General features: G+C 41.2%; 3 protein-coding genes, 2 long non-coding RNA genes and 1 pseudogene across 16 annotated transcripts; 4 read left to right on the top strand and 2 right to left on the bottom strand.

The window, feature by feature from the left end:
• The first annotated feature begins 3,863 nt into the window (after positions 1-3,863).
• On the top strand, positions 3,864-8,154 carry LOC146762324 (uncharacterized). Its single transcript, XR_014933654.1, has 2 exons — positions 3,864-4,478; positions 7,877-8,154. It is a non-coding gene; the product is annotated as an uncharacterized LOC146762324 (long non-coding RNA).
• A 4,738-nt stretch (positions 8,155-12,892) lies between these two features.
• Positions 12,893-37,581, bottom strand: TMEM168 (transmembrane protein 168). Of its 7 annotated transcripts, none has more exons than XM_015853925.3 (6): positions 36,802-37,137; positions 34,582-34,658; positions 32,288-33,555; positions 22,612-22,754; positions 21,368-21,642; positions 12,893-17,125 (listed from the first exon to the last, which is right to left on the bottom strand). In XM_015853925.3, exons 3-6 carry the CDS (start codon positions 33,422-33,424, stop codon positions 16,578-16,580), a joined length of 2,103 nt encoding a protein of 700 aa, XP_015709411.1. In that variant the 5' UTR covers positions 33,425-33,555; positions 34,582-34,658; positions 36,802-37,137; the 3' UTR covers positions 12,893-16,577. The 7 variants fall into 7 exon arrangements, 5 of the variants coding, with proteins under 5 accessions (XP_015709411.1, XP_015709402.1, XP_015709420.1 ...); XM_015853916.2 differs by having other exon boundaries at positions 37,082-37,137; XM_015853934.3 differs by lacking the exon at positions 34,582-34,658.
• Positions 37,582-37,972: 391 nt separating this feature from the next.
• Positions 37,973-42,876, top strand: LOC146762322 (uncharacterized). The gene has a single exon (XM_085513661.1). The coding sequence runs from the start codon at positions 38,388-38,390 to the stop codon at positions 40,236-40,238; it is 1,851 nt and encodes a 616-aa protein (XP_085369787.1). The 5' UTR covers positions 37,973-38,387; the 3' UTR covers positions 40,239-42,876.
• LOC146762323 (uncharacterized) lies at positions 41,705-42,876 on the top strand (annotated as a pseudogene). The gene is made up of 2 exons (XR_014946996.1): positions 41,705-41,878; positions 41,949-42,876. The product of XR_014946996.1 is annotated as an uncharacterized LOC146762323 (transcript).
• Positions 42,877-43,010: 134 nt separating this feature from the next.
• On the bottom strand, positions 43,011-76,698 carry SAMTOR (S-adenosylmethionine sensor upstream of mTORC1). 5 transcript variants are annotated; one of them, XM_015853961.3, is made up of 5 exons: positions 76,499-76,698; positions 65,225-65,366; positions 54,840-55,013; positions 50,040-50,154; positions 43,011-46,337 (listed from the first exon to the last, which is right to left on the bottom strand). In XM_015853961.3, exons 1-5 carry the CDS (start codon positions 76,662-76,664, stop codon positions 45,708-45,710), a joined length of 1,227 nt encoding a protein of 408 aa, XP_015709447.1. In that variant the 5' UTR covers positions 76,665-76,698; the 3' UTR covers positions 43,011-45,707. The 5 variants fall into 5 exon arrangements, with proteins under 5 accessions (XP_015709447.1, XP_015709456.1, XP_085369802.1 ...); XM_015853970.3 differs by lacking the exon at positions 76,499-76,698 and adding an exon at positions 76,070-76,352; XM_085513676.1 differs by lacking the exon at positions 76,499-76,698 and adding an exon at positions 76,189-76,347.
• A 31-nt stretch (positions 76,699-76,729) lies between these two features.
• LOC107309302 (uncharacterized) lies at positions 76,730-103,238 on the top strand. Its single transcript, XR_001553151.2, has 2 exons — positions 76,730-76,833; positions 100,531-103,238. It is a non-coding gene; the product is annotated as an uncharacterized LOC107309302 (long non-coding RNA).
• The last annotated feature ends 18,658 nt before the right edge of the window (positions 103,239-121,896 follow it).

Here is a 121,896-nt window from a genome sequence, read left to right as displayed (position 1 = left end):
AAAATAAATAATGTAAAGAGAACAGACTTCTCAAGGCCATACAAATAAACTTAGTGCCTTCATAGTTTTCCTGTCGGCCTTTCAGGTTCTTATTGAATTCCTCCCTGTAGGTACTTCAGACAGCTACTCAGGCTCCCTCTGTACCTGCTTTGGATCCCACACAGGGACAGCTGCTCTTTGTAGGGCTGAGGACCTGTGACCGCTCTGTGCTCTCCCTGCTCCAGACGGCTCTCATGCTGCCTTTGCTCTCCAGGTGCAGTTCCTTCTCCAGCTCCTCTTTCATGTCTCTCATCTCGACCTTAAAAAGCTCCTGCTGTCTTCTATGCACAGTTTAGAAACTACTGTCTGCACAGTTCTTCTCCTCACTGTGGTAACTGCACCAGTTTGGTTTGTGTGGCAATCCCGTATTAGAAGGAAAAAGGAAAGAACAAAAAAAAAAAAAAAAAAAAAGACACAGATTAAATTGAATTTTGGCATAGTTCCCTGTGTCATGCTTTACAGAATGGCACAACAGGGTGAGACAGTGCTACTCCGCCATAACTGAACATGCCTTGATGTATAAGGCACATTTCAGGAAGCAGAATTAAAACAATCCATATCTGAATCCTCTCAAGAAAAAAAAGATAAAGAGAATTTTATTACACCTGCAGCATTCAGGCTTTGAATCATAGAATCATAGAATCACAAGGTTGGAAAGGACCTACAAGATCATTTAGTCCAGCTGTCCTCCTATTACCATAGCTACAGCAAACTACTAAACCATATCTCGTAGCTCCTCATCCAGACGCCTCTTGAACACTGCCAGTGATGGCGACTCCACCACCTCCCTGGGCAGCCATTCCAGTGCCTGACCACTCTTTGAGAGAGTCTGATGTGGCAGGGGGACACAGAGATACTCCTTGTGACTAATGAGTTCAGGAGCAGCTTTGGCCAGGTACAATTACTAAAAACATTTTAATCCAAGGTATTGATGACTTGATAGCTGTGCAGTTTTCCTTATCGGCTTTAACAGACAGTTGTGTGTACTCCAGAAAAGTCTGTGACTGAGTGTTATTTACTTCATTATGCAGTGAGTTGTGCCTTTAAACAAAAAGAGAGTACTCTGAGGTCAGGCAGAACTGCTCTCAGTACATTATGCCAGCTCTACAAAAAGTCATCTTTAAAATGCATGTATCTCTTTGGTCAGTGTCATCCATTTTGCCATTGCAATGGAGAGGAATTGCCATACTCCCATTAGATATGTGTCTGCGCTTGCAAGCAATGTAAAATATGTCCAAAATTAGCAGGAAAGGGTCTGGAAGTGCTGGGACTTATGTCCCTTTATTTGATTTTTTCTTCTGGCTGAGGTCTTTTGTTTGTGCTGTTACTTGGTGTGGTTCCAGAGGAGAGCCACAAAGATGCTCAGAGGGCAGGAATAGCTCTCTTATGAAGACAGGCTGAGAGAGCTGAGCTTGTTCAGCCTGGAGAAGAGAAGGCTTCAGGGGGATCTCATTGCAGTCTGCCGGTACTCAAGTGGTACTTACAAACAGGATGGGGACTGACTTTTTACACAGTCTGGTGGTGATAGGACAAGTGGGAATGGCTTTGTACTAAAACAGGAGAAACTTAGGTTAGATGTTAAGAAGAAATTCTTTACTCAGAGAGTGGTAAGGTGCTGGAACAGGATCTCCAGAGAAGCTGTGGAGGCCCCATCCCTGGAAGTGTTCAACGCCAGGTTGGATGGGGCCCTGGGCAGTTTAACCTAGTGGGTGGCAGCCCTGCCCATGGCAGGAGGTTGGAACTGGGTGGGCTTTGAAGGCCCTCCCTAACTAATCCATTCTATAATTCTGTGATTCTACCTGAGCTACTAAAAACTCACAAGCTCTTAGCTTTTACTCCAATGTTATTGCCTTCTCAGGTGAGTATCCAACAGCAGGAGAAACACTCCAGCTCAACAGGTCACCTAAGATTGTTGTAAATGTTAAGGAAACTTATTTCTTTGTTTCTGTGGTTACAGTTCAGCAATTTCAGAAAAGAAATGCAATGTGGCTCTGTCAGGGCCAAAGACTACAGGATGGAAAATTAGGGAAGAAAAAATCTGGAGCCAAAATGAAAAGAAAGGGAAATTATGGGGAAAAGTAAAGTAAAGTAAAGTTCAGGGAGGGTGTTTGAGGAGAGAAGAGCAGTGGGCAGTAGGATAAGCAGTTCACGGAGGGAAGGAGTCCACAGCCTCTTACTGTGCAGCAGGATTTTGGAACAGCTGAGATGAGAACTGTACATTAAGGGCAAGGAAAGCCTCCTGTCCAAATCCCCATCTGAGCAAGGTGAGAACAGCATTAGACAAGACAGAGCAGCCTTCAGCTTTTGCCAGCCCCTTCTTTTTTTTGTTGGTAAGGAATAATGCTGGCAGGCTGCAGCTTCCTGCTTCCTTTGCAGGTGCTCAATATAAAAGCACACAGCCTGCTGTGGGTGGGAGGCAGGGAGCTGCTGCCGGGCTACTGGGGCTGTTCTGTGCTCACCTACATCCAAACCATCATCCTGCATTACCCATTCTGGGAAAATTCCTGATCATTCCATGTTTGAGGGTATCCGTTTTGTTCTGGTGGAGTCATTGCACTGGGTGCCATTAACTGCCTCACAAAGGTGTCTTGAAGATTGCTTTACCAAACAAATCAAGAGTATGGCATAGCAAATAAATGTCCAGAAGAGCCATCTGTCACCTTGAAACAGCCATTTTCCTGTGGCTCTGCAGTGCTTGGATGAGATGGCAATTTCAAATCTGAAAAAGCTTCTTCGCAGGAGTATTTATTTCACATTAAGCTTAGCTCTGCTCACAAAAGCAGCTGCAATAACAATGCAATAATTAGAGTGTGCAGAGTGCCAAGATGGTGTTTGTTCCTCTCTCTCTTTTGAAGGTGCTTGAAGTTCACTGCTTATTGATGCAGTGCAGACAAAAATACGCCTTTAATGTATGACAGTCCTTCAGTTTTGCCTCACAGTGGGACTAAGTTGTCCTTTTGCCTTCAGCCATTACCCAGCTGTGAATGAAACTGTGGGCATTACCTCGACATTCCTGGCATTATCACCCCAGAATTCGGAGGTAATACTCTAGTGCTGTGTTAGCCAAAGAGATCTCCTTGATTTTGGGCAAGATAGAGAGGATGAGAAGGGGCTCAAGAGATATTCTCTGGAAGGGAAACTGAACTGGGATACATCTGGGCTAGCCAGCAATTGTTTTGTTAACACAATGAGGTAAAGGCAACTCACTGAAAAACCCAAACAAAATAAGATCAACAGTTTTTGTGAGCAGCAAAAACCAAAGGAATTGAGTTACTTGTGGATTTGAACCTTCTCCTTTAAATCTCCTTTTAAGGATGGATTTACTCTCCATTAGTAAGGGCATTCAGGATGTATTCGCTCCTGTTCAGCCCTTCACTCAAGAGCGATGCTTGCCAATGGGATGTCTCTGTCCATCTCCTCTGCATAATTTCATGATACTTGTAGGGACCAAATATATTTACCATCTATATCTTGGTGTGAAATGAGATTTACACAGGCCACTGTGTTCAAAATTTAGTGGGAACATACGCAGGCACACAGAGGGTTGTTTTACACCATCTCCTTAGGAAACTGGCCCAAACCCAGACCACCTGCAGTCTTTTATCATATCCATGTACTGACAAGCTGGGTGGAATTTTATCAGAGAGCAACCAGCAGAAGATGCTCTGAGCTGACAACAAAGCCAGGCCCTCAAGGGTGAGTGCAGCTGCTGGGTCACAGGACTGATAAGAGAGAGGTCAAGAGAATTCTGGAATCAGCAGCCAACCTGCCTCTGTCTTAGTGACATTTTTAGTGTGCCACATGCTAGGTTTTGGGGTAATAAAACCTTACAATGAAATGAGTTTCTGGAGCAGCCTGGAAGCAAGGCATCAGTTGAGGTGCATTTGTTCAGTTTTATCACTGGGTTGCTGAGTCGTTACTTACAGTGGATGACTCACAGGATTATGTCATGATGATAGAGCATTTAATTGCCCAGCTCCACAAGGATTATTATACCCAGCAAGTGAACTTCATACATATCTGCAGGTTACACAAAAGGTACAGCTGTAACACTGCCAGGCACCATTCCCTTCTCATCTGCTCCAGCACATGAAGTTGCACCCTTGCACGCCAGCAGCATTTTGTGATGGATCAGTCTGCCTGTGTCTTGCTGAGTTCCCATTTACCCTCTGAAACAAGCACATCTGTGCTTTTGAATACTTGATTCAGTCTGCCAATGGAAGCTGCTGCACAGTAATCAGCTTACTCCATTCTAAGCATGCTATTTCTTTCATGGCTTTCCCAAGTATTTACTTGTCAAGACCCTCCAACAGCTCTTCTTCCCATCCCCACTATGATGATGGAAAGAACAAATTCTGACCGATCTTCTTGGTTCTTCTTCTATCCCACAGATGAAGAGGAGATGAAAGAGTCTTCTTTGGAAAGAAGATAGCAACAAGGTTTGGCTTTTTTTTTTTTTCTTTCTCCTTCCTACCACAGATTATTTTCTGCATAGGTCGTAGCACATTGCATTAAGAACTGAAGGTTGGGTTTGGAGGCCATTCTAAGACAGGATGCCAGCTGAGGGCTCTCTCTCACATGGGATTTTGGTTCTCAAACATACCAGAAACAAAGTGTGCAGCAAACTGTAAAACTGGAAACCTGAGATCTCTTAGACATGAAATAATTTCTATAAGCACAACCGTTTAATGGATTACAGTTTTTATGTTTGCAAACTTTCCCCGCCAGTGTGGCTTATCACAGCAAAATGGCTCCTATTTCTATATACTTTTGAAAAGGAGTGTTTCGTATTTCATCTGCATAACTGAAAGAGGTTCTACTCAAGATTAGCTTTCAGCCAAAGAAGTTCTACTTTCATACTCAGCAATTTTCATGAGCTACCTAAAGCAAGAAACTCCCTGAAGTTTTCATGACATATAAACTCCAGTGGATAAAGAAATGAATTAAGATCTCACTGAAATACATTGTAAGTTGGGAAGAGTCCAAGACAATACATGCCCACTTTTCATGAAATTGTATGTGTTGCATTGCATGAATTCTTTAGACCACGTGTTTTACAATATTAATTAAGTTTCACAGCAATATCCATGATATTTAATAGCAAGGTTCAGGCAATACTAAAGGAAACATTAAAAAAAAATCACAACGATGAGCTTGTGAGCACAAAATTTCTCCTGAGAGGTAAGAGAACAGTCACACCACTTCACTGGTCTTATAGTTAATTAAAGAAAGACAGGCAGCATTTGTTGACAGACTCACAAAACAGGTCTTAAAGTTCTCAGCAGCCATTCATATGTATGAAGACAGCAGAGACACAGCTGAGGTGGAATTCATTTTAAACCGTTAATAACAACAAAAAAGTGGCTCCTTCCTGTCATGACAGCTTTCATCTGAGGCCACGCAGCCTCCTGCAGAGATTGTCTTTCTAGCTGCTCAGAATTCCTTCCTCTGTCCTTGAAGCAGATGATTTTACCCCTCACAGTCTTGCAAATTGCCTTCAAGTTTTCCCAGTTCATACTTCATCCTCACCTTGCAGCTCATTAGAGCAGCTGAAGAGCAGGATTTGTTGATCAGAGAAGCTATGGAGGAATGAGGTGGGGCTCCAAGAGGAAGATCACCAGCTCTATCAATTACAGCAACTGTGCAAGTAATGGATGCCCTACAGCAGCATTGATACTGTCAAACTGATCACCGAGATAATACATTTTGGACTAGCAAGACTCCATCATTCCTCAGTGTGGGAAATGGAAAGGCTTCCCTCTAAGGGACATGGTTAGTGGGCACAGTGAGGATGGGTTGCGTTGGTCTCGATGATCATAGAAGTCTTTTCCAACATTAGTGATTCTATGATTCTGATTCTGATGAAAGAAAGGCACAATTAAAAAGAGGAAGCAGTGAGTTTCTTTAATTGTGTCCAGAATCTATCCCTCCCTGCCTATCCAGCTGCAGGCTTTACACCATGGAGCACAAGGCTGTCACCCCCAGACAAGGCCTGGCTTGGAGCCTCTATCTGAGCCCTGACATCCCAGTAGGTGCATCTGTACCAGGCTGTGTGGGTGCTGGCAGTGCTGTGGAGTGGATCTCAGTGTCTGCCACAAGCTCCATGTAAGCTATACTGTGAGTAGGGAAGTGGGGCCCCAGGGTCATTGCTTTGCTTTCTCAATATTTGGCTGTACTTGCCTATCAGTGCCTGAAGATGGCAATACTACCTGAAGTGTGTGAAACCACTCTAGGGTATTTTAAATGCTCTGTAATGTTGGAAGCTTCAGTCAGTAAAGGTTTGCTATGGAAGGGAAGAGGTGTATGGGGCAAACAAGGGAGATATGTACTGGAACTGTTTCTGGAATTTGTTCAATTATTACTTTAGGAAATGTTCCTCTATAGGAGTTTGTAAGAAATGAGCTTGTAACTTGGCTCACAATGAACAAAGGGGGAAAGAGAAGGCAGTGCTTTGATCTAGCTTCTTTGGTTGCTCCGTAAAGGAACCCACTTACTTGTCAGGAGTGGCTTCCAAATATCCTTATGCCCTCACTATGCCACTGGGTGAAGCCTTCAGCTTCTCCAGAGGCAAAGACTGTTTGGGCAAGCCAAGGCAGAGCAACATCTGTGGAATAATTCATGTGAGTAGGATGCAATTGAATCCCACACTGTTTTACTACTTTCTGTGTATGAATGAGAGCTCTACTGTTGACATTTGTGACTCAGACTCCAACACTGACCGCTTTCTCTATCAACAGCAGAACCGCTTCTCTATAAATATTTAATAGTAGTGTTTAATATTTCCAGACATGACAGAGCTGAAGTACGATGTACAGCAGTGACCTGCTTTTTTAATGCGTGTGGTGGCTGAGAGAGGAAAATCTCCTACTTACTACTTGGAAAACAGCAGAACAAAATAACAACCACATGGGCAGGTGGGGAGAAATAGAGTTGTCATAAGGCACCAGAAATGCCTGGAAAGCACTGCTAACAGTAGGATGTTCCTGTGAAGCCATCCTGTGCCAGCTCATTAGAGGGCTCTGGCAAGGATATCTGGCATAAAATAGATTTTATTTAGAATTAGGAACTCCGCTGCCCTGCTCTTGGCAAGAAATGAACTTGCAAATTAAAATGTCTTGTAAAGTAATGACGTTACCTTGTATTATGAATTGTTGTAGAGCTGGAAACATAAGAAATGAAACTTGTGATGTGGAGAAGCATGAACAACTAACATTCAGGGAGCGCAAGTGATGCACACACTGCATGCTATCATAGCACAAAAGCAGTGCTCAAGGACCAGGCCTGTGTTGAATGTTTAGATCCTTTTTGCTAAGGCTTTCAGTTGCTCAGTGGTTGCTTCCATGGTTATCTTTTTTCAGGTTCAATCTCTTTAAAATTTTTTCTTCTTCACTGGACATCTCAGGTGGCTTAGTATTAAAATTTCATACTTGCCAGGGGCTTACTTTTCAATTAGAACATGATTGGAAAGTCTGGGTGAGGTGGAAGGAAGTTTTAAAAGCAGGAAGGTTGCGGCTGGGCATGTGATGCCTCTCTAAATGTTTGATGAAGCGCAGGGCTCAGTTCTTGCTCCCCATGGGAAAAAGACCCACAAGGATGGTAATGCGTTTTTGAAGCAGCTCACTGCGTGCAGGTACGGCTTATTTCCTAAAGTGGATTCAATGCTTTTGAAACAAAACAGCAAAAAGCCTAAGTCAGTCTTCAGGGTTGGTGTAATGATTATAAGAAACTGATACATTTTAGGTAAGATCAGTTCATTTCCCTCAGCACAACTCAAACTCACAAAGTTACAAGTGGAGAGAGTTTCTTTGATATTTCCTTGTGATTATTGCTCTCTCAGATCAAAGACAGCATCCAATCACCTGAAGAAAGCCAGGTCATGGAGCACTGCAGCTATTTTCCTCCAGCCTGAGCATACAGGATTGAAGTACGCTTCCCAGCATGTGTTGTGCCTCAGCATTCACGAGCATCCTCATGAAGCCAAGCTGTGAGTCAATGCAGTGTCAAACTACAGGGAAGAAGAATATCAGTCATATGGCATTCTTAATCACGAGGAGAAATGGATCTGACTAAATGAATATGTAAATGCCAGTTTACAATTAAATCATGAGCTCTCCCTGATGTGCAAAATGCCCTGGTGAAAAATATGTTACTGTATCAGATCTGTGGTGCTTGACCTCAGGAGGCTGTCCTTAATGAAAAGAAGAACAAAGCGGGGGGGGGGAGGGGGAACCATAACAAGAAAATGCACGTAATTTAATTTCTTCTTACGTAGTATTATTCTCAAAGCTGCTGGTATTTTTCTATTTTGAAGCAGTGCAATCGACACAAAGCTTTTACAGCACACTTTGACATTTAAAACGCAGCTTCCTGCGCTTGCATTCATGCGTGGTTTCCTGAATGAAGGGTGGTAAGTAAACACTCACTGCTGTTCTCCTGCGCACAGGATGGGATTTGTTATACACAAGGGCAGGTTGCTTCTTGAACCTGAAAACCCCTTGCCCTAACACGTCAGCAGGTGCTGGGAAAGGAGGCAGGGCCTTTCCTTCTGACCCAGATTTGGTATTTAGAGCTATTGGCCATGGTATGGGAGGGGATGGCTTACATCCTGCCACTCGCTCAATGAGAATGCCCCCTCCAGTGTCGGAGCCCTCAGTGGATCACTTGCCTTGCTCTGCAGCTCAGTGTTTCATTTTGGCATGGTGGGATGGGCTGGCTCAGAGAAGGATGCCATGCTGTACTCCAGATTACCACTATTTCCAAAGCGGGGAAGGCAAAACTCGAACAGCTTTAAACTCTGTGCTGAAGGAACTGAGATTGCACAGCTGAGACCAGACTTCCACCGTCCTTAGTGAGCACTTGAACCAGTCACGTAGTTAGATGGAAACACATTATTTCATCTCTTACCGGAGCATGTGTTTGGAGATCTTGTCTAATCACAAGGCCAAGCTCTGCAAGGAGGAAAAGGTTCAGACCCCAAGGGGTGCTTGTGAGGCTGAGCAGGGTGGTCCACAGGCCTGCACTTCTTCCATGGCACTTCCAGCCATGACAGCAGCAGAATGGAAGGGGACATAAATCCCTTTAACAAATGCAGGCCTTGTCAGAGTTCAGATCTCAGGAAAGATGAGGTGTAAGCACCAGATCTGCATCAGTGAACTGGGTGTTGTGCGTGTTCACAGCAGCCTGCTCTGACTGCTACCCTCGCACCCATAGCTGCCTCGTGGCTAACAGTCCCACTGTTCTTGTCTTCTCCTCCTTAACTCAGTATGTTTTAAAAACACTATTTTAATGGTGAGGTGAGACTCCAGAGGTTAACTCAGATGTTCAGCTTCAGACAAACTTCACAGTAACAGTCTGAAGCTGTGTACCTGCCTATGCATGGGCTTTCTGCCCTTCCTCATGCTTCATGACTGGTGCCCTGCCTGGCCTGCAAGCCCTGCTGAGGAACTTTGCTTTCTTCTGGGTCTGGAAATTCAGAATCAGGGCACCACCAAATACTCCTGCTATAGCAGGAAGTGGTAGCAGCAGGGGGGCCTTCACCTGGCCTCTTGCTCACAGAGGCAGGGCTGTGTTAAGCAGAGCCCAGGCTGGCTGCACAAAGCATCCAAGGTTGGCAGACAGCTCTGGCCATGGAAGTTGTTCTTTCTGTGCATGGAAGAAAGCCTAACTGATGGCTTCAAGCTGGGCTGGACATGCTTAGATGGCAGAACAATGTTGGGTGAAGTGCTAGCTGCATCCTGCTACCTATCTCCTAAAATCCTGAGTTCTAAAGTATGTTACAGCTGTCCTTTGGCACAGCTTTTTGGTAGAAAGCCAGTAGGCAGAGCTGTAGGACACATGGATTGTTTGGCAGAAACAGCAGCATGGCTGTGCAAAGCTGTGATGACACGGAGTCCTACATTCTCCCCATGGGTGCTGAGGTGCTCCCAGCTGCAGCTGTCAGCTCGTTGTTGTACCCCAGCCCATCACCCTGCCATTGAGTGGGTTTGGGGAGAGCCCAGTGCCGTGATAGAGGAGCTGTAGCTGAGCCAAGAACTCAGACCAAGAATTCCTGCTGCAGAGATGACAAGCAGAGAAACAAATGAAAAGTGAAAGATGGATGAGCCGGAATGAGCTGTGAAGTGACAGCTTTGTGGCTGGTTCCACCTTATTTCCTTTTTGCCATCCAAAGCTGAGTGCCTCATAAATTCTAAAGACATCAAAACTGTGACTAACATATCAGAAACCATCCTAGATCTCTGGAAATTTAAGGAACGGTGACTGTAACCAGAAAGGAAGAGACAGCGAACATGGAATGAGTCCCTTCACCAGTGTGTTCTTTGGGGTATTTATTTCAGCTTTGACGCTGGAGGCTGAGCCAGCACACTGACACACTTGTGAGCTCTGGGGATCACCCAGAGACTGTAGTAAATTCTGACATGGACCTACAACTGAAAGCCAACCCACAGTGCGTGACTGGATGTTACAGATGGCTCTTCAAACCCCCGTGATCCTCAGGCAGATGGCTGGCACGGCCCTCATGCTCCACAGCCATAGGCACATGGTACCCCGGATTGGCAGAGGGCTGCAGGCTGTTATGGGGGAACTTAAACTGAGAGCAGCTGTGGCAAGGCCTGCAGGGGAGCCCACCTAGAGCCATGCGGTGCTGCTGAGTGCCTAAAGCTGGGAGAACAGCGCCAGGAGGGTTGTAGGCCAGGGGGCTCCTGTATCTCCTTAATTCATGCCAGCATCTGCAACTGGTCCTGGCAGAGCTGGTGATGCTGCAGAGCAGCTCCTGTGCACGGGGTAGAACTGATGAGCTGAGGAGCCCCTCTCTGTCCCAGCTCTGTGAAACCTGCTCCTGGCCACAGCCCTGGGCTGGGTCTGGCTGTTAGCATTGCTCTTCCTCCAGGCTTGTGGGTTTTTTTTCAGCCCTTTCCTTCCTGGAAAAAAAGAAACCTTTCTCTAAGGATAAAATGTTTATACTCACTTGCAAGGCGGGGCTTTCAGCTATATAAACTCATTTGTCAGTTCCCCTCCCACCCCCAACCCCCCGTTATATCTTAATGGATCTCATATGCATTTATAATGCACTCAGTACCACAGTACCTAGGGACCTTATGCACAATTCATGAGGCAAACCTTATTTTTTTTGCAAAAAGTTTCAGCTTCTTTTCTGTCTGTTGCCGATCTCCATCAGGCAGCTCTCAGTTTGCAAAGGATGCCCACAGCCCGTGTCACAGGCTGACAGATTGCCTTCCAGCATCCTGGCCTTGTTTGTGGGATGGCTTTGTTAGCAGCTATTACCTATCGAACAGCCTGTCATCAGCAGAGCTTGACACATTTCTCTGCCAGCATTGACACGGGCGTCAGGCAGCACTGGCAGCTCCCTTGCTCAGCAGAGTGGTGTCTGAGGTAAGAATCCAAAGTGTTTCAGTGCGCCTTGAGGCGGTGATACTATTGTTGTGGAGAAGATAACCACTAGTTAACGAGGATTGAAATTGCCATTTTTCCATGCCAATGGCAGCATGCAGCTGCATGCATGGATTTGGAATAGCTTTCTGCTTGGAGCTGAACAGTGCGCCAGCCCTTCCCAAGGCCTGAGGTGCGCACCTGGCTGTGTGAGGAGCTGTGCTCACGCTGGCCCTGAACTCCAGAGGTGAGCTCTGTAGGACTGGCAGCCTTCTTTTGGATCCAGTTTTCCCACCTGTAGGTTGACACTGTGCTGAGAACACGTCTGTATTTCACTCCATGGTGGTACCGCTCAACATATTCAACAGCAAAGGGACCTCATCTGAGGGCTGCACCATAGCAAGGAATCAGGATCCAAATTAATGTGCCTGATCTTCTTCCACTAAGAAGTGGTTTTGTTCATTTTTTTGAGGTTTAGATTGGATATCAGGAAAAACTTCTATACAGAAAGGGCTGTTAAGCACTGGGATAGGCTCATCATGGAGGTGGCTGAGTCACCACCCCTGGATATGTTTAAAAACTGCTTGGATGTGGTGCTCAGGGACATGACTTAGCGGAGGGCTATTAGGGTAGTATGGTTGGGCTGTGGTTGGACTCCATCATCTTTAAGGTCTTCTCTAACCTGAGCAATTCTATGATTCTATTTCTCATCCTACAACTAGTGAAGTGTAACCAAATCCCGTCTTTTCCACAAGCCTGTTTCATCTTTGCTAATCAACAACTGCATCGCTTCAACCACTGAAGGTTTTTTGAGAACCAGACAACTTTCAGACAACTTAATTTGCAATGTGTTTTAAACTGTAGCACAGTAATAGCCTATGTAAAACCTCTTTAGTAAGTATGCTTAGGTTATACTTATTTTCCAGCCCAAGTATGTAACAGCACCCAAGGAGGAATGGTTTTTGAACATTCCTACTGACTCTATACAGCTCTGCTTCTCCTGCACTTCCCCTGCAGTCTCCACTATCCAGTTCACCGCCCAGCCCCAGCTTAAGAGAAACACTGAGGCTGCTTCAAGAGGAGGGAGCACAAGAACCTCCCCAGCAGCTTTTGAGAGGAATAACTGTGCAGATTTGACCTCTTCAGCATTACACGGTATCACAGTTTCTCTCTGCTTTGTAATCCCAGGCTTCATCTAGCTCAGACAGGAACCTTCATTGCCTTTAGAGTCAGATCTTATTGAAAAGGACAAGGGGAAAGGTGTGTTAATAATTTAAGCAAACATTTATCCTTACAATTAAACCGTTAAACTACAGATAATCCTCAGAGTGTTTTTAGGAATCACTGCTCTATCTTCTAACTAAAGAAACACCTTCAAACAAGCTGTAGGCACACAGACGTAATTCAAGAGGGCACGGAGATTCTGGAAAGTTCTGGAAGTGATCAAAGAAGCACAAAATGGAAATGAGCATCCAAATCAGCAAAATATATTTAAGTAATGTCGCAAATACGCACACACACACAACATCTATTTACAGATCTAAAATCATATGTCCAGTAAAAATCCTCCCACAGAAAGGTATTTAGAAACAAGAACTCTAACCCAGTTACATCGTCCACTGCTGGTGACAGAGATGCTTACAGCTCGCACAGCGGTCAGCAGGATTCAGCAAAGTAATGGGAAAACTTACTGAAATGGATGAAGTTATTTCTAGGAAAATCCTGACCTGAAGGTCTGGACAACAACAACCACTAGGCATAAAAAGCACAATGAGCTGCAAATACTTAACTCTGGTAGTGCAAAAAAATACAGACGATGGCTTCAGCCCCACACTCGTTCAGAGAAAAACATTGTGAAGTTCCGATGTGAACTCTCTTAAAGATTCATGTTTGTAGGATTTAGTGCATTTCTATGTTTGAGCAATGTCGATCCTGTACAGGAGGTAAATGAAGTCAACATAAAATTACCGCTGTGATACAAACTTACGGCAACCTTTATAACAAAATTTCTGACAAGCACCTCAAAAAACCCAACAAAGTTCAGCTTAGACCACACACTAACTTGCTCAACCCATATAATAAATTCTTGAGCCTGTCCCCCCCAATAAAAACAACCTGCATGCAAATGACAACATAGGTAACATTCTTTGGAACTGGGTTTAAGTTTCTCTCACTCCACGCAGGGCACAGCACAGAGATGATGCCCACCGCCATGTGAAGCTGCTGGTGTGTTCTCAAGGTGCAGAGAGCAGCGATGTGCATCAGCAGAGGCAGCTGCACAGAGTTCTGCCCACACCTGGCCCTCACATGGGAACACGGGCCATGGTGTACAAGTGGTGAATTAATACTGCTGAGTTCCTGAGGCTCATCAACCTGCACCCTGGGTTTTGAATCATAAAATACAGTCTCTTTGTCCAATAAAAGGCCTCATAGTTTTAAATGGCTGTAAACATATCTTTTCGATTGAAGTGGCATTTGTACCATGCCTTTGCTGTCAAAAACAATTAATACAAGTCAAAAGAAGGAATACCTTGATATTAAAAGTGTTACAAATTCAAGAAAACCAGAAATCTGAGGATGCATGATCTGTTTTGTGAAGAATCTTGTAGCAGACCAAAGAGCTGACTCCTCATTTACTATACAACAAACTGCTAACAACCGCCCAGTCTGTCCTATAGAAAATCTAAGTCTGATAAACATCCTGGAAACCATTTAATAAACTGAGGCAAGAGATCAGCACCGAATGTTTTTTGTTCTGTACAAGAATAGGTGTGTGATCGCACTGCAAAACACACCATTCGCATTAGGATGCTCAAAGATTCAGAACAGGTCTGAAATTCCAAGCTTTCCCGTTCCTCTCATAGAAAGATACAGGTTAACAGTCATAATGGTGTGACAGTGGTACAAACAAAACAGGATGCACCTGTTGCAATTAGCAAAAACGCCAGTGTTCAAAACCTTTCCAAAATAAAAAGGAGAAACGTTTTGATTTTCAGATGCTTACAGGCCAACTATCAACTATTACAGTATTGCTGGAAAGGAACTTTGTTAAAACTTCATCTTAATTAGCGCTCCACTCGGAACAGTTTGTGATATAATCAGATCAATTTTACTGAAATAATGATAGTTTACAGGCCAAGCAATTGCCTTATTGCAAACTTCTTTTCTCCGCACTCAGAGGTATGGTTGAGAAAGGCTTCTGCAGAAGAGGTAGTGCCGGTCCTTGATGGTTGCTGTTCAGCCTAACTGTAAGTATCCAAGTTAGGTGCATGTGAGGAGCTCATGTACCCAACGAAGCTCCTGAGGATGACCTACAGCAGAAGAGCTCTAAAGTTATTTAACACAAGTAAAGGATTTGTCTGCTTGACCTTTGGCATGTGAAAGTAAAAACAAGACAAAACCACTAGGCACAACCAGTGGAAATTTTGCTTCATCCTAAAACAGATCAAATGAGTCTTTCTCCAGGAACATTTATTCCTCATTGCTAATGAGCAATGGAGCAGTGCAGGTCGCAAGTCTAATTTTCAGGTAACTTAAATAAGACAATACATACCCCAGAGTCTCCCTTTAGGAACTTAAATGGCATACATGAAGCGAGATGGTGCCATTACTCTCCATTCACCCCTCTGCGTTCGGTGACAGAGTACCAGTGGCTCAAAGAAGTAGAACTGAGCCTTAGTAGGATGTCAAATTTCACATCTCATTCCTTTATCCACTTTCCACTTTTTCAGAGATGGAGAAGCAGAAAAGGGGGGTGGGTGCAAATTACTGTGGCTACTTCAGATCTCATCATTTGATAAAACTTTATTTTCATGAGTTACTAACAGATATCAGTTAGCAGAATCTCAGCCTAAGAAGGTCAAATGGAATGAGGAAAGCCCTTCAAAACAAAGACTTACAGAACTCCTAAAAATATGTGTTTAATTTAAAATATGATTGCTGTGCCATCTACCACCTGAAAGTTCTAATAAAATACTGATGGAAAAAAAACAAGTTATTCTGGATTGCGCATGTGTGTAACAGCACCAATTTTACTGTCTTAGTGGCTTAGTCCTTTAACTCCTGACTTACTGTACTTATGCAAACAAGACAAAAAAGCTACGCAGCTTCTCTGAAAAGCATTGGGACAGGCTTTCTGGAGTCCCATCCAACTTAACAGGAAGGATTAAGACCAGCACCTTGTGGCTGGGAAAGCGGAGTTAAGGAATATTCAAGGTTCAGTGCTGGCTTAAGAGAATAATCTTTCTGATGAACTGCTTGCTCATGGCTTTGATAGGTTTTGGGGTGAGCTCACTGGTCTAATCCTGGATTCAACATTTTACAGGACTGAGGATTTAGGTGCAGATAAATGAGGAAGCAAGGCAGCACTTGTACTTCCACTTATTATCTATAGACTATTTTCTTGGTTAAATTCCTTGGGGTTTGCTTCCTCCCCAGTCTTAGTTTCTTCAGAACAAAAATACCACTAAGTATGAGCCTGAAAAACACAGAATCACCCTGACCACTGAGGAAAGAACTCTGCACTTTTTATTCCATCAAATACCACGTGGTTATCCGATTTCCTGTGGCAAATTTCTTCCACTGATGGCAGTAGAGAATGAGGTGGGAGCTGAAGACGTAAAAAAAGAAAACTATAAAGACTCTTGCAACTTATCTACAATGATTTTTTCATTCTTCTCTTTTAATTTTGGCTCAGTGCTATAATATCCTTGAACCCGCCAAATAACTCCAAGGACATATATTTTGATTTAAATATTAGCTTGCTTCCTTTCCTGTATTTGGATCCTACAGTGATATAAATGACAGACAGGCATTCTCTAACATTCTTATGAGCTGTTGTCTTTCACGCTGTTCATTCTGAACAAAGGCTGCTTTAAATAGCACATATGAACATGCAAACTGTTGCCAAGATGCATGGTCTTGTTAAATCTCTTACATATGTATATACAGTCCAGTAACAAAACACAAATATTATAGTCCTACCCTCTTCTGTTTAAGACTGCAGTTTCTAACTGTTGCATATACTGTAGCTGCTCAAAGAGCCGAACAAAGTGAGTGCAGCAGATTTATTCAAAGAAAACAGTCATATTAAAAAAAAAACTGTGAGGAAGTTCCCAGAGCCCTCACTTCATTTTCTCTTTGGTTCCTAATTAGGATTTGACGAGTTTGAAGCCCTGTCCTGTGTCCAACACTGTGGGAAGAAACCAACTCATTTTCAATCTTTTCAAGCACCTAAAACATGCTTTACAGACCCAGAACATATTGAGACCGCAAAACCAGTTTGCCAAATGCACTAATGGATAGGTAACACGTGGGAAATATATCATCCAGTGTTTGGCAACATCACTTCCTGTTGGCAAGTGCAGAGTATAATCACTCCAGCGCTTCGACACGCCATACACTGCTTTTACTGTACGTCCCTTTTCCGACCAGCTGATGTTACTGTCAGGGTTACAGTTGTACTCAACCCATTGCCTGGTGAAGTCTCCAAGCTGTGGTGGGTCTGCTTCCTCAACATCTACAACTTTGGCCATCTCTGCTCCTTGCACTGCGACATATTGGTCGTTTACTTTTCTTACTTCTTTGACCCAAGGCTGGGAGTTCTCACAGTCTAGAACAATGATGAGTCGAGAACAAAAGGTGCCGTTCTTTTCTCTCCACCACTCCAAAAGTGTGTCAAGTCGCAAAGCATCACCTCCTGCCACAAGGAAAACACATTTAGTATCAGCACAAAGAAACAGCAAATTCTGCAGGACATTAACTGTGGATTCTGACACACCTGCAACTCAAGTGTCACAACTTTTCATGTTCCATCTCAGCTTATGCTCCAGCTTTGCTTTGAAAGAGCACATCTGTATTAAATAATGTTACCTATGATGGGGATTCCTTCTGCCTAAGTGTAAGGGGTACTGCAGGATCTATGTAGCTTTGAAAACTGAACTACTTACTCAAGTGTTTAAGGGAAACATCTTGCAAACAAGTGAATAAAACTCCACTGGCTCCACAGTGATTATTAATGTAAGGAACTGATGTCTACACGTTGGAGGTTGGAACTACAGATTTACAACAAAAACATTCTGGTTTGAAATCATTTGCTTTAAAAAAAATAATTAAGATGACTTACAGGAGAAAAGTAGGAAAATATGATTTAAAATAGCAGTATTTCAATTCCAGAGTGATTTTCATTGTGTAGCATAAGTACATTTAGCAAACTTTAAAATCTTGTTAGCAGGAATTGAACTGCACAAATGAATCTCAAACACAATAGCTGCATATTCCAGCATTCACATTTCTGTCTGTAAGGGGTGACAAAAGAAGTAATTCAAGTTAATAGCCTGGAGTTCAAGCTTTGAGCATGACACTGCAGTTAAAGTAAAATCAAAATTAAAGGGCTACAACTTTCACTAAAATGAATGCAAACTTGGCAAGAAAATAGTACCAAAGAAAACCTTAAGAGTTTACAACAGTAATTTAACCTTGGTACACGATCCCCAGATTGCTGTATTTCAGTGTATTTACAATAGAGACTTGTGTAGAAGCCAGCTTCCTTTGGATTTTCCTAGGTAAGCCCCCTCTTCCAGCTATCAGTAAAAATTTATTTGTTAACATTTGGAAGGCTTATAAATAAACTTTACTTCAATGTAACTGTGCATGGAAACAGGAGATTTAAAAACAATATAATTGTTACAACTGTCTGAAGAAAACCACCTTATCCTTCATCCATAAACACACCTTCCCCTTCCAGCCCTACTAACCTCAACAACACAGACTGATGGCCAGCACAAGATTCAGGCACCAAACTGTGAGAGAAATCTATGCATCTGGCCACATCTGGCTCAGGCAGGTTTCACAAACAGCTGGGCTGACAGTTTTAGCAGTAGAGATGAAGTCTGATTAGCCCAGCTCTTGCCTTGCATTCACTAGGAAGAACATGACCTCCCAGGTCGTCTGACTGCTCATGCCTTATGCATGACTAGTTAACAGGTTTTTTATACACCACTGTGCTACATCCCACCTTCCAACTACAGAGAAACATCATTACTGAATTAATAAATTCAGAAAGGCTTCTTTTAAAGATGTCATTAGAAAGCACAGACTACACTGCTACTGCTGTGCATTATTGCTGCATAAGTCAAGAGAAAGACATTGCTTTTTCTATTAGATGCAAATGATGTATTTCCTTGTTACCATCTCTAATCCTCTCCAGAGGTCAGAGGATGGTACACATTACAGGAGCTAATGACCAAATGTTCCATCTGTCACAAAATGCCACTGCCCAGTACAAAGTACGTGCTGTACCACCGTATAACCAAACACCCTTCATCTTTTCAGTTTATACTCCAGGTTACTCACAGAAGCAGTGTTGTCTGAAAGGACTATCAAGTTGCACCCCATAATTTATCTAACTCTCACAATAGGAAACTAATCCCAAAGTGTATTCAAGGCAAGTTCTAACTGTCTGTTCCCTTTCTTTATATGACTACACATTATCTTCAAGTAGAAACTGAAGATGTGCTTGGAAAGATAACTGAAAAGGAACTGGTTAAGAGGGCTGAAAATCACTGCATTTACATATTGCAGTAAACTTTATTGCAACTGTTACCTTGTCCCTTATCCTGAAAGTAAAGACAGAGTTTGGTACTGGCTACAGCTACCTGAACAGGTGCACAGACAACCTAGCTCCTTGCTCCATGCCAGCCAAATGTAAGTCATGATCAAGATGCTGTTAAATTTCTACATCAGTGTTTGGCCATATATACCCTAGTAAACTAATGGTACCTATGCTGCTGGCTGGAGCACTGGCAGGAGGCAGAGCTGTGCAGTTTGCAGGCTCCACACAGTGTGTGGACAGGCTTGGCAATCATATGGGGTGGCAGCTGCTCTCCTGAATACAGCCACCTTATTCTCAGAGAAGTAATTCTGCCATGCTGGCACACACCATGTTACATCACTCAGTGACTATTGCTGCAGCTTTTTTATTTTATTTACTGATACAGATGAAGCCTTTGAGAAAAAAATACGCACTGCTCTTCAGCAGGTGTCATAGTTCAGGCGTGGAATTGCACCAAAACAGGTGTCTGGCCTCCAGAAGAAGACTGACCTGTATCTGAACAGCTTATCATGCCCGTATGCCAAGCTCAAACCTGTCTACTCTGTTCAAGAGCCCATATCCTGGTAGATGGCTGATGAGCAGCCAGCAGCTCACAGGCACAGTGCTGTCCATGAAAACTAATTCTGAAAGCTGTTTTCTCTCTGGGTCAGAGTTATCATTACAAGATTCACATTTTGCACACAGAATTATCAGAAGGCCAATTCCATACAGCAAGAGAACAAGGCTAAGCCTGCCACCAACGTGAGAAATTCACAGGTTTACTAAACAATCATTTTTAGACAGCTGATGTAGAACAGCACAAAACAGAGAGATCAAAAAAGGGACAAAAGGGAGGAAAATGGTTTGTAATCTTGAGGCTACACTTTACCTACAATGACTCCCAAACTTTAGAACCACAGCAAACCTTCATTTTTTTCAGGATACAAGGCTTCCTTAGTGTTTGAAGGGCTGCTTTTCTAGTGTGGTTGTATCAGCTTTTATTAATTTTCTATTTCATAAGACACAGAATATATCTTAAGGACACACACAGTCCTTCGTGACAGCCTAGCTGTCACAGTGACACACAGAACACTGTATGATTCACTTGTAAGTATGCTGGCTCTGCCATGTCCAGGAAATGAGAAGAGATTATGTTTGTTCAGTACAGTGAGCAAATATTCAAAGTACAGGGGAAATCTGTAGTTAAAGCAGGAGGCTGTCTTTTCCACATTAATTTGCTGGAATAAAAAGAAGTGATCTTTAAAGGTTACTCTTCAAATTGTAAGTGGAATAAGAAACTATTTAAACTTGTAAGCATACATTTAGGGCCAACAATTGCAAGAACAGTTAGCTGCAAAAGGATTTTTATCAAATTGACAAAATACTAAAAATGACAGAAGATGATCAGGGGGCTGGAGCACCTCCCCTACAAAGACAGACTCAGGGAGCAGGGCTTCTTCAGCCCGGAGAAAAGAAGGCTGTGGGGTGACTTCATTGCAGCCTTTCAGTGCCTAAAGGGAGCCTATAAACAGGAGGGGAGTCAACCCTTTACAAGGGTAGATAATTGCAGGACAAGGGGAAATGATTTGAAATTGAAGGAGGGAAGATTTAGGTTGGACGTTCTTTACTATGAGTGGTGAGGTGCTGGAACAGGCTGCCCAGAGAGTTGTGGATCACAGAATCATAGAATCATACAGGTTGGAAGAGATCTTAGGGATCACTGAGTCTAACCATGACCTAACGATACTACTCTAACAGCCCCCTGCTAAATCATGTCCCTGAGCACCACATCCAAATGGTTTTTAAACACACCCAGGGATGGTGACTCCACCACCTCCCTGGGGAGCCTGTTCCAGGGCTTAATAACGCTTTCTGTAGAGAAGTTTTTCTTATCCAACCTAGACTTACCCTGCTGCAACTTGAGGCCATTTCCCCTCATCCTATCACCTGTCAAGAGTGAGAAGAGACCAACCCCGCTCTTGCTGTAATCACCTTTCAAGTATTGGAAGAGTCCCTAGAGGTGTTCAAGGCCAGGCTGGAAGGGCCCTAGGCAGCCTGGTCTAGTAATAAATGTGGAGGTTGTTGGTCCTGCATGTGGTGGGGGATGTTAGACATTCATGATCCTTGTGGCTCCCTCCAACCGAGGCCATTCTGTGTGATTCACTGTGTGTGTGATTCTTTCCTGCTAGGAGCTCACATGAACTTGTACTTCAAAGATGTGGTTCTTTGCTATTCTGGGCTATAAGATCATGGGACTTCAAAGTTTTGCAACATATTATGAATTTTTTAAAGCAATAATTCAATGATATATCAATGCCAAAATTATCAACAGAAATGCACAGAAGTTACCTGCCAATGCCCATTCACCAGAGCCATGTGAGTGACCACTGTAATATAAAATATATGTATCATGTCTGGGTCCATCTGCGGTCCGAAGTTCAAGAAAAGACTTGATCTTGGAGTGAAGGGTATCAAAGGACAGTCCACTTGTAGAGTAGTCACAGCCATATGTCTCAATCATGTGATATGCAAAAAATCTTTGGATGGCATTAAGCATGCCTGTAGACCTCAGGTTTAACTCTTGCACATGATCAGGTGGAAGAAGAGTTGGCTGGCCATCGGGACTAAAGAGAAGAAAACACCAGTTCCGATCAATAATTACCTCAGGTTTAGCAGACTTTCAGCAATTGGCAATTTCTTTTCTTCCTGTGGCATATTTTCTCTGCAATGAAGTTCCACTATTGTAAATCCAAATTAACTTGAAAAACAGTTTACAAACAATACGAAACCCTGTGTTTCAGTGAGGAGCCATTATCTTCCCCTCCCTTTTGTCACACTTTCTCCACTTCAAAGTATGAGCCTTTAACAGCCCCACGCAGTTGACCAGCAGGGAGAAAGAGAGATAGTGTCTCTGGACTTAGATTCGCTCTTGCCCGCACTCTGAACTTGCTGGGTAAAGACAAGCAGTGATGTGAACATGTCAGGCTCCAGCTATTTCATCAAGTCCCACTGAGAGAGCCCTGCCTTCAGAAAGGCACTTCTTCACAGAGAGCTGGGTGCAGGAAAAATGAGTGCTGGTTTGCACAAAAAATATCAAGCAAACTAGTTTTCAGCAACAGACTAGAAGAAATGCAAGTCACAGTTTACTCTGGTATTTTGAATTCACGTATCTCTGTTCCAAAATAGTCCTTATGCAATATGGCACTCCCTTATGCAGATATAATAACCCACTTGTGTGTGCTGGTTGAATGCTCATCTTTCAGCCTAAGAAGTAAATTTCAGAGAACAGTGATCACAGCTTAGAAAATGAAAGTTCTAAGAAAATGATGAACTGTACCTGGAACAAGCCAAGTATATTCAAACGTGTGGCTATATGTACCTGAATAGGTAATGCAAGAGCCTCAGGATTCCAAACTGCAAGCTATTCATTAATTGTAACAGCAAGATATTTGGTCCTTCAAGATACCCAATGGAGTTAGTTACTTGTTCTTTTTGAAGGAATACAAAAGTACCTAAGTAACAGCACTGGACTGCCTCTATTTACTAACAATTCAGTTACACCACTGTGAAGTTGAAGCACACAGTAACTATACCTGCAGAAGTTGGTGGGAATCACAACAGCGTACCCAACACACGTTCCCCCCAGGCAGTTTCCCAACTCGTGGAACAGCCCATGAGCCATGGACTCCAGGGGCAGAACAATGAGAAATACACTCATGAAGATCCCATTGGTTGGCTAGAAAGAAAATAGATAGATTTAGGTATTGCATGAAAAGTTCTTCCTGTACACAGTTTTAATGTATTTTCCCTGTATTTGATCAAACATAACATGGAATGAGAGTTATTCTATGCAATGAATACTTAGATCTTTACACATACATTAAACAGTGTGTACTCTAAAGACAAAGGAAAGGTCAATTTGGAGGTCTGGGAAGAAGGCTGGTGGTAAGCAGGGATCACTCTTCTGAAAGGAATGCATTTGAAATCACCGACAGCATAGGATTTAGGTTTGAAAGCCCTAATCATAGCTTAAGCTTTACCCATTTACGTAGTGGTATCAGATGCCACAAAATTAATGTGTACAAAAGAAATACTTCTGTAAATATCAGCAGGATTGGGACTTGATCAGTAAAATATTGCACACAATATTATACACCTAGCATGAGATGACAATGTACTGTAACGCAGCATTGAAAATATCTGTTACACTATTCTTACTTTTTAATCCTAAATAAATATTTATATATATAAAATCCCTTATTCATATGTATCTCCACAGCAGGGTACAATTTAACGTGTTGCGCAAAGACACATTAAGAACATTACTGCAATTATTACATACTGTATTATTGTCTTTTTAAGACAATTCTTTATGTATCTTGATACATAGGTATCACAAGAAAATCTACTACAGGACTTCATAGGATTCACACAGCTGATATTCTACATGAAATTTTCCTGTTTTGTAGCTAAAATGCAGTTTTGGAAAGGATTACTTCAGTAACAGTGAAAAGTAGATCACTTCAATGAAATAGCTAAGGTTCCAAAACTCAGCTGCAGCCACTAGTATCAGAACAATAAAAACAGTCTGCTGAAATGTCAGGCATCAGCAAGAAGCAGATCAGACTCAGGTTTCCCTTATTTATTTAAATATGATGTGACTGGCTTTAATAAGGCATAAAATGCTTTAGGAAAGGTAGAACGATATAACACATAACCAACCAAGAACATTAATGCTCACGTTAAAATTATCAAGTACTCGTGTTCATTTTGCAGCAAAGGAAATAAATTCATGCCAACAGCCTCCTGTCTACGGCCTCCCATCACATTTATTGTATGTGTACTCTCTGCATAAATGTACAGCATTAATATTTGCTTTAAACCTGGGTTGTGCTTTCCTGTTTAACATTCTCATGGATATAACTGGTAGTTCAGCTTAACACGGAGAAAAAAATTAAAAAAATCATAATTTGGAATATAAATCATACTGAAAAAATGAAATTCAAAACCAACTCCATTCTCACTGGTGCACAGTGCTAGTGCAACAATATTCAGTTTTAAAGAACACTGAATAACTTCCAAAGAAAAGCTTTACTCATCTCCTGTGCTTCCCCAGCCCTAAGATACTGTGGTTTCTGAATGTCCCAGTTTTAAATAGTGGTCCATTGTAATTCTGATAGGATTTCACCAGAGTCCTTGAAACGGTGACAGCAATACACCTACCACAAATAAACACCAGGATCTGATATGACCTGATAACTAACTGATAACATTATTAACTGATAGTTGATAGCACTGCTCTCAAATAACTGATAACTGTCAACTGATAACATCGTTCTCAAATTCCACCACCTGAAACCACTATAAAATTATATCCAGATCTGACTAAGCTTTACAGAATTCGTTACCAATGAGAAGTTTATTTACCTAGTTTCCAGCGCTGAAGAGCGAGGCCATGACACCGAGCAGACATTCTATCATGCCATCAGTAACCAAGGAGAGCTTCCCTTTACCTGCAGCACTGCACACCTCATCAGAAAAGTGTGTAATATGCTGTGACTGACTAACATTTGAGCAAGAAAATCAGTATAGAGGCTGTAAAAGGTGATAATTCTCTTGATAATAAAGCTATCAGATTCCGCGTGGTGTGATGTGATCTTATATCTGATGCTAATAATTGGAATCCATAAGGAGCAATGCCTGCCTACTGAATGCACGTACGTTATAGGAGATTCATAATCACTTTTATGTGTGCCATTTTCTCAGCCATCTCAGGAGATATCTCCATCATTCCAGAAACATTCCTTACCAATTATGCCTATTGCTCAGCAGGTCAGGATCACCGGGTGAGTTAGGAGGCGGGAAGTACTCACAGCAAGTACAACAAAGCACCTATGAAGCAACTCTCAAATTCTGTGTCAGATCATAAGGATTTTCAGAGTAATTTCCCCAAACCACAGTGTAACAATTATAGCATATCCTCAACTTGTATTGTTGAAAATAAGGAGAAAAAAGAATAATATCTAATTAAGTAATTATTGTTATGTAAGTCTTAAGGTGGGTCCCTGTTTTAAGATAGCAGCTCAGATGCCAAGAGGAGACTTACTAAATCCAAAGGTTTTGATGACTGCCCTTAAAGGAGCAGATGGCTGTGTGCCCACAGGTGGGGCCAGAAAGGGATTTTGTTCTTTCAGTAGTTCAGCCTGTTTTCACTCTGCTGCTGACGGCTCAAGCAATCTCAGCCCAAAGCAGCTCTCTGTACTGCAAGTGCCCACTGCCCCCAGACAGTGCAAAAAGCAAGCAGAGGACAGGGACCATCTCTGCACTACCACTGAAATCATAAGAAGCTTTTTTATCTCTTGGCTTTTGGTGGTTTTGTTTGGTTTTTGCATTTGTCTTCGTTCTTCTCTAGAATATTTAGGAAATATACAGTGCATTCTCCTTTCTAATAATGCAGAGAAGTGTTTAAAAAATACTTCTTGCCTTTGGCTACTAAAATGACAGACAGTGAAAGATGAGTGAGACTTGCTAGGAGCACAATCCTCTGCCTTCATTTAGCTTTTAAAGCAATTTTATGGTTAAATGTAACTTTGTTGAAACACCAGAAATTATAGGTACCTTATATCCAAAGTATCCTATTTTATATTTGTGGATAGGACGACTCCATTACCAAGGAGAAAACCACCGTTGAAACAATTCCAATAAAGCATTTCACAACTGAGCATTAGTGACATACAACTGATGAAAACAACAAGGAAGAAGAAAAAAAATAAAGAAGCATTAAATTAAATCGGAAGCCAGTTACAAAGACTCATCGAAAAGACTTTCTGATTAAATAGAAATTCATAAGCAGATGTCAGCTCAGATTATCACAGAGCTGCCAAACGGTGAGGCCGGAAGGGACCTCTAGAGGTTATGTGCTCCAGCACCCTGCTTGGGAAGGGCCACCCAGAGCAGGCAGCCCGGGATTACCTGCACCAGAGAGACACAACTGAGGAGGCTTACAAAGATGGATTTGTAGATTTGTAAGGAAAAACCCTGCTCTGCATTTCAGTATCCAAGATGAATAGTAGCTCTCTGGTTTTACCTATCCCTTTTGTGCACGTTCTTACAGGGAAATAAACAAGTAATGCTGCTGAGCTCCTCTCCAGTTGTTCTGCAGACACAAAGCCAGATACACTCCAGGAGAAAAAGAATAACTTGATAACTCAACTATGAAGGAAAGCTTATTCCAAATGAAAACATGAGGTACTCTATGGGAAAGAGAAAACTTACAAGACAGAATTTGTGAAGTTCAGCTACCAGAAGTAACAGCTTTATAACAAACTATTTAATGAAAGAATAGTCTCTGGAGAACAATAAATAATCCATTGCTTCTGACTAACAAAACAGCACTGGGAAAACAAAAAAGATGGTTTCAGAAAACAGCCATCACATGCACTGGCAGACAGATTTGATGCGTTGTGTCCCACCCCTGATCTCTGCTCTAATCATAGGAAAGCCCATCTCTCAGCCATCGTGTGTTTGTAACAACAAAACCAGAAACAGTTGTCAATTTAAAAGCATATCAACTGGAATTCTGAGTTTTTTTGAATACAAAAACTTGAAATCTGCAATTAATCAGACTGACAGTAAAGCTTTAACATAAATCAGACTCTTCAGACTAACAACAGATAGTTTTTAATCTTGTCACAGAGTTAACACGCCACTGCTACCCTCCAGCATTTCACCAAACTTCTGCAGAGCAGGAACATTAACTCAGGGTTGAATTTCAGCCTGGGATGCATTCAGCACAACAGGAAGAATGGAACCAATCACTCCTTATTACACTAGGCTCAGGGCTGAGCCTAATTCAGCTACCAGAAGCACCCAAGCTCATCTGAACTCTATCCTCAGCCATCCTCCTCAGACAAAACAGATACAGTGATGAGCAGCAAGAGCTCTGCTGCTGCTCCAGGGTGCCCTCCATGAATGAGGGCACCTTGGCTGTGGGCAGGCACCACATTGTACCCATTGGGTTGGGACCAGGGGTGAGGATAGCCAAGAAGGGCTTGAGCACACATGGCACAGGTAAAGACTGGTAACAAGTATGTTTGAGAAGGGATTAGCAATGAGCAAGTGGGATTTGGGATCTATCTGATAAGATGGTGAAACAGTGGGGAAAGAGGAAATAAGGGGGTTGCAAAAAGCTGAGTAATGAGTCTGTAAATAAACAGTGAGACAATTATGTAAGGCACATTATTGAGGGATAAAAGGCGATCATAGAAAGAGCAGGAATGGTGTGGCTACTGGAGAAAACACGTGGAGCAGTGCAAACCGAGCTTTCCAAACCCTTCTGCAAGACGGTCACACAGCAGAAAGAGTATAAAAACACTTAACTCTCCCCCAAACAAGAAAGTACTCACACGTACAATAAACTAACTTTTCTTTTACAAACAAATGGAGTTCACATTACAGCTATTTCAAGTACAAGAACTCACATATGTAATGGATATTATTATTTTACTAACCCATCAAGTCCACTAAAAACAAGAATAGTGAACTGAAAGTACTTCATTCCATTACTTTACCTGTCTCTGACAGAGTTCATTTTTCTCTTGGTAATACTAAATACAGGTCTACCAGCAATAATAATTCTCTTCAGCCAGTAGTTCAGCAAAACCGTGCTCTTACCTTGGCATACAGAACTTAAAAATCTGATTTTTAGTTTCTGAGAAAGACTCCAAACCTTCCCCAGATCTTTGCTTGCAAATTCCAAGACCATCAAGTGTAATATTTTCATCATTTTATTAGCATCTGAAAGAAGTAATGTCTGAGTCATTTGCATGTCTTCTGCTGGATTCTGTTCCAACCAAGAGCCTAATTACAGACAGGCACATGAGTAATTGCTGAACTGAGTAAGTGCTATTGGAGTTAAAGAGCCTATTGATCTGACTAAAATTATTTACAGAAACATAAAGGCAGTGAAGAACACTTACTGCAGATTTTTTGCAAGAAAAATTTCCATGGGTTTCTACTGACAGGTCAAGGTGTCCTTCCTTTCCAGCAAAAGCAGGGATTATTCTCAGCAGCAGACCATGTCATTAAGTCCCACTGAAAACCTGCTACTCAATTTTTGAATGCAATCACCTTTAACAAATTACTTTTACATTTCTTGTGCTTCCTGAGCAAATTCTCTGACTTCACGTAGACTCTTCACATTTCAAGTCTGATCTGTTGGAGAGAGAATCTGCTTAGTTCTTCCTAAGCACATCCCAAAGCCCCAGAAACAGAGACAGCCCAAGGCTTATTGCAAGGGCTGAACTCCCCTTAAAGAAAGGTCCTTGGCTAAAAGAACTTCCATCCTACTTGAGTCAGAAGCAAATAGCATGACATGAAAATGTAAGGTTGGCTGTATTAGGCGACACCAAAGGTCTATCTAGGAGAATGTTGTCTCTGCAGAGTCCAACCGGATGTGTAGGTAAGACTGTAAGGACAAGTGTTCATGTCTCCTGAGTACTCCAGCTACTGGTGGCATATTCGCTCCTAAAGCCAGATACAGTTTCTTATGAGAACAGAAGCCTCAGAGAATGTGCCCCCATTAATTCATCCAGTTTCCCCATGAGTCCCAGTGACCACTTAGTGCACACTGTGATGTGCACTAAGTCCAAGCTAACCTGACAGTAGAGGGAACTATTCCTACCTGTCTGCCTCAAATTTGTCTCATGCCAACTTGACTCTCATCAGCTTTTGAGCTGGAACTTACTTTCTGATATGCACAGTACTTTATTTTTTTGTATTCCCACTTAGCTCATTTTCATACCAATGCAATTTCATTTAGCCATTTCTGTTTGAAGTCTCTAATGAATTTCATCAGTCTTCTGCAAACCTTCTCCTGTTCTCTTATCTACTGAATGACAAGGAAGAATTATGCAATTACTGAAAATGTTGAAGCTATGGATTTGTACAGTACATAAGAATACCTTTAGTTCTTTCCCAACAATTTCCAGTATTTAATTCGCTTTTTTGAACACTAATAAACATTAAGCTGATGGGAAGGCATCTACCAGCCCTAAAACCTTTTTCTATTACATACTAACATCAGCAGGTTTTTGTGTTTTTTTTGGAGCAAGAGCTTCTAAAAACTACAACACAAACAATATATAAAGCCCAATTTATACTGGTAAATTGTATGCTGATATATCATTGCTTTCTTACACCTAATTATTTTGGAAGCTGACATTACCCAGGAAGATACAGAAGAGGCACAGCTTCTTGCAGTTCCTGTAACTACTGAAGTATCCATTTATTAAGCAATGCTCTGGCCAGGTCTGATAAAACACAGCCTTTTCTGAGAGCAGAAGAAACAGGCAGCGTGATGTATCTGTGAGGCAAACATCACCCCTCTGAAACAGAAATGCTTTTAGCTTAAGACAACTGCATCCATAATCTTAAACTAATTAATTACTGTAAACACACAATGCAAGAAACACAAATATACTAAAATAAATGTCAACAGATTATCTCAGAAAATAATTAATATTATAATAAAAACGTATTTCCGGATGAGTATGTGGTCCAATGCCTTCCATTTCTGCCACTACGATTACTCCTCTTCCCACTCAGTAGGTAAATATACAACCCATCAGACAGAGGTGATGAGTGACAGCTTATCTTATTTACGTACACAGGATGCTAGAAACTGAGCTCAGCCAAAAATACAAAGGTTTTAGCTGAATCGTCAGCTTGCCTCTTGTGAAATGTCCTGCACAAAGCATTTCCAAGCACAACAGCACCTCCCCTGAATTAGAGAGGCCTGAGAATTATCAAACATGTAACAGCTGCAGTTATTTTGGGGTGCTCAACAGGGATGGGAAAAAAAATAGAATAACAAGGAATTATCAGCACAAAGAGAAAAAAGTAACAGGATGAGTTTGAATCCAACCCTCCCTGCTTATGCAGGCAATCCATGCTCACAAAGCAGCCCTTCTGAGGGCAGGGCTGTAACACTTTAGTTTTATTGGCGGAAAGGGGGAAGCCAGTTCTTGAGGGCTCTGCACTGGAAGCCACCACAAGAAACCACCGCCCTCAGCTACCTGGTCTACTTACACAGCTCATCTGTTCTATACAAACTGAGTACAAACAGGGGGAGAAACTCCAGCCGATCCATTTCTGTAATTATTAACCAAAGAATATTAAAGGAGTAGAGCAAAGATAAAGAAAGCAGCAAAGATGTTTGAGAGATTGTGAGAAATTTGCATTTACTGAAGCAGTCATCTGGCATACCAAAATTAAAGATCTGCATTCTGCTCAATAAGAATCACAGAATCATAGAATCACATCATCTGCAGAAGAAAAAAATATGGAACTCAACAATATTAATATGCTGATATTCTATATTTACTGCTTTGTTTCCCCATCTGTTGTTTCACTTCTTTCAGTGCATTAGCACTTTCACCTTTTGTAAACAGGATCACAGAATGGCTTGAGCTTGAAAGGAGATTCAATACCACCTCATTCCAACCTCCTTGCAATGGGCAGGGCTGTCACCCACCAGCTCAGGCTGCCCAGGGCCCTGACCAACCTGGCCTTGGATGCCTCCAGGGATGGGGCATCCATAGCTTCTCTTGGTAGCTGTGCCAGGGCCTCATCGCCCTTTAAGAATTTCTTCCCATCATCTTTTAGTTTAATGCTGTTATGCCTTCTCCTATCACTACACTGTCTGATAAAGGGTCCCACCCTTTTCTTTCCTGTTGTCCCCCTTTAAGTACTGGAAAGCTGCAATGAGGTCTTCCTGGGTGTTTCTATTCTCCAAGCTGAGTAGCGGCAACTCTCTCAGCCTCTCTTCATAGGAGAAGTGCTCCAGGCTTTTGATCATTCTCCGGGCCCTCCTCAAGACTTGCTTCAGCAGCTCTACATCCTTCTTAGGCTAGAGCTGAATGCAGTACTGCAGGCAGAAGCTCATAACGACAGAGCAGAGGGGGGACATTCGTCTCCTTTGCCCTGCTGGCCACCTCTATTTTGATGCATCCCAGGATATGGTTGGCTTTTTGGGCTGCAAGAGCATACTGCTGGTTCATGTTGAGCTTTGCATCAACCAGCACCCCCAAGACCTTCTCCTTAGGGCTGCTCTTAATCTATTCTCCACCTAGCCTGCATTTGTGCATGGGATTGCTTCAACACATACGCAGGAAACTGCACCTGCCCTGGTTAACTTCATGTTGTTTTGATGAGCTCATTTCTATTGAGCTTGTTTAGATCCCTGTGGACAGCATGCACAGCATCCCCTCTCCCTAACACATCACCTTCATCACACCACTTGGTGTGGTGTCATCCATAAACTTGCTGAGGGTGCATCGAATCCTACTGTCCACATCGCTGACAAAGACGTTAAATAGTGCTGGTCCTAATACAGACCCCTCAGGGACACCACTTCTAACAGGTCTCTACCTGAACACAAAGCTGTCAACATCAGATCCTGGAGCTCAACCATCCAATCAATTCCTTATCTACCAAGTGATTTATCCATCAAACCCACATCTCCCCAATTTACAGACAAGAATGTTGCGTAATACAGTGTCAAATGCTTCATCCAGGTGGATGATGTGAGAAATATATTCCGAACAAATTTCTTCTCTATGTTCTGGGGTTCTTTTGTCCTCCCTGCAGGTTCAGGCACTGTAGCTATACGTGCTAATACTTCTCAAAGAAAAAGCAAAACTTCCTACTCTTTGTGGCAAGCTTGTCTACTAACCTCTGATGCTCCTAACAAAGGATAAAAACTGACATCACTCATACCAACCATTTGCTGGTTTGTCATCAAACCCCTCATTTCCCACTAATGGTTAAATACAAAGCAAAACCATTGAAAAATGCTTTCTAAAAAACCAAGGTATACCTTGATTCTATTAAAGCAGTCCATAAAATAAAGTCCTCAATAGGGTGTGCGTTATTTGGATCTGACGCAGTGATTTAGTTTTTAAACAAATTGTATGGCATGAGTAATCTGGAGGCAAAATCATTTTGTAAGCAGGTAGATACTTCTTTTACCCTGGAAACACGATCTGAACTTCCCATTTTGGTCATGAAGAATTTCCAGTTGTCTTCATTAGCCACAGTCAAGGCAACACAAAGCATTCAATCAGAAGAGGAAGCTTTTGAAGCCAAAGGTTCCAACACTGAATTACTAAGCTTTGATAACACCGCCAAATGACACAAGAATTTTAAGAAGCCAGCAGTTCTCAGGGACATTCTCATGAGGGAGATCAAAATTAAGAGATTATTACTTACTTGCCAAGAAACTGCCCCCAAAACAGCAGTTGCGAGAAGGCTGAAAAATACCAGCTGTTTTGAAATCAAACAGAAGTGACGCATTCCTTTAGATGCCATAACTCTGTCAAGGCTGTTGTTTTCTGCACAGTGGGTATAGTACACTTTATGACAGTCATTTAACTTTGTGTGAAATCCCCAAAGAGTTATAAAAAAAATCACGTGACAGATCATCCAAAAAATTCCAAAGATAGAAAAACCAGGTATCACAAAGTACCAGAGATCCAAATCCCGTAGCTTGAAGGCAGCAAGAATGAAAAAGATAAGTTCAATGACTCCAACTGAGATGACAGAAAGCCGCCTGCAGATTTTACCACGGTACAGGTAGGGCTTCCATCGTTCTGTAACCGAAAGTCCACTGAAGTAGACATCGAGGAGGGGATCCGAAATCAGGCAGCTGAAGAAACAGGCCAAGGCAAAAGGGTTTGTGGGAATAATCAGCGATGGAAAAAAGAGCAAGGATGCGATGGCTCCAAAAATAGCCAAATTTGGAATTGCCAAAAAAGACTTCATACGTAAGTCAATAATCAACATGGCCAAAGCCATAACCAACAGAATAATACTCATAGATTTTTCTACCAGCATAGTTGTGCTGGCAATTGCAAACCCAACTAGCTCCAAAAATTCAACTGTTGTCAGCAGAGTCGGGCGATGATGGACGCATCCACAAATCCTCTCAACCAAAGAACATAATACCCTCAAAACGATGGCAGAAAGGAGTAGATATTTAGTAGCTTCTTCTTTCACATCGTTTTTGAAAGCAGAATTATTGAGAAAACAGAGAAGGCCGAGCAAAAAACCAAACCAAAGATTGGAGAGACTCAAACTTGCTGTTTCCATTGAAAAGTAGTAGTACAGAATGCTGGCAATTCCAAGAACAAACAGTCCGAGAATAAATATTACCAAAATTAGCGCATCTGCAGTTTTTTCCCATCTGACATAAAGGCCCATACAAATGGCAACCAGTAAGTTGATTCTGGCAAGATAGCCAAGATATCTGACTGACGAATGCATGTTCACTTCTCTGTTTGCTTCCTCCAGCCTTGTCATTGCTGCATAGAGACAATGACTAACGCAGTAACGCAGTGACCCACACATGTAAACTGCAGTTAGGGGGTTCTACCCGCTTGAATGAAAGAAAATAGTTGGGTTTCATCCAACAAATTCAATGTGACAGCTGCTCTCTGTAGTATCATTTTGGCAACAGCGGTCCAGAATCACTGAAGTTCCTGGAAGAGAAATTTTAAAGAACGTTAGTGGCAATTAACTCCCTTTAATAGTGTACAGCATAAACACAACACATACATTTAACATCTGAAACACAAAACAAATACGAGACAAGTGTGTTCTTCAAGGTCACAGAATCACAGAATTGTAGGGGTTGGAAGGGACCTCTAGAGATCATTGAGTCCAACCCCTCTGCCAAAGCAGGCTCCCTACACCACGTCACACAGGTAGGCATCCAAGCAGGTCTTAAATATCTCCAGAGAAGGAGACTCCACCACCTCCCTGGGCAGCCTGTTCCAGTGCTCCGTCACCCTCACTGTAAAGAAGTTCTTGCGCACATTCGTGTGGAACTTCCTATGCTGTACTTTCATCCCATTACCCCTAGTCCTGTCCCCACGCACTACTGAAAAGAGACCAGACTCACCACTATGGCTCCCACACCTCAGGTATTTATAAACCTGGATCAAGTCCCCTCTCAGCCTTCTTTTCTCAAGGCTAAACAGACCCAGTTCCCTAAGTCTCTCCTCATAGGGGAGATGCTCCAGGCCCTTCACCATCTTAGTGGCCCTCTGCTGGACTCTTTCCAAGAGATCCCTGTCTTTTTTGTACTGGGGAGCCCAGAACTGGACACAATATTCCAGATGAGGCCTCACCAGGGCAGAGTAGAGGGGGAGGATCACCTCGTTCGACCTTCTGGACACGCTCTTTTTAATACACCCCAGTATGCCACTGGCTTTTTTGGCTACAAGGGCACACTGCTGGCTCATGGTCAATCTGTCGTCCACCAGGACGCCCAGGTCCCTCTCAGCAGTCATTCAAACTGACATAGTTATTAAAACATAACACTGTTTTCACATAAATTTTATTTCATAATTTGAACAAGAAAAAATTTAAACCAAACCTGGCCAGTGCAGTTTTGCCACGCGAACTATGTACTGGGTGTTTATATTGCTTATCTATGGATATCCAAAGCATTTCTGTTATATCCATTACCTTATAAAATATTTCACAGTTTAGTTTTACTTTACCTGGCATTTTTAAGTTCTGCTTTTACACTAAATCTTCTCAGTATGTTTGGAAAGTCTTCTTTTAACCAGTCAAATAGCTACAGAGATCACAAAAAGAACTTCACAATCAGTTAACAAGCTTCAACCCAAAATAAATCACGAGAAAGGCAATTATCATTATCTCCACTTCTCAGAAGGGGGAATGGTTATTTCATTTATCAACTGATTTGGCACTCCCGGTATTCAGAGATAAAATTCAGTCTTTTTTAATATAAACTCAATGCTTTCAGTTTTACCTCTGAGACATTTTTCCCCACAAAACAAACAAGAAGAATGAAACAATCAAGATAAACACTGCATTTAGAATGCAAACTCTTCCTACCCAGACCAATTTAATGGCCGTGGTTTTCTTTTCAATATAGAACCACAGAACAGCTCAGGTTGGAAGGGCCCTTAAAAGCCCCCTGCTGTAGGCAGGGCTGCCACCCACTGGATCACACAGACCGCCCAGAGCCCCCATCCAATCTGGGCTTGTAAACCTCCAGGGATGGGGCATCCACAACTTCCCAGGGCAACCTCAGCGAAAAAAACCTCCCTGACATCTAACCTAAATCTCTCCTCTTTCAGTTTAAAATCATTCTCCTTTGTTCTATAATTATCAAGCCATGTAAGAAGTCTGTCTCCCTCTCTTATAAGCTCTTTTTAAGCACTGGAAGGACACAAGATCATTTTCTGCAGACAAAACGAGCCCAACTCCTCCAGCCTTTCCCTGCAGGAGAGGTGCTCCAGCCCTCTGACCATCTTTGTGGCTTCCTCTGAACATGCTCCCACAGCTCCACATCTTCCGTGTACTGGGGACCCCAGACCTGGGCACAGTACTCCAGGTAGGGCCTCATGAGGGCAGAGTACAGGGGAATAATCACCTTCCTCGTTTCCAACTCAGCCTGGGAACCCATGGTCGTATTTTAGGTGAGATATCTGCAGATCTCACTAGAAATCATCAGTATTTTACAGGACATGCTTCTTCCTGGTCTGAACTCAATTTTGAAACATGAGAACTACTGCAATCCAATTGGTGTTTAACCTTACCAAGTTTACACATAAACAATACCATTCATTTCCATAATTACAATTCCCTTGAGAACTTATCTTGTTCTAAATGCAGAAACAACATTTGATTCCCACACTACTCACAAGGGACGGCTAATACATGATGCTTTGTGAGTTCTCTGGATTTCAGCAATGCATTTCACAGTACTCGTTAATGATTTATATATATAAACTGAATTCATAACTGTCTGGACACTTAAGATCTAGAAATATTTTGTCTCTCACTCATTAATGCAAGTACCTCTAAGTGTTTCATCTGTTCTATGCTTCACACAGATCGCACAGCCCAAAGTTAGCTATCATGTTTCCATATCTGATATGTGACAACATATCAGATATTACAGCTCTGTTCTTACTCCTGTATTCTAGTAACACAACCAGCATTCACTTGGTAGACAACTCAAGCCATCTATTAAACTACCACATAACTCCCTCCCTCCACACCAAGCCTGCAGTTAGCCCTCATTCGAGCCACAAACACAGAGGAATAATTTCATGTTCTCTTCCAACCCTCAGCACTGATGCTTAATGGCTGCTACCACTGTAACACAGCAAATCCAGTGGGGAACTCCTATATTGGATTTATTCTTCAAAATATAACTACTTGCTGCTTTTTCCACTCATCTGTGTTTAAACTTGGAACAAAGGATAGCTCAAAGTTTTGTTTTTACCTCAAACTAATGGCCTCTGTGTTTCAAGATGCCACTTTGATGTTAAACAGTTGATCAAATCAAGCACAGATACTACGTAAATGGAACATGTACATTTCTTTTTAAAGTACTCTTTGAGTTTGCAGACTTATGAGAACCAGGAGCCTGAAAACAGATTTAAACACTCAACTCTTCAAGAGCTTTTCCATATAAAAAAGCACAGTGCTCCCAAAACAGACTGTGCTACTATTAGGCAGAAAGAAAGAAAAACAAATTACACCTAAAGTAGCATTAAGGGTGGTTCGTTGGTTACAAGCCTGGGTGAGGCCTACCTACATTGAATTCACAGAATCACAGAATTGTAGGGCTTAGAAGGGACCTCTAGAGATCATCGAGTCCAACCCCCCAAAGCCTGTTACTGGATCTCATTTTCTGCCACATTCTCCCAGTTTTGCACGTACTTGTAGCAAAAGCGACTTACAAGAAGAAAAACGCCGTTACATTAACACGCTAATGGAACAGGCTCAAGCCTCACAATAACGATTCCGCTCGTGGTGAAGCAGCAGCACGTAGCGCAGCTCGTAGCAGGCCCCGCCGGCTGCCGGCACCGTGAGAGAGGCACCCGCCGCCCAACGCCGAGCCAACCCGGCGGCACTGGAACCCGATGCGCAGCAGCCGCTCCGTGCAGGGGGCGGCGCCCCGGGGCTTTAAGCCGTGAACCCCTCGGTCCCGCGCGGCCCGTGGCCCCGTCCCGCACTCACCTCAACACGCGTCCCACCAACTTCCTCCCGCGCCGCGCCGCCGCCATCTTGAGGCTGAGGCCCCGGCTACGGGCAGCGCCGGGGCCCAAACGGCGGCAGCGCAGAGACCCCGCCGGGCGTGGAGCGGGTGCCGGGTCGGGCCTGCTCGGCGCTGCGGGACTCAGCGAGCCGAGTTGGGGGATGTTGGCGGTGGGAGCGGTCCCTGGGGCGGCGCCCGGCTGCGGGAGGACGAAGAAGGGAAGCGTTCGGAGCAGCGGCCGCGGCTGAGCCTGAAACCGAGGCGGGGAAGGCGGGAGATGCGCCCGCGTTGGCTGCACCGGGAGCGGGCCGCTGCCTGCAGGCCCGGCGCGGTGCTGGCGGCGGAGCGGGCTCCAGCCGCTGGGGAGGGGCGTGCTGCGTGCCCCGGCCGCCTCCTGCCACGGGAATTGGGCAGGCGATGGGTACGGGGCCGCACAAAACGCAGCGCTGACGGAGCGGGAGAACGAAAAGCAAAGGCGCATCCCGTTATCGGTCCGCCGGCGCCTGGCGCACAGAGAAGAAAGAGAGGCCAGGCCGTGCCGCTCTCGCCTCCCTGTTATTTGCTGGCAGCCGCGTTCTTCAGGGACAAGATTCAGAGCCACAGAAATAACGTCCGTGTTTCACTGCGCTGCACAGCGCAGTCGGGTGGGTAAGAGAAGGAAGCCTGAGGATCTTAGTTAGCTCCACTGCTTACGCGGGCGAAATAATAAAGAGTCTGAATTTTAGACAGCCACCGTACAGCGGCTCTTTGAATTGCAAGACTGTGCTGCAGGTTTCTAGCCCCTTTCCTGCAATCCATTCATTGTAATGCTGTTGTAGTAGGCGTGTACGGACGCTCTGGATGTGACGTGACAGGACCTCCCCTGCTCTGTGATTGGGCAAATATTACGGGCGCATAGCTACACACAGCATAGCGGCGTAGACGAAGCAGTGCACGTATATAAGCAGGCGCCACGAGACCATAAACGCCATTTTTCTGCCCACCACGCTGGTGTCTGTATGCAGTTCTTGGCCCTGATAAGGTATCGGTCAGCTTTGCAGGCTAGAGCAAAATGAACAGTGGTAACGACTGGTGCCCCATGTGAGGGTTGCTCTAGTGAAGCCTGGTGAGCCTGCGGAATAATCGTGTTGCTGTGAGGAGGTGGTGGAACAGGCCTGCAGAAGGCTGCAGAGTGGCAGCAGAACTGTGTACAACTTCTGTAGCAGCTGAACTGCGTACAACGTGTGCCCGTGGGACAGCAGGACCTGTGGAGCGGGGACAGGTTACCCACGGAAGGGCGGGAGAGCCATGGAGCGCGTTATCAAGGTATTATCTCAGTTCTGCAAAGACTATTGTGGAGAGAATGTTCCTTCCAAGAAGGACATTACGGCAGTTCTATCCTGCCTGGAACAGGAAGGGGATCTTGCATCTCCCACTGACATACTTGACCATCATAGGTGGGATGTACTTACCTCTGCATTAGCGCAACATACTATGAGTACACAGGAGGCGGGTGAGCTTAAGACTTGGGGCTTGATCTTGGGGGCTCTTAAAACAGCTAGAGAGGAGGGGAAGGCGGAAGACGTTGCATGCTCGCTACTAGGGCTTGGCCGAGGTTCGGGAAGCGCTCAGCTTGGAGGGGAGGGGGGGGTACCTCCCTCTCCTAACGCTGCAGGAGAAGATGGATCCAAGATGGCACCGGCTGCCCCGTCTCCTCCCACGGGGTCATTGGAAGATAAAGGACAAGATGGTGCCAATACACCGACTGAGCTCAAGCCAGACGAGGGCATCTTATCGCAGACCACTGATGCTCCACCCCCCAATCCCCAACAGCCATTGTATCCTTCATTGTGCATTGTCAATCCCTCTCCCATCAGTGGTGGGCCTTGTCAAGGGGGAGGGGAAGACAGCCAGAAGGGGTCGTTTCCAGCCGTCATCTCCCTCCCACAGAAAAGGAAGGGTGATGGGTGTGATTCCACCCAGGAAAGCCAAGAGGGGAAGAGCGTTCAGCCTGCATCTAAGATCAGGAAGGCTATAGAGGATAAGGGGCTGTCAGTCCCCACGGATTTATTTCCAGGTATTATCACAGATGATGGAGGCCCCCAGTGGGCCCCCTTAGATCCAAAAGGGATAGCTCGCTTAATAGATGCCATTGAGAAAAAGGGATTGTATTCGCCATCGACCTTGAACGCATTGGAGTCATTGACAGCTCAATCTCCTATGCTGCCTCATGACATTGAGAACCTTATGGGTATGATTTTAAAGCCTGTTCAGTACACCCTTTGGAAGGAAGAGTGGCTCGCGCAGTTGAAAAAGACTGTAGCAGCTGCCCAAGGTGATCCAAACCACCCGGTTCATGGTACTACCTTACTGAGGCTGACAGGGGCTGAGCCAGCAGTGGATACCCCTTTAGGTCAAGTTGCTTTTCTGCGGCCAGTTGAGCTGCTCGCCACCACAGATGCTGCGCTGGGGGCATTTCGCACGTTTGCTCGTAGTGAGGAACCATCTACTCCGTGGTCAGATATTACACAGGGCCCCACGGAATCTTTTCAGGATTTCGCTGATAGGTTGATTAAGGCAGTTGAAGGCTCTGAGCTCCCAAGCGCTGTTCATGGCCCGGTCATCATGGACTGCCTTAAACAAAGATCTCACGAGAGCGTGCGTGACTTAATCTGCGCTGCCCCCAGTAAAATATCGACTCCAGGGGAGCTTATTAAGTATGTTCTAGATAAAAAGAAAGCTACCCCTCTGACCAGTGAGGGCCTAGTGGCTGCCCTCACGGAGGCCATGGCAGCCGCCCCAACCCTTGCTCAAGGGAAAGCGAGTAACGGCCCATGTTTTCGCTGCGGGCAGTTAGGCCATATTAAAGCACAATGCACCGCTAGCAAACCTGGACAGAGTAAAACACGGGTGATATGTCAGTTTTGCGGCAAGAATAGCCACAATGCACGGCAGTGCCGGTCTCTCCGGGCCATGCTGAAGGGAAGCAGGGATGGGAGTTGGTCTCAGGCCCAGGGTCCCTCCCACTCCCCATCGAATGGGCCAAAAATGACTCCCAGGACCAACCCACCGCCTCATGCAAAGCCACGTTGTGGCCCCGCCCCACCGACCAAACCAGCCCCCTCTCAGAAATTCACAACCCGCCAACCGTGGCCTTAACTTTGGACTGTTGCAATTGCCCCCTGGTAAGGGTCCATCTGATGTACCTCGGGGTGCCTGGAGATCATCCAGGCCTGTACTCAACCATCATCACAGCCCTTATTGACTCATGCGCTGACGATTGACTCATGCGCTCACATTACTGTTGTCGCCTAACCGGACTGGCCAGACCACTGGCCAGTGGGTCCCTCCCAGATGGTCAGAGGGGTGCGGGGGAAGATCCCTACTGTCATGGTTTTGTAGTGTTGCTGTCAATATTCCACATCATAACATCATGTGCAGTATGGATCATTAAAAGGTTCATACTCCAGTTCCGTGGAATAACAACATCCTGAATACTCGGCTCTCAGAAGAAAACTACATATCCCAGGTGGTCTAGTGGTTAAGGATTTGACTGCGGCCTGGGTTTGATTCCCAGTCAGGGAGCCATCCTCTGCGAAGTCCTCTGAGATATGGAGTATGAACCTTTTAATGATCCATACTGCACATGATGTTATGATGTGGAATATTGACAGCAACATTACAAAACCGTGACACCCACAAGTAAATCCTTAGCAGAGGTGGAGATTGTTGTGATCAACAGAGATGGCTCCCTGGAATGCCCGGCGTTACTTGTTCCCTTAATAGCTGGGGTACCGGGCACTTTTTTGGGGTGGGACTTTTAAAATTCAGTGGCCCTGTTATGATCAGTTGAAAGGTTCAAATCCTGAGGAACCCAGAATGCTCACTGCAGAGATGTCTGTGGCTTGGCAGGAAATTTTGCAGGCATGTATGGAGAAGTCCCTGGCCCGTTGGGACCCCTCACAGGGTGTACAGATTGCCATTTGCTGATGTGAGGCCGGCGCTGCAGTGATTGCTGGGCAATCGCTTGATGCAAAACCTGTTTTTTTTTGGTTTGGTGGCTGTTCTCCGTCCAGCCTACCTGGGCCTATACGCCCTGGTTGGAGGTCTTAGCCATGTTGCTACAGAAGTCTAGATTGCTATTATACAGGGCAGTCCAACAAGAACCAGGTAGAATTTATCTGCCGAGTTCTCTGCAGGATATCCAGCCCCTTCCTGAACCCCTCTTTCTGACACTGGGTGGATATGGGGGGTCGGTTACCTTTTCAGATTCACTGCCCGTCTTCGATCTAGCAAAACCGCTCTGCATTTCAGTAAAGGTCTGGATGCATACCTCCCCGCTGGAAGGGCCCACCCTCTTTATGGATGCCTCTTCTAAAACTAAACAGGGGGCTGTCGTCTGGCAGATAGCTGTATTCACACACCTGGAGGCCAGTGTCCAGTTGTTGGAAATTATGGCAGTTGCAGCTGCGGTTTGCATGTGGAGAAGCATGACTTGCAATGTTGTTAATGATTCAGCTTTTGCTGCTAAGCTATTGGCCCGGATGGGCGTTACTGGAGCACCAAGGCGGTGGGCACCCTTGAAGATGTCTTGGCTCTTCGTTCTGCTCCTGTCACTATCCTTCATGTTCACAGCCATTCAGAAGTACCTGGGTTCTCTACAACTGGAAACGCTGTGGCAGATAAGGCCGCAAATACACAGGTCTTTACAGGAGGTCCAGGACCTACACGCCAGCATACACAGTGGCACCTGGGCACTAGCCCGCACATGCTCGATTCCTATTTCAGCAGCGCGTGATGTAGTCCAGGCATGCCCTCATTGTGATACCACCCCAGTTATAGGGGCTGGGATTAACCCTCGGGGGTTAGCCCCGCTTCAAATCTGGCAGACGGATTTCACATACGAAGGCCATCTTATCCCCCGAAAATGGTTGGCGGTCACTGGATACCTCAGTCATTATTGCTACTCAGCAACTCAAACCTAATTCTTCTGCTGCACAACAATATTGGACAGTGGCCATTGCCATCATTGGAACTCCCAGTCAGATAAAAACGGCACCTGGAGTGGCAGCAGCACAAGCGTTGCATAAGATAGAGAGACTTGCTTGTTGGTCTGTTAAACAAACTAATGCCACCACGGAAGTGCTTTCTGAGCTACTCCTGGATGTTGACAACATCAGACACGTGGTCCTCCAGAACAGAGCGGCCATTGACTTCCTTCTACTCACTCAAGGACATGGATGCCAAGATGTGTAGGAGGTGTGCTGCTTTACCTGAGTGATCACAGTGAATCCATACATAAGAAGCTGGACTGGATGAAAGAACACATCAAGAAGATTGGGAAAGTCGATGACCCTTTTTGGGGACTGGTTGCGCAGTGTCTTCAGAGGTTGGGGGTCATGGTTTGTGCAAGTTTTGAAGGGATTTGGTATTGTATTGTCAGTTTTTGTGTGTTTAGCTGTCTTTGTAGGATGCATTCAGCAATGCTTAGACTGCATGATAGTGAACATTTTTGATCAACGAATGGAATATCGTAAGATTTGCGATATGTTATGAGACAGTAGGATTAGAATTTGCGCTTACGCTGTAACGGGGCATGGCTTTATTGAGCACGGGGAGAGGGAGATGTTGTAGTAGGCGTGTACGAACACTCGGGATGTGACGTGACAGGACCTCCCCTGCTCTGTGCTTGGGCAAATATTACGCATAGCTACGCATAGCATAGGGATGTAGATGAAGTAGTGCATGTATATAAACAGATGCCACAAAACAATAAACGCCATTTTACTGCTCACCATGTTGGTGTCTGTATGTAGTTCTTGGCCCTGACTAGATGTTGGTCAGCTTCGCAGGCTAGAGCTTTGGCTTTACTGAACTTCCGCATAAACCAACTGCAGAAGGAAAAAAAAACTCCGAGGTTTTCACTGTTGGTTTTTTTTTTTTTCCTTTTTTTTTTCTTTTTTAATAAATGTGCTTTGTTCACAAAAGGTAGTGGCATAAAGACAACAGAAATGCAAATACATTTTTTTTTTTCCTTTTCCTTGCCAGCACCTTAAGAATGAGAGATGTTCATCATCCCTTGCCCAGTCAAAATTTTCAGACATTTCATAACTTAGAAACATTTTCTTTGCACCAAAGCTAAACAGCCAAAAACTCCCAATACCATCAATATTGTTCAGGGTTTTCTAAGTATTTACATAAATCCAACTTTCCTCCTTCATGACAATCCACTGTCCCTTACATTAATGAAAAAAATAATTAAATAATAAAAAAAAGAACACTTAAGGTATTTAGAATAAGCAGCAAGAAAATCAAACTGTTATGAAACTTAGGTCCCTAAACCACAAATAGAACAGTGTCACCAAGTTGCCAGGAAGGCCTATACTCCCAATGTTAATATTTTAAACTTTTTAAGGATATGTCCTGGTCTGAACAGCTTAGCTGTATGCATCACAAACCAATTTACACTGACCAATGTCAATGTGTCTGTTAACTGGTACAGATTATTTTTTAAATGAGAATGGCAAAATGGTAGGTACACTTGGAAGTAGGTGCAGATTAGCTTTTTATTTTTTAGAACAGCTGAATGTAGAGCACCAATATTTTAAGCTTTAACATGAGTGTTGCTGGAGTCAGTGAAAAATGAGAGGTTCTGACCAACTATTGGACTCTTTTAGTTAAAGCGATGTTGTAAAGCATTAGATGACAAAACCGAGTTATATCTGACTTTGAATCCACTGTGTATTTCATTAGATGAATAATTCTCATAAAAAAATTACACAAGCAGTATAGCTGTTTGGTTTGCATCTAACCACATCGTTCAGACTGATTAACAAATTTGAATCAAATCTTAGGGGACACTTTATGAGAAGAGAGAGAAAGCTTATGTTAAAGAATAAAGCACTGCAGTCCTGTTCACAGCTGTGTGCAAGTAGAACCAGTGCAGTATGACTTTCTGTAGGAAACTAGAGAAAAAACCAAACAGGTCAAACTGACACTTCAAGTGCAAAATTTCAATAGAAAGGAGAAGTTTCATTTTTGCAGACACCACTGTAAAATTCACACTTAACACTTCAGTTTGTCTGGTAACTCCTGTATGATGAATACAGCACAGCTGAATACAGCGTGATGTGTATTTCACCACAGTCACCTATGAAACTACATATTAGTATTTTCTATCGTGTTGCTGCAGTCAGTATTAAATCCATGATGGAGCACCTACTTCAAATCGTTTGTCATAGGCACTTACATACCAATTTAAAAGCCTAACATTGAAATTCACAAATTCAGGTCATTAGGGCAATCTAAGCTAAACTGATACTGGTTCCTCTACAATTAATGCTGAAAAGGTTATTTTTTTTTCCTGCGAAATACTTACAAATTAATTATACAAGTTAAAAAATTTCGTAAACATAAAATGCTTGTTCCACCTTCTTACAGTGCAGATCAGTTTTCAGATAGCTACAGAGTTTTTATTCATCTAAACAGAAGACTAAGGTCCAAATAAGCAAACAGAACAGTGTATGTTAACTTCACATTTGTGGTCTGAATATGACTGTGCAAATGCAGGTATCCCTCGAAAAACTTGTGTGATTATGTTCCTTTTAACAAAAACTGGTCTGTAGTTACCATACAATTGTCCTAATTGTAGACTTCTCAAGTTAAAGGAAATGTTGTTTTTAAAACACATAAATAATTTACTTTAAAACATGACAGAAACATAAAAAACACCACCCTGCTCCTCCCCCAGTCCCCAGAAATATCCACCAAAAAACCCCAACCCAACATCAAAAAACACAACCCCAAAACAGTTTGAAAAGAATACAAAACACTATTATCAGGGAAATACTGTTATATGTTAGTGCTTGTATACGTATATAACCACAAAATCATGTTCCAGCTCTGAGGTGAAACATAATCGTCTAGACGTACCATACTCCTCTGTTTGTGCAGGGCAGCCTATTCAGGAATCTCACGTCTGTCAGCTATTTATGCAATGAAATTACACAGCATGTGTAACTTTGGATTAATATATTCAAGTGTTCTGGTGTGATCTCCAGAGGGCAGCAATGAAAGTAAAATCAAATGTTCATTACAGTTTCTCCAGCCCAGGCCTAAGCAGAGTGAAACAAATTTTGGAAGTAAGTTTTGTTCTGTAATTAAGTAGGGACATGTGTAACCAAGTGTCTTAACCTATCTGCACATTTAATTAAAGTGCAAATTAGTTCTTCCTACGTTTACTTCTCAGAAGCCAACCAACTCCAGTGCCTTACGCTCAATCACATTAAGAGTTAAAATATTGAAACAACATTTAGCAAATTAAATAGAATTCACACTTCACAGCACTAAAGGAAAGAATGGTACCATTCTGGAAGAAAATTAGTGATATATATTCTAAAGAAAGTAACAGCAATTTATGCTATGACAAGAGTCACTTGCATAAAACTTTTTTTCTTTTTTTTCCACTCTTATACAAGAATATATTTTAAAATTCAAAAGTAGAAAAAAATAGCAAACTCTGTAAACCTTTGCATTTTCTTTATGCAAACCATTGTTGTGTGTTGAGCCCATGTTAGTATAGCAAAATTAGTTAAGCAAGAGGTTTGACTTAGCATGTCAACTGCTACATTAACTTAGAAGCAATACAGGATCTTCGAGCTCATAAAAAGGAATTGAACTAGACTGGCTTTCTCCGGAGTCTGAGTCGTAAGGAGCATCAGGTAGCTCCATAAAACCGTAAGCTAGCTGTTCATCTTCCATGTCTGATCGAATGTAGCATGAAGTGTTGGAATACTCCTCATCCTCTATACTGTTGAAATCCTGTGGGATATACAACATTCCAGGGTAGTTCCTGCTAACTAAGTCACTTGTTGTTTGCAGGGAAGTTTTCCTAAAAGCCATCAGGTGCATATGAGAAAACTTGGAATACTTAAAGCGTTTAAAGCCCAAGGATTCTATGGCAATTTTCCAGCTTTTCATCATCATAGCCCGACGATTCTGATGAGATGAATCAGGAGTTATCACAAGCAATAAGCCATTTAATACGAGAAGTTCGTGTGCCTTCTTGCAGCATATCCACCGCTGATAGGGTGATGGAAAATAAGAGAGGAGGAGTGAAAAAACAACAACGTGGAATAATTCTCCAGGTAGAGAATCAATGGGATTTTTCAGTTGCTTAAGAAAGGCGTCTATAGCATCTTGTGCCAGCTGAAGAGGTTGCTGAATTTGAAGGTTTAAGAAGTCACATTTATATACGCTCTGGTGGAACAGAAAAATCCAAACAAATATCAAGGTTAGTTTAAAGAGCAAATACACAACTCACAATCAGAGAATGAACAGTAATATTCTCTTCATTCCCTCAAGGAAATTTCAAGTCCCCCCTCACGCTATTAAGTCAAACATAGTAAAATGGCAATTTGAAAATCATGGTTATTACTGGCTTTCACAGTTGTCAACAACTATTTGAAATGTGCAACAACACAGTGGAGGTTTGATAGCTGGGAACTGTTTATTAAGTGTTTATTACAAAAAATAGGGGAAAAAAAGGAGACTTAAGGTGATAGATTCTAATGTATCAAATATTTGATACTAGAGCTTTCTATCCCAACTGATTTTTAAAAAATTGTATAGGTGTACATTGCTTTTGTTTTTCCAAAACGTTCTATGCTAGAAGCATAGAATATCCCCTATTAACTGCCAAAATCCCATGCTTTTGTAGTATAACATGTATTGCTAATGAAGTTGGCAAAAGGGTGAAAACAGTGTGAATCTAACAATTCAAATCTAGATTATGGGTGTTGGGTTGTTTTTTTTTTTTTTTGCTGGTTTTCAATTTTTTAAAATAAACCTGAAATCAATAAAGTTAATTTAAATTTAATACTTCAGTATTTCCAACAGATCTCTAAGGTATCCAAAAAGCTTAATAGTTTAGCATCACTTGGAAGAAACTGACCTTCCTTGCACAGAACAAAGAAGTCGGCAAGGCACCCTACCTCAGAAAGTTAAAGTACACTTAAAGTATACACTTAATAACAGAGATGAATGCCCATGTTTTAACGGTCACAAACACAGAATTTAGCCACTAAATGATTAAAAATCATCTTTTAATAATTTGTGAGGTCAAGCTGTCAGATGGAAAGTGACACTATGATGCAACATACAGAAGAATAAATTTGTAACACTTTCAATCACACGGCACTCAAAAATAATGTCAACTTATTTACTGTGTGTAAATTTTGATACTCCGTATTCATCCAAATCTAGGAATCACTTCTTGCAAAAATAAAATGCTACTGAGATACAAGGCTGCAACAAGATAGTAACAGATGTTGGTGTTAGTGCTTAGAGTGCATGCAGCAAATAAGAGGAGAGCTGAGACAGACAATTCTGCAGTGAAAGGTAGAGGCAGACCTGTTGTATTTTCATATCCCCTCAAAGTATTTATAGCATGTTTTATGAAGTAATATTAAAAAAGAACAAAAAAACAAAAACCAAAACAAAAAACACCAACAATGTAAACATACTTCTAAAACAATTGAAAAGTAAATTTGCTTCCAAATAGAAAATAACATTATTTCTGTGTATATAAAACCACATTTTCTTCAGACAACATGCAATAAATGAGAAAGAATAAAGAAACATGCAAAGAAAAAAAAAAACAAACCCAAAATAGTTGTGATTTGCTTTTCAGTAGTTCTAATTAAAGGAAAAAAATAAGATTGTCATTACTTCAGCTTGATCAAGGAATTTCAATTACCACTATTATACCTGCAGGCTTACATTCTGCTTCCTTTTAATATTTCAAACAGGAAATTAACAGTAGTAACTTCAGGATATCTAGGTAAGAATTTCAGAACAAAAGTTCTGTGGACTTCAAGGTTTCTTACATCACTGAAAAAAATTAGACTGAAAATATTTCTCTGTAGTGGAAAGATATTCACAGAACAATTAAGTATAAATAATGTTGAAGATGATTTCACAACTAAAGTACATTGCAAGTGGAATTTTAACTCTGCAAGGCAGTTTTAGGACAAAAATGCTGCTATGCTATTAAACTGGGGTTTGCTATTAAAGTCTAGATGTGCAACTCTTTAACTGATCTTAACAGTGAACTCATATTTCAGTGCACAAACTGACATTTAAGAACTAAATCCTGCTCATCTTTTTCTTAAGTTTGGTACCATTCCAGACTTCTTTTTCCCTTAGGACTATATTTACTCCAATTCAACATCTGCTGCATATTCAGCTTGTTTTGCAGCAGTAAGAAATTCTGTCGGGACTTTCACAAAATTGAGATTTGCTGTTCATTTCAATTTTGCTGTTCTCCCTTCCTGCACCAAGCAGACAAACTAAACTCCTAAAAGAAAATAACAGCAGCTAATTATTCTCTGGAACATCTGCCAGAGATACACTGTTTGAAAGAGAGGCCAATGAATACACTAGGAAATCTGTTTTACTTCTCTTTTAATGCAGCTCCACTTAACCCGCCCCCAAATGAACAAACCTGAACTTTCAATAGAAACATATTTCCACATTCATATCTCAGTTGCACATCACAGTTTCTGTGTATAAAACACGCAGATTCTAAACAGCTGGAACACATTCTTTTATTAAACAACACTTCAGCTCCTCTCCTAGCTTTTCCTCAATTATTCTCAATACTCCTCAAATTAGCTGAAGTACTGTACCCAACTACTACACCGATATCTGAAGAAGTTACATTAAGAAAATGTAGTAACCCATTTTTAATCAAGGAAATATTTAACCCTCTATTCAACATTATTTAACAAACTGACCTGAAAAGCCTCTTTCATTTCCATTTGTTTCAAAAAATATTTTGGTATCAAAAATATCAGATAAATCAGAAGATTTTAAAGGTTCTATCTTCAACTTCAATCGCTAAGTTAATTCACTGATTTTTTTATTATTAACTCCTGAAGAACTTTCTAGCTGGTATTTTGAAATCTTAAATAAGCAGAAGCAACTGCTGGATAAGAGGTGAATTAATTCAGTAGACTATGGTGCTGATACAGTTCAAAGCAGGATTAATTCTAGTAGTTTGGAGGTGGGCCTCAGCTTACAACAGCAGATGTGCTTGAGTACACATGTCCTTTTCAAGAATACCTTCCACTAGATTTTTGTTTATATATTTGGAGATGAATTATTTGTTAGTGGACTAAATCTGGCGACCAGAACAAAATGCCAAGCAAGTAAGTCACACTGCAGCCAGGAACACAGCCATATTCATAAGTCTCCACATCTAAAAAGCTATATTACTTTAGGCTGCTGATTCTCATTTTGAACTTTTAGAAAAATTCAGCATAAAAGCTGGCAAGATATGTAAGGTCAAAGACTTTATGTTATCTGACAGAAATGCATTCCTTTACATACCTTTTCACTCTACTCTGCTTTGTCATTTTACTTGGTTAGTAAATGCTATTAGGACTGACAGAAGTCAGATTAAGAAGGAAAGAGATCAAGAAAGGGAACGTAACTGCAGAAAAAAAAAAAAAAAGCATTTTGGAATCTTATTACATAGAGAAACAATTTACCAGAAATGTATTACTTACCATAGAAACAGCCCTAAGTGCTAATCTTGTCCTCAGGACTGTGGTTTAGTATTTGCAGCAATAATCTCAAAATCCCCTTCATAGTGCACTTCTAGTTACTAGAACTCTCCACAAAAAGACTCACCAAGTGCAGGCAGTGATTATTTCTTTGACAGAAAATGTAGCTTACAAGAGCTCCATGCCTAAGCATAAACCAACTCAATCTTTATTATGGCTTTTAAGACACAAGAACTCATCTGAGACTCCATTACAAGACGACTACTAAAGTTTTCCCAATATTAAGAATCACAGTGACGATGTATTTTTCTTCTTTTCAGAACCAAACAATTACAGCTATTATTTCTGAATCACTGGGAATCAGTTTATATCAAATATAGCAAATGTTACATACCTCAACAGCTGGAACAATATCTATGCCAACCGTCAGAAATTCTTCAAACTTCAGGAATGGATTAAAGCAGCTACCAACATCAAGCAATCTGATTTTTCCCAAGGAGTGAAGCAATCTAAGAAGCAGCAAGAACTCAGTTTTATCAAATGTTATTTTTGAAACTATATTCTGAATTACAATTTCAGATAACGAATGCAAAAAAATTCTCGTAGAGCATCTTTGTAGTGATTAACAGAAGTGAATGCATTACTTGAACTGCTGAGATACTAAAGAATCAAGTTTGGTCAGTAAAGCACATGATCCACAAGCTGAAGAGTTTATGTTAAGAGCACCTTTAGTACCATACTTTGTGCACTTACGGTAATACAGTAGAATGGTAACTTCTGTCTACAACTTAAGCTGATCATTTTGTTTCCCTATTTACTTCTTTGTGGTACTTACTGGTGTTTAAATCATACACGTCATCAGAGTTGAAATTTCAGGAATACAAAAGATAAACTGACAACACTTAATGACCTACCTACCATTTTTAAAGGGCATCTGCAGTCAAATGTCTTAATCGGTTTAACAAACACAACTGCATTCCAAGGAAAACAAAAAACCCCTAAAAATGAAAACAATTAGATATGCCTTGCAAAATATCTTAAAGTACTCTTTTATTTTAGCTAATATTTTTGAGAATGGATGACTGCTTGAGGTTCACTCCAAATTTGTGTTCCTCCTAAAACTCCTCCTTGATTGACAGTGATCCACTGCAGAGACCCTGTAACACAGTCAGTACTGAGCGAGACTTCAGAAAGAAGATGATAAGCAACATTTCCACCCCCTCACGCCCCCCCAGTGTTTGGATGCTAGTCACGGTTTAATCCATGTGTCACATGCAGGGGACCACTTGGGTCCTTACGGCAAACAGGCTGAAGCCAAGAAGTGGCTTTTTCTGTGTAAGGTTAGCATGTAACTTCTCAGAAGAGCAGTCCTTGTCTTGCAGATGCAGACACACACAGCACACTTTCTCATTCAAACACACATCAGTTTGCATGCATGCATTCTGATGGTAACAGCAAAAGAACTGAGGACCACAGTAAACAACAAAAGAAACACTCTGACTCTGTAGTTTAGCACAGAAAGATTTCCAATTAAAGAAAAAAAAAATAAAAATGAAAGAGCAACAGCCTGTAGCAATCTTAAAATTTTCCACTTAAAGGGTGACATTAAGTACCTGGACAGATTATAATTAAGAAACAGAACTGCTCTCTAACTGGGGAGAATGCCACTGGTAGAGTGAAAACAACAACAAACAACCAAGCAATGCTCATTTATTCGGTTTCCTTCTCTTATAAAACTTGCAGTCTTGGCTGCAGTGTTGCTTCTGACTCAGTGAGGAGGGTGAACATCTCAAACAATGTCTGACAGCACATTTTGCAAAGCTACACCTCTGGATCCCAAGCTAAGCAGAAGCCAGAAACTCTATGCCAATGGACAACAGATCCAAGACATATGACAGGGCAAACACAGGTGTCCTCCTTCACTATAAAAGGCATTCCCTCTTTTACTGAAATAAGGCCACCAGACTCTAAAACCAATGCAAATATACTTTGGGATCTTAAGAAGCAGCAGATTCACATACTCATGTTTTGACTTTCCTGCTACTTGTCAGGTTTCTCTGTCCCCCCAAATTGCTGATTAGCAGTTCTTAAGCTGCCAGTTATAAATGAGAACAGGATCCTAGTTAGGAGCTTTAAATAATTGTGAAGTTCTTCAGCAGCTCAGACATCTGCTTCTTTCAGCATGGCAGCCCTCAAGTCAGATTCCTCAGTAAGAACATAACTGTCATCTAGGTGACAGTCACTGATCCAATTACTGTGTTACAGAGACAGTCATGCTAAATTCATTGATAATCACCTTTCAAACTCATTTTCTAACGATTTTCAGTCAAGGCAACTAACATTAAAAGCAAGGGATAAACTCTGCACTGTAGGCAATCTCCAAGCACACCTTGAAATCAGAGAGGTTTTGGAATTTCCTTCCTTGAAGATACTCAAAACCCACAGAGACACTTTCCTTTGTAACCTATACTAGGGATCCTGCTTTAGCAGAGGGTTGGAATAGACTTCCAGAGGTCCCCTGCAACCCCTATGATTTATGACTGCACTCTTCTCTAATGCATCATATACAGGAAGAAAAAGAAAACATTAAAACTTCAAGGGCCAGACTCCTAGTTTGCAGTTTTTGATTACTAAGATACAATTTATCCAAGGATGGGAGGAGAGCTGAAATTCAGAAGTCCTTATGCTATTGCCAGAAGAGCAGAGCAATACAGCTGGATCTGAGTGGCAGCACAGTCATGTCCCAAAGTTTTCAGTGCCATCCACACATAAAGGTGTCCCATAGGAAGGACCAGCTTGCTGAAATACATTAGGAAAGAAGGAACAATGGTTTGACTGTCTCTTAAGATACCACCTAACACCTGAGAAGAATCTATACCATAAAGGATAAAAATCAAGACCGTTTAACCTGAGGGAAAAAGGAGAGAAGCAAAATTTAAGCAGAACAAACAGCAGATAACATTCACTTTTATCTTGCAAGACTGAACCATTTCTAAGTCCAGCTTCACAACTAAAGGTACAATGCCATAAGACGGTGTTCCTGGATGTGAGATAGTACTGTGGACAATACATTACCTTCCAGTTCTTTTTCACTTTCATCTCTATGTCCATATTAGTTATTTCTGTGAGATCCTCCAACTTCAGTCTTGCAAACAGGCTTTGTTATATCTATAGAAAATCCCAAACTCCTGAACTTACAAATCTCAGTCTTAGCATTACATGATCAGAATGGAGCAATGATATTTCAACTGTTAGGAGTGCAAGCTCCTCTACAACCCATGCCCCAAGATTCAAAGACTTCTCTAACTTATTTAGCATAGGTGTGATGCAACAGCATTTCAAGAGGAAAGTATGCTTCACTTCATCAACAGTTCATTTTCATCCGGAAAAAAATCAATTTCTTCTCTGCCTTATAGTACAACATTTGACTTTTATGGGTGATAATTTATAACATCTTGGCCTTGTTGCTATAAGGTCTGTATAACTACTAAAAACCTTAATATCATGTATTACTTACTCTAGGAAATATTAAGAATCCTGTATTTGTCAGATATGTATTTCCAAGTCTTGAGAAGGACAATGGAAAATAGGTTATGATATTGATAAATTTTAAGTGATGAAATTAAAAGTTCTGTATAAAACACTTTCTGTACACATGAATTAAATCAAAAGACTACAGATTTCTGGTAGCAAGATGAAGCTTGTGAAGTTGGCCCTGCAATGGCCATTACAAATCCTGTACAGAGTATGAAGATAAAGCATAAGCAGAGAGAAAGCTCATGCTTTATCATAAGATCTCACACTAAAAAATGGGTCAACTTCAAGTAGTATATGATCAAATCTAGTGATTTAAACAAATAGTACTGATCTGCCACATGTACTAACAGGAACATTTTGCATTAACAAATGCTTGTGCTTTTGAGATGGTATGGGGAAATTAACATCTCATCAACCCTCTGTATCACAGTGCCTGGTAGTTGCTATTAAAAGCACGTATTCATGTTTATGCTGAGTTAGCAAAATGAACACAATGAAGAGGAGAGTTAAGAAAGAGCTGCTTATGGGAAGCCACTACTTTCATTTTGGAAATATCTTCTTGGTTGCTCAGAACACAGAAAGACACTGGGGTCAGCATTTTAACTACTCAAAGCACTTAAGCATTTGAGATCTTTATGCCTTTTCAAAGTGAGAAACCACATCATTTTGCAACATGAGAAACCACAAAAGATGCCATCTGGTAAGGACAGTCATCTGCAAGTAGCGTGAGTAACATGCTAGTAACTAATACTACATCTGACTTAAAGCTTAAGAGCTGCTTACAAAAGACATGCTATCATCATGAGAAACTCTTCACGGAACAGAACAAGCCACTGCTGATAGTTGTTGGAACTGGTCTATGAAGAGCATGAAGCAAGTTGTAAGCATAAATTTTAACAGAAAAATGCATTCTTTATTCCATTATACTTACACTGAATTAAATTATTCTCATCACATGTGGAATAGCCAAATACATGATCCATATAATTTAGAGAAAAAAATGGGGTAGGACTGTAAGTGGACAAAAAAAAGCTACTAGTGAATGCCAAAAATAAAAGTCTTACTTGAGTGAAAAAAACAAAAAAACAAAATGACAACTGTGTTAGAGAACTACCTCAAGAATACTCAACTTTGCAGAGCCAGTCACCACAAAGATACCACACTTAATTTTAAGTGTTACACTTCAAAAGCAATTTTGAATTATATAATTGGAATCAAGAGTTTCTCCGCAATTATTTACGAACAGAAAGTTTTAAGCACTCTGTTATTTACATTTGGCACTTAGTACTTGCAAAAGCAATTGACTTTTCAACAATACTGAACAGCCATTAGATTCTAACTTAATTAACATCTGCTTTATTTCACCTCAAGCTTTAATATAAATTGCACTGCACAATAATGACATACAAAGCGAAATTACTCTAACACTTAAACGATGATGACTAAGTTGTCATTCTTGAGCAATCTTTATGGCATCCACCATAACTTATTCTACAGTTCAATTATCCTTGAAGCACAGTTATATTCACAAGAAAATCCAACTTCTTTACCATTAAAAAGAAAAAAAGAACACATCAAACCAATCTAACATTATAATGTAAAAATTTACAAGTCTCAAAAAGGAAAAAGAAAAGTCTGGAAAACAAGTAGAACTTACTCTTCTGTTATAGCTTCGTGATTTGTCAAGCCAAAGTTTGGTAAGGGGTCTTCAATCTTGGGAGGGTGGGAAACATTTAAGGCTGGAGTGGTTGTAGAAGCAAGAAGTGCTCTCTTTTCATCTTTCTCAAGTGCTTTTCTTTTCCCTCCATTCTGAAAATATTCCCGGCATACACTGAAAATACAAAGATTCCCCAGAGAAACAGAATGATATTTTTGGTCACTGCAGTAAGACGGGACACAAGACAGAGGGATTAAGAAAGTTCTAAAAGCTTTGCAATAAATCTGAGTTTTACTGCATCTTTGGGTAATCAGCTTTAGGTAAAGATGTAACACCCAAAAGACACACGTCAAGTTGACTTTTTTTCCCCCCCAGAATTAGGCCGATAGACAGTTATGTAAACAGACTCAAATTATCTTTATCTGCATAGACTTTCAGAGCAAGAACAGAACATTAACTGAGGATAAATGTCAGCTGACACTTAAGCACTATGGTTATTTATTAGGACATGCTTGCATGCATGCACTGATAGATATTAATTACAAATGTAAGCGCTTTTGAAACGTGCATGTCTTGCAGGATACTTAAGGAACACAGGGGGAAAAGAAATAACTTAGGCTTATGGGCTAAGTTCATTATACTTGATTCTAATTTTGAGTTTGCTTTTTCCCCCCCATCCCTCTTTTCCTTTTTAATAACTATCTTCAGTAGTTGCATTGTTGCTAAAGACTTATTTTATATAATTTTCATTTTTTATTCCGCTTAAGTATTTTACTAATATGAATCAGAATAAAATAATCAGTCATATTTCTCAGAAAGGTTTACCAGTATAAAGGAGCAAATGCAAAAACAAATAAATGTTAAATTGCACATGCATACTTCAACCAGTAGTCAGCATAACATATGAGATGCAAGCATTATGTTCCAGAGAATAACTGAACTGTTTTGGGCAGAACTAGAATTGGAAACAATTTGCTGCTGTGAAATTAAAAGCCTGACTCACTCTGTACAAAAAAGTATTTTCATTAGACGCACCAGCCAAGCATCTGCATGAGAAGTTTAACAACAGCATTTGTTCAAATTATGTTTTCACAAAACATTTTTATGATACTTTCTTGAAACTCATTCAACTTCTGTTTAAAAAAACAAGCAAACACTGCAAAGGTTTGAAGGTAACATTCCAGGACATAAACGCAAACTTAGTTTAATTGCATCCTATATCATATTATTTCATTTTCTAGACTCAGAAAGGATATGTTGGTATAAATACTGCCTTAAAATCACAAATAGAGACAAGGTCTTGAAATACACAGGCCTGATGGATGTGCCAAATATACCCAGCCTCCCCATCACATATGTTGTAAAGGAAAAACAAAAGAATGTGTCATCATTCTTAAGTTTCTCTTTATGAAACATATATCAAACAGGCACAGATAGAAACCACTTTACTCCAAACAGTCAGGAAACGACCACTTTGAATCTGTAAAATGTATAACTACAAATGCACATTATTCATGTGTCATTTTTCACCTTCAAGCACAAATGAAGTTCTGTTGGACACCCTCCTGTGCTGACATACTTCCATGGCCTCAATATCAAAACTGATCTGCGTCCAACAAAATCAAAACACAAGCAAGTTTTACCTGCCTGAGAAGGCCTTATGTATTCTCACAATAAATAAGTAAAGCTGAAGATGCAGACAGTAACCTTAGGGTAGAATACATAGCTCTATGAGAAATAAACATAGTAAAAAATACATTCATAATCAACAAGTTTATAGTTACAATTCTTTGGTAACCAAAGCTATTTTCAGATGAAAGGGAAACTAGGTGGAAAAAGAAATAAGATCCGTATCTTAGCAGTATTGAGCAAGATCACAAAGAAGCAGTAACAGAAGCCCAGGCTGCAATATTCCCAAATACATTAACTGTGAAACCATACTAAGTCTGTTAGAAATTCCACATACAGAAAGACAATGATTCTAAAATTAACAAAGTTAGTCTGTAATTTAACTAAGCAAAAAAACACCAAAGAAACAAAACAAAAAAACCCAACAAGTTGAAAAACAACAAAAGAAACAAAACAGAAGCCCAGAACAACACCTGCATTACTGTTATGCTAATAAAAGTCATATTTTATGCTATACAAAATTATTTGTTCATAAGCATACGATGAGTTTAGAGATATCTCTCTTTCACTAAATGATGCTCAACTAAATTATAAAAACACAAACCCTCCTCCTCACGCTGTTAGAGCCACCTTACTACTTTCTTAGTATCTTGCTCAGTGTCTTTAGTTTTACTTATAAGTCTTTTTCCTTGTTATCCCTTTTGAAACATTCTGGTTAAATAATGTCATACAGCTATTGACATTGACAGGTCAGTCGTAACAAATCAAGAAGCCCAGTAGTTTGGGAGGATATTTATTCTTTTTGCTCCTGAACTACTGATGTTATCAACTTCTTCCTCTTGCTGTTACGTTGCCCAGCCTAACACACAGAAGAGCTCGTGTACGAGAACCATCTACTTTTAAAATACAGCCTAGCTGCTTTTGTCACTATGAAGAAGCCATTTCTACTTCACTGTTGGTACTGCTCGAACTCAGTAGTTTTCCCAATTATTTTGCTCCTCCCTCTCGTGTCAATTAAGTTTTGATGTCATAAGACACTATTAAAGACAACTGTGATGAGAAGCATCTTCTCCTGGATTTTCACTAGCAGACAAGAGAGGCCAGAACCACAAGAAGATTTACTGGAGACTGGGTAAAACTCCTCGAGTTCAGATTGCACACCTATGCAGTAACTCAAAGAAGCAAAAAATACCAAATCCAACCATCCAAACACGCAAACAAAAAACCCAAACAGGTAAGATGATATTTTATAATCACCTCAAGATTATACACTATCCATTTAAAGCAGACCTCACACATGATGTGGTAGCAGTGATCAGATGGGCATTTACTGCTCAGTACCTAATAAAAGGCAACACACTCAGCAGTTTACCTCCATGGTAACTTGCTGATGTAGCCACATGCTTACATTTATTAAAACCCCCGTCACCAATCACACTGGTTTTGAGTATGCAGTTATGTATGACTGTATTTAACAATGGTCTCAAGTAATGAACAGAGTATTACCTACAAAGAGAAATAATATTAAGTAGTTTATTTCAAAATTTTGAGAGTTGCCACAATGTAATTTTTGGCTAACATCTCTGACATTTAAGCTTCCACTCTGGTGATATATTAGCTCCGCAATGAACAGACTTGTTTACTAAGAATTGTGCAATACAAATGCTACCTGAGTTTACACTTGCTACAGTTTACACAAACAACAAAAATAAACATTTCAGTTATGAACTGCTGAAGTTTGCTGGCAGAGACAGGCGAAGTTTACAACTCATGTCTTATGAAAAAAATCCCAGATATTTCCGCAGTTTAACTCTTTTTTTCCCCCACTCTTCATATCTTAAATGACAGTTTTCTCAAGATGTCTGCTCCCGCCCAAACTCTCCTGCCATTTGGGCTGGACACTTTAAGAAACCCTCAGCAAAAGCCAGTATGAACATATACTCAGGAGATAAATTGTTTGATAACAGACTTCAGCTAAGAAAGAGAAGCTTCCCTGTAGAATGTACTAACCAAAACCATGAGTGTTTCAATACCATATAAAAAATAATGGGGGAGGGGTTTCAAATTCTCAGTTGCCAAAGAAACATGAATTTTAACAACATCAAAGAATCACCAATTAGCTCTTCTTGCCAAGCAATAACCAGCAACTAACCAGCTGGTCACCTTTCATCTTGACTAAAAAGCAACCTCTGATAGCTTTTATGAATGATCAAGAGTTTCAAGTAGACAGGTCAAGAACTGGCACAGTCCTTCTCTTCAAAAAGCAGAAGGAAAGAGCAAGCCTGATCTACATTCCCCACTGTATTTATTAACCCAAATCCAATACTGAAGATGAAGTTCAGTGAGGGTATAGCAACACACTTCACAGAATCATAGAATTGTAGGGGTTGGAAGGGACCTCTAGAGATCATCGAGTCCAACCCCCCTGCCAAAGCAGGTTCCCTACACCACGTCACACACGTAGGCGTCCAGTTGGGTCTTGAATATCTCCAGAGAAGGAGACTCCACCACCTCCCTGGGCAGCCTGTTCCAGTGCTCCGTCACCCTCACTTTAAAGAAGTTCTTGCGCACATTCATAAGAATCCCTTCAGAGCTGAAGGAAATTCTAGTTTCCTAAAGTCAACTGAAGGAACTGCTGGCCTGAAAAAAAAAAAAAAAAGCATAAACTTCTCTACAGGTTTAATCTCCCCCTGTCTATTCTGAAGTAAATCAGGGAAATGAAAAGTTTTCAACATTCCCTTGGAGGCATTAATCATGAGGGAGGACTGGAAAGCATTCTGCCATTATCAAGAGTGCCCAGATTTCGGTTAAGGAAATTATACATTCAGCAAACTTTACAGTACAAAGTATTATAAGTTGTTAAAGTTCAATGAGAGAAGCATGCATACAATTAATTCAATTTTATTTTTCACACTTGCTTTTAGTTCTAGAGATCTGAGACTTATGCTTTTGGAAAACATGACTAGGTCTGGAATCAGATGTTTCTTCTGTGTTGTATCTATCCTCCCACCTCAAACCGAGTCAACACCCTTCATTACCAGATGATTCCAAGAACTTGAAAACAGACAGCAGTCATCATATAATCAAAGCTCTAATTAGTTCTAACATTCAACGAACAGATACAGTTTTGTCAGAACAAAGTATTATTTAGAAGGAATAATAAATGTTACCATACAAACATGCACAATGAACATTAGATCTTTTTTCTACTTTAAATAGTTCCCCTCCTTCTCCTTAACCCACCTCCATTCTAATTCCATTGAAAGTGAATATCTCAGCTAACTGCGTTCATCAAGAAAGCTCCAAAACAGCTCTGTAGGGACTTGAAACATTCATTTACTCTGTCCTCCAATCCCAAACAGAGCGTGTCCAGTTATCCTCAAAGATCCTGTAAACAGATCGCCTAGATTTTACTCCATTTGACCAGACAGCTCCAGATTCTAGGAAAAAACATGGACAACATTTTGTGGAAAATAAGATTCCTGAACTTTTCTTTAACCTTTTTGTTGATGTTTTTTAAATGCAGGGAACAAAGTGATAGTTTAATTAAGACAAAAGCTTAAAAATATTTCAGATACTTTGTGGATAACCTCATTAACATACTCCAAGATGTTTGTCTTTCTTGGAAAAGCATCCTGAGATCGTTTCATATTCAGCTTGTGGTTTGCTACAGAATCATATAATGGGTTGGGCTGGAAGGGACCTTAAGGATCATCAGGTACCAATGTCCCTGCCACATGCAGGGCCACCAGCCTCCACATTTAATACTAGACCAGGCTGCCCAGGGCCCCATTCAACCTGGCCTTGAGCATCTCCAGGGACAGGGCATCCACAACCTCTCTAGGCAGCCTGTTTCAGCACACCACTTCTCTCTTGGTAAAGAACTTTCCCCTGATATCCAACCCAAATCTTCCCTGCTTCAACTTAAAAACATTTCCCCTTCTGCTATTACCTACCCCTGTAATGAGTTGACTCCCCTCCTGTCTGTAGGCTCCCTACAAAAGCTCTTCTAAAGGACAGACAAATAACCAATTACTTCCTTGCCTGCATTTGTATAGTTGATAGTATTTGGTACAGTTAATATCACTGTTAATTTCAGTCCAGCTCTCAGAGTGTAAATTCTTCCTTGCTTAGTCTCATTTGCAAATTTAATGAGCAGACTGCATTCTAGTCGCTTGCTAATGAAAACACTGATTAGTAACAGATTCAGGGATAGAATCACAGAGCCCTTCTCAGTAAAACAAATATACAATGTAAGCTTTTAACATCCACTCTCCACATTTTTTTTTTTCCAAACAGTTGTACATTCCCTTAACAGTAAACTGACTAAGATTGTATTTCTTCAGTGCGCTGAAAACTCTCAAAAGACTTTTAAAAAAACACTGCAAATTTAGATGATGCTGTGTCACAATTGCTATTCCAAGCTGGTTAGAACTGCAGATTCTGGTTGTTTCATTATTAAAAGAAAAAGAATCGCCAAGTCAACACAAGTTGTAACACTGATGTAAAAGCAACAGAAAGAAGCAAATCAGCTGGTCTAGCTTATTTTGTCCTAACTAGAACCAGAACAGGCTGGTATTCATTGTCCATACAAAGGTTCACCAGGCTACCTATGCCAGCAAAAATTAGAAGTTAGGACAACTAGGGTAAACAATCTTACTCATCCTACTTTGGTTTAAGCTCTGTGTTGAAGTAGAAATTACATGAAACAGGTGTACATTTCTAAACATCACTTGCTACTCTGCATTCAATTTTCTGAAAATATAAACAAAAGAAAGGCAAAAACAGCTGAGCATGGTCCAGGCTTTCTACAACATCACCTGAGGTTTAATTTAACTGCATCTGGAAGGGGACAAGGCTTTGAGTCCTCTCTTCCCATGCTAAAAATTGTTTCCCTTGCCCTCAAACAAAAATCAAACCACTCCTGTACAGTGCAGCATATGGTCAACAGCACAGTCTGCCACTTAGAGCCTTAGCTTTCATGTTTTCTAAAATCTGCACGTGTGTCATTCAATAGAAAATTAATTAAGCAAAAGAGAAGGTTTTTTTCATCTGCTTTAAGAACCAACGTCACAAGATGTGTTTGTCCAGTATGTTCAAGATATACCTTTTGACAAGGATTACCCTGCAAGAAACTTAATCTTGACCCTGAAAATAAGTACACATTCTATATTCTCTGATTCTCTTTTCTGGATGTTTGGTTATACAAGAAAAAATAATGAAAGATAAAAATATATATATATTTTTTTTTTCCTAGCTAGTATCACGTCTTAAAAGACCTTCCTTAAAAGGAAAACAAAAGCCTGAGCTATCCTTTCATCAACACAGATACACAAGTGGTTCCCAAGTATTTTCAGCATTCCGCTCTCAAATGAAACTTCATTTAACACATCAGCTACCTTCCTGCTGCCATGGTGACACTCAGTTAAAGCACTCAACAAAAGCTTTCAATGAAGTTTCATGCAAGTGAAGTTCTCTTGCATGCAATTAAACAACTAGACACAAGGAGGAGTAAGGACAATGAGGCCTGCCATCTGTGTGGCACACCTCCTGGCTGTTGTCAAGGAACAAAAAAATGCACCAGACAAAGTTGATCTGCTGTGTTCTAGTATTTAGCCGTTCAGGCCCCAGTTTCCACAAAAGGAAGAAGTAACCTTTTATTATTATTATTATTATTGATGTGAATCTCCTGGCCCCTGAATGTTGCATGCAGAAAAGATCCCGGCTTGAATTGGAGCTTTACACTGAGTACATTTCAGTGTTTCCTATTGGTTGAGTCTATTCTTAGCATGAGGTCACGCTCGCAGGCCCAAACTGGATATTTATTTGTTTACTCTGTAAATCTTATAAGAACTACCATAAAACCACCATAAGAACTACCATAAAACCACCATCCCACCAAAAAAAACCCCAAAATCAAACAAAAATACACAACACCCAGCAAACAAACGAGACAGCCAATAAACCTCAGTATGCTTCAATTGCTGTCAACATGGAACATTATCCTGTCCTGCAGGGAACAAAACCAGCTTACCACAAACTAAGGGAATGCTAGTTAGCTATTCTTTTTTTTTCCCCAAAGTTCCACATATCAATTAACAAGTTATAAAAAAATATCAAGTAGTGTTCCTCACTGTTGGTATTGCTGCAATTCAGTATTTTTCCCAATTATTTTACTCCTCCTTCTCATGTCAATTAAGTTCTAACACCATAAGATGTCTGGGAATCAGTCCTGGGTCCAGTACAATTAGTATTTGCACAGATAACCAGAACACGAGAATAGTCACTACTTCTCTAAACTGCTCTGCAAATGATGCCAAGTTGGACAGAGAAAGAAGATGTAAGAAAACCCAGAATTAGAATTCAGTATAATTTAAGGGAATACAGCTTAGTAAAAGAGAAGTACAAAGGTCAAAGTTTCCACAGAAGTAATGAATAGCACAAACACAGAGCAACTGAAAAAAACCTGTAAAAAAGATTGGCAGTTGCAGATCACAAGCAACCATAAATCAAAGGCACATCAGTACAACACAAAGAAACGAAAACAATAAACAGAAAACCCACCCAAAAAGGTCAGCTGCATAACAAGAGTTTATTACAATCTCAATAATTATTTCTTCAATTTATTCATCTCTGACAAGGCCTGTGTAACACTTCATCCAGTTTTGAATGCAGTTTGTTCAAACTGATTCACCTCTTCTGCAACTGGGACAAGGTTACACAAAACATGCCCAAGAAAGGGCTCGTAAGAAACAATTATGTTTACTTCAGTTAAAGAATCGACTGGGAGCCATCTTGGACAGAGCAACCACAAACAAAAAAATGGTAGAGTTCTCAATCCCTGATGAAGTCAGGAAAAGGGTCAGCAAAACTGCTACTGTGAACTTCTGCAGGGCAGACTTTGAGCTGCTCAGGACACTGGTAGGGGGTCTCTTAGGAGTCAGTTCTGAAGGCCAACTGTATCAGAAATAGTGTGGCCAGCGGGAGCAGAGAGGTAATCATCCTCTTGTACTCAGCTCTGGTAAGGCCACACCTTGAATGCTGTGCTCAGTTTTGGGCCCTCCACTACAAGAAAGACATCAAGGCTTTGTAGCATGTCCAGAGAAAGACAATAAGGCTTGTGAAAGGTCTGGAGCACAAGCCTTACAGGGAGTAGCTTAGGGAACCGGGACTGTTTAGTTTGAAGAAGAGGAGACTCAGGGGAGACCTTATTGCTCTCTACAGCTGCCTGAAAGAAGGTCGTGGTAAGGTTGGGGTCAACCTTTTCTCTCTCATAATGAGCAATAGGATTAGAGGGAATGGTCTCAGGTTGCACTAGGTGAGGTTCAGGCTGAATAGTGAGAAGACTTTCTTCTCAGAAAGGGCGGTTAAGCACTGAAACAGGTTGCCCAGGGAAGCAGTGGAGTCACCATCCCCAGAGGTGGTTAAGGAAAGGGCAGATGTAGTATTCAGGGCCATGTTTTAGTGGGCAATAGCAGTGGTAGGTGGACATTTGGACTAGATGATCCTGGGAGTCTTCTCCAATTTTAATTGTTCTATTGTTCTGTGAACTACTGATACAAAAGGAATGGTTTTCAAATATTAAATAAAAGCCTGCTGTAGAGAGAAAGAAAAAAAGTTAGACTTGCTCCACTTCCAGCAAGCACAGAACACCTCAAGTTGACACCACGCCAATGTATTCTATATTAACTGTTTCACAGCCCATGCCCCTTCAACCCTTTCCACCTCTGCCCCGATTGCTTGTTTTAGTGGATCCAACCATCTCTGCAATAAAATAAAATGTAGTGATGTCATTCTTGCTTTTCTTCTTTCTTTTGTTCATTACTTTGTATCAGTCACGTGTAGAATGACTATTCCAGGACTACAGGAGAGTTGTAATCTGTTAATATTTAATCTATTCAGTTTTAATCTACAGTGACTTTCAAAGATTCTAGGGAAGCTGGAAACCTCCACTGCTGCAGCATTTTAAAAACAGACTAGCAGAACCAACAAAGACTTTATCACATGTAATTGACATATTTCCTCAACGTTGGATTGATTAAAAGAACTTTCGTATCCTGATGGGAAATGTGAAGTTTTTTCTATACATCTAGATATGCAGAGACCTTACTATTAGACTTACACCATCATCTTCCTCTGTCTGAAGACATTCCTAAAGGCAGGACTAGTGCATAAATTCTTTTTCAGATAAGATTTCAACAGGCTTTTGTTTTATTCTGCTGTACAGGTTTCACAGTACGCCTCAGATGCCAACCGTGTGTAGGGATCCTGAGTGACTAACACTTATCCTATTTTAAACCTCAGTTTCCTCCAGGATAGAAATAGCTCATCTGAACTCAAATCAGGATTTTACTATTACGGCATGCAAGAAGTTTAAAATCCACGTACTTACATGCTCAAGTCAAACCCACACCTCATTCAGATATGCTCGTTGCATTAGTTCAGTTTGGATTCAGATTAATGCATAATATTACTTCTTAAAATTACTTACAGCTTCAGCACATGAAGAAAAGGAAGTTGTTTGCTGAAGCTGCTTTAAAAAATATGTAAATCTAATTCTGGAAGAAACTATTTCATTACAGATTTATAGCTTATAAATTGGAACAGTAAGAAGGTATTTGCTTTAGGAACCAATACATCATTAACATCTTATAGAAGAAATGTTAAAAATTAGCAAATAAAGAAAACCAAATGGTATTATAAAGAATTACAAATAGAAATATGCAACCACATCTTTCAAAGATGTTAGGACTTACCTGCAACACCATTCAATTCGGCCTTCCCCTTCACAAGTTTTTGCCCAGTGATTATCTGCGAGGTTTTTCATTGCCACAGCATATTCACAGAGAGTTTCCTCATCCTCACAGTGTTCACGCCAGATTTTATCAAAGTCTCCCACTGAGCAAAACAACAATAAAAAAGACACTGCACATTAGATACAACGTGTCTCATTATCTTCATGGCAAAGTCCCCATCTTCCAATTAAAGAAGTTACATAATGCTGTAAGAGATTACTTTACCTGCATTTAACAAACAAAGTGAGGTCCCCTTTCTTTAGTCCAACACAGTACTTCATCAGGGCTCTGGAGAAGGGACTATCATGTACTTGAGAAGCTAGCAATATTCTCAGTACACTGACTTTGTTCAACTTGTTCTGTGAAATTAAAGTTACTGGGAAGTTCTGCTTTTAGGTTTCTGTGGACGGGTATTAAACATGACAAACACTTATAGAAATGAAAGACTGAAAGGTCTCTTAGTTGCATTCATGTTTGCAGCAAGTACTCTGGGTGATGAAAAAAATGCTCAAATGAAAGTTTAATCAAGACTGTAGATTTCTTTGGATACACTGGAAAAGGAATTCAAGCGTTCACTGGTACCTGCCCACGTACTCAATATCAATAAATTAACTTCTAAGCAACAGTACTGAAGAATCAAACCAATTACAGTGGCGGAAAAACAAACAAACAGACAAATTTGTCTGCCATTTTCCACTAACAGCTTTATCTTCATGTTCCTCATCTTGCTAAGAAAGTCTTGCAGGTTAAATTCTAACACTTTTAAGTAATTAAACATGATGATTTTCCCACTTCTGCAGGGATGTATCCACTTCTTCTAGTTTGCTTTACATAATGTACTGCCAAACAAAAACAAGGTGAACACTTGAGGCGCAAGCTATAACTCCTATTATGATTTCTACTGCATGAAAAGCTTTGGTACACTTTACTAAAATACTCCTCTGCCATAAGAAAGAAAGATACATGCTCACTGGCATGATCTTCACTAATTCCTACTATGTTTCTTAATCACAAATACACACACACATCTAGTATAGATTTATACATAACTTCAGAAGAAAAATTATGCATTGATTTTGCATGCTCACATTGATACAGCTAACAGCAAGTTAGTAAAGCTACGCTCTGAGATTTGACTCTGAGAACAAATATTTAACAGCATGCTTTCAGAACCAGTCTTGTGACCCCCTGATACAACAAAGAAATACTTACAAAGTGCATCAATCATAGCTGACTATAACATCTGCTAAAGCCTGAAAGTAGCTTATGGTATAACTTGTCCTCATCATATCAGTAAGGTATTTCTAACTCATGAATGAGAATCCCTTTGATGTGCTTCATTTTAATTAGCAGTAACAGATTTCTTTCCACGGCAACTTTTTCTTTTTGCACGCATGCAAAACAGTAATAATGGCTGCTTACCCCATCTGTCCTCCAATTACAGCAAGACTGGGTACAAGAGGCAGAAGACTGAGAAGGCTTTAACCTTCTAAGTTACTGCCTCTGTAAGTTTGGTATAGGGATGTCACAACTATTTGCTCTCCAAAAATAATCATCTGCAATCATCAAAATGAGTCATGTTTCAATGAGGTGTTTACACTGCCTTGCATGAGACAGCAATCAGGATGGAAGGCCAGGGAGTGGACGTGATACTATTTTAGTTTTAACACAACAGAGAAGCTGAGCAAGAAATCACGTATTCTGCTTGCTGTGAGACAAACACATGGGAAAGCTGTTAAACTGGACAAATAAGTGCAGTATCATATTTGAGAAGTATCCTTCAGTACTTCCCAAGTGATCCAAGTTCAGGGAGACGCGTTTTACATCAGAAGGCATCAGCATGGTCCCCAGCTGCCCACCAACACGGGGTATGTCTGAGCAGTGCACACTGGAGGAACAGCCCTGTCAGGGTTCCTGACGGAACTTAGGGCTCGCTTTGCCAGAGCTGCTCTGAAAGCCTTATGTGGAAGTGATCGCACAGGATACATCAAATCCCATTGATGAAAGAGAGCAAGAAACGGTATAGACAGTGTTCTACCAGCAAAGGTAGCAACAAGCACAATCTTTGCTTCCATTTCTCACAACAGAAGTGCTGAACCTATGCAGACAGCATCAAGACAGAAAGCACTAGCTAAGCTTAAAGTGTATCCTCAATAGCTATTCAACTGTGATGCAATTTAGATATAGTTTCATAGTTCTGCCTCCTGACACCAACTCCTTTTATCTTCTTCTGAGCAAAGTTGAGGATGTTCACCTTTCCAAGGGCTGAATGAAGGGCAAACTAGACCACAGATGCAGAATGTGAAATGCAGATTCAGAGCAGCAGATCTGGAGCTATTTGCACCCCAGGATAGGAATACTGAGTTACAACAAAATTGCCTGTGGCAGTAACAGCTTTTTGGCACTGAGCTGAAAGGAGAAAAGGAACGATGCACACCATTAGAAGAGACGCACAGAGCAAAACTTTAAAAGCCATGAAGTAATTCCATCACACATCCTACATAAAGCCAACTCCACATGCACTTCTGGTTGGTCTTCTACCCAAACAGATCTAGAAGTACAGAAAACAGCAACATAGGACAGACATAGCCCAGTTTCTGTTTGAGGAACACCTCAACACACAGGAAAAAGGTAGATGAAAGCACAAGAGGACAGATTCCCACACGTGCATGAATGACGTGGGCAAGTTAAATATAAAACAATGCTTTCTTGTTCTAAGGCGTTCAGAAAAAGCATGAAAGGGCAACTTCAAAGAAAAAAAAATATGCTCAAAATGCATAATTAAAGTTCACATAACTTGGAAAACTAAGGGAAGAAAATTCATGAAAAGCTCCAAAGATGGCACTTCTAATTCTGAAGTTCCTACACCATGAAACTCACTGAAAGATGGAACAGTAAGCAAGTGTATGGTAATACCTGTGCAGCACTTCTCACACAAGAACCTGCTGCTGACCCTCTGTCAGTGCTGGGTGTGATGCAAGGACCACTTGTCCGCCCTTTTTTCAAACAACTGCAGACAAAAGGTTTTCTTAAGGGACTGACATAATTGCGCAGCAAGTTTCAATGAAGCATTTGAGGTCCAGTTTCCCTTAAGCAAGAACCATGGCAGCAAGTTATTTTAGCATGTTTTCCACATACCTTTCTAATGCGAGTAAAAAGAAAACACAGAGAAGGGCATTAGACAAATGTACAGGAGCATAAACTGCAGAATCATGCTCCAGTACCGTCCACACCAAAAATGCTCATAATGACTCCTATCTGTTGACAGACTCTGGGAGTGACTACAACAGGTCTTGCAACTTCAACCGGTACCCAGAAAGCAGCAGAGCTGTGTATTCAATTTCACAAAGAATATGTTACAATCCATGTACAAATATTGGATTTAACGGCACTAAATATTTATTGGTGTAACCAAAAAGACAGTAAAAAACCTGCAGAAAGTTTCCACAGCAAAGTCAATGCTTACTAAAACAATAACATCTCCTGTTAGGCCATCACTAAGGCTGGAAATTAAATTAAATCTCTGGTAGCTAATCTAAAGGATTTAAAAAAAAAAAAAAAATCACATCTTTGATCACATCTTCAAGTTAATATTTGGTTTTGTGCATTCAGCTTTTCATGTCAAATTCCCATAACCATACAGTCACAAAGTTTAAGGCTCCCTGACAGCCTTACTATGGCTTACTTACTATGGCTACATTACTTGATTATTTGTTATGCAACTTTAAACCTGTACTGGGTATTGACTCTTCAGAGACTCAGAACTCCACAGAGGAACCCGTGACACTGAAATCCAGCTTGAAAAACATCTTATATATAAAACTGGCATAGAACAGGAGTTTCACACACACCTATCAAGTCATTACAGTCACATCATTTTAAACTTATTTAAAAGCCTGCTAACCTCTCTATCAAAAATTGCCTAGAAAATACAATGCCTGCTCTTCACCTTGAAGGTTAACTACCAAAAAACCAAAGCCCACCTCTTTCTAGCATGTCTGCCAGTCAGTGAAGAAATAACTGACCAACTCGTAAGTTCTCCACAGCACATCGTTTTCTAAAACAAAACCAAAAATCCAGTAATATTTACTTTGAATACATGAAATCCTCAAAATAACTTCCACTAACATTAACAGTGTGCATAGAATAGTCAATCACACCACCAAACTCAACCACAAAACAATCACCTGCCACTGAAACCTGTCTCAAAGAACAAGTTAGTCACGTAGACATTATTTTTAAATGACCCTAATTACAAGACGGTTTTAATTTTGGGGAACAGCAATAAACAGGTAATGTTAGCTGCAATTCTAAGGACATTTTTAGTACTGAAAAATTACACAAACTCAGAACACCCCTCATTCTACACTGAATTATAAGAACTAAAGGTCTCCAGTACAGTGGGGGAAGACCAAGTCTGCCGTTCTTGATGGGCCAATCTCACACTAACTCCTCTCTCCCAATGGTCTGCTTGTTAAAATAAAATCCTGCTTTCTTCCATCCTAGATTCACTTCTTGGCTTTGTTAAACTTTAAAAGATTATTCTTTACAGAACGTTAAATACAATTGCCATTTGGGGTACATTAAATGAATAGGAAAATTAATAAGTTGTTGTTCTTCAACTAAGACTTCTGACAGAACATATCAAATCAAATGTATTTTAAATACTGTTTTCATGTAGAAATACAGAGGTCAGCTTTGCTAAAAACAGCACTTTTCATTTAAGCACGGGATAAAAACTCAAACAACTGATCTGATTCATTTTCCTTCAACAAGTCACAAAACAGCAGAGTCACGCGGAGTTAGGCGCACTATCCGCACCCAGGAGACAACTCAGGTAATGATGCTTTCCCTTAATTCCCTCGCTGCCAAAAAGAGATGACTGCACTGTCTCAAAACAAATGCTATCTTTTATACTTTGCCTGTCACCAAACTAGATCTAATATCCCTAAATGTATCTGGAACTATACCCTTAAGATTGAGGTAGATGCAATGTGGTATTAGATTCTCCAGAAGAAATACTTTGTTAGGACTTGAGGAAGTCTGCAATTCCACAGCTATTGTGTTCTTTTGGTAAGTTACACATTTCTGAATTTAGAATTAGCTGTAATGAAGAAAAAAAAATCAAAAATAAGGGTTTGAACTCCTGGCTACCTACATGATAATATGAATTGGTAATGGCAAAAGATAAAAAGGGGGTGGGGACAGGATCTATTTGATGGCTCAAAGCCTTCCTGGAGCACACCATTGGCTTCTATGGAACAGAAAAAAGAAAAGCTTAACACACTGACTAACACCGAAAGGAACAAGTGACATGCTCATATTTGTCCAACTGTGTTAATAAAGCTCTGTGAATTGCTCACTGTTGAAAAGGAACCTATGCCCACATTTACAAGCACCAATGACAATGCTGGCTAACTTCAGCTGACAGGCTGCTAGCCAGGGCTCTTCCTAGCAAGCAAGATCTTCCAGCTTTCCTTTTTGCTGTTGTTGATGCCAATGCACTGTGGAATGAAAAAAATCCATCTCATTTTTAGCCTCCTAAGACTGCCTCTCACTTATTTGCTGCAAACAGGAAACAAGCTTCTCCAACATGCCTATCAGTACACAGGGAAGGAAACCCTATGCCGTGCACTGGGCTAAAGCTGAAATCAAATTCCTACAAATCCTTAACATGATAATATTTCTTTATTAACAGTAACTCATCAGTTGAAATTCAGTTGCACTAATAGATATCTGGATGCTGTGGCAGTGATTAATTACACAAGGAATATTAGCTAACACTCTGCTATTTAAAACTCTCAGTGCATACAAGCCAAACCAGAAACCTACTAACATCTGTCCTACTGAAACAGCACATGAAAGATGCTTGGTATTTCTGCTTCGCTGCTGACCAGTTTTACACGTCTGGATACAGAGTGTGAACTTCAACTCGGACAAAGTTCAAGCAAACAAAGCCAATATTTCTGTCTTCTCTGACTTGTGTTTACTTTACATTCCTTAAGATTTACCTGAAATGTCTCACAGTAAAATCCTATTTGACAATGCAAAAAATATTGCAAACATATATATATATTTATGGATATACACTTCTACGTGCATATACATATTAACATATATTGATATATCTATATAGATACTTGACAAGGTCACTTGTACAAAATCACAAGTGGTAAAAGTTCTAAGTGTGAATCTAATATCCACATCTTCACGTGAAACAGACTTCCAGGATACGTTCCATTTGCTATTTAGGGTCAGCTTTTACCAACCCAAAGAATGATTTGTGTCTCCAACCCACCATAAATCACTTCAAGGACTGATGGCTGTCACGCAGATGTGAGGAACCCGTTAGCAATGGCTGAAGCAATTACTGCCCCAAGGTGCTGACTGGCCCTCTCTCTTCCCCAAACCTCACTGAAGGACCAACTACATGCAGCATTTAACATCTCCAAAGAGGTAAACACATTCACATGGTACTGATTTTAGATTTGTGTAAACACAGGGACAAAAGCCTGAAGCAGCTGAGGCAGAGGTACAGATGCTGAACGTGCATCAGGAACATCGTCTTCCCCGCAAAAGTGATAAAAAGGAGCTGAGAGAGAGGTCACATACAGCTGCTTGTTCAATGGATTCCAGTCTGTGCTGTAGCTAGTGGGCATCCAAAACCTGCAGCCTAGCTAAACGATACCAGTGATTTTATTAAATGCCCCCGTTGTCCTGTAAAATATTATGAGATTTCCAATAAAGCTTTCACTCAAACAGTGGCGTACAAGCTGTTAAGACAATTCTATTTTCCCACCTACATCATAAAATAGCATCAATTTTCATTTCAAATGAAGTAGCATTTGGTTCCTTGATTGAAAATGTAACAGTATCCCCAAATGTTTCTTTCTTCCAGAAAATTAACACAAGTGGGGAAAGATGAATGGAAATCTCTCTCTATACATACATTCCTCCAGTAAACCAGCTTTAAGTTTTCATCAAAAACGGAGCAACAGCTGTTAACATACCACATAGAGCTCAGTGACAGCTTTCCTGTCCTGTGAATAAAGTGAAACAGGAAACGTTTTGAAATAGTGACATGAGGGAGAATTTAAGTTTTCTCAAGGCTTTTTTTTTTCATGAAAAACATGAGAGGAAGAGATCATAAAGCAAGTGACTTCTAAACAACGCTTCTAACATCACTTACATACTCAAGGTCTTCGCTGTTGTACAGTCAGATTCTAAAAGTTCTTCTAAGTTTTCCAACAGGAAACAGTATCACTTTATGATTCAAATACAAAGTACAGTATTAATGCAATACCAGTGAGCACACGGCAAAACACTTCCTAAAACACCTTCGCAGATGCCTCACCATTCTTCCACTTGTACTAAGTGTAGGTTTCCAGGGAGAAGCAGGCCACTGCAACACATCTCCCCAAACTATATATGTAGCTTCATCACTGAGGGCAATGCTGAACAGAAAATGTTTATTTCTGTGTGATTACAAAAGGAATAGAAAGAAAATGGTGTCTCTGTATGAAGAAGGGATTTTTATACCACTGTAAATCTTAACCCTGCTTGGCTATTGTAAGCAACTGGGAACAAACAAGCTACTATTACGTTGCACATGCTCAATAGATCACTCTTGGCTCCTGATAAACCACTCAATCCGCTCTACCGAGCCTGTCTGTGAGGCCTGACAGGCATCACCAGGCTGCAACCAACACGGTGATGCAGGTACCAGAAAGGTGAGCATTGGAAAGCCTTGCAAACTTTGGGTCAGCTGTGCTACTACAAGACAGAACCACAAGCAACTCTAATCCTCCAATCTGTCAGATTTTTCCAAATTTGGGTTTCAAAAGAATAACAACAACCAAACAACCCAAGCCCTAATTTCTGTACTTTCCAAGTGCTTATGTCAAGTACCCAGAACTCCAAAGATCCCTGTGAGCAAATAGAGCTAAGCACCTGAGAGCTGTTGTCTCAGCTTTTGGATTTCACTCTGGTGTGTGGAGTAATTAAGACTCCACTAATCCATTTGGATAGGAAACAGAAGCAGCAGCACTCCAGACAAACACTTGGATTCTCCATGCTAATGAGATAGGTTCCTCGGTGAACACTTTCCACCTCAGTGTGCTTGTTCTCACTTGAGAATGTTTTCTTTAGGCAGACAATGCTTACAGGCTCACCTGAAGAATGACGTTGTATTTTTAGGAACCACTAGACAGGTTCTGGCTGTGTCTATCACTGCCTTAAAGGAGTCTGACACAACTTTTTAATGATCAGCTAATTTAGCTGACACATTTGCTTAGCACAGAAAAGAATTCAAGCTGATCCATTTCAAACACAGTAAATGCTTGTCATAAATACACTGGCATGGACCATGACATTACAGTGTCATGGTAAGATTCAATTTCAACTAATTTCAGGAGTTTGTGGCTTTTCATTATGAAAAGACTGCCCAGCCCTTGAGATGACCTGATGCTGACTGAACTTTCTTCTACTGACTACTCAGACTTTGGGGGGGGGGAAAGAGTTGTGATGAAACGCTAGTTCAAAAATACTGCTTTTGCACTTGGATAAGTATGTGACTTCTTTAGAGAAGCGTTAGCTTGCAGTTTTGAAGCACACTGCTCTAAGTTTGGTAATTTCCAGTAACAGAAAGAGAGAACTACCGTGGGAAATAAATCCAGCAACTGTGCAGACCATAAGCAAGGCAGGTGATAAATACAACACAGGCCTTGCTAATAGCAGCAAGGCAAGTGAATTCTCAAAGAAATCAGCTATTAAAATCAAGGCCGTATCACATCTACCAACAAACTTCTCTCTCTCTCAAAGACGCATGTAACCTCCTTCAACACTTCTAGCACGGTAACTTATGATCATATTACAATATTAAGTGTTCCCCTAGACCTATTCACACTATGTAACATCATATACCCTTCAGAAAGATACTGAACATGCTTTCATTTTCCCTCCAACAAATTAGTACAGATAAAGCACCAAAGTCCAATCAACAGCAATTCTAATACTGTTTGCTTACTTAGATGAAATGGAAATTAGCTGCATAGAACTGCAGTAACCATGAGAAGCAGTATTAATTAAAACAAAACAACAACTAACCAATACAGGACTGGAATAATGCAAACAGCCCTGTTATTGCTTGATATGGAGCTGGATGTACTGCATTGTGGAAGCAAGAGGCTTTACCTGCATAATGAAATGTAAGTACATAACCAAGGATGAGTTTTGTTCATTTGTTTTTGGTGGGTTTTCTTTGGTTTTGACCTCAGCTTTTTCACACACTTGCTTTGAATTTGAATTTTACCAAGAGATCACAGATTATTCAGCCACGTTTTACTTCTTCAGCAAACCAGCAGCTTTGATTTTGTCACAGTAATGTACTTGCCAAGTCCTGTACTACAATACAAGAAAGAGGAGAAGATACTTCAGAGGTCAAGAGCATCACAGTATCGTGATTTGACAATGATACTGAAGGAATTTCAGAAGGAAATTCTCAAGTGTGCTTTCAGAAGCAGAGAAAAATGTGAGGATAAAAGACTCAGAACTTCCTTCCACAAATGAAATTGAAACAACCTAATGGGTGAAGTACTCCCACGAACCATAGGCAACTTGTATATGATTACAATGAGTACAAAATCCGTGGATGCTTCCCTGCTGTGTAGATGTGATTTGATTACCTGTTTTCTACACCCTGTCCATGGAAATACTCACAATGCTGCTAAATTAGAGTGACTAGAAAATTAAGGTTTTCAGTATCTTACAATTTACAGGACCTACAAAATAAATCAGAGTATTACTTTTAATCAATGACACTGAACTAAAGATAAAGCAACTTTGCATAATAACCTGCCCTCTGCTGAAAAGTATGCTCAAACTTACTTGAGCATACATATATATATATGGCTTTATATTTCCATATAGTATAGGCTTCCATCTAAAACAATTCAGTTGAGACAGAGATTTCTCAGTTTCTTTAAGTTAACAATGCCAATGTTCATCTTTTTTAGTCTACATATGTTCCAAACTAACAGAGCTGTGACCTGCTGACAGCCAGACCCCTTTGCCAGGATCTGACTGTTTAAACACACTGTGTTCCCTCAACCAAATATCAGGCAAACGCAGGAGATCCTTCCTTTGGTTTTGGCTCACAGTAAGGCCAAAAACAAACAATGACTCTTGATCAGTGCCTCCATAGGTAGTTATCTGCACCCAGATCCCACAGACAAGCTGCTCGCGTGGAGGTTCCAGGGCCGGAAATCAGTCCAACCTCATTTCTTTACCAGTGTGTCATGGGAAGACACGGAGGAGCTGCAAGAACTTGTGTCTAGAACAGTAAGAGTTTCAGTTTTACTTGTGTCCTCCTGGAGGCACAGAACCAGCTGTTTGCCAGGCCACAGAAGAGCCGTGGGCTCACTAATGGAATGAATGGAGGGGTTTTTTGCCATCAACCTGAGCAGCCCTGCCTGTGGCTGAGGGGTTAGAGCTTGATGATCCCTTAGGTTCTTTCCAACCCATTTGATGATTCTATGAAAAGGCTACAAACATTCCAGCAGGGAATATAAAGATAACAACAACAACAACAACTAAACCCCTCAACTCTGGCACTCACGTTAACCATTTCTGTCCCGTTTTAAGCACTTCAGTACCACCCAGAAGAACCTCACACACAGGCATTAATACTGACGGCCAGCTAGATTTTTAAGAACACAAAGCAATCAATGTTACAAAGCTTGTCCCAACTCTTTCTCTCAGTGCCCCGGCTGAGGAAAGGCGCAGAGCCACAAAGCCTTCCCAGCTCACCGTCCATCTCTCCGACTCCCGACCCGCTCTCTTCATTCCCTCAGACCCCGCAGTTCGGAGATGGATCCTCGATGCGAAGCGTCTCCCTGGAGCCACGGGCACCGAACGGCGCCGCTCACCTGCCCGCAGCCCATCGGCGGCGCAGCCCATCTGGAACCAGGCGGGCTCCCTCCGCCCCCCGGCTCATCCAAAGGACGGCGCTGCGGGAGGAGCGACCCTCGGGACCCCCGCCACCCGCCTCCCGTAGCCGGAGCAGGAAGCTGCCGCGGAGCCGCTCCGAGCCGCCCCCCCCCACCCCGTCACGCCCCCTTCGGCGGCGGCCTCGTCCCGGCCGTCCCGCGGCCCCCGCCGCTCCCGCCGCCCGCGGAGCTCAACAGGGCGGCCCGGCCGGGGCGGCGCGGAGGGGGCGGCCCCCCTCCCCGCGGTTACCTTCGCGGTACTTCTTGCGAAGCCGTCGGTGGACGCTCTTCACCACCCCCGAGAGCTTCTCCTGCTCCAGCTTCCGCTCCTGTTCCGGGGGCGGTGGGGGTGGCGGAGGCGGCGGAGAAGCGGCAGCCCCGCCGGGCCGAGGCCGGGACCGGGCAGCGGCCTCCATGGCTGTACCGCTGCTCCGCCGCGCAGCCCGGCCCACGGAGGTGTGAGCCGGGGCGACGGGACAACGCGCATGCGCCGCCCTGCGCCGGGCGGCGTACCGGGAAATGGAGTCCGCGATGGCGGGGCTGCTCGCTGGGCTCCAGAGCTGAGGTGCAAGTCCTATAAACAGGGTTGGTCCAACAGCCCCCAGCTCATAGCACGGACATCTGTCGAGCAGCTGCCAGACTGTTCGGCTTCGCTGGCAGCGGCTAATTGTGCTCTCTGAGGACGTTCATAAGTGCTAAGAAGTTAATTGCAGTTGCAATTAATTCAGTGACAAATCACACGGACTTGGGCAGGGTCAAGGTTTCATCCCCATGAGAATTCAGTGTGATGCACCACCTTGCCCTGTGGGCTGTGTGACAGTTCTATCAGCTCTGTCTGTCCTGCCAAAAGGATTATTACGTGTCCAGTCAGAGCGCGGCATCGTTCTGCTCTTCCGATAAACTTCTAATTGAAGATGCAATTATGGAGATGAAATAACTGTCCAGACAAAAGCTTTTCTTTCATATCCCATGTAAAGTCATCCCTTAGTCTGAGCTGCGCCGGCAAACCCTGCACTCCCTGCAGGTGGGCTGTGTGCTGAGAGTAAAGGCCCAGCTTCTCCAGGCTGTGCAAAGTGCTTAAAGAACTGCAGCCCACTTTGGTTCTTCCATCACAAGCTTTACTGTGTATTCACAGTGTATTTTGCTGTCAAGATATTGTGGGCTCATCCCCTCCACCCCCCTCAAAACTCAGGAATGTCATATAAAAGAATTTAAACTTGACGCTGATGTTGGTAGTAAGTTATTCTTAGTTACTAATTTCACTTCCGCTTGGAAGACATCTGGAAACCAGTGTCTTGTGCAGGTGATTCCATTTCATAATCACAAGAAGATAAATTGGCATTAGAAAGGATGCTCTGTGCTGTGGCTCTGTCTTAGCTTGTTATAATGCTTCCAGTTTTATATACAGGCCACATAAAAACATGAAGTCAGTGTAAAAAGGGGAGATTGAACTGAGAGCTACTGGGGACTTTTTGCTCCTAAGGGCAGCCTACACAGTGGTTAATGCTCCATCCGCTGTAAGTTGTGTAGGATTTGGGGAAGCACAGAATTAAGAAGAAAAGAATGAGTCAGTCTCTGTGTGTGGTATATTATCAGGAAGCCACTGGGAGTACTAGAGGGACAGAAAAGAGATGGAGGCATTTGGAGAATGCCTGACTTACTGCTGTGGGATCAACCCTACCGCCCACAGCCCAGAACCTCTGAACTCAGAATTGTAGGGTACATGATCAAAGCATGAGTGGATCTGTGATCTGGAAAACTCTATATCTGCCTGTAGAATTGGATGGTTTGTTCTCTTGCTCTGTCACCCTCAAAGTAAACAAATTATTTTTCATGTTCAGATGGAACTTCCTGTGTACCAGTTTGTGCCCATTACCTGTTGCTGGGCACCACTGAAAAGAGCCTGGCTCCATCCACTTGACTCTCACTCTTTAGATATTTATAAATATTGATTAGATTCACCCCTCAGTCTTTTCTTCTTCAACCTCAGCTTTTCCTCATGAGGGAGGTGCTCCAGGCCTCTCAACATCTTTGCTGCCCTCCTTTGGACTCTTTTTAGATACCTGTCTTCTTTGAACAGAGAAGCCCAACACTTAGTGCAGTCCTCCAGATGTGGTCTCAGCAGGGCAGAGTTTACGTTCTTCATTGCTAAAGAAGTAAATTATAATTTTAATTTCAGTAAGCAAGTAAAAGAGCATTACAGGATTACTCTGGAGTACACAAGGAAGAGGTTTGATACTTCTAGAACATACAGATCCTTACCTTAGTTTGACAGTGGAGTCATGCTGTAAATTTCCTATAGTATGTGCGGTGAGAGTTAGCTTCCAGCAATGGAATCTGAATGCAAAGTTATCAAAGGAGGAGCATGGTGATACCAGAAGGTGTTGGCAAGCTGGTGATTAAAGCAGGACTGGTTCTGGCAGACCTGGAGCCAATGATCCAGTGATCTGACGAGGCAGAGAAAAACAACTGTGCTGAATACACTTCTTGTACACAGTGCAGGGAGAGTCAAGGAACAAACAGAGATGAATATGAGTCTTGTAATTGTCCCTGAGGCAGGACAGCAGAACTACTGATAAGGATGTGCACTTCCTTCAGAGGAATAAGGCAAGTTTTTATGTCCAGATGGAGACAGTGGAGTTTCACTACCTGGGAAATAATCTTTTGAGCAGTTGTACCAGCCTCCTTTAATACAGAAAATGCCTGAGAGATCCTCTGTGTATTACTTGCTTTTTAGGACAAAAGAAAGGAAAAGAAAGAGGTAGATTTAGGGCAAACTAGGATATGTTTGGGGTTTTATTTTGTTTTGTTTTTTTTTCTTATTGTTGTTGTTGTTTTTTAACATTTCTACATTATTTTAGCACCCATCTCTTTTCCTGGATGGCTTTAGAAAGACAAGCCTAGATTCACAGACTGGGAGGCCAAATTACCCCTTCTCTATCCAGCACTCAGGTGGCTGGGATGTTGACTGAGGGTGTTGGAGAACCAGTTCACATCCCTGCTCTGCCTACAGGAATCTGAACCCACATCTTCACTATCCAGTGATACAAAGGGGAAGTGCTTTTCCTTTGTTCCCTAGGGAAGGGTGTCAGTAGTCTGTATTTTCAGTCTTTCTCCCTGGAAAAAGCATGGAAGAAAAATAACATAAAAACATCCTGATATGAGTGGATCAGCAATGCTCTGTTTCCATTTCTATTTCAGTGGCATTTTAACAATCAAGTCTGCCCAGCTTCTTCATCCCTTCTATCTTATTGTTTCTGGTAGTTGGAAAAGGAAACAAAAAATGACACAGCATCAAACAGAATAAATTTTATAGATAACACTCTTTATCCACTGTGATGACATCACTATAAGAGTCTCTAATGCAATGCAATCTGCAAGAGTATTACCAAAAGCATGTAATGATTATAATGGAGTATTGAGATACTGAGGTAATTTACAAGGAATAAAAGGTTCCTTTGTTAGATGTGGAGTTATTTTTGCTATGTATACATGAAGGGAAGATAACCAGGATTCAACAACATATTTGCTTTGAATTTCAGATTTTCCTTGTTAATTGTGGTGTCCCATAAGCCATGAAATACAGGTAATTTGATTTTAAAAGCGGGAGTCACATCTCTAAATTTGCACTGAGGCAATTATTAAGAGGTAGTCCATTATTACATTTCTCTAGACTACACACTTTAGTAATTTAGTAATTAGAAATGCATAATAATTAAAACTGCTACCCCATAACAATAATTTTTGAGTTATAGAACTGAGATTCCATTCCTGGAGGTTGACACCTCTGAAAGAACATTTACATCAGCAGTTCCATTACTTAGGCCCCAAAAATAGGCCTGATAATGACTACAGATTGCATCTGAAATCCCAGCATCTACTGAAATATAAACTTTTCTTCTGGAAAACACAGGATTCTTCTACTGAAGGATCTATTAATGTTGCTCCTTACGTAGCTGAAGACACTCAACTTAGTGACAAAGGCTGAAAAATCATCACATTTGGTCTCATTATGGAGTCTAACCACGTATTCTCAAGTCCACTAGAATTAGACACTGATAGGAGATTTTATTTACTGAAATCACATCTTCTGCTTGCAAGCTTGTCTTGCAGTAAAGCAGGAATAATTTTATCAGTAGCCAGCATTTCTGATAAGCAGTGCATTGGCTGCCTCTGTTCTGGTCAGTGGATACCAGCTATGTCTGTCCGTGAGAGGTTGCTGTTTCTTTTGACATAGGAAAGAAGAAGCTGAGGATGCTGTAATCACTTCAGTTTGTCATTTGCTTAATAATAATCAGGTGAATTAAACTATTGAAATGCTTACTGAAAATGTAGCAAAGCTCCTTATGCCTCAGTTATTTTCAGTGCAGAAAGGAAAATGATCCTTTAAAGTTGAGAACAAATTATGCATTTTTTTTTAATAAAAGCTCTACTTTATAGTGTAAATTCTTTGCAGCATGTGGGACGCAGTATATGTAATTCTCTGTTAAGAAAGATCATCAAATATAAACACAATTTACTGGAAAGTAATCTTCCAAATTCCTTCAAAAACCTATTTTTTTTTTCATTGATTTCAGTCTGAGCATATTCTCCTGTTATTTAGAATGAATAAATTATTAAATGAAGAGTGTCAGTGTAACGATTGCTTTAACAAAGACTACCAGCTACTCTTTCCAGGCTGAGTTTCTTAGTAGCTGATTTCTTGTTACCATAAAAGATTAACTCATAAAATCACTTTGATTTAGCAAGGGGTGTCAAAACATCCAGCAGGTCTGACTGGTTTTCTTCCTATGTCAGTCAAAATACTATGTGGTTTTAGCACTGATTCATGTTTCTGTCAGCTGCTGTGCACAAGATTGCTGAGTAATCAGTTCAAACACTCTGACTTGAACAAAATTCAGTGCTAGTAGGAAAGCTTTAATGTTTGATTATTTCTATATCTAGGGAATGTGGTAGCACGAAGAATGTTCTCAAACTTGGAATTCAAATTCAGACCTTCCCAAGTGGGTCAGATATGTACTATTCCAGTTCAGCTCATAACACTGTAGATGTACATGAGGTCATTCTGAACTTAAGAAATACTGCAGTATCTCTGTAATCTTGTACTGTAGGAATGATAGCCTGACTCATAAACTAAACTGGCTTCACAGTCTGATGGAAGCTGCAGGTACAAAAAAGCACCCAAAGAAAGTCTAAGCTGTGTGTGAACTGTTGAGACAAGGAAAAGAATCTGTGAAGAAAAATCTGTTTCCGTGATGCCATGAATAGATCAGGTTATGCTGCATCATTTCACTTTTCTCTTTCTTTGTCCTTCTAAGTAGTGAGGGGGTGTGTGAGAAGATATTTTGGGTATCATTAGATATGACCTATAAAGGAAATGCATCCCTAGTACATGTAAACTATTCTTGCCTAACCCAGAGATGGCCCAACTCCTTTTCATCTCTTCTGTCTCTTGAACGCTGTCATGTGGTTTGTGTGGGACTTGACTGAAGTTCAAGTCAAGTTTTTGGAAGGTGAGAGAAGAACAATGAACCCTATTCATAGAACACCAAACAGAACTCTGTCTTCAGGATGATTTATTGCAGGCAGTATGATATACCTCAGGAGGAGCAAGGAATGTTCAAGCTCTTACCCTGAATACACTTGCAGCATGTATTCAGTCTGTGCATAGTTCATGTTTTAGGGTAGGGTATGATTGGCTCCAGGGACACTACTGTCTAAAATGTTATCAATAAAATCAGAAGGGTTAATACTCTTTATTGGTTTCAAGGGTCAAGACTCGGGAACTTGGAGAACGGTGGCAGGACACGCCAAACTTCAAATATTAATGCTGCCTCAGAATTCATGGCGCTAACCACACAGAACCTCACACTAGTTTTCCCACATGAGCACCATAAACAAAGATTGTGTAGTGAGACAAATGATCTCTCTTTACTCCAGAGCATCTAAAAGAACAACTGTGACACAAATACCGTGAAGTGATTTTGTTCCGTTTTTGTGGCTTTTTCTTATTGTGATCTCCTATTGCTGTGGATTAAGAGCGATCTGTTAGCAGCTGCACTTAGGCTTGAACATGACAACAGTCTGAATAAAAGAGAGCGTTTCAGGGAAGTTTATTTAAAGGGCTGTGATAAAATTATGTAACCATTGAGCATACACTGGTAAACCGTTGGTCATACGCTGATAAATGGACTGATTAGAGTCAAAAACTAGGAAACAGAACAGAAGGATGGGGTTGTGATGCTGAATTTTGCTCTGTAAACTGTGGGAAGTCTGGATGTTTTTCTGTAGGTGCCTAGACAAGATGCCTCACGGACTGTTCACAACAGCTGGCTGCCTTACTTTTCCCAGTGCTCAACAACTTGCTTTCAGTCCCTCAGCACGATCCCAGTCTCACTTCTGCTGCCCACTCCCATCTCATTGCTATGTGGGATTTCCACAACTCCCATTGATTTGTCACTGGGCTCAACTTTAACCTCACTATCCTCAGCGGGGGACTTGGTGGTGAACCATCTGCTGTACACCCATGTGCCCAAAATGGCAGATGACGGCCATTTTGATGAAAGAGAAAACACGTGATGCAAGCTGAGGAAAGGCTGCCATCTGCCTCACGGTGAGGCTCAAACAGCTGCAGTGAGAGGAGCTGACAGTGCTAAAAGTGAGAAAGGCTCACTTGTTCAGGGAGGATGGACTGATGTGGGAATGCCAGGTGTGAGAAACTTCTTGTAGAGTATGGAGGAGATTGTGCACACACTGAAAGTTATGGTAGCCACCTCGTAGTATCAGTCTTTGTAGTTTGAGGTGTAGAGAAGTGCTGTGATATCTCTGAGGGCAGCTTCAAAATGTTTCAGAGTTTGACCATAGTGTTGCTGGAATCGTTGCAGGACTGGGAAGTGCTTCCAAGTTGCACACAGCTACAGCTCATCTGGCTTTAATAGGATCTCAGCTCTGTGATATAAACAGCACAATAATTAAAACCACAAAATATTTTACTCCCCATACAGCTATCATCCTTTTTTCATTCATTAGAAAAAGAAAGGGAGAAGGAGGGCTAACTGAAAAGAGTCCATTTCTACTAAGTCTTGTTGTCAAGCAGAATCTCCTGCAGAAAACATGGTTTTGCTTTCCAACAGCTAAATTGCGCTGGAGATCAGGTGTTAAAGTGTTCATATTTGCTGTTCCTTGAAACGCTTTGCACAGAGATCTTTGTCAGACAGGCTTTCAATCTGATGCAGATATTCCTCACAACTGTTAATGGCTTCATTAGGAGAAAATGATACTAAGTGAGCTTTTGTAACAAAAATATCAATCTGGGGAGCTAACATTTTCCTACTCTTCTACCAAGGAGAAGATGTGTTTTGGAAGGTGTAATGGGGCAGATGGCTTGCCAGTGTGCTGTGTTGTAATGAGGGCTTAAGAACAGGGGACAGAACCTCTGGTTGTTGGTATGTACAAGGCGGGTTTTGCTGAATGAAATCTGGATTAAATGGCCAACAGCTCCTGGATCGTATGCTCAGCAGGTAAATAATTTCATGTTACAAAGTTTACTATTTTCCTCCTGTGGAGCCTGATGGGATCAACAAAATGCAGCACGAGCCTTATGACAGGGCCTAGCAGCTACTTGAAGCAGTCCTGTCTTTCATTTTTCAGAAGCTAAAACGGTCTCCTGGAGGCTATTCGATGTAAATAGAACCAGCCTTTTATTAGAAGACATAGAAATCATTCTGAAACGTCAAAAAAAAGTAATTGTGGCCAATTTTCTTACATAACTCGTGACCTTTCAAGCTCTATTTGTACTCATAAAGGTGATTTTTGTCCATCATTACTTAAAGGTCCCTGAACCAGAAGTGAAATCATGGCCAAAAATGCTTTTTTAAAACTATTCTGAATCTTACTTTTCTTGAACTTTTTTTCTGCTTTTGTTTGTTTGTTTGTTTCCATGAACAACACTAAAACTTATAAGAAAAGGTAGGAAAAAATTCTTCGTGTTAAAGCATTTCAGGTTACATTTCCCTCTGGTAAAAGGCTGCCTCTGTTCTCTTATCCTTTACTTAGGGCTGAATTCTGAAGATCCACAGTTAAACAGACTGATCTAGATGGCCTTACAATTGCCGGAAGGTTGTCTATGCATGTGTTTGTTTTTACATTATCCACTCTTACAAAAGAAGTTGCTTGTAAGCCTGATTGGATACAACAAACAGAATTCTGCTTGTCTGTGAAGGCTCATTTATGAGATAAGTAGCGCAAACAAAACAGTGTGGAATAAATGCTTTGATTTCATTGGTGGTTTGGACACCAGTTATATTTCAGTGATGCTTAGCAGTGAACTCCTGGGGCACTCAGAGTTTTGGCTCCAGCATGAGGCATCCTATGGATCCTTCTTGACAGATTTTTTTCCGGCTACCCAGAAATCTGATCTGCTCTATAGCCTTGACATTGTCTAAAATGCTGAGGAATACCTGGCATCCTCGTGCGTTCCTGTGTGTCATTATGCATGATGGTTTTCTTTAACATTAGCCTGTAATTTATGGCAGCCCAGCAGATGTTGCCTCAGCTGAACCAACCTTACAGTGGGGACAGAAACCTCTGAACAAGGGGCACGCGTCCAGCTGTGAACAGATACTTCAGTTTAACATGTCAGAGCCCTAAGAGAGGAATAAACATTCAGAAGGAGGGAGAAGATAAATGGCTATTCTACTCTGAATTCACACCTGGCTTGTTTTGCAATAGCTTCTTCATGTAGACAAACATAAATGGGACTCTAGCCAATTTTCTTTTGCTAGAGGAACATTTTGCTCTCAGGGATAGAATGGTTAAGAGCACTACATAAATGTTTCTATGACGTGAATCACCCTCACCTCTGAATCTTTTGTGCTTGATGTTCTTTAAGTTACATCACTTCTGAAGGACAGGAACTGGATTTCTTCCTGAAGAAGTTTAACTGGAAATTGCACACCAGTGATTGTTCTAACACACCCCGAAGGTAACTGGAACATGTAATCTATGGGCTGTTGAGCAAGAATACAGAAGTTTATCCTGTCATTATCTTGGATTATGCTCCAGCATAATTTCCTATTTCATGCTGAATTATAGAAATACTAACAAAAAGGTGAGTTTTTAGAGTTCTCCATTGCTCAGACTTCTACAGAAATGTTAGGGTGGCTTTTTGTTTGTTTGTTTTATTATGTTTTCTCTTGCAATCTGAGAAACTTAATGAGGTTTTTAGACTGTAAAGAGAGGGAGTTTCCAAAATGCCTGTGCTACCAGTACAGTGTGAAAGACTTCTGAAAAAGGAAGCAAATCCTCTGTGAGTCATCTTTTAAGGGAATTTTGTTTTAAGTCCATTATATTCAACATTTTCTCCACTCCAGGGCAGGTGCTCAGTAACTACAACACTTGCTTTGTTGATATTTCAACTTGCCAGGTCATCTGTAGACGTTTTGGAGATTCATCTTCCCATAGAACCTGACACCAAAATGAAGGTGACATGCAAATGGCTATAGTCTGAAGTATGCTCTAGTTATTGGGGATTACTGAATTCACATACACTTGCTGGATCACAGAAATGACTGACGTAAACAGCTATCACTTCTGACAGCAATTGCTTATCAGGTCTAAATTTGAATCTCTCCAACTGCATGGTAAGGCCTGTGTCCATATGCTTAGCAAGTGATTTGTGATCAATATTACTCTGCGTGTGCTCTTGTCACAATAGTTCTACAATCACTTGGTTGGCTCCAAACCAATGTAATCTGTCTATCCTGTAATACAAAAACAGTAATGGCCACTAGATCATGTGCTGGCAGCTGGTGTGTAAACATGCAAATCTTACTTGATAGGTAGGTAAAATAGCTGCATAGTTTTGGAAGCAGCTGCAGGTCTCACTGCAGGAACATTAGTCATTTTTCTCAGCAGAAGTACTTTCTCACTTCAGTCCTTCACTGTTTCTTGTGTGATTTTATCATTTCACGTAAAATTCCTTTTAAACATACCTGCTGAGTCCTTAAATAAGAAGTTCAGAACAGATTGAAACCAGAAGAGATTTGTAAATCGAATAAAGCTGAAAATAAAGAACCAAACTTTCAATACAATGTGTAAATTAATTGGCACAGCGTGCTACTTTATGTCATTAATGGAAATTTTTCATTGTGGTCAAAACTGCTATCGGAACATTTCCCAGACCTCAAAATTTGTCTCACAGCTGCTGTTTAGCAGGTATTCAGTGGCTTTGGACTCACAAAACAACTCCCACCATACTACTGTAACCCCTACCTGGATCCACCATTCCTTAACTTTCATAGCAAAAAGTTTGCCACGCTTGGTTATCAACATGAAATGGAGCACTGTATAGTAGATTAATGAAATGTGGACACTGATGCAAGGAGTCACAAGACGAAGACCTATAAAGTGAAAGTCACACACAATCTAGAAAATCTGATAGGTCTATGAATAAACTGAAACTTATGGCTGGATCTGGATTAGGGCAGAATGGGCTCTAGGTAGGCTATAGCCATAGATCAAGTGCAGTTTCACTCTTCAGAATGGTCCGTTGAGGCAGTTTATGGGAAAAATATCAATGCATTAATTCCTGGTTACGATTTTGAAACATTTCTTAACAAAAAAACAGGACTATGTTTTTAATGGTATTTTCTTGAAAAACATAAGACACTGATGGAAACTGGTCACTTAACACGTCACAGGTGAACTGGCCTACAACAACTATGTCTCGAGATAGTCCTGATATGAGTATCACTTTTCTGAAAGGAGGTTTTTTAAAGGTGTTCAAGGGAGAACTGTGTCCAATTACATTGTTTTCCTTAACTCAAGAGAACTGAGATATCTGTTTCCTGTCAAGTCACACACATTGTGTAGTCACCAGTGCACAATGTACGTGCTGAGGAAAAGACACTTTGCATCATACATCAGTTAGACAACATAGCAAGGACAAACAGATCAATGGTTCTGTCTTCAAATGAAAACAAATGTGCTTACTTACCAACATTTGCATCTTTGCTTAGGATAAGCACAAGCTCCTTTCGTATCCGTCAAATTCACAAGTCTGGTTGATGTTGCCTGTTTTTTTCCTAAAGAATTACTTTTGCATTCACTTGTTTGCCCTTACCTGACCTTGGTAAGTGACTGGATGTCAGAAGGGAGTCAACTGTTGATGTCGTGCAGCTTTCTTTAGAACATCTTACAGAAGGAAATTTGCTCAGAGAACTTGTTCTTAACCCTGAAGTCACAGATTCAAATCTGTACAAATTGGAATTAAATATGATTAATTTCTCTTGAACGCTCTTCAGTAGCTTTTTGTCTGGCAGGGATAGTTCCTGATGGCAAGTGTTTGTATGGCAGCTCAGTCACTAATGGGATCTATGGGTTGGTTTAGGAGAGAAAGGAGCCACCACAGCCAATAGGACTAATCTACCTCAGTCACTGGAAATTCTATGATACACTTACACTTCAAGATATACCAGAAGTTGTCCTACCTCATGTAGAACAGTCAAAGATTGCAGCACTCAAAATAAAACTGAACTAGGCTTGAAGCAGAAAGCGTAACACAGGGACAGTCTTCATGGGAAGGATGGTGCTAACTTGGAGTAGAAGTACCTCTTGCACTATCAAGGAGCTGTATTCTCTAAAATGGAGGAGGAAAATCTCAGGAGAAGGAAATGCACTGCCACACTCTGAGCCACTTCCAGAACATGGTGAAGAAACATCCAGAGTATGAACCTGGAATCTTCCACCAGCCCTACATTCAGTATTAGGTCATGTGGTTCGTTTTCTGGTGAATTCCACAGGAAATACTGTCAGTCATAAAGCCTGTGCAGTGTGGAGATGGTTCTTTTTAGCTCTGAGCTGTGCAAAGCAGACATAAAGTACTTTCCTTCTGCCTGGTGTACAGGTAAACAGTAACACGCTGTATTCAATAAAGACAGGAAAAACAGGTATGTTGCTCACAAGCTTGAGCAATCTTGGAGGTGATTTTTAAATCATACTTTCTGTGAAACATTTTGTTTCAAAAACAATCACTAGCATGATTGGTGATTATGATGGTATGACCATAATGATAATACATTCCCTCCCCTCAGAATCCAAGTATTGTGCTCTTAGTGTACCCCAGGGTAGAAAACCAGCTGGAGCCACAGCTGCACTGGCAGCAGATGTCGCAGCCATAATGCTTATTGCCTTTAGGTGTAAGACCTATGAAAACAAAATCTGTTTACATGGGGAATCAAGGCAGTAGTACAGTGCTATTCGAGCTACAGGGACTAGCTTTCAGTGTCCATAGCTGAAGGCCATATGAAATGAAATTCAGCTCTCTGGCTCTAATAAATGTGCTAGTAAATTTAGCTGATGTGCAAAAAACATTGGTTCTGCAAAACGCAAGTGAAAGACTTAAAAAAATAATGCTCATTTCAAGATTCTGTCTGCCTATTAGTCTGAAGGAGCATAAACAGCATTCTTTGGGTATAGTATTGTGAAAACACTAAGAGAAAAATGCTGTCAGCACCTCAGTGCTTGTATGCAACTGTGATATATAGTCACTGGACAAAAATAAGTTCATTGCAAAACCATCCTCTGAGCTGCCTTTGTTTCACTGTTAGCTCTGGTTTGCCAGTTGCAAGTCACAAGGAAAACTATGGATTTTGGTGTGTAGCATACCTGGCAGAAGTGTGCAAGAGCACGTATTATAAATTCTCCTGCTGGAGATGGGTGGGAGTAAAGGTTAATGGCATGCAATGGCACTCCGAGTTCTGGGAAGAAAGGTCTGAGGCGGCTGACTGCAATTCATAGCAGCTGTGGGGTGTGAGTGCTGGCATTCCTTCAACCTGCTCTCCTGGCTCTGGGATTTTAGCTGCATTGCAAATGTGACGTTTCAGTGATCGCTGTCCTCAGCTGTCCTTAGCGTTTCCTTATTGACAAAGCTGCTAGGAAGAAGTCAGGCTCTGTGTTTCTGTCCGCAGCCGTATGGCCCAGGTCAGGGCTCAGAAGGCAAATCCGCCCGGCACTGACAGGAGCAGCATGCGGAGAGTTCATTGCTTGCTGTGAGTCACCCGCCTGAGCTGCCAGAGAGAAAGAGATCTTTTGTGTTTTCTGCCTGCTCCTGGCTCTCGTTACTGTTGGGAGACAGGAAAAACAAGGCATCCTTTGACTATTTTTATTTTTAGATGTGTTTTTGCCTCTCCTGTTACTCAGTACTTGACATCTTAAAAGCACTGAGATGTAACTGACTTTCCTGCTAATTTCACATGAAGCATTGTGTGGAAAGGATCCTGTGGTCATCATCTGCCCCATCTCCTGCTGCCAGCAGACCCCTTGCTGATGCTTAGTCAGAGCAGCCCTGGCTGTGTTTGATGTTGATTGGAAAATGCCTGAGGGTGCAGGTCACACAGCCTCTCCACAGTGACTGCAGTGTAACACAAGTGGGAACAGGTGCTGGCCATAGGCTGCCGTTTTTCATGAGTTTGCTGGTTGGTAGGAATGCAATCAGCAGAAGAGAGAATGAGTAAACTTTCTGTCACATCAGGAAGCCAATTTTGTAGCAGTTAACCTTGACGCGAAGTCCATAAATCATGCTGTAGTGTCATGCGTGATTTTTCTTTTATTGTGGCGATTTTTACAGAACATCAACTTTTAGAATGATATAAACTAAGAACATCATCTTACTGTGCTTTATGTAGAAGTTTCTAGAGGTCTTCACCACAGACGTATAATTTAAGATGTAACTTCAGCATCCTCCCATATTGTGAGTTGTCTTAGATCTAGACTTTAATGCAAAGAAGAAAATGCCCAATTGCCATCACCAGTTTTCCCAGCTCTGAGGGGATGTCTGAGGGGACACCTGAGACTGCAGAGAAATGCTTCACAGGGAGGTGCTCAAAATAGAAAGGTGCTAAGGCAGATGTGATTATAATAAAACAGCAACTCTTGGATCCACCCTCAGGTTTAATGAGTGGTAGATGTACATCCAGTACCTGCACTTACCTTTTTGTGGTAGGACTGGAGCCTCTGCATGGTGTTTTATTTTCTTTTCAATTTCCGCTCAACACACAGCAAAGCTTTTTTGAGAAGCCATTATAATGGAATTAGTGTGTGGTAGGAGGAAATGTGTTTGTTTGCAGCACGACTAGGGAGGATGCAGTTTGGAAAGTAGGAGTGTTCTCTTGTCTAAATACAGTTCTGTTTAAGGGCTCACAGAGACGGTTATTTTTATTTAGGGCCTGTTTACTAATCGTAAGTTTTAAATGCAGTAATGCAGAGAAAGTCCTGAGGGTGATGGACAAATGAGACAAGTTCACAGTGTGATGAAGCTGCAAAATATGAGTGCTGTACCGGGTATATAAATAGGGCATGACTTTTCAGGACAGGAAAATCATTTTCCTTCTTGCAGCTTTGCTTACACTCAAGAATACTGTGTCCGGGTTTAAAAAGATTTTGTAAATTTGATGGAATCCTGGACAGCTGACAGCAATCCTAAGGTTTGAAGAAGTGATTCCTGTGGAGGTAACAAAGGAGTTTAGATATTGGAGGAAAAAGCTGAGGCTATGAGGAGCTCCTCATCTGAACTGACCTATGCTATTTCTGTCATGGGAGGCTATTGCTGGTATAAAGGAAAGGACATGCCCTGAAACCAAAATAACTGCCCCACTATTTAATTCTAGTCGAGGTTTTGGTGATTTTCCCTGTTTCATGAATGGCTGGAGGCACCAAACTCCCCTACATCAGCTTGTCTGCCAGCATGGCTTACGCGTACAAGTAACTCTGTTTTTTTCCAGAATTTTACAGCATGTGAATTCTTCTGAGAATGAAAGATTTGTGTTCCTTTCTGTGTATAGCCACGCACAGAGATAAGAGTGTATCAGACATGGATGTTTATGATTTATCTAAAAAGCTGGGCCTAGAAACAAGTGTTAGCAGATGAGTAGGTTACTATGGACCAACTGTGCTAGTGTGAGGTACCTGGTCATTAGCTTAGTTTGGTGAGCTGTGAATGTATTGGGATAAAAACAGGCAAACAGCTGATGATGTAATTAAGAGCTGTCAGACTGGATGTATCTAATATCTGCCATTGCAAATGGCTGCAACGATTTCACAAGCCGCTTGTTTACAGTGCTTTAGTGTGTAGTGCAAAAAAAATGCTGGATTTGTCTATAATATGAGAAAAAAAATAAAAAGCATAACTCTTTTCTGTAAGTATACAGGTGAATTATACAGTCTCTGTGTTTGTCCAACTAGCTGTCAACTGCATTATAAGCCTGGGAGAAGCAGACCTTCTAGTATCTGACCTCGGATGTGACATCTCCAGCTCATCTTCTGTATGTAGCAACATCCTGGATGTCAAGTACAAACAGGATGACGGTACATTTTGATGCTGTTTTAATGCATGAGTGGAGGCTGTGTGGCTAAGGCCAAGAAAAATGTATGTTCTTTGAATCACTTCATATCATCACCAGGTTTGTTTTCAAACACTGAAGAGACAAAACAGCTGAAGGAAGTGATAACTTTTTTGCTTCTAGAAATAAGTGGTTGATGAATTAATCTCTTATTAAATGTCCAGTGTGAGAATTATCAAACTATTTTACTGCTTCTCCACATGAAAAAACAGCATATTTCTAAAAGGGTGGAACAAAGATGAAAAGGGGACATTTTTTTTAGTAGTTGATTGCTCCTTGTGAGGTGGTTTGGTTTTCTTTTTCCTAGAAAACAAATATTTATGTACATAATTGTAAGCGTTCTTTCTTTTCTGTTGCTGTAGAGATGAACAACATTAAGTTAGTTTAGATATATTTGAGCTCTGCTGCCATCCTACTCCCAGCATTTAATCTACTGCACACAAGGTACAATAAAGCCAGGGATAATAATGTCATGACATCCATTTCTGGTGATGTGAGTGGGAGTTTGCAGAAAGCGAAGAGTGCTGCTGTTCTTCAGAGTTCTGTGCCCTTGGGCCACCTTTCCATCTCTGCTGATGAGCCCCGCGCAGAGGGGCCTCCTATAGTGCAAGCTGGGTTCTCCTGACTTCTTCAGTGTTGTCACAAGCATCATCAGGTACAGAAATATCCATAAGCACATATGACTTCTGTAAGGCCCTTACAGACATTCTATGGTTATGCATCTGGGTTAAGACAACATCTGACTATCACCATCAAAGAGTCAGTGTGTGAGGCAGAGATCTCCTGGTGATGGACGCAGGATCTCTTCTTATCTCATTATTTTCTGTGCCAGATAGAAAGAAAACTTGAGGCCTGCCTTCATTAGAAAAGCTCTCATACTTGGTGGTGAATGAATGCGTATGCAGCTTTTATCCTTCTACAAGAAAAGTAGGATGGGCTCTGTACATAGTACATGCTGTCTTGTTTCTTTAGGTGGCTGGTTTTTATTTCTTGCTGTATTATGATTTGAAGGCATGCATATGTAGCATGAAAAATGACATGGGAACCTGAAGAGTGCTGCATAGCTAGGCTACTTGTAGCGCAGATTGTTTTGTTCTAAGGCTCAGCTTAGGTCAGAAGTAAAGGTTTTATCACATATATGTGTAAAGATCTATATATGTGGATGTATCTCTCCTCCTTCAGTGTTTATAGGGTCCCTGTGCCCAGGAAGGCCAACACAGATCAGTGCTGTAAGGTTCTGTTTGTATGTTTTGGTGCCTTTTCACGCACACAGTTTTCTGAACATTAATCTCATAGTTATTTGCTGTCCTTTGGCACAAATGGTTTGCCAATATTTGGAGCTTTATTTGACTTCTCCCTATCAGTAGCAGAATTTGATCTTCCTTGGGTGTTTATCTGTTGCAACGTTATCTGCTAAATTCCTATCACACACTATAGAAATAGACTTCTGTGACCAACTTTTCAGCTTATGATGGTCAAGTCTGAATTTCCTACTGGTCACACAACAGCAATCCTTTCTTCTGCTCTGTATCAGAACAATTTGTGCCACCTGCTGGGTTGCTTTTAGCTCTTACAGTTCTTACAGCCTTAAGAACAGAGTTAAAACATATCTACCTCAGCTCATGGCCTTACAATCAAAAGAGGAATTAGAGAACCCTATTGACCTAACTGGCCTAACTGCTTACTGTACTGGCTTTGACGCTGGTCAGGAGTTCCTGTTTCAGGTGTCATCTCACATGAGAATTTCTAATTACTTCTTCCTTCAGACTGAACGAAAGGTACTTACCAGACCTATGCAAGTAATGGATTTTGTTGTGGAACAAGCATAAAAATCAGAAGTGTTTGGCTTTGTTTTACATTAAATGTATCATTTTGACTTGAACTGAAAATATCATTTTGGAATGAACTGTCTTTTAATTAAAAAGAATTAAAATTGTTGCCTTAATCCATTCTGATTGTAATTCTTTCCAGATTTGTCTTTGCTCAGCATAATTTCTGATGTCTGAAAATGCCTCCCACCGCTAGTGTTCAATATCCCCATTCGCTTTAACTGAATTGGTAGATCAGTGACAGCCTTTTTTATTAAGACTAAAAGTAGACTCTGGGAGATCATAAAAGTGTCCTTTTCCATCAGAGGTCAACTTTAAAAGCTATTTTTATTTTTTACATTTATTTTCTGGCTCTTCCTTTCACTGATTGCTCTCCTCAGATATTGAGCAGCGCAGAAAGCTGCCTAATGCTTTTTTTTCCCCAGCACTTTATCCACACAAAGGTCCTCGTGTTTTCCTTTACTTGCATTTATCTACTTACATTAGTGGCTCATCTTCTCTTACCGCATGCTCTGACTTATTTCCAGACTATATTCAATATCACAGTCATTTTTGAATCATTGTTAATTTCTGCCCTGGTCCTAGACCTATTTTTTTCACATATGTACTTGGTAAAGCTCCTCATAATCCTCTTACCCATTTGCCCAGCATTGCTAACATGAATTCTTTTTTTGATGTTCTTGCTTTCACTGAAGTCCTTGAAATTCACTTCTTGAAACACAGCCGTTTACAGCTGAAAAGAAAGATCTTTTCATCTTATGCCAAGAAAAGTATGATCACTATTTCTTTAATTGGGATTAGTTCTTCAGCAAGGTGGATTCTCTTGTGCTTGAAATCTTTGATTTCAGGATCATAAAGCTGTAGACTATGTAATTTATTCTTTTCAAAGCTTTACGCCTGCTTTGGTTCAGTTCTCCAGAAAAGCACGCAGTTGGAGGACCCACAGCTAATGCCAATTTTCACAGATTTCTGGAGAAAGGCTTAATTTTTAGATGTCTTGACAGACGAGATGATAGTGCTGATTGTGCTATGAGGGCCTATGATGGTTTTGTTTTGTTTACTGTTTTCTGTCGATGTGGAGTCCCGGAGCCTTCCTGATCTGCAGGTGATATTTTGCTTTTTGAAGCTTTGTTGTTTCTCCTTTTGTAAGTGGTAAAGCTGTATGCTCTGAAGATGTTATCCGATACCTTTGATTATGCACTCAAGAAGACAGGGTTTGGGTCACTTTGCATGTTAAATTCTGTATAATCTCAGTGTACTTTATAAACAACTCATAATCTAAAAAGAATTGAGACGTAATGTTAATGTATAATTCATGCATTCTTTTATACAGGGTGCAATATGCACATGCTAGCAGTTTCCTCTGGGGCCTGCAAACCAAACTGAAAATTGTTTTGACTTGTGCTCAGTGTAGTGTATAGAATAGTAATTTTACAAGATATATCTTAATTGTCAGAGGAAGAAGTGTATTACTACCCAAAGTAGAAAGTAGGACAAGAAATCTGTGTCATGTCACAGTCATTAGTCCAATCAGAATATGAGCAAAGAGGAGGACGCATAGAAATATTAACCTTGACAGACATAAAGGAGAACTACCTTAAAATTAAGATTAATCTCATAGTGGTTATTCAGATATTATGAATATCTTCTTTCACCAACTGTTGTCAACTCTTAAGAGTTCTATTCTATAAAATACATTAAAAAGAAGGATTCTAGGGGATGATTAGTGGGCAATAAGAAAGAATAAAATAGTTTTGTATAGAAATCCTATTAATTTAGTCTTCAAATCCATGGGGCTAATGGGAAAAAAGAGATCAAAATTCTGTTCTAAACCTCATGTAATACTTTTCTTGGTCTACAAGAAAGGGTACTACATTATGCCTGCATCTGTTTAATAAGGTTTTGTGATATTTAAAGTACGTGAGAAATAGGCACAAATTAACAGGAGCAACCAACTGAATTGTTGTGGGAAAAACCTCCTGTAAATATTTTGGAAACCTTTTCATTTTTGTTTTGTTTGTTTTCTTTGTGGTTTTTATTTATTTATGTTGAATTTACTTTAATTTTTTTTCTTTACTTTTCAATTATCTCCTTTTTAAGGATTTCCTTTTCTTGGCTATTTTTCCTTTCATAGATATTTTTTCATACTCTTTCTTGTCCTCTTTCTGGCCCTGTCTTTCTTTCCCCTTGCAGCAACTCTGACTCCAAAGGCCCTCTTCTCTGTAGCATAGCGTCCTCAAGGTCAGGCTCTGCCATCTCCTTTCTTTTTTCCTTTCCACTTCTCAGCATTTGTGATAATTTAGAGATTCTTCCCTAATTTCCATGATGATTCACACCTTATCCATCAGTGCTAAAGTCGGTAGAATTGTTTAGGCTTTGACAGGGATTTACACTGTTTGTTCTGCGCTGTAATTACCACATCAGCACAATGTGGGCAGACATCTGTTTTATGGATGAGGACTCCAGGACAGGAATTTCATTGCTGCAGTAAGAGGCAGAACCCAGCCAGAGCCCGGCTTGACAAGCAGCTCCCCACCACCTACCTATCAGTCTGTATTCCTTTAGACTGAGTGGTGTCCTACCTTCTCAGGTCACAATAAAGGTCGTGTACAGTCATAAGCATCTCCTGGCTGCTTGAACAGGGAGAATGTGGTGGCACTAACAACACTGGAAATTTCCACATTTGTTTAAAACTACCTCCAAGGAAGCAGAGAAGTCACATAATGGGTCACTCTTCCAGCCCTGCCTGGCTGTGTGCAAGAAACTTACAGTGACTGTAAGTTTTCTAGTGGTGAGATCTCTTTGTTAAGAGCAGAGCATTACAGAGACACTCAAGAAGATTCTTGCAGTGAATTTCAACATTTCTAGCAACTCAGTAACGGGAGTGTAGTGAGATCCCCAGGGCAGGTCTGGGGGGATGTGGGACCCCCACCTCCTTGTGTGTGTGCACAGATGCAGCAGCACTAACACCACAGGCAGCAGCCAGGTTTCTTGCACTGCAACAGAGAGCAAAAGGATGCATCCGAGTGCTTTGGAGATGCATCTCTGGGGAGGTTTTGTCCCAGTTCTGCTTCTCTTGTTGTAAAGGGTTTTTTTGTGTGTGTATGTTTTTGTTTTTTTTTTTTTGTTTTTTTTTTTATGAGCATAACCATTACAGTGCACAAGGTGACAGCATTTAAGAACGAAGATCCTTCTTATACGCTTCTCAAAAGGATTCTTTTGACCACAGGCTTTCCTCTTCCTGCTCATGTCAGCAGCACCAGCATGATACTACCAGTATTAGGTGAATATGTTAGTATGGTGCATTAACTTTAATGAGATGGTGAATTTAGGGCAGCACGTGACTGTAGCAATTTAGATGAATTAGAGATTTGCGCCTCTTCACTGGAGCCCTCTCTGAGGTTGTCCCTGTGCCTGTGTTGGTCGATGCATTCATGCTAATGCCAGCCTCATGCTGGCTTCCATACAGCCATGTCAGCTCCTGCTGTGCTGTCCCAAGGCAGAAGCCTTGGGAGCAAGCACCTTGGGGAGCAAAAGCAGACCTGCACTTGTCAAAGCAGCACAGCCTGAGGGAGCCCTTGATTGAGCAAAGCATCCTTTCCAATTTACCGCCAGGCTGGTCCACAAACCCTGCTCGGGTCATCAGGGAAGCACCTGAGACACCTGCACAAGGGGATGGTGGATGGTAAAAACTGGGTATTTCATAGCCATAAATCCCCTAAACCAACAATGTCCCATAAACTGTTTATATGTAAAATGGGGCACAGAAATAAAATAAGAGCACAAACTGGAGTGAGAAAATACTAGTTAGCACAGTGGACAAAGGTGTTGTTATTGGTAAAATCAGCTCTTCATCTGGGTCTGGTGGGCATCGCTGAGGAGGAGAACTGTAGATTTCTCACCTTTTACACTGAAATGTGCTTCACCAAGGAGGGTTGTCTGATTTCTAAAGATCTGGAATACTTTTATTCTGAAATCTGCTTGTGAGTGAAGGAGGCAGGAAAAAAAACCTACAGAAACCTGAGCCAGAGCCAAACAAACAAGGCTTGCTAAGTTAGGGAAGGGGAGAAAGTAGCAGAATATTAGAGTAGAGGAGTTCAATGATTTAACCTGGAAAGACAGTTAAATGAGAAGAGCTGGTATGAAACAATCACTCATTACTGCCCCAGCCAGCAGGAGGGCAGCAGTATGCCAGCTCTGCAGCTATCCTGGGACCAGCGGCAGAGCATCTGTCCCACCCTGTGCTGCCTAAGGGCTCTGCCACTTCTGTGCTCTGCTCCCACCCGGACAGAGCTGTTTGCACTGCATACAGACAGCGTTAGGGCCCCAGCACCTGGGAAGGCTGTGGTTTGGTATTTTTCCACTGTTCACAGCTCAGTCTCCAGTTGCAACTGCCGGGCACTCTCTTGGCCCTTTTGTGATCCATGCAGAATAGTGGGAAGTACTGTCGAGCAGAAAGGCACTTTCTGCCCATTTTACCCAGATGTAGTGACTGTGCAGAGTCCACAGAAGCAGAGAACAAGTACACCGTGTTCTGAAAAGTAATTAGTCACTGTATGCGAAATATCAGTGGAGCCTTTGAGGGAGAAATTGCTAAATGAATCAGTCTTGAAAAAGTACACTCATTTAATCAAGTGGATTTAAAAATCAATCTGGTTCATCTGGTGCAAATCTCTAATGTAGATTTCTGTTAATCCTTTTAACCCTTGTGTATATCGGTTTGGCTCGTGTCGGTAAGTTACTGACTGAGAGCAAGTTTAATAAAGGGCTTAGTTCCTGCGTTTTAAGTGATCCACTACCCAACTCCTAAGTGCTGGTACCTGGCCTGAAATCCAATTGGACTGTAAAGCATACAGGCATGCGAAGAACTGATCATAGAATCATAGAATCAAAGAATGGCTTGGGTTGAAAAGGACCACAACGATCATCCAGTTTCAACCCCCTGCCATATGCAGGGTCACCAACCACTAGAGCAGGCTGCCCAGAGCCACATCCAGCCTGGTCTCAAATGCCTCCAGGGTTGGGGCATCCACAGCCTCCCTGGGCAACCTGTTCCAGTGCATCATCACCCTCTGTGCGAAAAACTTGCTCCTAATATCTAAACTGAACCTCCCCTGTCTCAGTTTAAAACCATTCCCCCTCTTTCTGTCTCTATCTGCCCTCGCAATCAGTAGTTCCCCCTCCTGTTTATGTGACCCCTTCAAGTATTAGAAGGCCACAACGAGGTCTCCCTGAAGCCTTTTCTTCTCCAAGCTAAACAAGCCCAGCTCTCTCAACCTTTCCTCACAGGAGATGTGCTCCAGCCCTGTGATCATCTTAGTGTCCCTCCTCTGGACTCATTCCAGGAGCTCTGCATCTTTCATGCACCTGGGGCTCCAGACCTGAACTCAGTACTCCAGATGGGGTCTCACAAGAGCTGTAGAGGGGGACAATCACCTCCCTCTCCCTGCTGGCTGATCCTCTTAATGCAGTCCAGAACACAGATGGCCTTCCAGGCTGCAAGCGCACACTGCTGGTTCATGTCCAGCTTCTCGTCTACCAGGGACCCCCAAGTCCTTCTCCACGGGGCTGCTCTAAAGGAGTTATTCTCCCAGTTTGTGTAAATACCTGGGATTGCCCAGACCCAAGTGCAGCACCCTGCACCTTGGTGAACCTCATTATGTTTTCATAGGCCCACTTCTCCAGCCTGTCCAAGTCCCTCTGGATGGCTTCCCTTCCCTCCAATGTATCGACTACACCATTCAGCTTTGTGTCATCTGCAAACCTGCTGAGGGAGCACTCAATTGCATCATCTGTGTCATTGATAAGGATACTGAAGAGCACCAGTCCCAAGACCAAACCTTATGGAACACCACTCGTGACTGACCTTCACCCTGATGGCCTCAGAGGTGTTTGGACCAGCCCTTGTACAACAGGAATCTCCTCCAAATTAGGGGCATGGGATGGTGAGCACAAGGACATTTGCCCTTTTCTAGTGTGTCAATGCTAAGTCTACCAAAGGGGTGGTGAAGCTGTATTAAAGGCTCAAAACCCCGCTGGTGGATGTCTTAAAACATGCATCATTTTGTCTTCTGACTTGTGCTCCTACTTTCTGTATAACCACCTAGCAGATGGAGCCTGTGTGCAGGGTACAGGGACATGCCTGGGCCCTTGGTTTCCTCAGCTTAAAACAGGCTTCTGGCAGCTGCCCACTTTTTCAGGGGACAGATGATTCTTCAGAGGCACCTGCCTCTTCCCATGTACTGCACTGATGCTCCTGCACCTTATTCTACATTGCCTTTTAGAAACAAAGAGGGTACAGATTGCATTTTAACGTAGCTCCAAGTTTCTTCATTCAGAACGAGCTTTGAGACCTTGTCCATGCAGACTCCTGGAGCTGCCCTTTCACACACCACTTCATGCTGTGCCTTCCCTTTGTGAAGTTAAGTCTCTGCTTCTAGGCAGCCGAGAGGAAGGGAGTGTGCAGGAAGGGAAGCACAGGGCATAACAGGATTGCTGCTTCCTGGTTTCTGGTTCTTCATGTACTTGTCTGAAGCACCCTGTCAGGAAAAAGGTAGGCCTGAAAGGGAATAAGGTAACAAGGTCAATCTCACGCTGTACCAAACACATCTGCAGAATTTCTGGTCAGAATGGATGAGGCACCCAGGTGATGAGCTGAGGAGTTTACAGGAGCATTTGGCCTTCAAGGAGAAAGTAAAACTCTTTTGATTATTGCAGGCATGCACTACCTGACCTCAGCAAAGCAGTCTGATTGCTGTTTTCATCAAGCTCATGAAGAGTTTTGCTTAGAGACCTGCTTGGAGAAAGCTGGATTAGGCTGGTGTCTAATTGAGTTACCTGAGTCTAATTCTGTTGTCATAATTGCCTGGGGGAAGCAGAAAGGGCTGGTTACCAATTAAGATTTTAATGTTTTTAATTTAAGAGAGTTTGAAGGGTATATGTGGTCTAAGAAATCTATCTAATTGATAGAAAAACAAGTTAAATATCCTACTGCCTCAAACTCTAGCTGTATTCTCCATCCAGGGAATTCAGTTTTCTATTTTTACATTTGACAGGTCAGGCCTTTGCAGCCTGCAGGAAGGCTGGAATAGCCTTGTAATGAGAAGCTGACATCCTAGCTGCAGCTCTGCTGCTCTACAATGAGGGCCTGGTGATGGATGAAAGGGGAGGCACCTTGTCTGCAGAAGAAGGGCTGTATCTTATGTTTCCGACTGCTGTGACATCAGTGCTTCCATCTTCCAACAGTCTAGTTGATGTCTTCTGGCACAAAGAGTAACAGAAAAAGAAAAAAAGCTAACCAGAAATGAACAATAAGGACTGAAAGATTGTTTCATTCTTCTTTGCACTTTGCTGAGCTGAGATTCTAGCAGACATATGAGAAATACTGTTCAAAATGCTTGCTGTAAACTCGTGTCCCATTCATCTCTGTAAACTGCAGCTTGCAACAGAGCTCAAGCACAGAGTACTGCACAGCTACACAGGGTGCTGCTAAAATCTGGCAGCCCTGTCTTCTCTGACAGATGCAGACTGGTGATGAACTGAAAGGCTGCTCCAAGATAACACTCAAGTTTGTAATAATGGAAAAAAAAAAGTGATTAAGTATTAAGCTTTCTCCTATTAATTCTTTTTAGATTTCTCTTACACTTTTTACATGAGAGAGAATTTGGATGACTACTGATGTTGTAAGCTGCTATCTTTCTAGTTATTTAAGGTGCAAATAGCTTAGTAGGTTTCTTATTGACTGTGCTAGCTTTCCAGATGCTAAAGCTCATTCCAGCAAGTTAGCAGTCACTTCCTAAAGAGCAGAATGACAGTTTAGAAAAGCAGCCAGAGTTCGATTTCCCAGAGTCTAACACAGTGCAGGTCCATCTTTGTAATCCGCTGGGACTCTGCTCGTCTGACCCAGAGGGCAGAGCATCATCTACCCATCTTCAAGAGCAAGGCGATGACATCAAAGCAGAGCTCTGCTTCCTTAATGGCTTCTTTGAAGCTGCAGCAGCAGAGAAGGCAAAATACAGCAGCTCCCTCTCTCCTTCTGAAGAAAAGAGCACAGCACGGCTCTCCAGAAATGACATATATAAAGGCAGAGAAATTGAACATAATTTTATGGAATATGCTGCCTTTGGGGAGTTCCTATTTCTGCTGAGTGACCTTATTTGTCCCTGAAGTTTTAATTGTAAAGCTGCGCTCTGCTTTTGATGGTGCTTTCTTTCAGTACAGGTGGGGAAATCTTGTGCTGCCTCCTCTACCTTTCCAGTCCTTGTATTGTAACTTGTACAAGCAGAAATTGATGCCTCCCTCAGTACCTCTGTGATTTCCATGTAAAGGAATATACCATGGGAAAAACAACTGAGAAAACTGAGTAAAGACTGGATGAGGCCCCCCTGTTCATTATGAAGCTCATTTAGGCTTTATTCATACTGTTTCAGTGATCTCTTTCTGCAAAAAACAGCAAGTTTGCTAGTATATGTGACTGCCAAAATGGACACTGGCTGAAGATCACAAAATGTTGGTGAAACGTATTACTGAATTCTTGTCTTATTGTATGCAAGTTTATTGTCTGATTTACATCAGTGCAATTGAGTTGAAAAAAAACCCAGTGAAGACACACGATCAATCTATCAGAATACTTCATTTTTAAATTCAGACAGCTGGCAGCAAGCTACTTACTAACAAATCTCCAAATGGGAATTATTGTTGAAATGAATATTTGAATAGTTTTGTATAATATATTGAGAAATTACCACTGTTTGCAACATATTTCAAAGCAGAAGGAGAATAAATTAATTTTATGTTATATTCCTTATATAAAAGCCCTTGGCCCTAATAAGCATTTCATACTGGTCTTTTTTTTTCATGACAAGACTTAACTAAAGTAGAAATAATATAAGGAACTTAAGGGAATGTTCTACTAAGTGCTTTGCCTTAAGAAATAAGTACTAAGCCATCAAAATAAAGGACCTCTGTTACCTAGTGTAGGTCTGCTCTAGTTTATATTCAAAGGTAAATCAGCTGCTGATATTCCTCTCACCAAATCATAATGTTCTGTGTATTTTTAGTATCATCTTTACTCATTTATAGCGTTTTATTATCCCACAGTAAAATGGTTAGAACTTATTTTCAGAATTGAAGAAAACGTTCACTTTCCTCCCCAGTTGTGTTTCACCCTGGTATAGTCTACTGATTCAATGCAGAAATGCACTGCTTTTTCAAAATAGCCTCTCGAGTTCTGTTTATACCTGCAGACTTTAGTCTGGTTGAGCTACCATTTGCCTGGGGTGCAAGTTATATGAAGGTCTGGGCAACAGCTCCTAGCTTGATCCACAACCAGCCTTGTAAAGCCATAACTTCAATTAACAGCCAAGGAACTACCTGCCCAATGGCATCACAAACACTCAAAGATTACTTTGAATACTGTGATATTTGTATGCCAATAAAACATAATATTTCTGTGCTTTTCATAGATTCATACATGAGGATACTGATGCACTGGCATACTGCATTTCTAAGTGGAGCTCCTAATGGCAGAATAGATGTAGCACATATTCTTTTGTGCATTTAGTGCCCCAGATTTACCTTCACTGATGAAGGCTGAATGTGAAATAAACCCACTAACTATTTGGTAATGTCACATTTTTGTTTTTCTTTGAATACACCTAATTGTGCACTGCAAACCAAACCTACTTGTAATTTTCTTGGGCTTTTGTAATTTGTTATTGACTTTTATAGATTATTCAATAAACTCAAATTGCTTTTTGTCTTAGATTGAGTCTTGTCTGCATTCTGCACTGGTCGATTTTCAGCCTGCCATCTAATTTACTTTGTTGTGCCCCAGTAAGGCTACAAGTTGGCATGGTGGTGTATAACATTTATTTTACGCCTCATATTCCCCTCAGCTTGCATAGAAAAAATGACTTTATAATTAATGTATTTTGTGGTTGTTGCTAGCAGATGCCAGTTTTCCAGAGTTAAATGTAATGGGGAGAACGGTTTTTTGTGACAATCTTCCTTCAAACGTTTATTTTTTCATCCATCATCTACTTCACAGGGAACTTGTTGGAAATCCTCTTTAGTGACTGTAATGCTTTTCTCAAGTTTGAATGGAGCGTTGCAATTTGCAGATGGGGGTGTTTTTTTGGCTCAGAAATTGGAGGTTGCTGGTGTTCAGTGGGACCATTTGCAGATTAATGAACAAGTGTTCATATGCATCACCAGCTCAGGCCTCTCCTACGGCTGGGTCTGTTACTGGTTTTTGATGCAGTTAAGTAACTTCATGTATGTTATTCAAAGTAAATGTTATTTGGTGGGTAATAGACATTTTAGATGGCCCTTTTCAATTACAAGAAACCTGCTGATCCATTTTCTAAAAAGGCTACAATCTCATTTCTAACTTCTCACAGTTCTTAGGACCCATTAATGTGAAACTCAAAAAAGATACATCAGAGTTCCTGTGTAGGAATCTTGCTGGTTCCATTTGATTGCCATAAAAGGACCCAGAGATTTATGAAGAGAGGGCTGCAGAGGTGGGTCATACACAGTTGGTTATAGAGATGTGCCTTCCCTGTTCTGCTCAGCTGCCTCCAGCCAAGTTCAGGTTATCTCCCTGGGCACTACGGGCATAAGGAGAAAGCTGTGGATAGGTGGTGAGTTCAAGGCAGTCCAGCACCAGACAGCTGAGCTACAGAACGCTGTACTGATGCCTATTCGGAAAGGGAAAACCTGCCATTCCTTCTGGTTAGGCTGTGCCCTCCATGTCCTGTTGCCTGGAGCAGAGCATGATGCATCTCAGTGTCCCTTATCCAACATCACTGCACGTAAAAGGAATTGTCTTTTTTCGGACAAACAAAAGTGTGATCACATAGAGGTGTGGGGACTCTACTGAAATTCTCTGTTGTTTCCTGTTTGGCAGCAATTCCATTCCAGCAGGATGTTGCCTGTGGTTTCTACCTTCTGACACATCCCATCAGCAGGGTGTGATCTGAACCCTTACTGGGTCTCTCAGTTCAATAGAAATCTGCATGTGAAAACGTCCATCTTTTGCCAGCTGTGGTTACATGGTAATGATCAGATCTGTCCCGACATCACCTTTTCCACTTGCGGTGTCAATTTTTCCTTTCTTGCTTTTGCTTCAGCTATTAAACTGTCAAATTGAGCCAGTGCTTTGTTACTGAAGCTGTATTGGAAGTTTTGTGGGAATGCTTGGCTGAATGGCTTTTTTTAGCTGTTAAAATCTGCAGTGTGTATCTTTCAGTTTCCTTTGCAGCATCTTTCACTACAAATCAGTTGGTGGTTGCATGGCTACATTCTTCCACATCTTGTTAGGAAACGTAAAAAATGGAAAATCATACAGCTAAAACTTGTTCACCAAAACTAAGTTCAGACTTAAGAGCTCCATATATAAAACTGAAACATTCTTAGAAATACTATCAGAACTGTGTGTTCATGAACTAAGATTATACATGATTTTAAGTTGGTGTCGACAATATACATATTTTTTCATGTTTATGTGTCCCTGCAGAAATAAAATGATGCACTGAAAGTATCATTATTAATGACCTACAAGAAGGTATAGAGGTTATATTTGTGTGGCCCAAAAATAGAATTGAAAAGGAGACCTAATTTTATAGTGCTGATATGGAAGAAACTCATATCCACTTTTCTTTGGCAGTACACCATCTTTATGTAGATTCATTATGAAGTTACTAAAACAACACTGTCTTATCCAACAAGCTTAAAACTGAGGAAATATCTAGGCTTTGTAATGACTACCAGCCACTTTAATAGGATATAAATATCATACACAAAGTCATCACAGGACACAAAGCCAGCTATCCTATAAACCATGTATAATGTACCTATATACCATGTATAAATAGTGTAATGTACCGGTGAGTTACATCTGTGTATTTTATAGGTCTTGTCATATGCAAGCTCAAATTAAAACAACTTGTCTTTCTATAATTAACATGTCAAAGTATATGAGAAACCGAAATGCAAATGTAAGAGTGGGATTTAAGATGTTGTTCTAAATTTCTGTTACTCTTCTGAGAAAAAATATTTCACAAAAATGCTGTTTAGTCTCCCCACACCCCACTACATGCTGTTCTAGGCCTGCGAGGAGCAGCTGCTTCACAGTTTGTTTCTTGCATTACTATGGATTTTGTGTAAATGTGCAGTCATCTCTTTCCACACTACAGGAAGTGTGTACTCAAACTACCCAGAGGGATTTTTAGTAAAGGATCAATTTTTCAATGGAATATTACTGTACAGTTTTATCTAATTATTCTCAGATATCTTTTTTGTTATTATCTCCTCTGTTTAGTGACAGCAGGTGTGGCTGTCTGCGATAGCATAGTGCTAATTCTCCCTTTATTCCTGAGAATCTCAAACTTCCAGACTTTCTGTGACATTCATTCACTATCTGGTATTCTGGAACTTCTTCTGCCCAGAAACCTCAAAGGAGAGGTTCTTTGTTGGCCCCTGAGGATGGTAGTGTGGTATATTATTGGACATGGAGGCTGTGAAAGCCTGACAGATCCCATTCTTCAATCTATTTGAATTTCTACTGACTTCTCATCTTCCCCTCTCAACCAATTGGGGTTGGAGAGGAGCCACTGAAACAGAGCTATGAAGTCAGGAGTTTATGGTGCTCTAATTCAAACACGCCATAGTACAGGGCTACACCCTTTGTTAAAGGCAGCAACTAAGGGAAGAAAATAACTTAAAAAAAATAAAATAAAGGAAAATGATAAATAACTGATGAATGGGGAAACCTGTGAAATGATTGATCTGCTCAGCCCACATTGCTGCAAACAGGAAAGCTCTCTGAAAGAAGTTGGAGGAATGCTTGCTTGTCTTGTTTGAGGATTTGTACTCGTACACCTTGTTGCAGCATGTGAACTCCAATAATACTGTTTTGTTCAATTGATTCTTTTGCACTGTTATGTCTGGCTTTACCAATAAATTAAACAGAAAATAGCTGGGATTTTAAGAAGTTCACATCTCTCTGTGAGCAACTAGAGCAGAAAATCTTTGTAGTAATTGACCTGCTGAGACTAATTCAAATATTCAGTGGCTCTAATGTCTTCTGCCTTATTTCACCAAAGCCAAATACAGCAGTCTTCAGGAGTAATTAGAGGAACTGCTGCTTTTTCCAGGCAATTATTTTTGGGTAAAGTTAGAGAGGCAGGGAGAAGAGAGGCAGAAAAGACTTACTTGTGCTAAGAAAGCCAATTTTCAGGCTTGTTTTGTTATAAATATTCAGGGTGAATCTGTTCTTCATTTAAAAAGAGCTGCTGCACTTGCTTTACTACATCATCTTGTGTAAGAGTCAAAACTGCTTGAGCACTTTGTGTTGGATGCCGTGTTTTTGGCTGCTGCTATTAATCGTTTGTGTACCTGCTTCTACGACGTTCTGCAATCCCTGAACAGAGCAGGATTTGTAACCATGTCTTGGGGCCTAGAGGCAGTTATGCTTTAATCTGTTTCTCATGAAATTGCATTTTACTGTGTTCATTGCCATCTCTGCTGGCACCACTGATGGTTGAGCTGGGGGCCTGAGTCTGCTGGGCATCAGCTTTCTGGAGCCAGCCATGGAGCTGGGGGCCTCTCCCTCCTCTCACATCCCTGTGAGCTGCAAGGCGATGCTGTCCCTAAGGAGGGGGAGGTAGAGAAGGGGTGACGTGGGGAAGCTCTGCCTGCCCTGTGTCATCTGAGGACACTTGGTGAAGGAGCCCTCGGCTGTCCCCACAGGGCCGTCTCTGGCCTCATGTCAGTGTTCTGTCAGCACAGTGCTGTTGTCGGTGATAGCAGGGGCTGACTGCCGCCTCCAAAAGTGTGTGTGAAGCATTTCTGACAAGAGCAGCTGACAAGACCTTCATTAGCTTTTGTCAGTGGCCTCATTATACTGAGTTTGGTGAGCACTGGGCCTGTCCCTGAGCATGGACCCCTGCCCTCCTTGCCCCAGGGCACTGCTGTCAAACAAACCAAATGTACTACTGAGTGGTTCAGTGCATCTCATAGGCATGCAGCCCCAGACCTGCGGCTGTGGTCACCAAAACGGTCCCTCTTGCAGCTGTGGTGTGCATGGAGATCTGAGGGTATGCTGGCCCCTTTAACCTTCACATGGTCCCCAGCCATAGCTTCAGGCAGCCCAGGCCTTGTCTCCTGCCTCAAAACTTCTTTGGAGTTTCTGCTCCTACTTGAGACACCGATCCCTTCCTTTACTGTTTGCAGTTTTTTTCTAGCATAATTCCTCAGTCTCTGACCTCCAAACTGTTCTGTTTTAGGCCTTCTCAGCCACTGAATGCACATGCTGCAGCTGGAAGTATGACTCAGAATCTCTCAGTGCAATGCCTGAACCAGTCTGTACTCTGGTGCCACTTCAAGGCACAAGTCTATAAGGCCAAGCTTTTAGACACTGGTTTGATAGGGCCTGCAAGGCAGAGGAGCCACTGCTAAGGCTATCAGATTCTAGAGAAAAAGTAAGATTTCCTGTACCTCATGTTTAAATACCATGCACGAGACGCATAGGTGATATGACTTTCCCTTCTGCAGTTGCAAGACATTACTTACCCTTCTGCAGTTGCAAGACATCTGAAACAGGAGCTTCTGGGAACATGCATCTAAGTGACTTTGTACCACATACACAAATCAGCTTTGCCTGCCCACAGTGGATCCTTATGCCAGCAACAGTGTCTCTTCCATATTTTCAAAGTAAATCAGGTATCTGCTAGAGACTATCGCAGACAGAATAACATTATCCCTGTCCTAAAACAGCAACTCAGCTTAATATGCTAAGTATTTACTGCTCCAACAGAGAGGGCTCACTTTTGTTAAGTAACACCCAGCTTGATACAATTCACCACAAATTTTCTGAGTTTTTGAGAATCTCAAATTCCAACTTGTGTCCAGGGTGAATCTGGACACACAGCCCTGATAAATTTCAGGTGGGAATTGGGATTGTCCAAATTCTTCCTCCTGGATATCACACATACCACAGGGAATAAATGTTTTCTGTCATGGAAAGGGACCAGGATGTAAATGGAAAAGGAGACAGAGGTGGAGTATTTACTCAGGTGATGTAGAACAGCCAGCTGATTTTGCAGCGATTCACCTCTATTTATAATGAGCTTCTCTTTACCATATGTAATTTGAACCTCTGTTTCTTTATTTTTATCCCCATGTCATATGATGTTTTCAGCTGATCTTGGCTTCCCTTCACCATCTTTTGATCCAGTGGGTCAGCATTAGCTACACCTGTAAGCCTAATAGATTTTCAGGATTTTAAGTTCCTACAAAGGGCAACACGCATCACATTTTTCTTGCAAAGCTTTCCCATGCCTGAGCTGAGCAGAGTAGAGCGCTTCTCCTTGAGTCATGTGGAAACACAGGGGCTGAAGGTCTTTGGTGTGCTGAAATCCATAAAGCGCCCTGCATGGTATTGAAGTGCTGCAAAGAGAAAGGTTTAAGAGGGAACAGAAAGAAGTTGAAGCTGAAGCACTTCAGTTGTAAGAAAAAAAAAAAAAGGAATCAAAGACATTCATTCTGCTGCTCATAAATGGTTTCTTTTCATTTTCCCTTATAAGAAATATCTCACTTCGTTTTTTATTGTCTTCCTCAGTTCCTTGTGAAATCCACAGACACAATAATCACTCTTCATTTCCTTCTGTCAAACAGAAGGTGACAGATGGAACAATTACGGATTTTTGCTCATAATAAGCGGCAGTGTTTAAAACAAGAGAAAAAAGACTCAATTTTAAAGTAGTTTAGAGAGTGAGAGGACAGTCTGCTGTCACAAAGAAGCCAGGTCTTAATCTATAGAGAAGTAGAAGCTTTTTCTTCTTTATGACTGTGAGGTAAATTATACCACTCATGGACTTTGATTTTCAGTATTAACACTTGCCATGGGATCTAATCTACTTTCTATTGTCCCAACCCAAGATGATTAGCGATATATCATTCGCTAAGACATTTTTCTCCTATTAGGAAAGCTGTCCTCAATGAATACAACCCTTTCTCGATGAACTCACTCTCAATAGCACCCTGGCTCAGGCTGCCTGTGCCTTCTGCTACTCCAAAACCAATTACAGAGCTGTCAGTGACAGACAGGCTGTGAAACAAATCTGCACATGTACTGGTAATTTCCTGCACCTTGATACATCTTACAGGGTTGGCTGCTTCAAAAACCCCCATGTCTGACCTGAAAGGCCAATTTTACTTATTTTTCACTTAATGTCAAGTCTTAAACAGCTCAACACAGTAGTAGCAGCTTCAACAAAGCCATAACGCATGATATGAAGAAAATTATATTCCAACTGATAGATCAGTCCAAAATATGCTTTTCAACTTGGTTAAGAAAATTTTGAGACATGTTTTCCTCTCAATTTGAGCACGATAAGGGGAAAAATCACTAAACTTGAAGTAACCTTGTGTGAATGGCAGATGAGATGCAAGTTAAACATGTTGCGATAAATAAATACACACTTTGGGTTCTATAATTTTCCATTGCATTAATTTGTCTGAATATATTTAGATCAGTAATTTAGACTGGAAATTAAGGCTGTTTATGGCAACTGCTGTATGTCGATGGAAATATCGTTTGATGTGCTGTATTTTATAACCATGTCATTGACTTTTGAAAACTGCTTCAAAGTTAAATGCACAAAATTACTTTGGCAAAATATTTTACCATTCAATTAAAACATAAAAGATGAAAAGTTAAAGAAGTTAAAGGTCCTGCATATTTTATGCATAAGATTTAATTTTTCTAAGAGCAATTTAACTGACCTGGAATTGCTTCTATAGAAAGACACTGTCTGATGTAGTCAGACTATCTTATACAAATTCTGCTTTCTTTCTTCAGTTTTAATTCTTAATTTATTAATATATCCACTAGCTTAATGTTTGGCATCTTAATTTTTCAGAGTCTAATTTAACCATCCCATGGCTAGAGAATAAAAGCAGAAATAGCAGGATTCCTTTCCTAGGAGAACATGCTTAAATTACGGGTTTTGCTTCATGGCATCCATAGACCACACCAGAATGACAGCTCTCTTTGCCTGTGTGCCTACAGTTGAGGTACCTATGTTCTTCTGATTAGCTGCCCCGTTTTTGGTCAGCAGTAGCAAAACTTGCATAAAACCTTTGCTTTCTGGAGGGTCCAGTGTTAGTGCCAGCAGTAACGTCAAGGATTGGTAGCTCTTAAATGAATCAAGTGACCAGAGCAACCAAAGACACAAGTGAGCACTTTCTGCCAGGATATCCTACCTCAAGAATGACCTTCACATGTAGAAAGACGTGTTTTTTATGCTCCTAGAAATAAGTACGTAGTGGAAAGGGGGTGTGGAGGGAGATAGCAGGGATGGAAACCATCAGGCTCCCAACACTGCACACAGTGACAAAGGAATGATTCTGGCAGAGGTAGGGATTGTCTTTGATGGGATGTGAGGACAGGGAAGTGATCATAGCACAGATATTGGGGTAAGAAGGTAATAAGCATAATATAACAATCAAAATGAAACTTTAATAGTTGTAAAATTGAGTGCAGTTTTTAAAGTAACAAGTAAAGCTTTGATGCATAAAAATTCCATGTCACCTAGGAAGAAAAGAAGAACGAAGAAGGTGAACTTCTATTAAATACAGAGAGAGCTCTCATCCTCTAATTTCAGTCATTGCCTCTGAAGGGCTGTTTGGATGAAAATGAAACCTGGGTGACTACTTGAATGCTTACAGAATCCACATTTCCACTTCCTAATTGAAAACCATGCGTGGCAAAGCCCCTGACTGAAAGTCAACACTGACTCTGAGTGTCCATGCTCCTGGTTGCCTTTCTGATACGTTTTACATTAAACAAGCACCACTGATAACTTGTTTATAGATCCAAGAGCTGTGCTTCCATGACTCTTAGACTATTTGTAAAGAGTATCTTTCAGCATTTCCATAAAATCCAAGTTTTGCAGACACATTCCTCACCCTAAACATTTACTCAATTTTTTGCCAGTCAGAAGTCATCTCTGTTTTTTTACACCTGACGACACTTAGAAATGAATATGGAAATCCTACATCAGTATTTCAAAAGTACATAGAAATGAAACATAGCCTAACAGATTCAACAGATTTAATGGTCAGATTTAAAGCACATGCATTTTATTATTGCTTCCACAAACTTCATTTTAGAAGGTTAGGGCTCCCTTAACTAACCCTTTTTGGGCCCCATTGAGCCATGGTGTTCCAGTGGAAATGCTGTTCCAAAACTGCAGCTTTGCTTAGCTTTTCCTTCTAGTCCTTAGATGTATGTTTACACATTCCTTCTTATCTCCAGGTTGAGAGCAAGTCATACTCACTTGTTGTGTCGGTTTGTTTTGTGACTTGGTAGTTCTTTTCCCTTCCTGTTGTTTATCCGTGAATCATATCCTCTGATTTAATTACCAAACCAGTTGTTTCTGATATGATAAACTGGGCTTCTCTCATCATTCAAGCACTCTCCTCTGCATCCATCTGCTGATGCTGAGGACCAAGTGTCCAAACGTTCAGGAGGTTTTCATTCGGACTTCATTAATCACCCTCCTCATCTGGACTGAAATGATGCTGCAAACACGCCCTGAGAAATCCATGACAATTCCTTGAGAAATAGGGATTTTTCCCAATACTTCTTTTCCACCCCCCAATACTCTTCCTTTTCATTCACTGCACACTGAGATTGATGCAGGACAATTGGTTGTTGTCCTCCATTTCTGTCTGTTAAAATAAGCACAACATTTTTTAACAAAGAGGAACATGGAGATCACCACGGGCAATTAACAAATATGCCACTTCTTTCTACTCCAAATGGTTTTTTGTTTTTGTTTTTGTCTTTTTTTCTCTTGTAGAATAAGCTAATTAAGAGAAAAGACAATTTATTATGAAATAGTTTTAAAATGCAGACACTAAAAAGAGCCATCATTTATACACTTCAAATAAATGCGCTTCTGAGCTTTTGTTCTAACAGCTTCTTTGTGTATTTTTTTCGCTGGTCCAAAATGGCATGATTTTACTAGGTTCTAAATGTGTTGAAAGGCACATTAACCAAGAGAGGGGGAAAAAAAGAGCTATATATAGTTTTACTGTCCCTTTAGGGAACCATTGCTTGAGCTTCATTAATATGCATTTTAGCACAATCTAATTTACTCATATGGCTGGCCCCAGGTGTTTGGAAAGGCAACCAGAGGAAAATCAGATCATACTAAAATTAGAGACAAGAAATATTGAATGTCTTCCCTTTTAGGTCCTTGAAAGGCACATATTAATTATAACTGGATGAATTTATGAAAACTAATACTATGAACAGATCCAATAGTAATTATTTTTGAAAAATGATACCTACCAACATGTATATTCTGATCAAAGTGCACAAAAATTGTCGGTTAAAGAAAATATGTATATACTACCCCCTCCAAACATTAAATATTTAGAACAGTGCCCCCATGTCATTCCTTTGATGTATATTTATCCACTGAAAACCGCGATACAGAACCTCATTCTTTGCCTGCTGCTTCTTGAACAGCTTCTGATGGGATAGAGAATTTGATCTTGATGGTTTTCCCAGTCCTTCTAAGGAGAATCCATCTCTGCTGGGTTACAGAGAACCAGTGGCACTGGTGTCACAAAACATGACCAGGTGCGGGGAGAAAAGGTTAAAAGTGACTCTCTCTGCATTGTTCAAGTGCTTTGTGCTTTCACTGTGTCAACGGGAGGGTTTGGCAAGCAAGCCTTCACAGCTGGTCTCTGAACTGCTAACAGGATGTAGTGGTGCGATAAAGGGGCTTTATATATTAATTTCCTAAGTGTCTTCTTGATTTGCAGCAGGAAGCATAGGCAAAACAATGTCAAACAAATTAGCCCTGAAGGTGCCTTTGGAGCTGTGCTCAGTGGTCTGTCCTTGCCCGGGCGCTCTGAACTCTTCAACTGGGGAGGTGCTTGCCTGAGGAAGAGACTATTTCAGAATATATCTGTAGGGCTGAAACAGCCTGAATTACAGCTGGAACAGGCTACTGTGGACTGCATATGTTATGGAAACACTTAGTCATCTCCAGTGAGATTCTAATTTGAAATATCTGACCTTCCTATGATTCAGAAATGGTGAGACTCCAGCACAGAGGTTGGAAACAATGCAAGTAGTAACACAGAGACTTGTACTGCTTGTGCTTGGGGAAGTGCAAGGAATGAGGAGAGTAAAGGAATGAAGAGAATAAAGATGATTTATTCACACAGAGAGAAGGAATTGCACGCTCAGGGTGGGCGTAAAGGAATGAGGAGAGTATCTCCTCTTAGGTGCTCAAGATAATTTTAGTCCTCTTATCAGAAATTTAGTCAGAGATTTTGCTGTTTCAGCTTGCAGACAAGTTTCTTCAGTGGTATGTGGAGACAGGACAAGGGGAAATGGACATAAGCTGGAACATAGGAAGTTCTGCACGAATGTGCTCAAGAACTTCTTTACAGTGAGGGTGACGGAGCACTGGAACAGGCTGCCCAGGGAGGTGGTGGAGTCTCCTTCTTTGGAGATATTCAAGACCCACTTGGACGCCGACCTGTGTGACGTGGTGTAGGGAACCTGATTTCGCAGGGGGGTTGGACTTGATGATCTCTAGCAGTCCCTTCCAACCCCTACAATTCTGTGATTTCTTACAGAAACCACATTAATTCTGCTTCAGATAGAGTCTTATTTCAGGAGAAACAGCACTGATGCACACTCACTTGCAAATCATCTGATGTTTGTCAGATATCCTCTCCATCATATCTCAGTAAAGTACCACAGACAAACATTACTTTGATGTGATGAGCAGGGTGGTATTAAAGGTGAATACTAGAGTGTGCTATTAAGATGGAGCTTAAAATGTACTTACTGAAAGGAATAAAGTCTCCACAGAGGGTGCCATTTAAGAATAGTCCATCTAAAGAACATTCTCCTAAAGCAAACATCAAAGAGAGGATGGAAAATATGTTTAAGGCCAGGATTCTTGAAAGAAATCAAAGACATATGAATTTCATTAAATTGCCAAGGAGCTTAAGGAGAAGTAAATTCAAAATGTACATGAAAAAGATTGCAGAAAGTGAAGAGGGAAAATAAAATATCCAGTGACCCAAGAGGTGGGGGGGGGGGGGGGGGGAACCCACAGAGAAAAAAGATGAAATAGGATAATTCAGAAATACCTTAAAGAAAGAAGTTACACTGCTGGATGGAGTGACATATGGGAAGCAGATTTGCTCCTATTTGGCCAGAAAAACAAGGAAAAGCCAGTATCAGAACCAGCTTATACACAAATATCATCTTCCAGACTTGACAAACTAATTATGGGACCTTCTACAAAGGGGAAAAAAAATGATTGAAGACTTCTTCTCTCAGTACTTGTTGTTTCTTCTAGAATGAGACTACAAGCAAGTTCACAGGAATGAAAATACCGCCTTTAATCATTTAACTACCTACTACCAAAAGTAAATGTTTTTGCAATATGGCAGTAAGTCATCCTCCTCTGAGTGTCTCAATACCATTGCTACACAGGTAGGAATGACCATGGACCTTAGCGAGAAGATGTTTTGTTCTGCCCCGGCATCCCAGGAGCCACATGTAAGACTGGGACCATGTGTGCGGGACCAGCTGAGGCTCATGGCATTAAAAATCAACAGCAAATGGGGAAAGCCAGCTTTAAAGGGAAGCCAGCGCCCTGCAAATGTTCGACTTATGTGCTTCCAGCAAGCAATAACTGGAACAGCTGCAGTGTAGCATGGTCTCCACTCTATCTCCCGTCCAGTTCACCCCCCTCTTGTTTAAATTACTTCTTTTAAACCAGTGGTTGGAATGCTGATGTTTCTGTTCTTTGAGCCAGCACTTTGTTTCACAGTGGGTGAAAGTGGGGAGTGTGCTGTTACATGGCCAGGCTGTTCAGGCTTCTGTAGTGCTTTTTTGTTAAACACAGCCAGACAAGGCGCTATGAATGCTGTAGGAAAATACATGAGCAATGTTAATTATATCTATTCCACATGACATTTCAGTGAATAAAATCACAGAAAAGCAAGGGTATCATCCAAATTATATTCTATGTGTCATCATTACAGATAGTTACATGGTGCCACTGATAAATGTGTTTCTGTGCATAAAATTAGATCCACTAATAAGTACTTTCACCCAAAAATGTGTCAACAGCCGATGGGGTCAGGGAGCTGTGAGCATTAGATCCCAGATGAATCGGACTGTGGGTCTATGCACACATTGTCCCTTGGTGGCCAGTTAAGTGTATGTAATCCTGATACTGTATTTTGGCTAAGGATGGGCCATCAAAGTACACTGTGCTTAAAAACAGGGATATTTAAGCCAGTCGTGATACTAAAGAGCTTTGATTTCCATTCATTCAGATGTCTGAATTATGGGAGAACTTAAGAAAGGAGCTGCTTCTGAAACAGGAAAGAGAAACAGATCATAAAGAAACAGTCAGGACTTGGATATTTGTATTACTCAAACATGGACAGAAAAAAAATGAGACTGAATTCTACCATATTCAAACCCGAGTTGTTCAAGTTTAAGTTGTACTGGCTCCAGTGAGAGGTTATTTATTAGCTGTGCATCTTGGTATAAACAACTGCACGATTCTGCTGCAGAGCTGGGGAAATAAAATTGTTGGGTTCTTGATCTCTCTGATCCTGAGGAACCTATGCAAATTTATACCTATAAATAAACTATGCAACTGTTATTATTAGCTAGTCATGCTTCATTGAAGTCTAAAATTCCCTGCTTGTCACATGCCAATGTGCTGTGAATCAATATTACTGTGCTCTGCTGCAAACTTTGTGTCCAAAACATCTTCGAAGAGAACATCTCTGCCCTTGCCTGATCCTGAAGATGTTTGCAAGGTCAGTCTGAAAGTTTCTTGGGCATGTAAATACAAGCAATCACTTCACTCAGGCATGTACAGAACCTATTTCCTGATGGGCGGCTAAAATGCACCTTAATATTCAGCTTAGATATCCTTTTTTTGGATTAAAGGCTACTATATCCTCTCTCATCACCACAGACCTGGGTAACAGATCCTTCTTTCTTAGCAGCAGCCAGGCTTTTAGATACCCAAGATTCTGATCATGCCCTGCACCAACAACCTGAACTCTTCCATAACATTGCTTGCAACATACAGCATTGGGACACTGCATTCCATTTTTCTTCCTGTGTTTTCTGTTTGGGTCCTATCATCCATACAGAGTAGTGACAACAACTTGACACTGTACTGAGCAGCTTAGCTCTCTGCAGTGTTGAATACCTGAGTCAAAACCCAGAGGGCTTGCAAACAACATTGCTGTTTAATTCATGAACTGACATGGTCATACACCTGACATTTGGGAGCACTTACCAAGGAGCAGGACACTCTGATGTCTGGCCTTTCCTGAGCCTCCAAGTGTTTGGTTCCACACTGCACCTGACCAGGAGAATGCCCTTGAGTCTGGCTGCCCTGGGGAGCTCTGCCTTCAGCTGCACCTGATCTGCTTTGCAGCCAGGCAAAGATTTTCTTAGTCAGAGGAAAGAAGCTCAAGAGAAATGCAACAAATGGTGCTGGCATTGGGTTGGGAATGGCCTCTGGTGTTAATTAATTTTTATGCTTTACATTCCTCACTCTTACATAACTTCATTGCCAGTCTGTTCTGTAATGTAACTATAATATAACACTAACTGAAACAGAAAAATAACCAACACCAAAAACATTGTAAGGGTTTACTCTTGTTTGTCACACAGACACAGGACTGATGTGCCCCATTATTCTTATTCCACATCACTGAGACAAGCACGCCTCCATTTCCTAGAACCTGCTGTATGTGTGATTCATGTATACGATAAAATTCAAACATAAAAAGCCCATGCATATGTACTTGCAGGATAAAGACCAGAGCCTTGGCCATAATGAATTTCCTAGGAGTTATCTTTGCACAGGAGAACATATTTGGAATAAGAAATAGCCAAATAAAAATCCCCATTCAAGGCAATGGAAAATTACATCACACACACTGTGTATATATATATATATATAGGCAGGAAGGCATGTGTTTCTGAAAAAGATACCTGAGTTCTAACCTGAATTAAGGTGTTAAAAATAGTAGGATCCTGTTTAGCAGAGGTGACACAGGAGACTTCCTTAGTCCCCTGGTCTCCCAGCAGTGCACATTATTCTTTAAAGTAAGACTACACTATTTTGATCACCAGTGCATCATCATACACTACAGTGCTTCATATCTGGATCTCCATTTATTCCTCAGACATTCCACTGTATCATTCTGCATTCTGGGCCAGTCATGCTGCTTTTGCACATCATCCTTATGCACTCAGCAAAGACGATTTATTCACACAGAGAGAAGGAATTGCACGCTCAGGGTGGGCATGGAGTGTGACACACCAACAGGGTGCCCTTGTGAAGCTTGGTGTTACTCAGCTGTGCATTGTAACACCTAAATCATGGTTGATCTGATAGCAGGACAAGGAAATTTTCATCTTTCTTTTACCAAGTAGGTGTGATGATTAGTAGTTTTCCCTTTAAAATCTGTAATTCCCCTTGTTTGATATCTTAGCTTGGATAGCATTGTGTGATGAAAGTCAGGTCAAATGCACACAAGAAAGGACAAGCCATAACTGAAAGAAGTTGCACTGCAATGTTTGTGACAAGTTTAACCAACTCCTCAGCTCAGTAAGATAATTTTGGTGCCAGCCATTTTGCGTAGAGTTGGGTGACTGGACCAGGATACCTGAGATACCGTTCATCATCCAATCTGCTTCTCTGTCTTCTGTGGAGATAATCAAGACTCATCTGGATGTCTACCCGTGCAGCCTATTGTAGGGAGCCTACTTTAGCAGGGGGGTTGGACTCAATGATCTCTTGAGGTCCCTCCCAATCCCTGCAATTCTGTGACTCTGTGATGTGTGCCAGGATGTGGGGAGCACTGACTGTTCAGCTCCACTGCTGTGTGTCTGGGAAGTGTGTAGTGATGGATGGCCTGGTGAGGTGGCAGCAGATCCACAGAGCGGTGGGACAAGAAATCCCTTTAAAGAAACAGGAAGTCTACAGGCTTAAAAAACTCCCTTTATAGGGTTAAGTGGTGTAAATTACCCCAGGTAAGAAGAAAATCCTTAATTTTAGCAACACGCCACCTAGTTGGTATGGGAAGCTGGGAAAACCTCTTGCCTCCTTTGGGCCATGGCTGCCTTCTGCCAGACCCGTGATGCCACCCCACCCCTCAGCAGCCTCCATCAGTGATGTGTTTATATAATGGTATGCCACCTGAAAGTGGTCTTTCCAATATTATGCATATTTAACATGTGTATTTATTCAGTTGAATTGGTAGACATATAATTCTAAGTAAGCAGAAGAGATCTGGTTGCTCAAAGAAAAACTGTAAGAGCATATTCACTGTCCAGATGAACTGAGAATCCACCAGTACGCCCATAACCCTTATGTAACACTGAAAATAAGAAGGCAAAACAAACAGCAAAGCAAGATGCTCAACAAAGCAAGCTGCCTCACGTGGTGCCTCAAGATGTCAGCCACCAGAGGGAGTCGTGTGAATGCAGCACAGGTGGCATGCAATCAGCCATTAGACATCCCAGAGGTAAAGCTCAATGACCAAACTGTTCTCTTTGGCCACAGCTATTTCTGCAACAAACCAACACGTGCTGAAAATCAGCCTAAAAGTTCGGCTTATGGCTAACTGTGCCTGGGTGGAAAAGTTACTCAGCAGAAATGCTGTCGTAGTGCTTTGTACTTAACCTTCCTCATTTGAGCAAATAAGTGTTTGCTCAATAAAACAAAACTGCTGAGCAAGCTATCCAAATTTTATGCTTGAAAACACAGCTCTGGGATGGAAGATCAGGATGTGCTTTAAATACCACGGACACTTGCACTGAATTCGTATAAAAATCTCAGTAATCTGAAATTCTCCTGGCAACAGCTTTGCCAGAGATAAAGCAGGTTACCTCTGATTGCTGTAACAGCTCCGTGCTGCTGACAGCAGAATGAGCCAGAGAGGTCACGCAATGAATGCTTGGCTCTGAGATGAGCAGGGGATGTAAGAAATACAATGTTGCTCTGGCAGAATTATTCTTCTCACCACATGCAACATTTAAAGAGGCATGGGATATACTCCAAATAATACTGAAAACTTCTATCCTTCCAATATGGTATAAAAGTGCCTTACAATAACATAAGTCAACATGAGCTGATACTTCAGCAAGAAAATGAAGTCCCTTGGAGAAACCAGTGCCTTGTTTGGTCCTTCTTGCTACACTTTAGCTCACATTACGTCTGACAACTACTTTAATATGGAAATGTATGTAAGCCCCTCCCTGAAGTATAAGTCCTATTATAGCTTTAGGATGCCACTCATCAATTACTGAAAAGCAAGCTGTCATTAAGCAGGGTTAGCAATGCGTGTCATAAGAAGGAAGAAACAGGAGAATGATAAAGCCCTGAAACAGAGGAGGAATGGCAGTTCCAGGCCCCGTGGAGATCGCAAGAACCCCCCACATTGTTATGTGTAAACTAAAGGGTGGTATCAGGATACATATTACATGTACTATACAATACTTACACTATACCATACTTATTATATTATACCATAGTATACTGTACTATACTTATTATATTGTAATCTTATTATATCCTTATCTATATTTTTGTTTGCTTTTCCCTGCCTGCTGCCTATTCCCATAGCCCACTCACTGCTATGCCTCCGTAGCACTCACCTAGTATTTCTGCAGGTCTCTGTCCAAAACTAAGGCTAGAATGTGTTGCAAAGGAGCTACTGCTGAGCCTTTAAATATTATTCTTCTTCCATGTGGGCAAATTTGTTGTGAACTTACAGATCTCCTGCCTTTTGGAACTGTGGCATTCTCCATTCTATAGACCCAACACCCTCATAACCTTTGCAATTACTACAGTTCCATTTCGCTACAGCAAACGTAAGGCATAGGTAAATCTGCAGAAGCCAAACCCAGCCCACGAGTATCTTTCTTTCTAGCTTTCTTTTAATAAATTGCAGTAAAAAAATTAATGCCACAGAATGGAGCTGCTCTGGAAGTTGAGTAGTAATTTTTTACTTTAAATTATGGCATATACAGAACACCACCTGTTCATAACCACAAATATATTAATGAGGTAAAATATTTGGAGTGTTTATTTTTTACTCTTTATATTTGCAAGCGATTTTTAAAATGCATTTAGAAAAAAATCATTAATTTAGACAGAATAAAATGCAATATGCAGCTTGGTTCTATAGGTCTTAGCCCATATTTGAGACCACTGACACTATTCTGTTCATTTTTATGGAGATCAAATATGGATCTTCTTATACGGATCCATGGAAGGAATTTCTTCACAGCAGGAATAGCCATGAATGTACAGTACTTTCAACGTCTACTTTAGTTTGAAATTGGTCAGAAAGGTTTTTGACTGAACTTCTGACTATAGTTTTATTCATTTTAAAGTGTTGGTAAAATACGTTTTAATGGAGAATTTGTTTAAATTAATGATGTAATTAAGCACCAGTGGAAGAAAAATATCATGTTTTTTATGAGATAAAGTTCTTAGTTCAATTATCGTTTTGATTCACTCTAGACTTCAGTGCTAGAGTATCAGAGTGAATCCATATTGTTTCATATGGAATGCTTTATAACATCCTTATATAAAATATTAAGCTTTCCAATATTAAAAATCATTTTACTTTTGCATAAACACACTTCCAATTTTATCCCACTTTGGAGTGGAGCACTTTGAAAAATTAGATTTTCCACAGAAATGATCACCCTGTTTTCTTACCAATAGCATTTTACTTGCTAGGAAATATCACTACAAACAGTTTTAATGTGAATACTGATGCATGTGACAAACAAGAAGTTCATAATAATGTGCTTGCTGCTACGTCAGCTTGAAGATATGGAATCAGATTTTGTAAAGCGCTTCTTAAAGTTCTAAGAAGTATGACTAAGCCAAATCCTTTATCTTTAGTAGTATTTTAGGCAACAGAAGAAACTCAGCAATTAAATGTTATTCCCAAAGCTAGTTATTTTCCAAAGCAGATGAGAAGAATGTGGATTAGATTTTTTTTTTTTTGTACATTTTCTTCCAATTTAGCAAGGAAAACAATGCAAAAGATGGACCATTTTTGGAGATGATAAAAGAAAGCTCAGATGTCAGGGAACACATAGCTCCTTAAAAAAAAGAAAAGTAGCCTTTGAGCAGTGCTGTAATGTGACATTTTTGTAAGGAATTCGTTCTGAAACAAAGTCAAGAGGTACGCAAAGAGACTGAGAAGGATGCAGAGGAAGTCAAACAGATGGGGCCAGGCTCTTTTCAGCTGTACCCAGAGACAGAACAAGGGGAACAGGCACAAGCTGGAAGATAAGAGTTCCATACAAA

Source organism: Coturnix japonica, chromosome 1 (genome assembly GCF_054131305.1).
Source record: "Coturnix japonica strain WE chromosome 1, WE-NBRP24, whole genome shotgun sequence".
NCBI lineage: Eukaryota > Metazoa > Chordata > Aves > Galliformes > Phasianidae > Coturnix > Coturnix japonica.
This window is presented reverse-complemented; position numbering and strand designations above follow the sequence as displayed.

Bases quoted from the DNA above. Each gene is read 5' to 3' on its own strand.
- TMEM168 (XM_015853925.3), bottom strand. From the start codon at position 33,424: ATGTGTGGGTCACTGCGTTACTGCGTTAGTCATTGTCTCTATGCAGCA. The intron at 22,755-32,287 runs GTAAGTAATAAT...TTTTCTTTCTAG, and splicing joins TGGGGGCAGTTTCTTGGCAA to CCAACCAATGGGATCTTCAT. The intron at 21,643-22,611 runs GTATAGTTACTG...TCTTCTCTTTAG, and splicing joins ATTCCCACCAACTTCTGCAG to TCCCGATGGCCAGCCAACTC.
- LOC146762322 (XM_085513661.1), top strand. From the start codon at position 38,388: ATGGAGCGCGTTATCAAGGTATTATCTCAGTTCTGCAAAGACTATTGT.
- SAMTOR (XM_015853961.3), bottom strand. From the start codon at position 76,664: ATGGAGGCCGCTGCCCGGTCCCGGCCTCGGCCCGGCGGGGCTGCCGCT. The intron at 55,014-65,224 runs GTAAGTCCTAAC...TTGTATTTTCAG, and splicing joins CGAATTGAATGGTGTTGCAG to TGTATGCCGGGAATATTTTC. The intron at 50,155-54,839 runs GTAAGTTCTACT...GCTGCTTCTTAG, and splicing joins CACGAAGCTATAACAGAAGA to ATTGCTTCACTCCTTGGGAA.